General features: G+C 43.0%; 1 protein-coding gene across 3 annotated transcripts; it reads right to left on the minus strand.

Annotated features, from left to right (window-relative positions):
• Window positions 1-14,105: 14,105 nt before the first annotated feature.
• Window positions 14,106-90,702, minus strand: KITLG (KIT ligand). 3 transcript variants are annotated; one of them, XM_054027665.1, is made up of 10 exons: window positions 90,438-90,702; window positions 64,607-64,714; window positions 46,456-46,518; window positions 36,305-36,475; window positions 33,626-33,788; window positions 30,897-30,980; window positions 25,455-25,564; window positions 22,032-22,108; window positions 19,916-19,995; window positions 14,106-18,637 (listed from the first exon to the last, which is right to left on the minus strand). In XM_054027665.1, the coding sequence occupies exons 1-9, from the start codon at window positions 90,450-90,452 to the stop codon at window positions 19,956-19,958; spliced, it is 831 nt and encodes a 276-aa protein (XP_053883640.1). In that variant the 5' UTR covers window positions 90,453-90,702; the 3' UTR covers window positions 14,106-18,637; window positions 19,916-19,955. The 3 variants fall into 3 exon arrangements, with proteins under 3 accessions (XP_053883640.1, XP_053883637.1, XP_053883649.1); XM_054027662.1 differs by lacking the exon at window positions 90,438-90,702 and adding an exon at window positions 74,830-74,969; XM_054027674.1 differs by lacking the exon at window positions 90,438-90,702 and adding an exon at window positions 74,820-74,969.
• Window positions 90,703-144,179: the final 53,477 nt, after the last annotated feature.

Raw genomic sequence — 144,179 nt, forward strand, 5'->3', positions numbered from 1 at the left:
TCTGGGAGACTTGCCCACGCAGTCACCGAGTCCAGGACTACACCTATGAAGTCCAGTCTCTGTGTGGGAGTTAACATGGACTTGGGCACATTGACCAGTAGGCCGAGCCTGCCGAACATCTGTAAGGCCAGTGTCACGTGAGAGCGGACCTCGGCCTCCGACCTGCCCGCGAGGAGCCAGTTGTCCAAGTACGGGAACATGCGCATCCTTCTTTTCCGAAGGAAGGATGCTACCACGGACATGCATTTTGTGAACACTCGCAGTGCCGATGCTAGGCCGAAGGGCAGGACCGTAAATTGAAAATGGCGCTGGTTGATGGTGAAACGCAGGAACCGCCGGTGGGCCGGGTTGATGGCGATGTGAAAATACGGATCTTTCATATCGAGGGCAGCGTACCAATCCCCCGGATCCATGGATGGGATAATAATTCCAAGGGAGACCATACGGAAACGCGTTCTGACCAGAAACTTGTTTAGTCCGCGCAGGTCCAAAATGGGACGAAGGCCCCCTTTTGCCTTGGGAATCAGGAAGTACCTGGAGTAGAATCCTTTTTCCCCTTAGGTCTGGTGGGACCTCTTCCACTGCTCCCACTGTGAGGAGGGTCTGCACCTCCTGCATGAGAAGTTGCTCGTGAGAGGAGTCCCTGAAGAGGGACGGGGAAGGGGGATGGAAGGGAGGGGGCGAGGAAAACTGGAGGGTAAAGCCCGCCTTCACTGTGCGCAGGACCCAGCGGTCCGATGTTATGCGTGACATGCACGGTAGAAATGGGACAGGCGGTCTTTGAAACCTAGAGGTGGATCCGGAATGGGATGTGGTACGCTGTCCTCGAGCGTAACTTCAAAAGCCTGGTTTATTCCCTGGCTGCGGCTTGCCCTGGCCATGACCTTGGCCTTGGTTAGGTGTATTGTTATGTCTTCGCCTGTTATCCCTGCCACGATGGCGGAACGGTTCGTGCCGAGGGCGAGGGTGGTACTGCCTCTGTGGTGGTTGAGGCTTAAAGGGCTTGCGCTGTGTCACTGGGGTATGCATTCCTAACGACTTTAGGGTCGCTCGCGAGTCCTTGAGGCTATGTAGCCTGGCATCCGTTTGGTCTGAAAACAAGCCTGACCCTTCAAACAGAAGGTCCTGCAGGGTGGTCTGCACCTCTGGTGGAAGGCCTGAAGCCTGTAACCATGCCGAGCGCCTCATCACTACCCCTGACGCGATTGTCCTAGCCGCTGAGTCGAGGGAGGCCTGCAACGAAGTTTTGGCCACCGCCATCCCCTCGTCCACTAGGGCCGTGAACTCTGGATGTGCGTCCGGAGGTAGGGATTCTTTGAACTTGGAGACTGATGCCCAAGAACTAAAATTGTGTCTATTTAGAATCGCCTGCTGATTAGCGATCCTCAGCTCATAGACTCATAGACTCATAGACATTAAGGTCAGAAGGGACCATTATGATCATCTGGTCTGACCCCCTGCATGCTGCAGGCCGCAAGACCCTTCCCTGTACTCTACCGTTGAAGTCCCCAGTCCTGTGTTTTAGTGACTTCAATCGGCTGAGACCCTCCTGCTAGTGATCCCTGCCCCATGCTGCGGAGGAAGGCGAAAAACCTCCAGAGGCTCAGCCAATCTACCCTGGAGGAAAATTCCTTCCCGACCCCAAATATGGCGATCAGTAATACCCCGAGCATATAGGCAAGAGTCTCTAGCCTGACCCTTGTTGGCCATTATGTTGTTCATGTACCATTGCTTGGTTTTCCTTGGCTACTATGTTTTATCATTAAACCATTCCCTCCATAAACTTATCCAACTTAATCTTAAAACCAGACAGGTCCGTCGCCCCCACCGTTTCCCTAGGAAGGCCGTTCCAATATTTCACCCCTCTGACGGTCAGAAACCTTCGTCTAATTTCTAGCCTAAACTTCCCCCCGGCCAGTTTGTATCCATTCGTTCTCGTGTCCACATTAGTACTAAACTGGAATAATTCCTCTCCCTCCCTTGTATTAACCCCTCTGATATATTTAAAGATAGCAATCATATCCCCCCTCAGCCTTCGCTTTGTCAGACTAAACAACCCAAGCTCCTCTAATCTCTTTTCATACGACAGGTTTTCCATTCCTCTGATCATCTTAGTCGCCCTTCTCTGCACCCGTTCCAGTTTGAGTTCATCTTTTTTAAACATTGGAGACCAGAACTGCACACAGTACTCCAAATGAGGTCTCACCAGCGCCTTATACAACGGAAGCAGGACCTCCCTATCTCTACTAGATATACCTCGCCTAATACATCCCAAGACCGCATTGGCTTTTTTCACCGCCACGTCACATTGCCGACTCATAGTCATCCTGCGGTCCACAAGGACCCCTAGGTCCTTCTCCTCTTCCGTTACTTCTAACCAATGCGTCCCCATCTTGTAACTAAAATTGTTATTATTCGTCCCCAAGTGCATAACCTTACACTTTTTACTATTAAATTTCATCCTATTTCTAATACTCCAATTCACAAGCTCATTCAAGTCTCCCTGCAGAGTATCCCTATCCTCCTCCGAGTTTGCAACTCCTCCCACCTTCGTATCATCCGCAAACTTTATCAGCCCACTCTTGCAATCTGTCCCGAGGTCAGTTATAAATAGATTAAATAAGATGGGTCCCAAAACCGAACCTTGAGGCACTCCACTAGTAACCTCCCTCCAACCCGACAATTCACCCTTTAATACGACCCGCTGCATTCTCCCCATTAACCAATTCCCTATCCACCTCTGGATTTTCATATCGATCCCCATGTTTTTCATTTTAACCAATAGTTCCTCATGGGGTACTGTATCAAACGCTTTACTGAAATCCAGGTAAATTAGGTCCACCGCATTTCCCTTATCTAATAAGTCCGTTACTTTCTCAAAGAAGGAGATCAGATTCGTTTGGCACGATCTGCCCTTCGTAAAACCATGCTGTAATTTATCGCATTTGCCATTAACTTCAAGGTCCTCAACTAGTTTCTCTTTCAGAATCTTCTCCAGCACCTTGCACACTACTGATGTTAAACTAACAGGCCTATAGTTACCCGGGTCACGTTTTTTCCCTTTCTTGAAAATAGGAACCACATTGGCTATTCTCCAGTCTAACGGGACTACCCCCGAGTTTACAGATTCATTAAATATAGTCGCTAATGGGCCTGCTATTTCCCGCGCCAATTCCTTCAATATTCTCGGATGAAGATCGTCCGGTCCACCCGACTTAGTCCCATTAAGGCGTTCTAGTTTTGTTTCTACCTCGGATGCGGTAATCCCCCATCCCGTATGCCCCTCTGTAACGGTGCTAGTATCCCTAATACCTTCATTGGCCTCATTAAACACCGATGCAAAATATTCATTGAGATATTGCGCCATGCCTAGATTATCTTTAATCTCCTCTCCGGCTATAGTCTTCAGCGGTCCCACTTCTTCTTTCTTTGCTTTCTTCCTATTTATATGGCTGTAAAACCTCTTGCTATTACTTTTAATTCCCCTCGCTAAGTCCAACTCTTCCTGGCCTTTGGCCTTTCTCACTCTATCTCTACATTCTCTAACTTCGCTAAGGTAAGTTTCCTTACTGATCCCTCCCCTCTTCCACTCTTTGTACGCTTTCTGTTTTTTCCTAATCGCCCCTTTCAGCCGGTCGCTCATCCAGCTCGGTCTAAGTCTCTTGCTTAGTAATCTTTTTCCCTTTTTGGGGATACAGGCCTCTGACAGCTCTTGCATCTTTAACTTAAAGTAATCCCAGGCTTCTTCTGCCTTTAGGTCCCTTAATACGTTTGCCCAATCCACTTCCCTTACCAGTCCCCTTAATTTGTTAAAATTGGCCTTTTTAAAATTATAAACCCTAGTCTTTGACTTAATTCTGGTACTCTTTCCATTTAGTTTAAAGCGAATTAGCTCATGATCACTGGAGCCCAAGTTGTCCCCCACTACCACTTCCTCAACAAGGTCCTCACTACTTACCAGAATCAAATCTAAAATGGCCTCCCCCCTCGTCGGCTCAGCTACCACTTGATAAAGGAATTGATCCGCAAGCACATCTAGGAACATCTGAGCCCTATTATTGCTACTAGCGTTTGTTCCCCAATCGATATCCGGGAAGTTAAAGTCCCCCATAATTACACAGTTTCTATTAGTATTTACCTCCCTTAATACATTAAACAATTCCTTATCCATATCCTGGGTCGATCCCGGCGGTCTATAGCACACCCCAAGCACTATCCCCGGAGAGGCTCTAGTAGTACTTTTACCCAGCTTGAGTATCGCCCAGACGGACTCTGTATTATCTATTCCATCCACTATTATTTCTTCACAGCTTAATTCACTATTGACATACAATGCCACCCCCCCCCCCTTTACCTTTATCCCGGTCTTTCCTAAACAGCGCATACCCCTCCATACCTGCGTTCCAGTCGTGACTGCCATTCCACCACGTTTCAGTTATTCCTACGATATCCGGTTTCAATTCTCGGACCAAGAGCTCCAATTCCTCCATTTTATTACCTAGGCTTCTCGCATTGGTGTACAAACAGCCTAATATATGTTGTTTAGCCTGTCTCCCATTACTAGCACTGTATGTTGCGCTCCTCTTTGTGTTCGTCCCCCCTGTCCCTCCTATGTCCAATCTCATTTCCCCGGCTATGTCTCCTCTTATTACACTCAGCTTTTCAATACCGGAAACTGGCGTGGAGATTAACTGTGCATCTCCCAACCATCTCCCCAAACTTCCTAGTTTAAAGCTCTTTTGATAAGATGAGCCAGCCTCCCTCCCAGAAGTCTATTTCCTTCCCTACTCAGGTGAAGCCCATCCCGCGAGAACAGGTGTCTGTCCCCGAAAGCCTCCCAGTGGCCATACATCCCAAAGCCCTCCTTATAGCACCACTCCCTTAGCCAACTATTTATCCTCGCAATCCTATCAGCCCTTTGCTGCCCTTCCCTCGGAACAGGCAGAATCCCACTAAAGATAACCTGAGCCTCTATCTCCTTGAGAGTCTTCCCTAGCCTGGCATAATCTCCCTTGATTCTCTCTAACGAGAACCTAGCCATGTCATTCGTTCCCACATGAAGGATTATCAAGGGGTTCTTACCTGCTCCTTTCAGGATCCTTTTCAACCGCAGGTCCACATCGCGTATCTTTGCGCCCGGTAGACAGCACACCCTTCTGTTCTCCGGGTCCGCCCTGGTCACAGGCCTGTCCAATCTCCTCAGTAAAGAGTCTCCAATTACATACACCTGCCGTCGCCTGGCAACAGTGCGATCTAGTAATCTAGTCTCCGATCCCTCTAGTCCTGACCTGTGTCTGCTCCTATCTTCTCTTATGCTCCCCCTTATGCCTTCCTGTATCCTCTGGTGGCCCATAATTGGTGCTGTCTCCATCAACTCCTCCCCCCTCTCTCTCGGACTAGCCGCTCTTCTCTTCTTCCTCACCCTCCCACCTTCAGTCATCACCTGCTGCCCCTCTACCTCGTTCTCCAAACACTCAAACCTATTCCTGAGTTCTATTCCCCCCTCACTGGCCCTCCTTTTCCTTGGCCTACTTCTCACAGTCACATGCCTCCACTTCCCTGGATCTCCTCCTTCCATTCCCCTCTCGCTGTCATCTACTACTGCCTCCTCCTGCACCCTAGAGCCTTCCCCTTCAGCCCCGCCTTGCCCATCCTCCATCAGCTGCTCAAACCCCCGCCTAAACTCCACCAGGGTCTCTACCTGCATCTCCAGCCCCTTAATCTTTTCCTCCAGTAACGCTATAAGGCGACACTTCATACACACATACCTTTGTTCCGGGTCTCCTGCTAGGACTATATACATACCACAGCTTCCACATGCAGCCATCTGCATTCTGTCTGCTGCTGCTGCTTGGCTCATGGCTGCTGCAGTCTCTGCCCACAGCACCTGGGGCCACGGAGCACACGACACGCCCCGCCCTCCTGCCAACTCCCTCTCAAACTCCCCTGTTAGCCGCCCTGTTGGCTGCCGCTGCTCGCAGCTGTACCGCTGCCTGGCTGGGCGGCCGCTTTTATGGGCCCCTTGATCAGCCAAGCCCCGCCCCCTGCTCAGGCCTCGGCGTCCGTCCCAGCACCCAGCCCCTGCCGGCCCCTACAAACCAAAACAAACAAACACACGAGAACACCCAGGAACACCCAGGACAGATGCAAATACAGGTACCTTCTCCTCCAATGAGAACTCCCTCTCAAACTCCCCTGTTAGCCGCCCTGTTGGCTGCCGCTGCTCGCAGCTGTACCGCTGCCTGGCTGGGCGGCCGCTTTTATGGGCCCCTTGATCAGCCAAGCCCCGCCCCCTGCTCAGGCCTCGGCGTCCGTCCCAGCACCCAGCCCCTGCCGGCCCCTACAAACCAAAACAAACAAACACACGAGAACACCCAGGAACACCCAGGACAGATGCAAATACAGGTACCTTCTCCTCCAATGAGAACTCCCTCTCAAACTCCCCTGTTAGCCGCCCTGTTGGCTGCCGCTGCTCGCAGCTGTACCGCTGCCTGGCTGGGCGGCCGCTTTTATGGGCCCCTTGATCAGCCAAGCCCCGCCCCCTGCTCAGGCCTCGGCGTCCGTCCCAGCACCCAGCCCCTGCCGGCCCCTACAAACCAAAACAAACAAACACACGAGAACACCCAGGAACACCCAGGACAGATGCAAATACAGGTACCTTCTCCTCCAATGAGAACTCCCTCTCAAACTCCCCTGTTAGCCGCCCTGTTGGCTGCCGCTGCTCGCAGCTGTACCGCTGCCTGGCTGGGCGGCCGCTTTTATGGGCCCCTTGATCAGCCAAGCCCCGCCCCCTGCTCAGGCCTCGGCGTCCGTCCCAGCACCCAGCCCCTGCCGGCCCCTACAAACCAAAACAAACAAACACACGAGAACACCCAGGAACACCCAGGACAGATGCAAATACAGGTACCTTCTCCTCCAATGAGAACTCCCTCTCAAACTCCCCTGTTAGCCGCCCTGTTGGCTGCCGCTGCTCGCAGCTGTACCGCTGCCTGGCTGGGCGGCCGCTTTTATGGGCCCCCAGACGAGTAGACCTTCCTCCCGAATAAGTACAAGCGTTTCGCCTCCTTGCCCTTGGGCGCAGGGGCTTGCTGGCCATGACGCTCTCGTTCGTTGACCGCAGAGACTACCAGCGAACAAGGAGACGGGTGCAAAAAGAGGAAGTCGAACCCTCTAGATGGGGCGAAGTATTTTCTCTCCACGCCTCTTGCAGTTGGTGCACTGGAGGCCGGCGTTTGCCATACTGTCCTATAGTTAGACTGGACTGTCCGTATAATCGGGAGAGCGACTCTGGAGGGGCCCTCCAGGCTCAGGATGTCGACCATGGGGTCCTCCTGCTCTACAGACTCCTCTGCTGGCAAGCCCAGATTGAGGGCTACCCGGCAGAGCAGGTCCTGGTGCGCCCGATGATCAATCAGGGGAGGGCCAGACACTGTTGTGCCCGCCACTGCCTCGTCCGGCGAGGAGGAAGAGGTCGGGGCCTTTTGCCCATCCTCGCCTTCCTGCAACCCGTCATCAACTGGTTGTTCCTCTGGGGCCTGTCCCACGGCGTGGGACTGGGACGGTACCGTGCTCGGTGCCGAGTCCACTCCTTCCCGCTCCTGCGGTCTAGAGATCGTTGCCTCCTTGTGAGAGGGCGGGCGGCACCGCGGAGAGTGGGATCGGTACCCTGGTGGCCCAGATCTCGAGGCCCTAGATGGGGGGGCCTTGCTGGTGGTAGGCCCAGGGTGTCCAGAATGGCCATTGGTCTGGCTGGCCCCATTGGGGATGACCAGAGGCTTCATAGTCTCTACTGGCCTGTGTCCTATGGGCATACCCGCCGTACCATCCCGAGTCAGTCTCCGACACCACGGACGGTGATCTTGAAGGCCACGGCAGTGCCGTGGAACGGTGCTGGTCCGGGTTTGGGGAGTAGTGTCTCCGCGACCAGGACCTGGATCGGTACCGGTGACCACGGGACCGGGAACAACTACGGGTGGTCGGTCTCGGGGAACGTGTAGCCGATGCATCCCGGTGCCGACTCGAGTATGGATGCTGAGTCGGTGCTGACCGCTTATTGAGGCCCGACGGCTGTGGCGCTTTCTGCGCGGAGGGCAACCGGGAGTCCACCAAGGCGGAACTCGACTGGGACCAGTGCCGTGAACGGTGCCGAGATGGCGACCGTGATGGGCGCACCATCGCCGGCTTGCCTCTGGATGGCAGTCTCAGCGGAGCATCCTTAGTTTTGTGGAGGGCCCTCAACGGACAATTCAATGAGGTCTTTTGCTGCCTCAGATGTGTCCGGAGTGGAGGGCTGTTCAAAGAGCTCCTCCAGCCCTTCTTCCTCACTCGTCGAGCCCCGGGATAGGCACGTCGGGCCTTTCGGCGCCGAAGCCACTGCCGGGGCCATAATGGCCTTAGGCGCACTCGAGGTCTTCGCTGGCGCTGCCCTCTTATGCGGGGAGCGTCCTTGGGCCTTGGGTTGGCCCTTCGATTTTGCCGGCGAAGACGACCGGTGCCATAAATGCCCCCGTTGGGTCGGTGCCATGGGCTTCGGGTGACCCGCCGGTGCCGGTTCCCGAACCGATGCCGGGGCGCTCCGCACTGAGGCAGACGGTGCCATCAAAGTGGAGGGCTGTAACGCTGTCTCCATGAGCAGCTGCTTGAGGCGAAAGTCTCTTTCTTTCTTAGTTCTGGGCTTAAAGGCCTTACAGATCTTGCAGCGCTCTTTCTGGTGAGTTTTCCCCAGGCAGCGGAGACACGAGTCGTGGGGGTTGCTCAATGGCGTAGGCTTATGGCACGTGGCACAAGCCTTGAAGCCTTGGGCGTGCGGCATGCCCCACCACCCAGGGCCGGTGCCGGGGTTGACCAAACACCCACAACAAGAACTTCAAGTACTTCCTAAAGACCTGTTAACTACTAAGCTTAACACTAACACCTAAAGAACTGTTAACTGTTGCAGATAACACTAATGACTATGCTAAGGGACACTCTCAGACGAGAGACAGAGTTGTTCCAACGCCACCACGGACGGTAAGAAGGAACTGAAGGGGTCGGGTCTGCAGGGATATATATACCCTAGAGCGGGGCGCCGCTCTGGCGGGAGGAGGGCCCCTGCCAATCCGACGGGAGCCGCTAAGGGAAAAAGTTTCCGACGTCCGTGCACGCGGCACGCGCACACCTAATGTGTAATGGACGTGAACAATCACTCAAAGAAGAACGGAAGCTCCTACACCCCTCACACCAAATGGGAGCTGCCTAGGTAAGCACTCCACACCCAAATCTCCTGCCCAACCCTGAGCCCCCTCCCTCATTCTAGCTCCTGGCCAGACCCTACACTCCAACCCCTAGCCTGCTCCTTCACCCCCAGCCTGTGCTCAGTGCACTCCCACCCTCAGCTCAGTGCGAAGAGAGAGGAAGAGAATGGGCTAAAAACAGGGAGAAGGTAGGTACCCATTCTATGTGGGCAGGGCCGGACCGCAGACTGGCAGCAGGCTGAGTGGGGCTGGTAGCCGGGATCCTGGCTTGCAGGAGCTGGCGGACGGAACCCCAGACCTGCAGCGGGCTCAGCCACTCAGACCACTGCCTGTCTGGGGTTCTGGCTGCTGGCCCCTTGCCAGCCGGGGTCCCGGCCGCAGGCCTCACTCAGCCCGCTGCCAGCCTAGGAGAACGGAACCCCAGGTCGGCTGTGGGCTGAGCAGGCCGGCAGCTTAAGATCAGCATTTTAATTTAATTTTAAATGAAGCTTCTTAAACATTTTGAAAACCTTGTTTACTTTACATACAACAGTAGTTTAGTTATATACTATATAAACTTCTAGAGAGAGATCTTATAAAAAATGTTAAAATGTATTACTGGCACGCGAAACCTTAAATTAAAGTGAATAAATGAAGACTCAGCACACCACTTCTGAAAGGTTGCCGACCCCTGCCCTAGAGAAAGGAATCCTCAGGTAATCCGTGCAAGCAGTTTACTATAGCTGAAGGGTGTGGAAATAATTTAATCAAGGAAGTTTCAGTTCCTAACAGCCAGAAATTTTCTGTTGTGAATGGATCCACTGATTTTCCTTTTGAAAGACCAGTGTGGATAGCTTTGAGAAGGTCTCAGATGGAGTGAAAGCTGTTAAGAAAGTCGAACAATCTTGTAACCAAGTGGCTGTGTTTGGCCAGCTTGTTGGGGAGACAAAGTTGTTGAGAGAGGAATGTCTCCATGCTGATTCTGTAAGTGAACAGTCTGTCTCAGGTTAAGAGGGAGGCCTGGGTAGCTGAGTTTGCAGAGCAGAACAGCTGTGTAGTTAATCTTTTGGGAATGCAGGGGATGGCAGGTATACTCTCATCTCTAGACACTTTGAATATGACTTGTAGTCTCACAGTGAATTTAACATCTGATTCCATTTGGAAGCAGAGGTTGTTAAGGGAAGGACAACAGAACTTTAAGTCTAGCTTGTTAGTGAAAATGGATGGTATCTCTTTAAGACAGAGTCCAGCCTTGGAATTGGTAGCAGTTAAGGATCTGAAAACTGTGAACTGGCTCCTGTCTCTCGATGCAAATCACCTGGCTGGCAGGGAGAAGAAAGACTTGCTAATAGTCTTGCGTCTGATGAAGTGGGCATTCCCCCACGAAAGCTTATGCTCCAATACTTCTGTTAGTCTTAAAGGTGCCACAGGACCCTCTGTTGCTTTTTGCTAATAGCTGTTAGCAGGGAGAGCACACTCAATCAGCCAGTGAATTCTCTTAAGCAAGAGAAATCAGGGTTTGATCCTTCAGGACAAGGAGGAAAGAGAGAACTTACTTTTGCAAAGGGAAGCCACGGGTTAACCCTAAAATGCCCAAACTCCAATGGCATTGAGCCAAAGGTGTGGCATGACACACATGATTGTAAATGGACACTTCAATGAATGTTGTTATTGCTAATGGTAATTTTTGTAACTAATGTGTTGCTATTATCAAGAATAGTAATAATTGTAAAAATGTACAATGTGCCTAAGATTTTGGAAAATCCGTTGAACATGTTAAGAGTAATGCATAAAAACATACTTTATGTTAAAAGGCCTTGTTATACTGACGTTTCTCAGTTAATGCCTGTTAACTGTATTGGAACTTTTCACAGGGGAAAAGATGCTCCAGACCTAATGTGCTGTATAAAAAAGGGAAACTGAGGCACACAACCATATTGCTTTCATGGCTACATGAAATTCCTGTATTATGGACAACATTAATATCTACATTTCTCTTGATGTTAATTGTTAATGTTAACATTTGCCAGAGCTTGTATGGATAAAGTGGCTATGTTCCTTAGCGTTTGGCAAAATCACACAAGACATACAGGAACCATGCTGCAAGAGCAGATCCAATCCACTATTGTTCTAACCAAGTTTTACCTTGAGTTTCTAAAGAGATTCAATCATGTTGTTGAAGGTGATTTTGATAAACTATTTTTGTTATACACTAGTATGGCTTCTAACCCCATACTAGCTATAGTAAGACAGAACCAGGGATGGGGAACTCTTGGGATGCAGACAGTGATGTTTGTGTCATCCCTTCCTGCATCAATTTTGCGTTGGGGGTGTAATGTTGACATAATCTGGGACCATATAGATCATTGTTGCAACCAAGGTCCTTTAGTGGCACTAAATCTTGTATAAAGGGAGTCAAATAAGGCATCTAAGACAAGGTTATGGTTTCCTGGTTATGATTATGCTATCTGTATGTGTATCGTTTCTGTAGTTGAAATTATGAATATTGGCTCTATACTGTTTGTATTTCAAACTTATGCTATGCTTAATTGTTCCAATGGTTAATTATTCTCACTGTTAAAAAATGTACACCTTATTTTCACTCTGAATATGTCTAGCTTCAACTTCCAGCCATTGGATTGTGTTATACCTTTCTCTGCTAGGTTGAAGAGTGTATTAATAAATATTCCCCCCCCAGCAGTTACATATAGAATTAAATAGCCACAGGCTCTACTGGAGTGAAGTTGATCAATCACTTGTCTGATACATAAGGTACAGCATTATAAATAAATCTAGAAAACATTTGCAAGTTTTGCAGTGCCCAAAAATTGTGTAACTGTACGAAACAAGTAATAATCTATATCCAGGTGCTACAGAGCAATTTAACTACTTCACTGGGATGCTTTTCATCCAAACTTTGGCAAAGGGGCAATTGCCCAAGAAAATTTGCTGTATTGTTCTCAGGGAGCTATTCAAGCGTTTAGACACTTCCTCTCTGCCTTAGTTGAGGCTGTTAATTGGCTTTGTTGTCTACAAAGGTGAAGGTTGTTACCTGTTTTATTAATGCTGACAGCATTGTCTACATGACAGGTTAAACAGCCAATTCTAATAATCATCAGTCTCCATATAAGTGATGACCAGGAGAAATTTGTAACATGGCATTTTGTTGCTTGTAATAGTTAAATTGATAAAAGCTACAGGTTACCTTCCAGCTTCTTAACTTTAATTCGGCAGATTTTACTATTCTGAAAAGCACAATATGTAACAAATAAACAAAGAAGCTTTTGTGATCTCAGTGGAATATTATTCTGTGAGCTCAAGAAAACAGTCACACTGTGACAAAAAAAGAAAGATAATTGGCCTGTATTTGGCTAGAGGCCAAAGCCTGGAGAAAAATCATATCTGTATTTTTAATTCCTGCTCGCTTGTCATGGGATTGTGCAGAAAAGGCCATAAATCAGGAAAGCAGTAATTGCTTATGGGAAATGCTCCTGTATTGTGTTGAAATAACTTTTTTGGGAGTTTGGTGGGGGTCCTTACTCTCCATACCTCCGGGATTCAGCAGCGCATGTGAATTTCTTTTATACATTTTACAATCTAAAATTTTGATTGTGTTAGCACATGACCAGTGCAGTTAATGGGGAAACTTCAGCTCTTTTAGAATAGTTTTAAACTTTGGAAGAATTTCTACCACCAATAGTTACAGGAAAGGGGTAAGATGCTGGAACTTTAAGCTGCAGTAAAATGTGAAATCCTGAACCAACCCATCTTCATTAAAAATAAAAATTGTCAATTGTTAGAATTCAGGAACTTACTTTATATTTTTGCAGAAAGTAGTTCCTGCAGAAAACAAACAATTATGTGCTAACACAAGCTAAAATGATCTTGGAGCCAGTGGGTCACACTCTCAGCTGGTGTAAATCAGTGTAGCCTTAACCTGTTAAACTACACTTCTGTAATGCAATTCATATTGTTATAGTGCTGAGTGTTACTTTTCTGTTAGCTATAGGCGAGGGAAACTCAGTTGCCTTCGACTTTGGGGAGAAATCCTTCCTCTGAGGAAAGAAACAATTATTTTCTTATTCATCTTTGACTATAATATGACTTGCATCTTTTTGGAGACCTACAATTATGTAAAATAAAGTACAAAATACAGCAAGTAAGGGATTCCCTCAACTGTATAGAACATTTCAGGTCTGACTATAAATTACCTCTTTCCAAAAATAGACATTATAAAATAGGTTGCGTTCACAATTTTTTTTCATGGCAATTGAAACCAAAGTACCAGCATTTGACCCAAATGATTAATATCTATATGGGACTAGGAAGGTTATCCTAAGTGTCTGAGATTTGTATTTGTCCTCCTTTGGTCATGTCTACACAGCAGTTGAACACCCATAGCTGTCCTGGGTCAGCTGACTGGCTCACAGGGTTGGGCTGTAAAATTGTGGTGTAGATGTTCAGGCTGAAGAGGGAGCCCAAGCTCTGAGACCCAGTGAGGAGGGAGGACCCCAGAGACCAGGCTCCAGCCTGAGCCTGAATGTTTACACTGCAATTTTCCAGCCCACAGCTAAAACCCATAAGTCTGAGTCAACTGACGCAGGCCAGCTGCAGGTGTTTAATTGCTATGTAGACATGCTATGTAGCTAAGGAGCTACAATAATTTTTAATTTAAGTTTGAGGTTTGGGTGTAGTGTCCTGAATCACAAATAAAAATGTGTGTTGGCACTAGAAGCTTGATAATGGGTATAACATATCTTAAGACTTCATAGAACTTTATTTCTGAAACATCTGCACAATGCAAAAGGGTCTGGAATACCATTAAATCCATTTAAGAATATGCAGAGATTTATGAGAGATCATGAACATGACTGAGTCAAGACAATGTACTCATATCATGGCAGTGCATAAAATTTTTATTTAGAACAATAAAGTATATGTATATAATGTAATTCCATTTTCAAACCAGTATAAAAAAGGATCAGGGCCTACATCTATTTTTAAGAGGACATATATATACATACACATCATTTTATAAACTTTGTTGCTTAACCTTTCAGTCAGAATGTAACTATACAAGTTTTTGTCATTTACATCAAAATTTACAAACTCTCTCACATGATGCAACCACCAATGTTTGTGTCTTTGTCTCTAAAGTGTCTGAAATCTCCACATCCCTTCCATTTGCTAATATAATAGTAACATGCCACTCTTACTGTACATTTATTTTTAATACATAGTTGAATCAACTTCTATCTGGAGAAAATTTTTGGATAATTCTTAAATGCAAATCTCATTAAAAACAGCTATAGTAGTACACTGTTAACTTTTCAGTAAACAGTTGTATTGTGTGTGCTGAGCAGTTTCACCATATTACAAAGGGATAGCAACAGAAAATACACAGCTTGTGAAGATCAGAGTCGAGAAAATGTGCAAGTTTAAGATTTTATACATGCCCCATGATACAGCACATTGGTTTTTAAAAGCATTCTTATAAGATGACTTCATGACTAAATAAGTACCATTAGTTTATTCAAGTAAAACACACTTCTAAAAGAGCACATTGAATTTTGCAGTATACCATTAGCTGCTTTTTATTCTCACAAAGCTGCTATTAATAGCATGCAAAGTTCAGCTACTCCCAAGGAAACTTCCAAATGTTTCTTCCTTACAAAATCCACTGAGATCTGAGAACAATTTAGATTGACCTTAATATAACAAAACACTCCATTTTAACAAATGGACACTCATTTTTTCTAACCACAACAATGCATGGTCTGATCCTTCCCAAAAATAAAGGATTTGAAAATTGATTTGTATTCGGGAATGCACAACTACTTACAAGATAGGAAAAAGTAATTAAGGGCTTCATTCTGCCACCATTACTCCCATTGAGTAGTAACTTACTCCCCCGTGATATCAACTGCTTTTTGTAAATTGGCAGACACTATGGAGTAAATTCTACACAACAGGTAGAAGAATCAGGCCCTTTATAAAAATTTACATATCTTATTAGATTTCCAAATGCCAAACAATCTACCATATTTAGAAATATTTAAATATATTCATGTTTGTGACACTCCTGTAAGAAGGCCCAAATACTCAGTTTAAACCTGTTAAGTCGGATAAAAATGAAGGAAAAGCCATAAGCCGTCAAATGGATTATCCAGCTCACACACTTTGTGCTAATGGACATTATTTACATTCCAAATGAGAACAATTATGATTGTGTAAATTTTGTGTTGTCAGAAGGATTGTACATGGGAGTTGTTCCAGTGAGATAGATGAATGTCATTCAGCCTTAAATTTAACTTGTTCAAAGATGAATGTCTGTGGCATTGTTATAAACCCCTACGCTTTGAGATTGTTACTGTTTAGTAGCATTGCATTTGGGGGCAAATTTTATATCAATTTATAAATGCATTATTCATTGTTATCAAGGGTAAAATATGCACTAAACAAACAAAAAAACAACAACCCCGTAATTTGAACATGAAAGCCTAATTTGAGACACATCAAGATTAATTACTGCAAATGCTTAGTGTTTTATTACTGTTAATTTTCTCAAATATTCAGTTTGGCAAAATAGCACCTTTATAAACAATTAAGGTAGTTTAATAATATCGGGTTTTGTTCAATTACAGAATCTAAGAAAACGGCTAAAAATTCCAAATGCATTCATTTTTCTTGAGAATATACTGTAGATTGCAGCAAATGGGAAATGTTTTTTGTCTAACATTTTTGCCAAGTGTTCAGTGATAGTTGTTGCCATTTATTATGGGCACATTTCCTCTTTGTCAGAACATATATTCAAGCAATCTCAACACAACCAGTAAGGTGCAAGTAGAGCCCTGCATGGGGTTATTTTTTTTAATCCTGCTTCTGCAATACCCACTCTCACCTGCAAAAACCTTAGATTCTGCAAATCCTGCGTGAGAGAGAGAGATCCCCCCCCATCCTATTAAAAACAAAAACAAAAAAAAACAGTCTGTTAACACACACACACGCCAGATAATTTTTACCACTAAAAGAATAAACAAATCTTGCTTAAACCATGTAAAAATACTTTTAACTCCTGTTATAATAGACCTCAAATCTTTCTATCCCTTATTTAAATTTAAGCATTAAAACCTTGATTTAAAATAAAAAGAAACTTGCTTTACATTGCTGAAATTCTATTTATGACAAACTGATGAGAGATTTAGTGTTTTCCCGCAAATTACCAGTTTTTTTTTTTTTTTTTTTTTGCCCACCCAATCCTGCCAGCAACAAAGTACATTTTACCCACTCCCACTATTATGGCAGCAGGATCCTAGTCCCACTGCAGGGCTCTAGGTGCAAGTTCGCAAACAAACATTAGGTCATGCTGAGATTCTAAAAGTGGAACTTTTAAAGTAGGCTTGAAATACTAGTGTAAGAAATACAGACACATACATTATTGTGTCAGACGGAGCTGCTATAGATGGAGAATTCTACTGCTTGGTTTTCTGTAGTGCTAAAAGTTGCTAAGGGTCTGATTTTTAGAGGTGCTGAGCTTCTCCCATTTATTTCAATTGAAGTGGTGGGTGCTCCAGCACCTTATGAAAGTCAAGACATTAGGGTCCAATTCTGACTTACACAAAAGCCTCTTGACCTGCTGTAGGGACAGATCCTCAATTAGTGTAGATTATCATAGCTCCATTGACTTTAATGGAGCTATGACAGTTTATACCAGCTGAGTATCACTGCTAGAACATTGAAAACTAGACCCTACAGGGCAAATTTTGACCCCATTGAAATCAATAGGAGTTTGCCATTGACTTGCCAAGTTTCCACCCAAGTTGTCTATACATATCTGTAATCTCCATCATTGATCATAATACTTTTTGTACATTGTGGCACTCAGATGTCTTACTAATTAACAGACCCTATGTATAGTAAATTCCTTTGACATATAGTTCATAGCAGATTAAGGAAATAACTAAAGCATCCATGACAGTTCTTCTAAAAGTATCTCTAAAATATAGTCAGCTTTATGAAGTCATTAAAACAAAATATTTTAGACATATTTTAATTGACTGTTACTGGGTGAATGGTCAGCTGTTAGGCAGTTTGTCATTTGGGGTGAGACATTCCTTCTTTTTGCAGCAGACAACATTAAAATAGATAAATAAGTAGTATCCATTTTCTGGAAAGAGACTGTACAAATGGGATGCATAAAACGCACGTTGCAAGTTTCAGCATAGTATTTTTAGTGCCTCCTTAAAAATGCATGTCTGACAAAGTCTTAATTTATTATCAGTCTTGTTTCTGTAGTTCATGTATTTAATAATAGCAGTAGACACTGAGGACAACTGGAAATAAAGCTTTCATACCTTGACTAGAATTCATCTTAAAAAAAAAAAAAAAAAAAAAAAAGAGGAGGATGCCGGATTAAAAAATAAAACCATATTAGTCATTTAAAACACAATGCAAATAGCTTTTACTGTATGTCAGCAGTAATTAATAAATTCATTCTCAGTATCTTCCACATTTCCTACATCTTATATAAGCTAAGGAATCAGTGGCATGCATCATCAATATTTAGAAAAGGTTTCATGAGTGTACTGTTATTCCAGATGTTGAATGCAATTCAAACTTTGTTTTCCCTCCCCATTCTATGGCTGGGATTTTAATTGGAGTCTTCACACATACAACAGTTTCTCCTAATGCTGTCAAAGCTCCATCCTGCTACTGTCCCTTCCGCTTTACTTCTTTTTGATCCATTCTTTGCTTCTTCTAAATGGAGACCACCAGCCAAGCCAAGTTCTGTGGAGGATTTTTGAGGTGGACGTACATCCACCTGGCACAAGATAGAGACCACATCTCATTTTACATATGACCTTTGCTAGATATGAAACCAGTTCCTTAGAAGTGAAAGGCTAGCACACTGGTCCGGTGCACCACCTGTCTTGCAAGTTTTACACAACAATACTGCAGAGTATGTTTCTGTATCCATTTCTGCATTTTTTTTTTTAATTCAGAGAACTCCATTTGTAGGCATCAGGGTAAGCAAGAGGACACAGGATGTAAATTAAGAATACAAACTTCCTTATGACTTTCAAAGATTACATGTTTCTGGAGGCATTTGAAAGTTTTTTTTTTTGTTCAGGCCACGTACTTCCTTTGCCAGAATCAGCTGTAAGGACTGTACAGTTAAATGACTCCCAATTCCACACAAGGTAGGTATTTGAATAAAATACAGTTCTGCTCAGAGCACACTCTTCTTGATGCTGTTCAATTCAGTGCTGGTTTCACAGTAACAAACACACTCTTCGTTCTCATCTCTTTGAATCAGTATGGATCCTGGGGAGCAATCAATGCAGACTCAGTCTGTCACTCCAGAAGGAATATGAATATGCTTAAAGTTGCTTCATTTATGAAGCAAACATGGAACTGTTGGCTGCCTGCGGGGAAAAAAAGGAAATTGTATTTTTGCTGGTTTCTCACACTCATTACTCAGTAGCAGAAGCCTAGCAGAGAAATAATACTTTCTTTATAGAAATAACTAATGAAATAAATAACTTACATGTACATTCTTTCATCCCAAAGCACATTGCCAAACATTTTTAAAGGGGCCCAATTGCAGTTTCACGTACAATTCCTCTAGCTTCCCAATCCTGGGCACAGAATACATTTAGACTCTGTTCCTGCATACATACACACACACACACACACACACACACCCACCCACGCGTAGTCCTGTTGAATTTAATGGGACTGCTCATATGTGTATTTGCAGGATTGTTGAACAATTGCAGTACAGAGAAGCCTTAACAAAAGAGTTTTTAAAACGACAACAAAGTTAAGATGATACCCAGAAAAGCGAGCTGGTCTACTAGAGTAAATTCATTGGTTATGAAAAGCATGTAGTCAAAGCAAAATATTTTGGCATTTTCTTTTGTTTGAAAATAAAATCCATGTGCTTTTTTTCTCCCACACAACTAGGTGGCCAAGTTAATACCAATATGATACTAATGCATCATGAATGAAGGTCCCGGATAAATATAGAGTTTGACAATGATGCAGAACAGTCCAATAGCATAGCAGTATAGAGTTTCATATCTGGAATCACATCAGTATATTCTGTAAATATTCTTCCCCTGTGGAAAGTTTTCCATACTTTGTTATCTCCCCCATTCATCTCTTGCATTCAGGATAATATCTTTATATTATAAACTATTCTGAGACAGCCTGTCTCTCCATGATAAGCACTGCAGCTGAAGAGGGCCTTGGGCAGTGGGAGTTGGGAATTCTCAATGAAGGGCCTCTGACTGTTCAATTGGCTGTCACACCAAAGGAGGAAGCAAGATTTGTCTAGAGTGACCAGACAGCAAGTGTGAAAAATTGGGACAGGGGGTGGGGGTAATAGGTGCCTGTATAAGATAAAGTCCCAAATATTGGGACTGTCTTTATAACATCGGGACATCTGGTCACCCTAGAGCTGTTCCTCATTTTGGGATCTTTGTCTCCCACTGTGATATTGAGAGGTCTGGCTGCAAGACAAATGACTATGTTCAGAACACAGGATAATTATATGTGCAATAAGACGGTCTTACAAGTAGGCTAAGCTGACTAATACAAAGTTAGCTATAGATGTGGCTTCACAGAATAGACACCGTAAATTACAGCTGACAAAAGTTATGAAGTTTGGTAGGAATCTGTCATACTGTTTAAGGACTTACCAGTACATGAAACAGTAACAGTGTTGGAAAAAAGCAACAGCTACACTTGTAAGAGCTCTTTTTCTTTTTGCTGCAACATACTGGAAGACATAAAATAAATTTAGTTCCATTGTGCTAAAATATCCAAGGAATGGTGGCAATTAAAGGCCGCATTTGCTAATTAAAATAAATACATTAACAAGCATCACTGCAATGTTTGCGGTCAAAGTGTTTGAGCATTGTAATAAACATCTGTAATAAACTAATAATTACTGCTTAATCACAGTAGACGCTCAAAACTTTCTTGTGATGGGTGGTAGGAGAAAATATTGTACATGTTTAAAAAGACTTGATGGGGAAAATAATCAATTTTAATTTCTTAGAGGTCATCTCTTGCATTGAACTGTCTTTTTTTTTTTTTTTTTTTCCCCCTGAGCCAAGGTTTCATTCTACCTGTGGTGTCAAGGGGACAGCTTTATTAGTCACTGTACTAAAGTGGGATGAGTTATTTGTAGCGAATGATATCTATATTAATGTAAGCCTTAATATGTCAACTAGTCTTCCAGGAATAGGCTGATGTTTATGAATTTGTTTGTTTGAGTACTCTGAAAATTTCAGCCTAAGGTGACCAATCACAGTTTGTGAACCCAAAGTCATGTGGAATTGTTTCTTCCTTTTCAAAAAATTTTTTGTCCAATCAGTGAGAAGAGGGAAAAGATTTCAAGATGAACACACCTACCTGAATATTCACATGAACAGGAGTGGTGCCAGGGTTTTTGCCGCCCTAGGCGGCAGCGCTCCTCCTCTGAGCATTCAGCAGCGGGGGTCCTTCCGCTCCACGTCTTCGGGGCACTTCGGCGGCGGGTCCCGGAGCGAGTGAAGGACCCACCGCTGAAGACCCAGAGTGGAAGGACCCCCCCCCCGCTGTTGAATTTCTGCCGAGGGTGGCAAAATGCCACCCCCACAAATCCTGCCACCCTAGGCAACCTCCTAGGGTCGCCTAGTGGAAGCGCCAGCCCTGCACATGAATATTACATTTGAAGTTGGTTCATGTGAATTTTTGCAATATTAGTCCAGTGCTTCACAGCACAATGAATGGCAAAATCTGTTTCCAATTGCTGGTCCCCACATAGATCCAATCACATTTTGGGATTGGCTTGATACCACCCGGCTGCTCCCCTTCCTATATGGCAATCTTTCAGCACTGTTTTACCTTGTAGGTCTGATCATTTCCCCCCTCATTAGCAAATTCCACCTCCCTTGTGGAGTAAGCACAGAAGGAAGAAATAAAATCACCTGCTGGTATCTACCAACCTCCCCTTACAGCTGTTGCTGCTACCAAAATTCCCCAGGGGAAGAGAGGCCACCACAATCTGCCTTCCCTTTCCCCATACTAGGAAACACTGGAACATCTGGCTCCTTCACTCCAGCAGCAGGAGGGCAGGAAGTTGTGAGGAGTGCACCAGGGCCTCCTACGGTAACAAAGGATAGGGGAAGACTGACAGTGGCATCTCTCCTCCACCGGGAAAGCTGACATGCAGACAACCAACTTCTACTACACAGAGGGAAAATTACTGATGGAAGAAGGGGAAGTTAGTCTGAAGAGATGAACCTTTTCTGTCTCAGTACTGAAAACTAGAGGTGAAGATGAAGGATAATCATATATGATGAAGGGATGTGATCCCAGGTGGTATCCCTTCAGCCTACAAGGCTTTCATTTTTAATCTGATGCAGAAGGAATATTAAATCCATTTTACTCTGCAAAAGATCTCCTTTGAAGGGAAGTTGCTGTCACAGGAAGCAGATTTTGCCATTTGAGAATTCTGTAGCTGAACGTCCTCCCTTGACGTTACAAGTATGGAACTTCTCTCTGGCTTCTGAGTGATTAACTTTGCAACAATAATGTTCTCCTAATGGAGTTTTTTTTTTGTATACAGAAAAAATAATAATTACATTTAGTGTAGGAGCACACTTTAAGGAACATACTCTGGGCACAAATTCTATCCAATACATTTTTATGACAAGATGTTTCCAAGTGCATCTTTCAGACAGCAAGAGAAAGCATTAAGAAATGGAAAAATGATACTTGATTTTTCGAAGATGAGATGTATGTAAAGACTTCAGTGAAGCAAAATACCTTATCTCATTATCCTCTTGACAGTTATTACACTGTGTTGTTTCATCACTTTCTGGTCTGGGTGTGCGATGTGTTTTCTAAGAGGAAAGTGCATCAGATATAATTACTGTATAGTGACACTTTAAAAAACAAATGATGATTATTCATTTAAGTGTCCCTTTCTATTTTCAGTATCAATATGTTCTTGTACAAGATAAACCAAATCCCGCTTTCAGATGCACACATGCATCCCACTGAAGTCAAGCAGAGTTATGCATGCAAGTGTGATTGCATATAAAATACATTGTTAAATTCTGCTATGAAGTGTTATGTTTTTAACCAAGCACAATACCAGGTTAATATCTTCTAATTGTTAGAGTGTGAGAACCTGTCTAAAAAAACAACTGGGACTGCTTGTGTGAGCAAGATTACTCCTCTAAAGCTGTGCAGGATTGGAACCCATAGAAGCTTAAGTCTGATCTATTGTTAAATGTTTTGCTGGGACAGCTATGTCATTAGGAATGTGATAAAAATCACCCCCTAACTGATGTAGCTATGTTGGCAAAAATCCCCAGTGTTGACACAGTGATGCTGACAAAAGAACATTTTTGCCAGGAAACTTTACATCATTTGGGAACGGTTTATAATCTATACTGGTAAAATAATTTTGTGCCTCTGCTAGGAGGGTTTGCTGGTATAGCTTTTTGACCAACTTGAATAACCTGGCACCAGTTATAGCACCTGCTCTACTTTCAGCTGTAGATGCCTTGCTGGTGTCATCCTCCTTTGGTGCAAATATGACGGGCTCGTGCCAAAGCCCCCCAGGGGACATGCATCCTCTGATGTCGGCAGGCATGTCTGCAGTACACCGTGATAGTGTATTCAATTGTAGCAGGGATCTCCACTAATCCATCAAAATTGCAATCTGGAATGTTGCAACTCTTCACAGGTGTTGTCATCAGGTCATCTCGATTACTTATTGTACATCTTAAAAATCGGCATGGTCACCTCGCTGTCATAGTAGTCTGTGCACCGACAGAGGAATCTGTTGATTCAAAGATCATTTCTACGATCAGTTGGAATCTCTAGTACGCACCGTCTCTCCACATAATAATCTCATGATCCTGGGAAACCTAAATGCAATTATTGGCTCCCTGCGAATTGGGCTTGAATGGGTCATTGGTCATTATAGTTCAGGTACAACCAATGATAACTCTTGCCACTTGCTCACATTCTGTGCCTCTTATGACCCAAGAATGGAAAGGTTCTGGTTCAAGTGATGGTGCATATACCAGATGTCATGGATCTCTCACTATGGCATCTCTCAGAAGTAGTTGGACCACATCATCCCACATGTGACAGGTGTCTCTTCACCTCCTGTAGAGTATATTGTAGTGCGGAATATGCCATGAACACAGACCACCACCTAGTGGTTGCCCGCATGGCATTGACGCTTCGACGAGCAGGTAAGCCCTCTGCGATGATGAAGAAATTTGACATCGACGCACTTCTCCGCGAGCCAGTTTAGCCAACAGGTTTTGTAGCAACGTCAGCAATAGATTCTCTTCTTTAGCCGACCTTCCAGATGACATTGAGGTTGCTCTCTGCTCACCTCCATACTCCACCCATTTGCTGAGCCAACGATTGGCTATAAGTAGAATGACCGTATTGCCCTATGCTGAATATAGGACACCTGGTAAAATTACTCGTGTTCAACGGCAATCAATCAGAACTATGTCTGGTGTGGAGAAGTGGAACCTTGCCAACTGCCTGGAAGGATGGTATTGTGATCTCCCTTTTGTAAGGGCAAGGGACTGCAGAGTGAATGTAAGAGCTACAGACTGATCACCTTGTCCATGCCAAGGAAGATGTTTGCACATGTTCTGCTGGTGCATTTGGAGCCCCTGCTACAGCAGAAGCATTGCCCCCAACAGTCAGGCTTTACAAGGAACAGGTCCACATTAGACACTATTTTGGCCCTTTGCTTGTTGTTGGAGCTACACCATGAGTTCAAGAAGCCCCCACACATTGCGCATATTAATCTTAAGGCTGCGTTTGATTCAGCTGACCAAGTCACACTATGGAAGGCCTTACAGGGCATACATGTTCCTACCACTCTGCTGGACTTGATTAGACAGCTGCATAATGGAACCACTGTCCATGTACATCTGGTGTCAGACAGGGCTGCGTCTTGACCCCTGCACTTTTTTTTTTTGTGTCAGGCAATGGATTTTATAATGCAACATTCAGTCAGGTCAGTTGGCAATAAGCTTGGTGATCTCTCGCTCTCAGACCTTGACTATGCGGATAACGTTGTTCATCTAGGACAGAGCCCCAACAGGTTTCGCGAGGTACTCCAGCAAATGAGTTAGCTAAGGTTGGCCTCCATGTTTCATGGTCAAAGACAAAGCTGCAAAATCTAGGATCAGCTCCACCTGTGACTCCAATCTCTTTGAATAATGAAACTGTCGAAGCAATCTCCAGCTTCTGCTATTTGGGTTCTATACTCACCAATTCCTCCAACTCTCACACAGAGGTTCTCCATTAGATTGGTATTGCAGCGCCTGCCATGGGTCGTTTACTACAAATATGGAATCAAGATAATCTCAGCATGACCACCAAATTCAGGATCTATTCAAGCTGTATCCCCTCTGTACTGTTGTACGGCTGCGAAACATGGACAGTATGCTACTCAGACTGGACAAAGCTGGAGGCTTTCCACACAAAATGCCAATGTTGTATATTGGGCATAAAGTGGAATGACTTCATTTGTAATGCAGATATTTTTGGTTGCTGTGGTCTACAGACTACTGGAACCATTGTTCAGACTCTTATGCTTTTCAGACATATCTCAAGAATGCCATAAGATGTTCCAACGAACGCTGTTCTCAGAGTGGCTTGTAACATCCGGGATAAAATTCCACCAATGAGGGGTGGAGACGGCCCAGAGGCAGCCCCCCATTACATGGGTTCATCAAGTCTGTTCCGATGTTGGACTCTTGGGCCATGAAGCCCTTGCAGCCGCACAAGAACCGACCAAAAAGGGCTAACAATTGCTACTGCTGACTATTCAGCTAAGCGTTGAAGAAGAGTAAATCCTTTCTAGTGCAGACAAGGCCTCAATAAGTGGAAAAGCACTGCCGCATCAAGACATAAATTGGGAGAACTGGGAAGTTGTGGGATTTCTAGTTCCTACATTTCAGGCCTAGAGTTATTTTGTTAGCACACCAACAGGCATGATTTTTTTTTTTTTTTAATTTGGGAGAAAGGGCAGGAGTGAATTAGGAATTAAAAACAGATTCACTGATTATATACATTTGAAAGTTACATAATTCAATGAGGTTCAAATTATATGCCTCTATTTTTTAAAATCAAGATACTTGTTTGCTTAGGGATAAAATGTAACTGGTCTCTGCCTAACCAGGTAAGTTTGATATTTCTCACCTTCCAGCAGATGGCTCCCAAAGTAAAGCCAATAAGAAGAGAAAACAATGACGGCAGTGCTATGCTTATCACTTTCAGGCTGGGGCTGCTAATGAAGTCGAGTGCTTCTTCTGTAATTAAAAGCATGGTTAGTGATGACAGATTTTCTGGAAAAAAATTATTTTCAGGGTACCATTGTTAACAATAGCTAATTTATGCACATATGACAGCTCTCAGCATCCCAGGTAACTGAGATAAATACTGCGAGATATACCTTCAAAGTGGGTTTTTTTTTGAGGGGGGGGGGGGGAGAAGGGGGTTGTTTGTTTTTTTTGTTGGCGGTGATATTCATGCCAAAAGCTTACAGGAATTTTTTTGTTGCTATTGCACAAGTCCTATCCTTCATGCACATAAGCAATTTCCACTAATCTCAGCAGGAGTTATGTGTAGGCGGAGGCCAGAATTTGGACCGTTGGTTAATTAGTTAAGGCAGGATATGACAAGTCCTGTGGGAGTAGCCTACGGTTCCACCTTCTAAACTGCAAATTGAGCTACAGGACAATCTTTCGCCTTTTACTTAGTATCAGGAGCTGCAGCTCAAATGGTGCATTATCAGGGTACATGAAAACCTTACGTTGAGTATTGGAAAAGAAATGCAGTGGTTAGATAACTATAATATGCAGTTTATAAAATATAGGACCTGTGTTTAATCATGATTCTGATCAAGTCTGAACTCTACTAGAATCCTGCAGGTGTGTAAACACTAAAGGGAAATTTTAGTCAAGCAGAACAGATACCGGATTATTACATTACGGAAAGAGTAGATATTGTATGGAGAAAGAAAGACAGCTAGATGCAGCAGACATAGTTGTGTGGAATAGAGGGGAACACTGAACACAGAACCAACTGGTTAATCTGCTGTCACTGGCTGTTTTCCCTCCACAGCATTTGCAGTTTCTGCTAGCTTAAGTCTTCCAGTAAGTCTCTACTCCCTATGCACCTCTTTTATCAAGCCCTCCCACAATTCACAGAGTTAATGTAAGAATCTGGATTTGGGAGGGGTTTGCTGATGTGCATTTCAGAGATTTAGGGCCATGCCTCAACCAATAACTTAACCCCATATCTAGGACTAGACCTAAGGGGTTTTGGAACCAGAACTAGACCTCTTGAATAAACATGAAAATAATTCATATTGCTGAATACACGCTGAATACACACAGATCTTATTTTTAGAATTTTACTCAGGAAGAATGAAGAATTGCTTCTGCCCAGGTAAAGAAATCCTTATTTTGTTCGTTAGCCATATCTCCTTCTTGGACACTTTATGGTTATACATACTCCAGTTGTACAACATAAACTACCCAAAGCTATGGGTGTTCCCATTTTAAAAACTTTACTCTGTATACTCCAGGAAAAAAGAATAATAATAATAAAGGAAGGTATGTATGTTGTTGCAGATCTCAGAGAGCAGAAAAGTTATTTAATAACATGTTACCTAAGGTATCATATATAACCTACCGCAAATTCTCCACCTACTTTATGATGCCAATCTCAGCGTGCAATGGCAAGTGTGTAGACTTATGTAAAACACTTTTAGCAAAAGTTATTCAAAGTATTCAGCTAGATACAAGGATACCTAGTTAACTGCTATATTTTCACATGTGTTAATGTACATATTTCAACAAGTTTTTGGACCATAAACTAGCTTGATTGAAAATTAGACACTACTGACTGGAAAGTCTCATTTCTGATAAGGCAAAACTGAATGCTGAGGCTGCCTTCATTTAGCATTTACACAAACTTGAAAGGAATACTCAGTTAGGTTTGTACCTTGGGAGGCAGGGCATATGGGACACAGTCTTCTAAATACATGTCAGGTCATGAAAAATTGTAACTTTTGTAAATTTGTTTAAGATAATTTTGAGTTTATAGGTGGTGGTGGATTTGAGAGACTTGGAGAAACTGAATCTAGTCATGGCAGGTTTTATCATGTCCTATTTATTTCTGGTAATGTCTGCAGAGGGGTAGGTACTTCCAAAAACAAAACACAAAATCCTACTACATGATTCCTGCCCTTCCTGGAGAGAAGATATGGGGAATTGGTACAATATATGCAATTATGTTCAGATGTTTATATTCTAAATAGATTATATTTACACTGTTCCAATAAGACTTCTCAAGCTTGTCAGTGGGTCAGTTTTCTGTTGGAATCACAGCACAGATTGGCATAGATTCCCTCTTAAAGACCTAAGAAGTTAGTAGCCTTACAGATGTACTCAGGAAGAGCGTTCAATTGATAGGGGATGTCATCAAGGAAAGCAGAGGCATTTATGTGAGAAGCTGACAAAGCTCACAGTGGGAGAAGAGGGCAGCACAGAATGAGAGAGGGGAATTGACATCATAGTGAATCTTGTCTAACTTCACTTTGAAAAAATGTTCTGCCTCATTTTACTTCCTTACAATAGAAATTTCAAACCCAAAATATGGTTAGAGTCACCAAGACAACACTTGAGTTTCAGCAGGTTTTAGGCAACCCGCCCTTTAAAAATTCCTAACAGGCTCAGACTCCAACAGTCTTTAGATATTTTGTAGTGTGGGAACAGGACTGGCTCCAGGGTTTGTGCCACCCCAAGCGGCGGAAAAAAAATAAAAAGCCGCAATTGAGATCGGCGGCACTCTGGTGGCAGCTCCACCGTGCCGCTTTCTTCTTTGGTGGGAATTCGGTGGCAGGTGCTTCCCTCTGAGAGGGACCCACCGCCAAACATCCCGACGTGCCGCCCCTTCCCCTTAGCTGCCCCAAGCACCTGTTTGCTAGGCTGGTGCCTGGAGCCAGCCCTGCGTGGGAATGCTTAATGATCTGCTTTTCTCCCTGTCTTTAGTGTTTCTAGTCCAGTTTTCTGGGCCCAAATATTGAAAGGCTTAAGTAATATCATTCATGAATCTAAATACCTGATTATGCCCACAAAATGATTCTCAATTTTAATCTGTGGGCAAAAAATGGTATGCCAGATGGATAGCTAAATGCCTATTTTACATTTCTTTCTACCCTTGATCTTCATTTCCTGTTTGAAACTTGGGTTTGGAGATGCTGGTTTGAAAACAGTACTAAAGCAGATAGATTTAATCTGCGTCCAAACTACCTCCAGCTCCAGAGTCTGTCACAAATAGTCTATTTTCTGCCCCTTGCACTAATCACTGGTACTTGGGTATGGTGTGAGGAGTCCTGATCTTGGCTGCATTGCCTGGCATCCATCCCATGGTCATTGTGCTGGTCCAGGCTCCTGTTTTGGGTGCAGGCTGCTCCTCCAGCTATGCCCCTGGCCTGCTTCTGGGCTGACCCCATAGCCCTAGATACAGGATGCATTTGGGCCTATTCCCCCCCAGCAGCTGCAGCAAAAAAACTGTAGCTGTTTAGGCCTCAACTATGTGTGTGGTCTCTCTAGCCCTACCCATGTATCAGCTGATTGGCTTTGGGCTAACCTCCTGTCCTGGAGACATTCCTCTCTTCCAAAGAGAGGTGGGCTGGCCGCTGGAAATCAGGGGTAGGATTGTCCCAATCTCCTACTTAACTGCAGATCTAGAGAATGAAGGCTCTACACAATGGGTCAGTCTACAGTTGGGAGCTAAGGGTTTGGGAGCCAGGTTAAGGAGACATGCATACCTGTGCTAGCAAAGATTTCACTAGCGGCTAAAAATAGAGCGTAGACATGAGTGGCAGGAGGGGCTAGCCATCCGATTGTGTGCCTAGTGTCTGTGATGGAACTGTACTCAGGGCAGTGAGTTCCTTCCATCACTTGCGCTGCAGCAGCTACACTTCAATTTTTAGTCCATTAGCTCAATGAGAACTAGTGCAGATATGTCTCCTCGAGCTGGGAATTACACCCCTAGCTTGAAGTGCAGACATACCCTAGATCTCCCCGAACCACACCTCTGAAAGAGACCGCAATAGGGCAGGGAGGGCCTAATATCTGAAAGTGGCAATGGTGGGTGAGAATCTTCTGGAAACTGGGGGCTGGTGTGCAGAGCCACAAGCCAAGCAGGGAGCAGAAATGTAGGCAGCCAAGAGTCAGTTTGCCTAAGGGCCTGTAGGGAGTGGGGGAAGTGCCTTTCTCTTAGTAACTTCTCCTGTCTCATGGCCAAGAGTTGCTCTCTTGCTCATCAGCAAGGCAGGCTGCTACAGGCTTCTCTCTCCCTGTGCCTTCCTCAGCAGGAGCAGCACCATTCATCCCACCAGCTTCCCCACCATACCACATAGTCACCCCAGATACATGGGATGTGTATGGAAAGAGCTGGAAAGAGACCTACAGCATGGCACGGTTGTTGATGCAAAAAAGGAGCTGGGGAAATACTGTTACAACCTGGGATGCTGGCAAGAAAGTAGTTGTTCCTGGAATCAAGCCAGAAGTTACTAATGGAGAGTTACTTTTGTTCCCCAGTGTAAACTCTTTTCCCCATTTTCAGTCTCACTGCAGTTCCTGCAAATACCTGATGACTTCTCCTTCCATTCCAACGCAGCAGCTGGCAGATTCAGTGATGTTCCCAATGCCTTTCACAGATAATTTATTAGGGCAGGAGATGGGAAACATCTTTCTCTCCTATAGGCAGGACACTGAAATCAGGGCTCTGGGTGTTCACGCAGGTACTGCTCTAACTTCTGCTACAAATATTAGAGCAACACCTCAGTCTCCATCAGGCTCTGACAGACCCCTCACTCTCCAGAGGTGGGAAAATCAAACACTTGATTTAAATAACATACTAAGAGTTTGTTGGTTTTATGTTAATCCCCTAAGCTCAGGGTTTACTAGGTCTAAAATTTATTTTGTTTAAGTTGCTGTAAAAACTAAGAACCACCCTCTAAGGCTGCAGCAATTTTAACTAAGTTTAAAAGTAGATGTTCTGTAGTTTAATATGTGTAACTTCATCCTTAAAAATGTACCCATTAACCTGGGAGTTGTACAAAGATTGAGAAGAGAGGAAAATTAGTCCATCTGAACATGGCCTATTAGAATGTGCTGTATCCAAATAATCACTAGTTCAGGATTATCAAAATTGACAGCATAAGGCAACAGAGTTAGTATCATGATGCCAATTCAGGAAAACTTCAGTAGTAGTTTGGAACCGTTTCATTTTCTGTCCATTAGAATTAAATGGTGGGGCAGGCATGGTGGTTGAGGTCATATGATTCGTGAGTCCTAAAGACACTAGAAAATCAGCATACAGAGATTTGCATTCTGTCATTTTTGAAAGTCACCACATAGTTGTAATTGTACGGCATCCCTGCAGTCTGTCTGAATCGGGTCATTTCATTTTGATGTAATTACGGAAAATACGATGTACCATCAAACATTAGAATGATCCAATTGCTCTGCACAATTAAGACTATTTTCCTCTAAGTGCTCATTAAAACCAATGTTAAATGGAAATATACATATATCAGTTCATATACATATCATTTGTACTTACTGTTACTGTCACTGCTGTCATTCTTAAGGGAACTGGCAGCAACAGGAGGTAACAACAATGGATTTGTTACACTGACTCTTGGATCTAAATAGAAAATGAGTGTCAGTATTATGCAACTTAAAATACAGATCCCCCTACATAAGGCACTTGGTTATAGGGCTACTCTGGTCTGTTAACATATGATATTAGATTATGGCTATAGGGGCTGGATCCACAAAGGTACTTAGCATTTAAACCCCACATTTAGGTGTCACTGTGATGCACTAAACCCTTGCCTTGCTGCTGCCTGACCTTGTAGGCACCTAAACTCACTTGGCACCTAAGTTTTTGCAGTAGGAGTTCCCTAAGTACCTCAGTTTCTGCTTCTGGGCTTGCACACTGCTGCCTTGATTAGCCATCCAGGTGCTTATCTCCTGCCTGATGCTCAGAGTGAACCACAAACCAGGGAAAGATAGTTGGAGGAGTGCGTCTCTCTGCTGAGGAGCCTGATCTAGTAGGTGTGCTCAGAGGCCAACTACTGGATTGAGTCCCATTCAAAATCTGGCTGGAGGAGGAGGAGGCGGTAGTGACCTTATAATATTTAGTCCAGTGGTTTAGAGCATTAACCCGGGATGTGGGGAACCCAGGTTCCATTTCACCTCCTCACATACACGGGGAGAGAGAGATTTTGAACAGCAGTGTCCTACCCAGGGCTGGCTTTATGGGGGATGACTGCCCAGAGCACTGTGGTCAAAAGAAAAAGTGGGGCAGCCCTGGAGTGCAAGGCTGCAGAAGGGAGTTTGAGGCAATGGGGGGGTGGGAGCAAGGCAGCGGGTCCAGGGTGCGTAGTGGGCTGGGGGAGGCTGGGTAGTGGGCTGGGGGAGGCAGTAAGGGCCATGGGGTGGGTGGGGAACTTAGGGAGGCAGCAGGAACCAGGGGGATTGGATGGGTAGGGTGCCCGAGGAAGCAGTGGGGACCCTATCCACTTCCATATCTTCCACCTCTCCAGGAAAGTGCTGTAATAACTGAGAATTACAGAACAGAGGGTCCTGTGGCACCTTTAAGACTAACAGAAGTATTGGGAGCATAAGCTTTCGTGGGTAAGAACCTCACTTCTTCAGATGCACAAGAACTTGCATCTGAAGAAGTGAGGTTCTTACCCACGAAAGCTTATGCTCCCAATACTTCTGTTAGTCTTAAAGGTGCCACAGGACCCTCTGTTGTTTTTTACAGATTCAGACTAACACGGCTACCCCTCTGATACTTGAGAATCACAGAAGACCCCTGTTCAAATCCTTTCTACCCTTCTACCTGAGGGTGGAATTGAACCTCCATGTCTCTCACATCCCAGATGAATACTCTAATGACTAAAAGTTATAATGTGGGCACCAACGCCTCGAGCCACTTTGCATAGAGTGAGGCAGGTGCCTAACTCATTCTCACAAGAAACAACTTAGGCGCCAAAGCCACCTACTCCAGGAGAGGAGTTCCCACTTATGGATCACTAGCAGAGATAAGTGCCCAAGTCCATGAAAGGGGCAGGGCTTAGGGCACATCCTGCTTGCCAGCATCTCCCAGTGGCTAGTGTATGCAGCTCCTTCCTACTGACTTTTGAGGATCCTATTCTTAGGTGCCTATCTCTCCCCATTCATTGTATAGGGAGCCTAGTAGCAAACTCAGGCTTTGTAGATTGCATTGATGTTCCTGTGACTTTCTAGGTGTCTAAAAAAGTTAGGTGTTGCAACACTTCAGCCTCTGTGTGGATCCAGGCCTAAAGTACTTTCAGTTCTTATTGGTGTAACTGTGCAACTGGACAGGTTACCCTAATTAAAACAACTATAATAATAAATGGAGATATACCTATCTCATAGAACTGGAAGGGATCTTGAAAGGTCATTGAGTCCAGCCCCCTGCCTTCACTAGCAGGACCAAGTACCGATTTTTGTCCCAGATCCCTAAGTGGCCCCCTCAAGGATTGAACTTACAACCGTAAGTTTAGCAGGCCATTGTTCAAACCACTGAGCTATTCCTCCCTCCAATTAAGAATCATTGTGGCAACAAAATTTAAGAAATTCAAAACATCTATTCATTTTAAGGACTGCAATGGGAACAAGTATATGAAACCACAGGAATCTAACCTGAGCTTGTTAAAGTCTCTATATCATAAATCCATGATGCTATTTAATGGGAATGGGCCAAATTCACAGATGACTTTCAACTGGTGCTATTTACACTTAGTTCCAGACACTCAGCCTATAAACTATGCCACCTTAAGTACCTTTAGACCTGCTTACCAATGCTTAACCTACAGCACCTTACACATCGCCTCTGAATTGGCCCAGTATCCCCAAAGACATTTTCAAAAAGATCAAACTGTCATGGTTAAGCAAAAGTCAAGCGTAAGATAAAATGCAGTACTAAGAACATTGTAAAAGAACAACCCAGGATATTTTTGTTGATGTGAAAACAGTCTGAGCACATACAATGAAATAATTGTAGGCTGTATTAATAAACGATGCTATGTAATGATGCCAGTTTTGCTATCAGGCTTAATTCTATAGTACTAGCAGTGGGACTTCAGCCTTGGCATTAGTAGTCACTGTCACAGATATTAAGAAATATGAAGCTAATAGATCAGATCCTCAGACGCTCTGAACTGACATAACTTTATTGACTTCAAAGGAGTTACACCAATTTACACCAGCTGAGGATCTGGCTCAACAAAAATGGGAACAATTTTATGATCTTACTGTTCTCTGGTGTTTCTGTTGTTGATGGCAGAACACAGTCACTATGATCTGATTTTTTTGCAAAATCCGTGTAGGCGTCAATGGTTCTATTAAAGCGCCTAAAGAATTCTTCAGGAATGAACCTGCCTTCTTCATAAAGATGAACATTTTCTTTTCTAAAATTCTAGGAAAAATACAGAATTCCATTTTTTAAAAGTCCAGACAAATACTCATTTTGGTCAATCTGGCCTGAGAGATAGACAATGGCTCTACCAAGGAATACCAACTGGTGACCCAGAAATGAAGTTAACATTTAAGATGCAGAGTTCTGCTTTACTTCAGGAAATCTCAACCTTAAAAATACCAAAAGCTCTGATCCCAGGGTTTTGAATTAATTTATTTCACTTTGCAAAGTTAGTACTGTTAATCCACTCTTGAAAAATTGTCACAAAAATGTACAGCCTAAGCTTGGAATCTCCTCACTCATCTTATCCTAATAATGAAAAAAACCCATGAGATTTAAATTCTTACTTTAAAACAAAAAAAGTTGTTTGTTCCTGGGTGTGTGGAATTTTATAAGGTTGTGCTTGACCATTTTAATGTGAAACAGGAACACAATATATTCAGTGTTATCATAAGTGTTTTGGATATTGAAACAAGTAACAGTGGTCCAAGTTCCACTATTGGTGTCAGCCTGCCTCTCTGGAGAGGATCTAAAAAGAAGAGAGGGACTCCATAATTGTGAAGCCTGATGGATAATATGTTGTGCCAAACTAACTGAAGACCCTGAGATCCATGTTAATGCTATTTTTTTAACCTATCCTTATCTTTAATGACAGCAGTTATTTATCCCAGCAATTCAAGTTTGGCCAGGGGCTAGTTTTTGGTCCTAATAAGTGTGGCAGGGACAAGAGCATCTTTAAATCATGCACCAAGAAAAGCTACCTAGTGGGCGGTTCTTCAGTTTGTTTTATTTTTCTTGTTACAAGGATAGATCTAGGTTCATTCTTCTTCCAGGAAACAAAATTACCTAGTAGTTACCTCAACGTACAGAGATTACCTTCCTTATTTCCATTTATCTAAAAGTCTTTCTTTTAAGACAAAGATTTTAAGTAAAATCACACTTTTTTTAAATTAAATATCTTGTACCAACAAAACATGGGAAATTCAGATTGAATTTGCTAAGATAGATACTTTTGAGTGTGTGCTAAAGAACAAAATTAGGATTGTAATGGAAAGGTAATTAAAACCCTAACATACAATCACCATCACAGCAACTACATAATGCACCTAACTGCAGATCAGGAGATCAGGTTCTACTCGGAGGTTTGTCATAGACTCTCTGTTTGATAATGGGCAAGTCACTTCACCTCTCTGTGCAACTGTTTCTCTCTGTAAAATGGGAATAATTGCACTTGCCCACATTTGTAAGTTGTTTAAGATCTACTGATCAAAGGTAACTATACACAGAAGGTGAAATTCTTGACTTCAACAGGCCCAGGATCTCACACTTAGTACTTTTAAGTAAGTAATAATTAACAAAACCATTTACTCATACATAGAGTACTCACAGCTGGGCAATGTTACTCAGAATGCAATTAGATATATCAGGGCTTTTACCTAAATGTTATTAACAAACTTAACTCTTATTACTCTCATTCCTAATAAGGCTAGAATCAGACTCCTGGAGTGAGATTCCTTGAGCACTTCCAGCAACTACTGGAATCAGGAAGGCCCACTATCATGTATAATTTTCCTTGGCTAAATATCCATTAATTCAATATGAAGGTTTCTGAAACTGATTGATTAATATAATCTTACTAGTTCATCATAATTTTTTTCAGATATTTTCAGATTCAAATTAATAATTATGCTCAGGATTCCAGTGTAAGTTAGATGCAAAATGATTCATGCTTATTTGACATAGACCAGTTTGATTTACCTTGAGAATGAGAGTTAAATGTTCGCACTACGCACTGACAACATATTGAATATATCTGTCTGTTTGGGCATACATTGTAATCCCTCTGACGTTTTTTAAGTGGTTATACCTAAAGCTAAGATTTTGTCATGGATATTTTTAGTAAGAGTCACTGATAGGTCATGAGCAATAAACAAAAATTCACAGAAGCCTGTGGTGTGTATATAATTTTACTAAAAATATCTATGACAAAATGGGTAGGAGAAGGGTCTAACACATTCCTGCTGGGGCTCTAAAGTCCCCACACTGCCCATGACAGCGGCAGCGGGGCAGCTGCAGGGGCCCCAGCTTGGAGCCTGGAGGGGCCCCCTTGATTAACGGTGGCCTGGAGCTCCTGTTGGAGCATCCCACTGCAGTGGCGGCTGGGAGCTGTGGGTCTTGGCTGACAGCTCCAGCCCCACAGCTGTCATATTGGTCTCTGGAAGTCACAGATTCCATGACTTTGTGATCTCTCTGACAAAATCCTAGCCTTATCTTATACCTTTTTTCCACTTTATGTCACCAATAGCTAACATCTCTACATTGTACTCAATATATTTTTAAAGGGGAAGTAGTAGTTGCATTGAATAGGAATTGAAACAAAGAATATAGAACCTAAAGTAGCCTTGGTCATTGGGCTTTTTTGTTGTTGTTACTATATCAAGCCATGTATTCGGCTACAAAAATTCAGATATAATTATGCAGTATAAAGGGAAAAACTCTCTCTTTGAGAAGATTACCTTATTTTTCTCAGAATCTAGACATAACATAATATCATTGATTATCCTCGTGAGATTATTGATGATTGAATAGTTACTTAAAACATCAGACATATCTGAAAATTTTTGCAGAAGATTATGCAGACTCTTTGAAAACTCAGGCACCATCAAATGCAACCAACAGTGATTAGGCTGTCAGGGAAGATAAAAAAGAAGAGAGGCAGATTAAACACCACACTTAACCAATTTTTGCATAAGTAATGCAGAATGTAAAAGTAGATTAAATTGTTCCTTCCAATTTGCATCATCTTGCACTTGTCTAAATTGTAATTCAACTAATATTATGTTGCCTGCTGTTCTCTTGAGTCCTTATGGTGCACCTTGCAATCCTCCTTGATCTTGGCTGACTTAATTATGTTATCAGAAAAGGTTGTCAGCATAATGTTACCCCTTCTTCTAGTTTGGGAATAAATGTCAAACCTCAGTTTGAGCATCTGATCTGTGGGCTACTAGAGTATTAACCTCTTTCCATGCCAAAATTGGCCATTTATTCCTACTCTTTCATATCATACCTACTTCTGTCTTTTTAATGACTTTGTCTGGAAAGCAATTGTCAAATAATCTTCATTTCACTACTGTTGCTACCCTACACTTATATAGCACCTTAAATCCAGGAGGATCTTTGAGTTAAGGTTCTGTTCTGAAAAATAAGTTTCTAAACTTGGCATTGTGGGATTCCACGATTGTTTTCTTAATTTCTGAGCAACTCTGCATAATTTACAAGAAACTGCTTCCCCCTCCAGTCTTTTTTTACTAAATGCCTGCCCTGCAAGCTCATCCTGGGTATGAAAGTCAACCTGAGGTTTTTCCTTCTCATGTACCCTTACCAATAAAAAGAATTAAGAGGCCAAGTTATGACCTCAGTTACAGCTGTGCAGTATTGTACTTCAAACACTTCAAATCATGCCCCAAGTGATACTTGTGCAACCACAAGTCAGTGGGTTTGCACAGGTTTAGCTGATTGCTTCTGTAATTGGAACCTAGTAAATCATTCTGTTGATGTACAGGAAGTAATAAAATACAGCAGGTGTTGGCTCTGCAGGACTAACATGAGTAAAAAGTAGAGAAACCTAAGTCATTATGCTAAGTAGACATGCCTGAATATATACACAGGCAGTAGATCTGTTAAACGAAAAAGGGACAGATTTATATACTGACCACTTTATATATAGAAATCTCTTCACAACAAACCATGCCTTTGTCACACAATGCGCTATTACACGTTGTAGGAAAGATTTAAAAAAAAGAGAGAATAATAATAGATATCAGTACAGTAAGTAAAACACTGGAATTTGTCTAGAACACTAAGCTATTATCTCAGCTCTTTATAAAGTTGCCATGGCATCTTTAGTGACCACCAGTGGTCAAAATTATGTTTTGTATTTCATATGAAACCTATGCCTTCAGTAGCACAGTGCCTGTCTCTAACTCCTCTTGCAGTACCTTGCATGATATTTGGAGTTCTTCCTTCCAAATACTGACATGCCCAGATTTTCTTCACCTTGTGAGATAGATCACAATACTAAAGTGTTATATTTGGTATTCCTTATATGTTCCAAAATTTCTTGTTGTGTTCAATCAGCATCACTTGGAGCTGAATGCTCTTCTAGCCTAGTTTACCTCCTATTCATTACCATTTACCTTACCATTAGTTCACCTTTCTGCATTTTTATGGGGGGGGGGGGGGAGAGAGGCATGCATACCTTCTAAGACTAAATAAACTATTGAGCAGTCTTCATGAGTAGTGAACAGGTTCACATTTACAGTTTAGCTTTACGTTACAATCTTCACTAACTTTGTCATTTTTGTGTAAAAGAAACCACAAAGTAGTATTACAGTATTTAGCATTACAGTATACCTCCTGGTATGAGTCCCATGTAAGGATGTAGCAAGCCGTATGTAATGTTGTTGTTGTGTTGGCCCCAGGGTATTAGACAAGGTGGGCGAGGAAATATCTTTTATTGGATCAGCTTCTGTTGGTGAGAGAAGTTTTGAGCTTACACAGAGCTCTTCCTTCCGGTCTGGGAATGGGAAACGTGTAACAAACCGTGACATTTTGGGCATTGTGCAATTGACAATGCCTGGCCTTGCCTCTCAGCTCCTTTTGTAGAGGAACACTAACAGAAGGGCAGTAGAAAGAGCAAAGAATAGAAGCCTTGTTGACGTTTATTCTGTAGTAGGGTTACCATAATCCAGCAATCAAAAAAGAGGATGGGAGGAGCCCCGCCCCTGTCCTGCCCTAGCCCCGCCCCATCCTGTCCTAGCCCCGCCCCTCCCACTTCCCCCCCTCAGAACCCCCAACCTTCCCCCCCACTCCTTGTCCCCTGACTGCCCCCTCCTGAGACCCTCCCCCCATCCTAACTGGCCCTCTAGGACTCTACCCCCTACCTGTACCCTGACTTCCCCAACCCTTATCCACACCCCCACCCCCAGACAGACCCCTGGGACTCCCATGCCCCATCCAACCACTCCCCACCCCCAGACAGCCCCCCCCCCAGAACTCCCGACCCATCTAAACCCCTCTGCTCCCTATCCCCTGACAGCTCCGATCCCTCTCCCCACTCCTGCCCCCTGACAGCCCCCCCCAGAACTCCCAACCCTCCCCCTTGTCCCCTGACTGCCGCCTCCTGGGACCCCTGCTCCTAACTGCCCTCCAGAATCCCACCCCCTACCTAAGCCTCCCTGTTCCTTGTCCCCTAACTGCCCCCTCCTAAGACCCCCCCCAAATGCCCCCCAGGACCCTACCCCTACCTGTACCCTGACTGCCCAAAACCTTATCCACACCCCCACCCCCAGAAAGCCCCCCCCGAACTCCCGACCCCCCCCGTCTCTTAACTGCCCCCTCCAGAACCTCCCTGCCCCTTCTCCGACCCCCTGCCCCCCTTGTTGTTGGCCTTTCTTCACCTAATGTCTGGTGAACTTGCTCAGAAACTGGGCAGCAGCGGGGGAGGAGCTCCAAACTGCCGGAGCCGATCTGCGATGCAGGGAGGGAGGGAGGAGAAGGAGCTCTCTCTGGCTGAGTGTCGGAGCCCCAAGTAAGTGACACCGGCCGGCCGGCAGCACTGTTAGCCACGCGTGCTCTGCATGGGGGGGAAGTCCGGACATTTACAAATCCCCCCCGGACGCTATTTTTAGCTTAAAAAGCCGGACATGTCCAGGGGAATCCGGACGAAATGGTAACCCTATTCTGTAGTAGAAACAGGTCTGATACTGTGCCCTTCCATACACTCCCAGTGGCCCAGACAGCTCATCACCTGCACTGACTCTGCTACCACTAGAGCAGCACTACAAGCAATATCTTGTAGTATAGAATACAAAAATTCTGTGTTTCCAGCATGATTCTATTTTGTTGCCCTTTCTGCTCAATAAGTGAGATCTCTAGGAGAGTCATGAAGGGCTCTGACTTAATAGTGCTGTCAGCAGACTGATGATATTCAGCTCTAAATTTTCTTCTCATCAGAGTCAAGCTGTGCACTTTCCTTGCTTTCTCAGTAGGGAAAGATCAAAGATAGGGATAAGAATAAGCTGGCTGAAGTGTGTTCAGAAACACAGATGTAATAATAGTTGACAGAGAGAAATAGCTAATGGAACTGAGGAATTTACCACTGCTCCATCTGCACTAGTTATTTCAGCCCCTGACAAAGAGATTTACATCTCTGGGTACTTTTTACCTGACTGCTCTTATACTCCCAGGAAGTAGCAGTAGAAGCTTTTTATCTTTCTGCATTTAGCTAAGAGATTGCAGCTTCTTTTCATTGGTTTAGACCATGCCTTTTACCTCCAGGTTAGACTTTGAGGCATTGTCTCTTCCTATTTATGTCTTGGTGAGTTAGTATTGCTGCTCTTTGTGAATACATATGGATGTCAGTTTTTAGATGTGATGCAGCCAGATGCCATGGCAATGAAAGCACTGTACTTTAATGAAATACATTGTACATCCAAAGTTTGCATGTTTTATAGGCACCAATTCCTAAAGACAATACTGCTGAAAGGAAACTTGTTGTGCCAAAACAAAACATAATTAATTCTAAACTATATTTAACTAATCAATGTAGGATGCAAACTAGACTAAATCAGATTAATACCTATTATAGGTTGTCATAGTATTATATGATGTTTTGGTGATTACAAAAGTCACATTCTTGTTCACTTTATGAACCAGGGAATCAGGATGGATAAAAAATAAAAATCAATATTTTTTCAATTAAAAACAAATCAGATTAAAAAAATTAAAGACAGTTATTCTTTTTAAATAAATCTATTTAAAATTAAATGTGAAATTTACAAATTACTTAAGAGCTAAATTTTATTTATTAAAATTTTATATTAAATGACAAATAATATTAAGCAGTACATGTTTTCTGCCAAGTTTTAGAGAAACTAAGAGCACTAAATTGGTGGAAGCCATTGGTTAAGAATCTGGAATTAGAGTTTGCTGAAGTGTTAAACCAGTTTGACAGTAGTAGTCTCTTCTGCAGATGCAGAGAGAATATTTTCTTCAGTCCAGTTCATTAAAAGTAAAAACCAATAGTTGAAAAAGCAAGAAACCTTGTTTTCTTCTTCCAATCTATGAATAAAACTGGCTATGAGAGGATGAGATCTACTAGCTCTAAAATCATGAAGGAACTGGTGACCAGAAACATGTTAGTCTGTATCAGCAAAAAGAACAAGGAGTACTTGTGGCACCTTAGAGACTAAAAAAAATTATTTGAGCATAAGCTTTCATGGGCTAAAACCCACTTCACTGGATGCATGCAGTGGAGAATACAGTAGGAAAATATATATATATATATATATATATATATATATATATATATATATATATATATACACACACACACACACACACACACACACACACACACACACACACACACACACACACACACACAGGACATGAAAAAATGGGTATTGCCATACTAACTATAACAAGAGTAATCAAATAAGGTGAGCTATTATCAGCAGGAGAAAAAAAAACTTTTGTAGTGATAATCAGGATGGCCCATTTCCAACAGTTGACAAGAAGGTGTGAGTAACAGTAGGTGGAAAAATTAGCATGGGGAAATAGGTTTTACTTTGTGTAATGATCCATTGACTCCCAGTCTTTATTCAAGCCTAATTTAATGGTGTCCAGTCTGCAAATTAATTCCAATTCTGCAGTTTCTCGTTGGAGTATGTTTTTGAAGTTTTGTTATTGGAGTATTGCAAAATTGAGGTCCATAACTGAGTGACCAGGGAGGCTGAAGTGTTCTCCGACTGGTTTTTGAATGTTATAATTCTTGACGTCTGATTTGTGTCCATTTATTCTTTTGCGTAGAGACTGTCCGGTTTGTCATGTGTGGCTACAGTAGCCTGTTACTATTTCCTTGTTTCTGGATTATTGCTGTTTGGGACACATCAAAAATCATAATCTACAATATATTTTAGACCATATAGGATTCAGAAAGGACTCCTTTCTGATGCAAAGAAAATATTTTGTTCTGCTGAGTTTAATTAGCCTAAGATATCAGGTATAATTTGCACTCCTTCAGGTTCAAGTGGGATTTTTGGTTCGTGCAAACCTCCAAGCTTCAATAGAACTCAACCATCTATTTTGCCACAGTGCAACACTGATGCCACATACACATTAAGGTTGGACAGACTATTGTATTTTGGGGGTCTAAAAAACCCCCCAAAAGAAACAAAAAACCCAAAACAAAACCCCCAAAATCCTCATGGATTTTTGATAAATTCATGGAGGATAGATCCATCAATGGGTATTAGCCAGGATGGGCGGGGATGGTGTCCCTAGCCTCTGTTTGCAGGAGGCTGGGAATGAGTGACAGGGGATAGATCAGTTGATGATTACCTGTTCTGTTCATTCCCTCTGGGGCACCTAGCATTGGCCACTATCGGAGGACAGGCTACTGGGCTAGATGGACCTTTGGTCTCAACCAGTATGGCCGCTCTTACTTTCTACTTATATATAATATAATGTGCACAATTACTTAGAGACTTGACACTTTAAGGCCAGAAGGGACGATCATGATCATCTACTCTGACCTTGTGCATATTGCAGGCCACAGAACCTTACACACCCACTCCTGTAATAGATCCCTAACCTCTGGCTGAGTTACTGAAGTCCTCAAATCTTGATTTAAAGAATTCAAATAGCAGAGAATCAACCATTTACTCTCGTTCAAACCAGCAAGTGACCCATGCCTCACACTGCGGAGGAGGGCAAACCCCCTCCTCCTCCTCAGGGTCTCTCCCAATCTGACCTGGGTGGAAATTCTCTCCTGACCCCAAATATGGGGACCAGTTAGACACTGGGCATGTGGGCAAAACCCACCAGCCAGATACTTGGTAAATAATTCTCTGTAGTAACTCAGAGCCCTTCCCCTTCTTCTGTCCCATCACCTGCTACTAGCAGTCACAGATCGGCTACATTGTAAGCAGTTTCATATCATCCCCATGCCAAATTTAACAAGCTCAATCTTGAAGACAGTTAGGTTTTTTGTCTCCACTGCTGTCCTTGGGAGGCTGTTCCAGAACTTCACTCCTCTGATTATTAGAAATCTTCAATCAATTTCAAGCCTAAACTTATTGATGGCCACTTTATAGACATTTGTTCTTGTGCCAACTTGTTCCTTAACTTGAACACCAGGGAGGAAGAGGAATTATTTCTTACAATTATATCTTCCCTCAGTCTTCATTTTGTTAGTCTAAACAAGCCCAGTACCTTAAGATTCCTCTTGTAAAGTAGGTTTTCCATTCCTTAGATCATCCTACTAGCTCTTCTCTGCACCTGTTCCAGTTTGAATTAATCTTTCTTAATTGCACACAGTATTTCAAATGAGTCTCACCAGTGCCTTGTATAATGGTACTAACACTTCCCTGTCTCTACTGAAAATACCTCATCTGATGCATCCAAGGATCGCATTAGCTTTCTTCACACCCAAATCAAATTGATGGCTCATAGATTTGGGTGTATTGGTCGATCACAGAACGACTTTCTCCTCCTCCGTCACTTCCAACTGATACATCCACAGTTTATAGCAAAAAATCTTGTTAGTTTCAAAGTGCATCACCTTGCACTTTGCACTGTTAAATTTCTATTTCTATTGCTCCTGTTTTCAAGGTCATCCAAATTGTCTTGTATGATATTCCAGTCCTGGTCCGCATTGGCAACTCCCAACCTTTGTGTCATCCACAAATTTTACTAGCACACTCCCACTTCTCATGCCAATGTCATTAACAAAAACATTGAATAAGATTTGACCCAAGACTGATCCTTGAGGAATTCCACTAGTAACCTCCCTCCAGCCTGACAGTTCACCTTTCTGCATGACTCGTTGTAGCCTCCCCAGTTCCTTACCCTCCTTTTGAGTCTCACATTAATCCCCATTTTCTCCAATTTAATTAATAATTTTCCACATGGACCTGTATCAACTACTTTACTGAAATCCAAGAAGTTTAGACCTACTGCATTTTTCTTTGGGTAGAAAATTGGTTATCTTCTCAACGGAAGAGATCAGGTTGGACTGACAATCTACCTTTTGTAAAAATATGTTGCATTTCCCCCGAATTACCATTTACTTATATATAACTAACTACTCTCTCTTTCACAATTTGTTCTAAGACCTTGCATATAATTCAGGTCAAACTAACAGGTCTATAGTTTCATGGATCACTTTGTTCCCTTTCCTAAATAGAGGTACCATATTTGCAATTCTCCACTCAGAGTACGACCCCTGAGTTTACAGATCATTAAAACTCCTTGCTATTGGGCTAAAATTCATTTGCATGTTCCTTTAATAGGCTTGGATAGAGATTATCCAGGCCCTGCAATTTGGTTCAATTAATATGTTTGAGTTCTACCTCGGATATGGTAATTTCTACTTCCATATCCTTGTTCCCATTAGTCACCCTGCCATGGCCTCCAAGCTCCTCATTACCCTTATTAAAAACTGAGGCAAAATATTCATTTAGGTGTTGGTCCATACCTAAATTAATCTTTAATCTCAAACCCATCCTCAGTGCTAAGTGGTCCCCTTTCTTTCCTTGCTTTCTTTTTATTTATATGGCTAAAGTGCCTTTCAATATTGGTTTAATTTCCTTTGCAAGGTCCAGCTCTCCTGATCTTTTGGTAGTTCTCACTTTCCCCCTATGCTTTCTGATCTCCAACAGGTGGCTTCCCATGCTGATCCATCTCTTCTTCCACTCCTTGCAGGTCTTCTGCTTTTTCTTAATAAGCAGTCCACAATGTTTATCCAGTTTGGTTTGCAACCCTTACCTACATTTCCCCCCCTTGCTTGGGATTCAAGCTTCAAATAGCTTCTGTAACTGTCACTTAAAGTAATTCCAAGCCTTCTCCACATTCAGATCCTTGAGTTCTTCAGTCCAGTCCACTTCCCTAAATCTGTAATTTTTTAAAAAAAGTTTGCCCTTTTGAAATCAAGGATCCTAGTTGCAGAGGTATTTTTGTTAATTCATTTTAAACTAAATGAAAGAATAAAATCATGATCACTCAAATCAAAATTGTTCTTTACAACCAGTTCTTCTACGAGGTCCTCGCTTCTTACCAATACTAAATTTAAAATGGCATCACGTCTTGTTGGTTTAATGACTGTTTGGTGAAGAAATCGGTCAGCTATCACATCCAGGAATATCTGACCCTACCTTTTATTAGTAGCCCTTGTTCTCTGATATATATCTGGGAAATGAAAGCCCCATAATCACACAATTCCCAGTAGTATTTATCTCATTAAAAACATTAAAGAGGTCTTTATCCATATCCAAATCAGATCCTGGGGGTCTGTAGCAGACCCCAAGCACTATTCCATTGGAGCCTCAGTTACCTTTGTTCCCCAAAGTGTCCCAACAGATTCTGTTTTATCCATCACTTCTAATTTCTTAATAACCTACCTCGTCATTAATATATTATGCTACTCCTCCCCCTATGCCTTTATTTCTGTCTTTCCTGAACAGCACATACCCTTCAATATCTGTATTCCAGTCATGACTATTATTCCACCATATATATTTCTGTTATCTCTATAAGATCTGGTTTCACTTCCTGAAACAGTAGTTCTGCTTCCTCTTTTTTGTTATCCAAACTCCTTGCATGGTTGCACAGACATCTTAGTTTTTTCTGCATGGCTTCATCCAGATTTCTTGCCTAATTAGATACAATCATTTTACTGCCAGTATCGCCTACGTGACTGTTACTGTCAGTGGTACTGATGCTATCATTTCTCTTGTTGTCCATTCTCCTATCCTCTCTTGTTCCTTTCTCCATTGCTATATCCTCTTTTAATGCAAGTAATGGCTTAGATCATATGGTCATTGGGCTATCATTAGCCAGGCATTAGTTTGGTATATTGCTCAAAGTAATTTATACTTTTGGCACTTCTTTCACTCTAAAGATATCTATACCAGGGCTTTCTCAAATCATATATATTTTTTTAATTTTGAGCTTATGTCAGTGTAGCAATCTTTCAAATGTAATCCTTCATAAAATGAACAGTAGGCCATTTGAGGGAAACTTTAAAACCAGAACTAATATCAGATCACCCTAAGGCAATATTTCCAGGTGTGTATTCTTTAGATCATCACATGATTTGTAAACTTTTTAAAAAGCATATTTTAAGAGTGGTTATAAACTACAGTATGATGCAGGAAAAAAAGAGTGATGCAAAGCATTACGTGAGTGAAATACAATATTGTCCTAATCCCTCAGCAGCTTCATTAAGGAAACAGTTACTGAAACAATCAGTCTCTGGATGTTTCTTTTTCTTTTAGCAGCTTCTTATGTACATATTGTGGAAATGCTAATAAAACACATGTTCTTGCCACAAAACATTGTAGAGTATGTTCTCCAACATAAATAAAAACAAGTTATTTATCCAAACAACAAACAATATGTTCCTCATTCCCACTCAATAAAGTGGATAATGATTGAAATCTGACTATTTCCCAAAGAAAAGGTCTAAAAAAATGAAAGGTTTTGCAAGATTTCTGTAACTAGCAAGATTTTTTGTGACTGAAGCACTGATGTCCAAGACATACAGAGCTGCAGCCATCATTGCCTGGCTATTTTATTGGGATTGATTTCAAGTGATTGTACATACCAGAGTGTCCATCTTCTGAACATACCTAAGGGTTATCATATAATCATTTGGAAGATTTCCAACCTAGAACAAACAGGTAATAAAGAATATATTAGTGTTTGGTAAGAAAATGAAGGCTTTGTTTTAGTCATTGTAGTTAATATACATTTTATAAAGTATAGAACACAATTTCTAGAAATTACTTATCAGTTGCAAATAACTTAAGTCAGTTTTTAGGGATTGTGTACATAAGAACATAAGGATGGCAATACTGGGTCAGACCAAAGGTCAATCTAGCCCAGTATCCTGTCTTCCAACAGTGGCTAATGCCAGGTGCTTCAGAGGGAATCAACATAACAGGTAATCATCATATGATCCGTTCCCTGTTGCCCATTCCCAGCTTCATGCAAACAGAGGCTAGGGAAACCATCTCTACCCAACCCGGTTAAAAACCATTGATGGACCTATCCTCTTTATCTAGTTCTTTTTTGAACCCTGTTAGAGTCTTGGCCTTCAAAACATCCTCTGGAAAAGAGTTCCACCGGATGACTCTGCGTTGGGTAAAAAAAAACTTTTGTTTGTTTTAAACCTGCTGCCTATTAATTTCATTTGGTGACCCCTTGTTTGCTTTTCCATTATCTCCCTACTCTTCACAGATCCATGTTGACCTTATTCACAGAGGTCATCTCAAGGCACAATCTAAGATGGTAATACTGTGAAAGAGCAGACAGTTTAAGACTCAGGCTTCAAGCACAGAAGGGACCATTATGATCATCTAGTCTGACCTCTTGCATATTGCAGGCCACAGAACCTCACTCACTCCTGAAATAGACCCCTAATCTCTCACTGAGTTACTGTAGTCCTCAAATCATGTTTTAAAGACTTCAAGTTATAGAGAATTCACCATTTACACTAGTTTAAACCTGCAAGTGACCCCTGCCCCATGCTGCACAGGAAGGTGAAAACCCCCCAGGATCTCTGCCAATCTGACCCAGGGGAAAATTCCTTACTGACCCCAAATATGGTGATCAGTTAGACCCTAAGCATGTGGGCCAGATCTCCAGGCAGATAACTGGGAAAGAATTATCTGTAGTAACTCAATGCCCTCCCCATCTGGTGTCTTGTCTCCGGCAGTTGGGGATTTTTACTACTGGCAGTTTCCAATGGGCCACATGCCATTATAGGCACTCTCATCATCCTATCCTCTCCATAAACTTATCAACCTCAGTCTTGCAGCCAGTTAGGTTTTTTGCTCCCATTGCTTCCCTTGAAAGGCTGTTGCAGAACTTCACTCCTCTGAGGATTAGAAACCTTCACCTAATTTCAAGCCTAAACTTGTTGATGTCCAGTTTATATCCATTTGTTCTTGTGTCCACATTGGTGCTTACCTTAAATAATGCCTCTCCCTCTCTTGTATTTATCCCTCTGATGTATTTATAGAAAGTAATCATATCTAACCTCAGCCTTCTTTTGGTTAGGCTAAACATGTAAGCTATTTGAGTCTCCTCTCATAAAGTAGGTTTTCCATTCCTCGGATCATTCTAGCAGCCCTTCTCTGCACCTGTTCCAGTTTGAATTAATCCTTCTTAAACATCGGAGACCAGAATTGCACACAGTATTCCTGATAAGGTCTCACCAGTGCCTTGTATAACGGTACTAACACTTGCCTGTCTCTACTGGAAATACCTCACTTGATGCATCCTAGGCTGCATTAGCCTTTTTCATGGCCGCATTACATTAACAGCTCATTGTCATTGTGTGATAGACTTGCATGTATTGGTCATTCTCCTCCTCTGTTGCTTCCAACTGATAAGTCCCCATCTTATAGCAAAAATTCTTGTTGTTAGTCCCCAAATGCACTTTGCACTATTAAATTTTATCCCATTTCTATTACTCCAGTTTACACGGTTATCCAGATCTTCTTGTATGATATTCCGGCCCTCCTCTGTATTGGCTATACATCCCAACTTTGTGTCATCCGCAAACTTTATTAGCACCCTCTCACTTTTTGTGCCAAGGTTATTTAATAAAAATGTTAAAGAAGATTTGTCCGAAGACCGATCCCTGAGGTACTCCACTAGTAACCTCCCTCCAGCCTGACAGTTCATCTTTCAGAATGACCAGTCGTAGTCACCCCTTTAACCAATTCCGTATCCACCTGTCAATTCTCATATCAATCCTCATCTTCTTCAGTTTAACTAATCCCATTTCCCATATGGAACTGTATCAAAGGATTTACTGAAATCCAAGAAGATTAGATCTACTGCATTTCCTTTCTCTAAAAAAATCAGTCATCTTCTCAAAGAAAAAGATCATGTTAGTCTGGCATGATATACCTTTTGTAAAACTATGTTCCATTTTATCCCATTTACTGTCCACATCTATGTCCTTAACTACTTTCTCTTTCAAAATTTGTTCCAAGACCTTGCATACACTTGAGGTCAAACAGGTCTGTAGTTTCCTAGACCACTTTTTTCCCTTTCCTAAATATAGGTATTATATTTGCAATTCTCCAGTGATAGGGTACGACCCTCAAGTTTACAGATTGATTACAAATCCTTGGAAGCTTGCAATTTCATGTGCCAGTTCCTTTAATATTCTTGGATTAAAACTAGCCAGGCTCCCCAATTGAGTCCCATTAAGCTGTTTGAGTTTGATTTTCACCTCGGATGTGGTAATTTATACCTCCATATCTTCGTTGTCATTTGTTGCCCTGCCACTACTCCTAAGCTCTTTATTAGCCTTATTAAAACTGAGGGAAAGTATGTGTTGGGCCATGCTTAGATTATCTTTAATCTCCATCTCATCCTCAGTGCTTAGGGGTCCCATTTCTTCTTTCCTTGTTTTCTATTTATATGGCTATAGAATGTTTACTATTGGTCTTAATTCCCTTTGCAAGGTCCAACTCTGCTTGGCTTTTGGCAGTTCTCTCTTTATACCTACACTTTCTGACCACCAAGAGGTAGCTTTCCTTGCTGATCCCTCCTATCTTCCATTCCTTGTAGGCTTTGTGCTTTTTCTTAATCACCTATTTGAGATGCTTGCTCATCCAGGGTGGTCTGCAACCTTTGCTTACGATTTCCCCCCCTTGCTTGGGATGCAGGATTCAGAGAGCTTCTGCAACTTTCACTTAAAGTAATTCCAAGCCTCCTCCACAGTCATATCCTTGAGTTCTTCAGTCCAGTCCACTGCCTTAACTAATTCTCTTCATTTTTTAAAGTTAGCTCTTTTGAAATCAGGGACCCTTGTTGCAGATCTGTTTTTGTTTATCCTTCCACTTAGTTTAAATTGAATTAACTCATGATCACTCGAACCAAGATTGTCCTTTAGAACCAGTTCTTCTATGAGGTCCTCACTGCTCACCAATACCAAGTCTAAAATGGTATCCCCTCTTGTTCGTTCAGAACTATTTGTTGATGAAATCTGTCAGCGATCACATCCAGGAATATCTGGCCCTACTATTATTAGCACTTGTCCTCCAATCTATATCTGCTCAAGGAGCACACAAGAATTATAAGGCCATTGGGAAGAAACTAAATGAATGCTTTGCATTGGTCTTCACGGCGGAGGATGTGAGGGAGATTCCCAAACATGCGTCATTCTTTTTAGATGATCAATCTGAGGAACTGTCCCAGATTGAAGTGTCATTGGAAGAAGTTTTGGAACAAATTGATGAACTAAACAGTAATAATACCACCTGGTCCTGGTGATTTAACGCAAGAGTTCTGAAGGAATTCAAATGTGAAATTGCAGAACTAATAACTGTGGTTTGTAACCTATCATTTAAATCAGCTTCTGTACCAAATGGCTGGAAGATAGCTAATTTGAAACCAATTTTTAAAAAGGGCTCCAGAGGTGATCCCGGCAATTACAGGCCGCTAAGTCTGACTTCAGTATCAGATAAACTGGTGGAAACTACAGTAAAGAGCAAAATTGTCAGACACATAGATGAACATAAGTTGTTGGGGAAGAGTAAATGTGTTTTTTGTAAAGAGAAATCATGCCTCACCAATCCACTAGAATTCATTGAGGGGGTCAACAAACATGTGCACAAGGGGGATCCTGTGGATATAGTGCACTTAGATTTTCAGAAAGACTGACAAGCTTCCCCACCAAAGGCTCTTAAGCAAAGTAAGCGGTCATGGGATAAGAGGGATGAGTAACTGGTTAAAAGATAGGAAACAAAGGATAGGAATAAATGCTCAGTTTTCAGAATGGAGAGAGGTAAATAGTGGTGTCCCCCCAGGGATCTGTATTGGGACCAGTCCTATTCAACATATTCATAAATAATCTGGAAAAAGGGGTAAACAATGAGGTGACAAAATTTGCAGATGATACAAAACTACTCAAGACAGTGAAGTCCCAGGCAGACTGCGAAGAACTACAAAAGGACCTCACAAAACTGGGTGACTGGGCAACAAAATGGCAGATGGAATTCAGTGTAGATAAATGCAAAGTAATGCACATTGGAAAACAATCTCAACTATACATATAAAATGATGGGGTCTAAATTAGCTGTTACCACTCAAGAAAGGGATCTTGGAGTCCTTGTGGATAGTTCTCTGAAAACATCCACTCAATGTGCAGTGGCAGTCAAAAAAGCTAACAATGTTGAGAATAATTAAGAAAGGGATGATAAGAGACTACTAAGGGGGAATATGATAGAGGTTTATAAAATCATGACTGGTGTAGAGAAAGGAAATAGGAAGTGTTATTTATTGCTTCTCATAACACAAGAACTAGGGGTTACCAAATGTCATTAAAAGGCAGCAGGCTTAAAACAAATAAAAGGAAGCATTTCTTCACACAACACACAGTCAATCTGTGGAACTCCTTGACAGAGGATGTTGTGATGGCCAAGACCATAGCATGGTTCAAAAAAGAACTAGATAAGTTCATGGAGGATAGGTCCATCAATGGCCATCAATAGGGATGGGCAGGAGTGGTGTCCCTAGCCTCTGTTTTCCAGAAGCTGGGAATGGGTGACAGGAAATGGATCACTTTATGATTACCTGTTCTGTTCATTCCCTCTTGGGCACCTGGCATTGGCCACTGTTGGAAGACAGGATACTGGGATAAATGGACCTTTGGTTTGAACCAGGATGGCCATTCTTATGTTGTTCTTGAAATGAAGGCCCCATAATCACACAATTCCCAATAGTATTTATTTGATTGAAAGAGGTTTCTGTCCATATCCAAATTGGATCCTGGTGGTCTATAATGCACCCCAAGTACTATGTCAGAGGAATCTCTAATAGCATTCTTCCCCAAAGTGATTTTGGCCCAAACAGACTCTGCCTAATCCATTCCATTACTTCTAATTTCTTTGAGGTCTACCTCATCATCAATATACAATGCTACTCCACCACCTTTGCCTTTATTTCGGTCTTTCTTGAACAACACATATCCTTCAGGTTTCAGAGTGGTAGCCGTGTTAGTCTGTATCAGCAAAAAGAATGAGGAGTCCTTGTGGCACCTTAGAGAGTAAAATTTATTTAGACATAAGCTTTCGTGGGCTAAAACCCACTTCCATCAGATGCATGGAGTGGAAAATACAGTACAGTAGGAAGATATATACATACAGAAAACATGAAAAGATGGGGGTTGCCATACCAACTCTAACAAGACAAATCAATTAAAGTGGGCTATTATCAGCATGAGGAAAAAAACTTTTGTAGTGGTAATCAGGATGGCCCATTTCAAACAGTTGACAAGAAAGTGTGAGTAACAGTAGGGGGCAATTAGCATGGAGAAATAGTTTTTAGTTTGCGTAATGATCCATCCACTCCCAGTCTTTATTCAGGCCTAATTTGATGGTGTCCAATTTGCAAGTTAATTCCAGTTCTGCAGTTTCTCGTTGGAGTCTGTTTTTGAAGTTTTTTTGCTGAGGAATCGCCACTTTTAGGTCTGTAATTGAGTGTACAGGGAGGCTGAAGTGTTCTCTGACTGGTTTTTGAATGTTATAATATTTGACGTCTGATTTGTATCCATTTATTCTTTTGTGTAGAGACTGTCCGGTTTCGCCAATGTGCATGGCAAAGGGGCATTGCTGGCACACGCTAATTTTCCCCCCTACTATTATTCACACCTTCTTGTCAACTGTTTGAAATGGGCCATCCTGATTACCACTACAAACTTTTTTTCCCTCCTGCTGATAATAGCCCACTTTAATTGATTGGTATCATTAGAGTTAGTATGGCAATCCCCATCTTTTCATGTTCTTTGTGTATCTATCTATCTTCCTACTGTATTTTCCACTCCAGGCATCGGAGGAAGTGGGTTTTAGCCCACAAAAGCTTATGCCCAAATAAATGTGTTAGTCTCCAACGTGCCACAAGGACTCCTCGTTCTTTTTACGTAACCTTAAATACCTGTACTCCAGTCATGACTACTATTCCACCATATTTCTGTTATCCCTATAATATGTGGTTTCACTTCCTGCAGAAGTAGTTCTAGTTCCTCCATTTTGTTACCCAGGCTCCTTGCATTGGTGTACAAACATCTGAACTGTTGCTGCTTGGCTTTGCCCACATTCCTCATCCAATTTGGTACAGTAATTCTACTGTCGGTATCACCTGACTAGTATCAGCACTATCCTTCAGAAGAGTCTGAGTTATTAGTTATCTACATTTCCATCTTTTAACTGAACTTCTGGAAATATCTGATATCTATATGTGGAAAGTGAAACAGTCATTCTTTAAGTAACGTGTAATGCCCAAACAGGTAGACCCTGAATAAGAAATTTTCCTGGGGAGGGGAAAGGGGTGGAAAATCAATTAAAAAAAATAAACAAGAAATTGCCTGCACCCTGCTCACTAACGCTCCAGTTCAACAAAGCATGTTCATTTTTGAGCATGTGTTTCAAAGCCATTAAGTCTATTGGATGTAAACACATGCTTAAATGCTTTAACTGGGCCTAAACCTTGTTCAGAAAAGCATCCCCACTTCTTGTGAACAAGAGTCATTCTGTTATGGGCACTTTTACTTAGAAAAGTTTCCTTTTCTGAGTGCTGCTGTAGCAATTCCATTTAATTTCCCACACTCTCACTCATTGAATCCTTTGCACTAGCAATCGCTCTAACTATATAAAAAAATTCAAAGCAGTCACTGTATACACATGGTTCTGGTCAGCAGCAATACTTATTCCTAAATAAGTTCAAAATGTTACTGCATTCACATCATGGGCTGAGCCATGAGCCTCCCACTTTGATGATCTCCATCATTCCCCTATATATATATATATAGGGGAATGATGGATATTATATATATATATATATATATATATATATATATATATGTGTGTGTGTGTGTGCGCGCATGAATAATCACCTTCATGCCCTTATGTATTTATATAATTTGACCCTTATATAATCTGTATATTTTGACTGATTTTTACTTTCTTTGCACATGCACCTTCCAAAAGTAGAGGTTGAAAAGGTGCTACTAAATTCACCATACATATGTCCATATCTATTTCCCTTTGCTTCTTGATTCTGAGGTGCTGACTCAGTAGAATGTGACTTTAGAAAAATAGTGTTGCAGTATATTTGCCCTTGATTTATTTTTAAAGATAATGGTGGTACTTTTATTTCCTCTTTAAAATTGATTTACTTAATCTGAACCCTCTCCCACTCTTTTTATCTTATGCTTTCCTTTCTAATAGCACACCCACACATCATGCCACATTAAAAGATATTCTAGTTTCCTTTCCAGTTTATTTGCTATGCTCAAGGATACAGCATTAGCAGCATTTTAAACAGCAAAGACACTTCTGTTGGTGCAAAATTTCCCATATTTAATCTATAGGGGGATACTTGGCACTGTCAGCAATAGTATATTATTTTAAGAAAGGTCAGTTCAAGATTAAATTTGTTCCACATCAATGAACACTACAAGAATTGACATGCATTATGTATACAGTCTACTTTACAGGCATCAAAGCCTGTCAAGCACTTTTCATGCACAATTAAAAAAAATAAAGGGCCAAGATTACAGATTTATTGAGAATTCACATCCTAAGAAAAACCCCTAGAGATCCCAGGTTATCATTAGACATTTTTCTCTAGAATTGATTGTAGATCAGAAAAACATTGCAGAATTTGTAACTAAAAAGGGGAATTTGGGGATGGCCAAACCAGAGCATACATTCTCACTCTAACCAGAAAGAGCTTTTACTAAGATTTATTTATTAAACACTGTGGGCCAGATCTTTCACTGGTCTAAAATAGCATAGCACAGTTGAAGACAATGGAACTATGCTCTGCCCCAGGCTGGGATGGTAATTTACAGATATATGGGGAGACAAGCTCCCTGCTAAAATAAAGTAGGATATGTTTATCGAATTATTAATTCCATTTTGTATTATGTGTTGAACATCTGTCTCAACTTGCCCAAGGCAAGCCTATGGAATTGCTTTCCAGACAGCTGCCCTGTCTAGGAAAAGTGTTTGATACCTCACTGAAGGACTGTCAATGAGGAGCCAGCAACTTGATTGCCTCTGAACTGCTAACCCACTCCCAAGAGATGTTTTTTTAAAAAAAAACACATAGGGATCCAAATGCAGGGCAAGCATGATTGGTGGAGGGGCTGGAGCATCCCAGTGGAGCACATCACAAGGAAACATAGCCTGCTCTACACTACAAAATTACTTTGGTACAACTATGTCATTCAGGCATGTGAATAATCCACACCTCAGTATAACTAAGCACCAACGTAGACATAGCTACTGCCTCTCCCGTCGGCTTAGAGCATCTTCACCAAAAGCGCTACAGTGTCGCCGCTGCATTGGTACAGCTACTCTGCTGTAAATTTGTACTGTAGATTTAGCATCTATCTGAGGGTAATTAAGAGCAGGGTGTTGCTCTGGTAGGTGTGGTAGGGGGAAGGGAACTATCATCACATGTAAGGAGGACTTGCAGAAGTGACTCTGGTTAGCTTGAAATGGTGACAAACCTCAGACTCACAGAAGGGATGAGATCTGACAAGGGGAGGGTGCATTTCAGGACTTGGGTAACTCTCATGTGCTTTTTAAAAGTAAAACTCCTTTACTAAGCCTGTATTCCTTGCTTTCCTGCCATGTTGTCCCTGAAGGAGTTAAACTAGAAGCCCAGAACGGTGGAACTCTAGGAGTGCATGTGAAAGTTATTGGGGGATGCAGGAGACTCAGATTTTGGAATATAAGATGACTGGGCAGCAGCACCGCACATCTGAAAGAAAGACAGCAGGGACCCAGAGCTAGGCCAAACCCAGTTGGCTTCGAAGCACAGTAATGGGGGTCAACTTACTATAGATTGGTGGCTACACAGTGGATACAGGGCCAGGTTGCAATACCTGCCCAAAGTTTCCTATTTATATAAATTAAGCAAGTAAAGACACCATCTGTTGGTGGTTGTTATGGACACTATCAGGTCACATAGGGAGTCTCAATATTCAATTGAATGCTGTCAAGAAAGACAAGCGAAAAGTTGACTTTAAAAATATAGTTTAAAAAAATAATAGGAAAAGGGATAGAAATGCTGTACAGGTGATACAAATTACAGTACCCTGCCACACAGAGCACAAAAACAGAGTACAAGAAGGATGGAATGTTATGTGCAACTCTGCAATGAAATGATCCAATATTAGAGCTTTGGTTTTGAAAAGTCCTTTTATCATGAGCTATTTTGAGAATTTTGAAGTCAAAGAAAAAGAAAACCCTGAATTGAACTAAATGGCAACTTTTTACACATCTGATAATTGCATAGTAGCTATTTACATTTCTCTATAAATTCACACTTCTATAGTTTACACATATCTACACCCCTCCACGGGGATTTCAACTGACAGTGCTGATACTGCAGAACCATCTTCCAAGAATTTTCATCACCTCATACTACAATTATACCTGAAAACCCAGCTGTTGTTTTCTGGTGGCCACATAGATTATCAAGAGCAGCAGTCTTACTGCTCATACTTAAGGCTGGTGGTTTTCATGGCAAAAAATTAAAAATGTGACATTTCCTTTTTAAATAAAACAGAAGTCATAACACCCCATATTTTAAGCTGATTTTACGTTAGAAAAGTATTAAATAGCCATTAGCCATAGTTTAAAAGCAGAAAGAGGTCACAAATCACCAAATGTAAACATGAACATTTTCATAAAATTCTAGCTAATGTTTGTTTGATAAAGTATATTATCCATTCCAAAAATAATTAAAACCATTTTAAAACTCGTCACTCCCTCACAATCCACTACTTTGGACTGGATTTAAAGCACAATGTGTAAATGTTTATGGTAGTCTTGCAGAGCAGCAGGTTGGCTGGACTGACAACTATGACTCCTTACAAAAGCCTGAAAAAAATCATTTTTTTCACACAAGTTATGGCTATGATAAGCAAACAGCTAAGTTCAATATGCAAGCATTCTGAGCTTTGTTTTCTGCATTTTAACCCTACTCTAGTTTAGACACTCCTGCACCACCCCTTTAAGTTGGCAGAAACCACGCTGTCCACTCATGCTGGAAGCCTCCTTTCCAGGTCAGCCTTCTCATACCAATTTATTTCCATTATTAGATTTATCAAAATCTACCGGAAAATAAAGTGAGATCTAGCTCAGTTACTAAATTATCAGACTAATGAATTTGTGCTCCCCAGTGGTATTGCTTTAGGTAAGAAAATGGAATAATAAACATTGTGATTCAAGTTCATTTTGGGAAAGAACTTGAAAGTTTTTCATCTTGGGACTCATTAAAAGGCTAAAGTGATTTTATAACAAATTCTAAATGAGAAACATGTATTAGCTGCTTAGCTCCCATTTTAAAACTACTTTAATTTATAAAAATTAGCTCATACATTTCCCTGATTCTTTGTGCGAAAAACTCAAAGGAAACACACACACTTTGTTGAAATAATGTTAACACGGGAAATTCAGAGTTTGGGGTGAAACTCCTTTGATGGATAATCCTGATGCACGTGGAGTATCTTTTGCAACATAAGACATTTATAGATCACCCACCGTTTGTACATGCTGAAAACATCTTGGAATAAGAATGATGCAAAAAAGAATTCAGCTCAAGCTCTGTAATTGGGGTAATTGTTTGTCAGAGGTCAGTGACGTCACCAATTCCAGAATTTCCTGTTTTTATAGCACCCTGTCTTGCTGTCTGGGTCCCTTGCAAATATCGGAAATGCTGCCTGAGCTCTCTGCAGAGAGCTCAAGAGCTGCCTCTGCTTCCCAACTATCTGGGACACAGAAGTCCAAGGCAGTGAGGGGGGTTGGGGTGAAGTATGTATCATTTTATAAAGATCATAGCGGAGTCAAGAATCCTTAGTGAAATTCTGACCCCACTGGAGTCCATGGGAGTTTTGCCATGGACTTCAGTGGGCCCAGGATTTAACCCCCTGATTTTATCAGGGTTTGTTATGACTCATCTGACTATTTTTGGAGGGGCAAAATTCTGTGACAAGTGACGAGCCTTAACTATAAGATGTTAATCTCTGTAAAAAGCCAAGAACTTTAGTTTCTTTGTGAATTTCCAAGACATCTCCTTGACCTTTGAGAAATCCTTAGATAATATGCAAACGGTCTCATGGTGCAATATAAGTGATTTCATCTGCAGCCCTGTTAATCAAAAAGGCAAAAATGAAATAGTTTCAATAACCTTAATATAACTTCTAATCACAGAACAACATACTGTACCACACTAGGGATTTATAATATGGCAGTCTTAACAAAATTAGTTTAATAAATCAGAATGGTTAAAATCAAGGGTATCAAATTCATTTTTCTCAGATTGCCAAATTCCATTTTTTTCCATCCATGGGATAAGGTATACATTTAGGATTTTAATATTCTGAATTCACAGAAGAACAACCCACAGACATCAAATGGAGGTTTTCAGAAAGATCAAAAGTAAAATAGGTCATTGAAGTAGTAACATAGTCATTATTTGATCAGTACTTTATTGTCTCATTCAATGGGAAAATATACTCCCCGTAAGGACACCATTTCTGTCCTTTGTTTCTATTCCTACCCCATCCTCCTTGCTTTCCTGCCTTTGCATCTCTCCTCCTTGCTTTCTTCTGCATTTCCTTCCTTACAGCAGCTTTTACTTTCCACCCCCTGGGGCTTTATTCCAGCCACCTTCTGCATTCTATATGCAAAAATGATCAGTAATGAAATAGTTAATACAGACATTTTTAAAACCTCATCATTAGACTTAAAATAACATCCCAATTAAATTAATATTAGCTGGGAAGTTCACACTTTTCAGAGTTTATGGCTGTCTGAAGATTCAGGAAGACAATACTAGATTAATTATACTATTCTCACTCATGAAAACTTAGGACATGTCTACACTATAAACTTAATTACTGCAGTGGTTCATATCCACACTGTCCTTCTCCTGTCGGTGATTCGTGTCCTCAGCACCACCAGCTTAAGAGGGACAGTGTGGGGGGCAGAAAGCCAGGGCGCAGCTCTGCACACAGCTCCCTGCCAGGAGTCTGGCTCCCTGCCGGAAATGGGGCAACTGCACCAGGCTTCTCGGCTCCCCACCGGGAATGAGGCAGCTGCATTTGACTCCGGGTGCAGAGCTCCCGGCCGGGTGCAGCCATGCTCCCAGTGGGGAGCCAACAGCCGGGGGGAGGAGAGGAGAGGAGGAAGGGAATTGATGAAAATGACAGCCAATAGATGTAAGTAACGCAGTATCTATAGGGATACTGCATTGCCCGAACTACACCAACATAAGCCCTGAGCCTCTTGTGAAGGTGGAGTTATTATGTTGGTGTAGTAGGGCACTTACATTGGCGAGAGCAAGGCTGTAGGGTGTACACTGACATAATTAGATTGACGTAAGCTGCCTTACATCGATCAGGCCTCCTAAACATTTTTTTAAATATGAAAACTTAGATGCTGCAGAGTCTGAAAACTCCATGCAGGGCTCATAAGTATATTAAATAGAAAAAACAGAGTCCATAGGTGAGGTGTTTGAAGCCACTTGTTTAAATGGGTGGAGTCTTGCAAATACCGGATATTACTTGTGCCTCCAACTGAAAAACTTTTTAAATAAGTAGAAGACAAGAAAATGTAAGATTTATATTCCTAACAGAAGGAGCCTCTTATTTGCATAGATAAATTCTATTTGTGCTGTATAGTGACCTTGATGAAAATTCTATTGGGGAAAAAAAAATTACCATAGTAACAGTGACACTGACAACCACTATTGACGGGTGCTGCAATTATATTTTGTAACATGAAATATTTGCTCCACAAACAGAGTGCATTTCCCTTACGATGTCTTAATACAAAAAAATAAAAGCCCAGATGATTGGCAGTGTAGAAAGAATTCTCTCTAAAAAAATTATTTCTATAGCCATGAAATTATGGCTTCCAAATGCCCTTAAAAAAGGGCTGACTGAACTGGTTCTAATACCCACTTCTCCTCCCACGGATTAAATTTTGAATATTAAATTAAAATTGTCACTCAAATCTCAGAGAAAACTGTATTTAAATAAAAAGCTTAAAAATTCTGTTGATAAGGTTTCTCTAAAAAGAAAGCACTTTTGCTCATTTAAATTCTGTGCTTTTTAGGAGCATTTTATAGAGTATTTCTTCATGTTGCAAAACTAGATTATAGCGACTTCAAAAATATATCTATTTAGACAAATATATAATTTCTTAATCTCTTTTGACTTGCGCCTGCTGTCACTGAAGTCAATGGTGATATATGCCCACTGACCTAAATTCTGGTAAATGTTCCCCATGCAATTATTTATAGACTGAAAAAAAAAAAAAGAGTGAGGGGGAGGCTTAATTCTGCTCTGATATGCTAGTGTAAATCCAGACTAACACCACTGAAGCCAATGGTTGCATCACTTTATTACAGCAAAATGTGATCCTCAGTCTATTACTCAATATAAACTTGATTAGTCCAACATTCCACATAGTCAGAGATTACAGGAAGTTCCTCATTCCTTACTTTGATAGTAGAGTGCTGGCGTATAGCATATGTACTAAAATGCTGATTTCCAAACTGCATGCTATATTTTTATGTTAATAGAATAAAATATGGTTTAGTAGACTAGAAAAATGTTTTATAGACCAACAGCCAGGATCAAGGCACTTTATACATGCATTCTGACTCTTTATACCTGAGCAACTCCATTGTCTTCCAAATTACTACTAAGTCTTTATGTAACGGTAATGCCCAAAGACCGCATTTGGGACTGCGTCCCCATTATGCTGGTCTCTTTACAAACACAGGAAAGAGTGAATCTCTGCCCAGAAGGGTTTAGAATCTAACAGAAGTTTATGAACAGTAGGGGATGGGGAAGCAACATACAAGCAAATTCATCCAGTGAAGAATTGGCACATCTTAATTAGTTACATTTGTATTTCATCTAATTGAGGTAGAGGTATAGAGTAGGAAAAAGAAGAAAGGAGAAGAGGAATAGTCGTAGTTCATCACCTGCCTAGCCATGATGATCGTTTGTGGTCATCATGGCAGAGATAAGTCTTGGGCGAGAGTAGAAGGAACATAAGAGAGCTTGTTTAGATTTTAACCGGGCATTTTTACCATGCATAAGGGGCAGCATGAAAGAAACCATGGAGATGATTAAGGGAGAAACTGACTGGTGGGTGGTAAAGTCTGAGAACGCTGGCAGAGCAAAGGCAGGGGTTGACAGCACAGTAGGTTATTAGAACAACTAGGCTGGGTAGGGTTAAGTTCTGAAGGGCTCTAAAAGGCAAAGCCAAGAAGTGTATATTTGATTTGGAGATGAAGGTGAGTCAGGTGAGAGACTCGAGGGGGTTGATGTGGTCAGGACATCAAGCCAAGATTATTTTAACAGCAAAATTCTGAATAGACTTGAGCAGAGAGATTGCAGTAGTTAAGGCCAGGAAAGAAGAGGTTGCAGTAGTCAAGGTGTGACATGAGGGCATGGATGAGAGTTTGGGCTGTGTGAACAGAGGAAAAAAAAATACAGATTTTAGAGGTGCTATGTTAGGAAAAAATGGCAAGATTTATGGCCTGAAAATAAGGATTCAGTGAGAGGACAGAGTCAAAGATGACACCCAGGCAATGGGCCAGAATGACTGGCATTGTTCTACACAGTGAGTGAGAATAAGGGGGAGATGAGAGGGTTTGGCAGGTGGGAGAAATCAAGAACTCAGTTTTCGCCATATTGAGTTTAATTTGATGTCTGGACATTCATGATGAGAGGTTAGAATGACAGGTCAAGATACTAGATTGGATGATGTAAGATGATTTACAAATCTACCTCTGTACTGATGAGCTATCAGCATAAAGACAAACTGAGTTAAAGCCATAATTGTGGATAAGAGCACCTAGAGGTAAAACATAGGGGGAAATGATTAGGGGGGCTAGGACAGAGCCCTGAAGGGCATACACTTACTGATAGTTACATTTAATGTAACTAAAAGCAGAATTTGGCCCTTGTACACAAACAGCAAAGTAACTAAAGGCAAAACAGATATAATTGTGCATTTAGCATTAGCTCCTGTGGCATCCGAGCAACTACGATCTGTTTTAGTGAGAAAGGAACAGTTAAGGTATATAATGTGGAACTCTGAAACAAGTTCATTTGGGTTAATGAAGAAATAAGGCAAATCTATGCCATCAGAACTGAAACTCACTATGTAGACTTCTAGCACAACGGGGCCCTGGTCCATATCTGGGGCTTCTAGGTGATTCAGCAATAAAAATAATAAAAAAAACAACAGACTTTATTATGCTCCCCGCTTACATATGATTGATCTTTGTAACTCAATCTCCTGCAACCAGTGATAACCAGAGGCATTTTTCATTTCAATTCATATACTTTGCTTTGAAGTGCATAAATTTTACCAAAATGCTTACAGTTAAAAGATTTATATACTTTAATGATGCCGGAACTGAATGTTTGATCACTTAACTCTTTGGAGTATCTACATTTGTATGCATTAATAATACACTATCTCTAGATCATAAAATGTTAATGAATATAAAATAAATGCAACAAATCAACAGTTTTGAAGTATTCTGTGTAATACTGTACTTTGCTATTGCTGTAGTCTGAACAAACAGTGCTCAATATGAATTACTCTCCACGCTTGTATACAGGGTGTGTGTGTGTATTAAAAAACACACACACACACACACACACACACACACACTACTAATATAAGGCCCATGATACTTAGGGCTTGTCTTCACTACCGGGGAGATAGATGCTGCTGCAATTGATGCAACAGGGGGTCAATTTAGCAGGTCCAGTGAAGTTCCGCTAAATCGAGACCAGAGCTCTCTCTGGTTGACTCCATACTCCAACTCCCCGAGAAGAGTAAGATAAGTCAACGGGAGAGCCTCTCCCATTGACACAGCACAGTGAAGACACCACAGTAAGTCAACCTAAGCTACGTTGACTCCGGTTACGTTATTCATATAGCTGGAATAGTGTAACTTAGGTCAACTTACCCCGGTAGTTTAGACAAAACCTTAGGCTCTAAAACCACTGTAGTTTAAGCCCCATCCATGCCATTCCCAGTGCTGAGCTGTCAATAGTGCAGCATACCTAAAAGGGCACCATCAACACGTAATAGTCTAATTTTTTAAAAAAAGAGTTAAAGTAGTTTAAGGTATGACACCTATCTCCAAGTCCTGCTCCCCATTTTTGTGGTTTTATAGAGATGACTTGTGTGTGAAACACCCACACAAACTGACCATAAAGGGGAGAGAAAACACAAGTAAGCAAACTGGAAAAAATAGAAAAAAATTCCCTTCTAAGTCTTTGTATTATTCCCAGGCCTAAATTCCACTCACCACACGGGCACAGTCATCTGCCGCATGACTCCACCTGCAGGGTCTAGTCCTTAGGTGCTAGCTCTTGTAACAGAGGTAGATAACAAAATTCATATAGGAGTGAAGTTTTTTAAACTAAGCATCCTTTTAAGATGAGCTCTCATGGGAAAACAGTGTGAATGCTCATATTGCATGCAAATTTATTGCTCTCTGTTTATGCTTTATTTAGTTTTAAGCTATATATTGTTAAATTGGAAGAGCGAACAGATTTATTCCATCTGAAAATATGACAATTCATAAAATTGGTGGTGATCTTCTTTCAAAATAGTTTGTTCTTTATTTAGCTAACCCTCATAATCGGTTCTGTTATTTAAAGATACTTTTACAACATTTGAGGAAACAAAGCAGAATGTTCTTCAAATAGAAACTATTATCTTGAATAAACATTTAAATATTTTGGAATTAAGCTGAAGGGGACTGTGGTGAAGCATTAAGTTTTTGAGAAGGACCACAGAAAACAAACTGAGGAGTTAGGAGAATACACTATGTGCCTGATGGATATGAACTGCCCAAACAGGATAAGGACATCTGAGATGTGCCGGCACTAAATGCGAGCAACATCACACTGAAGTCTAGAAACTGAAGTATTTAATGCAACCTTAACAATGATCTTGCAACCATTTCATCATATCAGAGCAACAATTTGGACTGAAGGGAAGTTCTAGATGATAGGGCTTGTTAAGGGATATTTACTGCCTTTTACTGCTGAACACTTAAGAGCTATGGACCAGATCCTCAGTTGCTGGAAATCAGCATAGTTCCAGTCAATGAATTACACCAATGGAGCTGCACCAGATGAAACCAGTCAAGGATAAGGCCTTATATCTATACTTAGCTGAAAATTGCACTCATGTGATTAACAGTTAAATCATTTTTATGTTTAATTGAATTTAATTCTAGTAAGTAGGTGCCAGCCTGACAACCCTGAAGAATGAAGTCCTATTGAACACAAACTGGTACAAAAGGATCCTACATGATCACTCTTCCCTATTCTGCTTCAGTTGTGACTTGGACCAAATCTAAGGGTGAAGAGGGAATCCTTATTGAACTATCTGCTAAGCCTGCTAACAAAAGCATCTAATGTAAAGGTGTTTTTTTTAATTATGTGAACAGGGATATTGTAGAAACTGGGCCAATACCAACAATTTATTTCAGATAGGCCAAACATCCTTCAGTTCTAAACCCTTTTGGTCACCAATCTGGTTCACCATTCTGGTCTCAGTTATTCAAAAGGTATCAAAATATTTACTTTAATCTCTCCTTAAAATTTAGGTGTCCTTACTGCCTTCCATTGTTTAATATTTTAAGAAGAGTTTTTTTAAAAAGTCACTTACCAGTTTTGTAATGTCATTCACATCATCTGTCACTGGATTCCCACAGAGACCTTTGACAAGAGGATTAAGTAGGAGCAGTTGAAGATAAAAGCAAGTGATAATCCAAGTCTATATAAAAAAAGAATATTTATCTGATAAACATCTTCAAAATCATACCGAATATAGACAGTAACGTGAAAAACAAGATGATTTCGAAACATTGTTTTGGCTATAAAGATGGGAAGAAAAGACTACTTGCCTCATTGTTTATACTTAAAAAAAACCAAGGATGACAGTAGCTCCTTATGGTAGTACAGTGGCTTCTGTGCTTCAAGAACACACACGAACAAAAACTTTGATTGTGATACTCAGTTTAACACAATTAGCAGCATAATCAGGTTATTGCTGACTAATCAGATCTTTTCATTAAATTTCATCCCGGATCATTAAAATGTACAGTATATTCCATTCCAACAGATACATTCTAGTAATAACTAGCCATAGAACTGAAATCTCTGGAAAACAACACTCCTTATGGAAGTCAAAATGCAGCAAAACATAATACACCTTCAAATATATTCAATAATTACATATATGTTCTTCTAAAGTGCAGAAAATATGGATAATACTAACCAGTTTCAAAAAGGAAAAAACTATGAACACGTTAACTGAGAAGTTAGCATTTAGCATGGGAAAATAGACAAAAATTACTACTTTATGTGCCATAAATGGATTTTTGTGCAACAGGATCTTGAACAGATTCTTGTGTGATAGAATCAAGTGTTTTGGCAATAGTGGCTTTCATATGTGAAGATTAGTTGCAACATCTTCAACAGGCCAGTAAACAACCTAGATACTAAACCTACTATAGAGTCAGCCAGAGTTTACTTTATTCGCCGTCCACATGGCAGGGGTCATATGAAATACACTTAAATGATTAGACTTTTTCCAGGAAGGATACACTTAGAAAGTACTAATGGGAAAATTGTTTCTTAGCCCATCAGATCTTTCTTTTTGCACAGCTGGATTCTCCAGGCAAACTTATTCAACATTTATATACAGCTGCTAGGAAGAATGGTTGGACTTCATGGACTGATAACGCCAGTACCATTCAAATAACTGTCTGCAATCTGCAGATGGATGAGGAGGAGCAGATTGATGTTAAACCCTAGCAAGACAAAAGGTGATACAGACTGGCAGAAGGAAACCCTCTTAAAAGCTTACATCCATGGTATAGACTCCACTAGTTGGAGACACACATACCACATCAAGTCAACATGCAGCACAGGAGTACTTCTGGACCCCTCACCAACACTGAGCTCTTATGCAGCAGTGTCCATACAATACTCTGTCCTCTCCAGTTGGCTAGAAGTCTGTCACAGCAAGGCAGAGGAGGACCTGGCTTCAGTAGTACATGTCTTTGTTCCCTCCCATCTGTAATACATCAATGCAGTATACCTAGGTTTGAGAGACTCAGCCCTGAGAAAAGTCCCAACTGGTGCAGAATGCAGCAACTTGCATCTTCAGCAACACCTGTGACAAGCAAATCATCCCAGTACTTTGCTCACTACTGGCTTCCTGTAGAACCCCATGACAAGTTTAAGCTGTAGATCTTTATTTTCAGTGGGCTAGATGATCTGAGCTCAGGACTCAAAAGACTGCCTCAAACTCTGGAACTTCACTCCTGGCACAATGGAACTGTCTATCTGTCACAGACAAAGGCAAGGGCAAAACCTGTTTGTGCAGGAGACTGAGCCTCCATTGGGACTATGGAACTTGTTCCTCCAGGAACTAAGATTTCCCTCAAACCTTTCCACTTTCTAGGCTAAATGAAAAGCTCACTTCTTCTTTCAGCCTTGTCTTCAAACAGTATAGAGCACATTAGCTTTAAAAAAGAAAAAAAAATCCAATACATGAAAATTTTCTCTAGGGAGCTGTATAGAGAGGAGTGATACATGAGAGATATTATGCACCAATTTACTTCATTATTGGAAGGCACTCAGATACCATGGTGAGGATACATGCAGTATAAGAATCTAAACAGAACAGATCATAATAGCAACTATTTTATAAACAGTGGTTAAAATCATTCATCCTAGCTTTCAAGTGAACATTAACTGACCATTCATTCATGGGCGGCGGGGGAACCTCCTCTTTGGGAAGGCTCTCTCCCTCAGAGTTGTATTAGGCACCTAACTACCTCTGAAGTGCTGGACTTGGCCGCACCCCTCTCCAACATTTCCTACTGGCTAGCGCAGGCTGCTCCCTGCTCTGCTTACTGGCTTCTGTAAATCCCTTTTTTAGGCACCTATCTCTCCCTGTCCATTGTACAGGGAGCCTAGTGTCCACTGTGTGCTTAAAAGTTGGATATTGCAACACTCATTGTTGCCACACCCAAGTATCTTTGAGGATGCAGCCCTTTCCCTCTCTATGCTTCAGTTTCCCCCATCTGTAATATGGCGATAAGGCTATTAATCTTCTTTGTAAAGAACATTGAAACCTACTGATAAAACAACACTATATAAGAGCTAGGCATTATTTTTCCTGTGAATGAGAATTACCTTGCCCTCAAAACTGAAGAACTTGGAGGAAATTGAGGAGAACCTCAGATTCTCTCTCTCTCAACAGGGCTCTTTCTGTGGATTTTTCCATGGGACAGCAGGATCTGGGCCTGGCACCAGATTGTTATTAAAAAAATGCAGTAAATGTGACAATACCATAAACAGGCAACAGGTGGTATTTGGCTTCAAAATGCACCACTTCTACTATCAAAGTAAAAGGGCCAATTCTACTCTCAGAGACAATAGCGCAACTCCCATTGCAGTTACCAAGAGCTTTACACATGAAAATTAATCCTGATTAAGGTAGGGTGTGACTTTAGAATTAATTATTCCTGACTAACGATACGCCTTTTCCTGGAATAAGAGTGCTGTAAGCTGAATTAACTTAAAACATTTAAGACAAAGAATAGCTAATAAGAAATAATCTCTATGTAGACAAGCTGTAAGATTCAGGGGTGTTTTCAAACACATTCTTTGGAAATGCAGACTGCTGAAACATTGTCTTATTTACTCACTTGCTCATTGCACCAAATTCTGTTCTTCTTTACTTACTGTATAACAATGAGTCATACCAGTGTACTAAGGCCAGAATTTCACCTCACATATCTAATGAGCAGGGAAGTAATTCAATCTTTATATAGAAGGGTGATTTGCTATCCCAAGTGCCAAGCAGACCTGAACCAATTAGAAGCTCCAATAAAAGTAGTACCACATATTAGACAACAAACTGGACTTCGAGACCTTTTGTTAGTTACTGTACTTCATATGGTAATACCTTAAAGGTGTAGGCCATACATAAATTTTGAGAACAAAAATAACTTTACTCCTATGCAACAATATATATATATACTCCAAAAGTTGTGGTTCATTTATAACTTTTATAAAATACATATGCTTTGTGCATTTTGAGATATCAAATGAAAGTTTTTTTGTTCATTTCTTTCCTATTGTAGGTGATCTGGGAAGTTTAAACTTAATGCCATCCCACAGCTGCTGAGAAGCTGCAAAACTATTGCTGCTCTGAACAAGTTATCAAAATACTTTGATTATTTATATGTACATATTGATATCACATGTGCATGTACACACACACACACACACACACACGACTGCACAGACTAGAGAGCTAAAGGATATTTGTGTTATTTGTTCTTCATCTGGAGCCAACATTCTGATTTCATCAATAGGAGTTTTGTTAAATCAAGGATGGCATAACATGAGCCACTGTGAACGGTCACGCTGTCTGGAGTGCCTCACAACTGTGAGTGCTTACCTCAGGGCAAACTGTCAGAAAACAGGTCAGACACCCCAAACTGGTGATGTGTTCTAGAATTAGATTTCACCAGGCCAGTAAGAAATGTGAACTCCTGGATCACTGTAACAGTCTTACTATAGAGTCATAGACAGTCCCCTTGACCCTGTCTATATTGCCACTCAGACAAAATGGATTTAGTGATAAATGGTCACTTACACCAAAATCATATAATGGTCAGGTTGCTCCCAGTCCTAAGAGACCTGTCACTTGCCCCCAGATCAACTGGTACCCTAGCTCTTACACCAAAGACAACATCTGTAGCCAATCCTGTAATAAACTATCTAAAGGTTTATTAACCAGGAAAAAAGGAATAAGTGTTATTTACAGATTAAAGCAAGCAAACATACACACACAAATGAGTTACCATCTAAATCCTAAGAGTGACAGAGTTGTATTTATCAATTCAAAGTGTCATTCAGGGCAGACTTAGGGGTAACCCTGGGGACCTCTGCCTCAGCTGAGTGTCCGGCCCTGTTAGAGTTCAAACAGCCAAAAAAAAAAAAAATGGAAAATTTTCCTATGAGTTTGTTTTATTTTCTTCACTCAGCTTCCAAATCCATAGGAGGAGCTTCCTTGCACATAGAATTTCTCTACAGAGATAGGGCCATTAACCAGCCTTTATATTGAGATTTTGTTGATGGCCCATCTGATTTTAACAGTGCTTCTGGATGGGTGGGAGTGGAGGGAGGACGATTCCCATGCCTGGGTTTTCAAAATGATAAAGCAAAAAATTTACATATTTTCTTATAGCATGGAATACAGACATTGCAAGTGAGATTAATGCATGCAGAAACTTACAAGCATTTCATATAGTCTAAACACTAAATACATTCTTATATGACAAATACCTATTGTGAGCAAAATTAACATACAGGTGAACTGGTCTGGTGTCCAGCTATGAGTTTATTAGTTCTTAGCAAACGTTTTCAGTCTTGACAAGAGTTGGCATCTGGCCTGCCAGCATCAATCAAGGATAGCATAACATGAGCCATTGTGAACTTCACAAATTTATAAACAGTGCTTCCAGCTTTACATTTAAACAGGTATAAAGAAAGTTACTAGTACAGTATATTTTAAGTTATACTGGAAAAGCGTACAGATTTCCACATACAGTCTGAGGGTGATATTTTCAAAGCAGGGCATGGGATTTAGCCACACATTCTATTAAAGTTAACTGAAGATGTGTGACAAATCACATGCACTACTTGCAAAATCTCCACTTGCCTGCTTTGTAAGCTCCATGGCACTTGTTGACAATTTCATAGTGGAAGGGATGCCACAGGAATAAATGACAGGTGTGCCCGTCAGGAGAAGCATGAATAAATACCACTAACTTTCTGGAAAAAAGATTTTCCTAACTATTTTTTACCAGAAAAATATTCTGAAAGGACAAACATATAATCAAAGAAAACTGCTTTCAACATTGCCTCCTCCCTTGCTTTCTGTTATGCACCGTTAGTTAGCCTCACCCTATTTTTATTTTAGGAATAGGATGTACTCATTTATTTCCTTATTCTGAAGCTCACTGAACTGTGAAAAATGTATATAATCCCAGGAAAAAGGGAGAGGCTGAAACTGGACTAGGAGAGATTAGTTCAGAGCAAATTTCATGAATGGGTAATCTGAGTGCTCTCATGCTATAAAGCATCTGCATTTTTAGATAATGTACAGTTTTTTAGAGACTTGGCTAAAGGTCCAAAGTGCAGCAGCCTTCTGTTTCACAATACAACATGTGAGTTACGCTGGTTCATATGTAGCAATTTCATAAGGGGAAAAAAAAATAGGGGAATACCAACTTTTTTTTTTTTTTTAAAAAAAACATACACTGGAAAGCTTGGACATTTTCCAAAAGTCTAGCTTGTAGTGATAGCGTGGTTCCAAATGTAACTATGGAGAAGCTGTTGCTGCTCAGTAATAAATTACTTACAAGGAAAGAGGTAGTAACCACCTGGCAAGGCAAAAGAATCCAGATAGAAATAGCAACAAAACAGAAATAAAGAGAGTTGCTGTTCTACGTTACAAAATTTTATAGTGTTCAAACAAAGGCCACTAGCACTTATGTTGGGAAAAATTGTGTTATTCAAGGGTGTGGGAAAAACAACAACAAACAAACAAACAAAAAAAACACAAACCTGAGCGACATGTTTTATTGTCATTAGCGCTCATGTGCACAGCTTCTCCTGCTGACATAGCTACCACTGCTGGTTGAGGTGGTTTTATTATGTCATGCAAATGGGATGGGTGTAGTGGATAGGTAATCTGTTTATCCCAAAGCAGAAAAGGGTAAGAAACCCAGTCTCAGTCCAAAAAACAAAGCGAGGGACTTTGGAACACTGCAGTGGGAACCACTGGTTTAACCAGTTTAGAATCTGCACCTGAGACTGTATTCTGTAGAGAAGGAGCCATATTTGACACCCTAACTCCTGCCCTTCAAGCACTGCTCCACACCACTGGTTGAACTGTGTTGGCAGTATTATGTAGACCAGGGGTCCTGAACCATTAGGGTTACCATATTTCAACAATCAAAAAAGAGGACACGGGGGCGCCCCACCCTAGCCCCGCCCCCACCCACTCCCTCCCACTTCCTGCCCCCCGACTGCCCCCCTCAGAATCCCCAACCCACCCCACTCCTTGTCCCCTGACAGCCCGCTCCTGAGACCCCCCCCACCTTAAGACCTTACCCCCTACCTGTCCTCTGACTGCCCCGACCCTTATCCCCACCCCCAGACAGACCCCCGGGACTCCCATGCCCATCCAACCACTCCCTGAGCCCTGACTGCCCCCCCCCCAGAACCCCCAATTCATCTACCCCCCATTCCCTGTCCCCTGACTGCTCTGACCACTCTCCACACGCCTGCCCCGACAGGCCCCCCCAGAACCTCCAACCCATCCAACCCCCCTATTCCCTGTCCCTTGACTGCCCCCTCCAGAACCCCCCTGCCCCTTCTCCAACCCCCTGGCTCCCTTACCGTGCCACTCCGCAGCACACTCCAGGGGGCATTTGGACACAGCCACAACTGGCTCAGAGGGCCTGGGGGTGGGGAGACTTCAGAAGTCATTAATGGGGGGGACCCCCAAGGCCTCTAACCATCATCTGTCTGGGGCTTTGTTTTTTTAAATCTTCCCCAAAATCTATCCACGGCTACTGCTGCCAGGTTTCCTTTCCATTGGTCAAGTACCCCCCAGTCACCCTCCCCCTGCCCCCGCTCCCTTCCAGAAAGGGCATGACCAGCACCCCACGAGGAAACAGACACCTGGGCTCCAGACAGGAGCTAAACTCTGTTTTCCCTGCTGCGGGGCGGTTCTCTCCCCCCTGCAAAAGCAGGTTAGAACAGCCATGCCCTGGCTCTCCCCAGCCAGCGACATACTGGGCAGCAAGGGAGGGGGAGGGGGAGGGGGAGGAGGAGGGAGGAGCTCTAGAGCTGCCAGAGGCCAGCCACCTGGCCAGTGATTTGAAGCTGCAGGGGAGAGGAGGGGTGGGGGAAGGGGAGGAAAGGCTCTGGCTGCTAGAGCCCCACATGCTAGTGGCTCAATCCAGCTGGCCGCCCTATCACCTGCGCCGTGCTCGGGGGGGGGGGGGGGGGGAGAAGAAGGATGCCGGACATTTTAAGATATTTACAAATTCCCCCCCGACGCTATTTTTAACCTAAAAAGTCGGACATGTCCAGGAGAATCCGGACGAATGGTAACCCTATCAACCATTTCTCCTTCCCAGGATCCCCAAACCACCAGAGTTCCTTGCAGCAAAGCATACACTTCTCCAGAGTCTATACAGGCCACAAACGATTGAAAGACTCATTGAAGGATCATAGCAATAAGTTGCAAGTTGTTTGGCACACTGGGTGTGTGGCAAGTGCTTGACTGGAGCTTCTCCCATCTTCTCACCCACCCAGATTCACCAGCAAACACAGGACTACTTCAAGCGTCCACAGTCTCCTGAAGCACCGGTTCCTTACACCAGAGCAGAACCACGCCTTTGTGTAGTGAGATGTAGGAAAGAAGAGGCAGAAGCTGCAGTAAGTCTGGGTAAGGGTAGGGAGGAGGCAAGACAGGAGCAGGACAGCTAGAGAATCAGCAGGAAGGAGCAAGCTCCTTCTTGCCTCCACTCCTGATGAGCCTTAACAACTGTGGGATTTTACAAGTTTTTTATTTTCTCAAGAAAGGGATGCAACCTAGTGAGTGTACCCCTTGTGACCCACTTCCAAGGCATCCCCAGTCATCTGAGAAATCCTGCTGTAGACTGCAGAAAATGTGAATTACTTATACTGAAGTAATTTCTTTAACTCAGGAAATTAATCAGCCTTGAAGAGTTTAAAAAAATGGAAGATCAAGATGCTTATTTGATAGAACCCTTTCACAATTCCACTGTATTCAGTAAGCACATGTAACATTAAATCCACTGTTAGTGCTGATTTCAAAAGCAAATACACACTTCCATAGCAACTGAGACTGCTTTGGTATATTTTAACATGGGTGGGGAATGCAGATAAGGATAACAAAACAAATTTAAATAATTCAAGATGAAATAAGATTTATTTAGAACTCTGACAAATAGCAGGACTACAGAAGTATTCATTAAACTGCAATTTTGTTATGGTACTCACATGCATTCTGTAAACAAACAAATGTAAATATTTCACGTTATTTTTATATCCATAGTATCTTTGTGTGATATCTAAAATAGTTAACACAAAACACAAATATATTTAAATGTTTGTGTGTGTGGTGGTGGGAATTAGTCAGCTAATGTTACAAATTTAGTTGTACCCCTCCCACTCTTAATCTGTATCTACTTTTAGTTCACAAGACTGTCGTCTATAGTAGTTGTTTTAGCCTTATGTAGCATTCTTCCTCTGACTTCCCATAAACTTCACATCCACATAAACTGTTCCCTCCATCCTTGTTGAATCTCACTCATTTTCCTTTGGAAGATTTCTGAGGTGCTTAGGAGGGTTAACGGGAGAGGACAAAAGCAGTGTGTTTTGAATGGTTTGTCTGTTAGGTGATGTGACGTTGAAATGGAGCCTGCCAGAATCCACTAGCTGCATGTAGCGAGGAAAACACCGTTGCCCCAATGAACTTGGCGATTATGGGGCTTAGTTTCCTCTCAGTTACACTTGAAGTAAATCAGGAGTAACGAAATTCAAGTCAATGCATTACTATAGTCTACAAATAGTTAAGTGGAAATAGAAAATGACATACTCCATTGTGGAATACCTTTCCCTCTTTACTGCTACAATTATCTTCTCTACATCTATGCAGATACAGACATCCCACCCCCCCCCAGCCCTTTTCCCATAATGGGCATCATAGCGACACATCGCTCTGTCAATGCAATAACATTGTATTGCACCATTCGTCTTCTACACATCGTTCAGGATCTCAGGATAATCACTCTGCTCTTCTGCACTTCCAGGTTCACGTCATGCTGCCTCAGTAGAACTGCTGCGGCATGCTACGCTTTCTGCTCCCCTGACAGATGCAGCAGCAGCAGGCAGCACCAGCCAATTTGTTACTGCTGCACTTCGTGATATACAGAATTGTACCTGTGCCCCAAAGTACAGTGTCTCTAGTGGCATGTAAGATTTACTATTATAATACATCATGCACAAGATCGAGTTTAGCTTGAAATAGAGAGAATTTTCAATAGTCTAGTAATTTTTCATTAAATTTATTACAATAGAATGTTTTTGCTCAGTTTAATTTTCTGTAGGGATACTAATACAAAATATTACACTGTCCTCCACAAAAACACTATTGCCAAAAACACTTTGTCCGCTCTATAATCTTGCATGCCAATCTGTGATGCAGGCAGTTTCCTTGTGTCTCTTAATGTGCTTTGGATGACAGCCAGTAAGCTTAGCTTTCAAACACTGGGAAACTTAGTTACCAAGAAACAGGTACTTAGGCCTGGATGCTGGTCTCTTGAGGTCATGTTAACTATATTTCATTTAAATATTTACTGATTTTAATCCATCAAATAGCATTCTGATTCTGTCAGGATCTAAGAGTTCTTTGAATCTTCTCTGCACATCCCTACTCTTGGGATGCACCAACCAGCAGAGACCGTGGAATCTTCTGGTAGCAGGGCCTGTTAGAGTGCTCCTGCACCCTTCCTATCCCTATGCCCAGCATACGAGCACATTCTGAGGGCAAGGCATTAGAAGGAGGCTTGGTGCCTGTTGTCCCCTCAGTTCCTTCCAAATGCAGCAGTGAAAGGATGTGAACCTCTGGGGATCTCCCAGCTCCATAGCTAGAGTGCCTTTTTACCTTTTAGGCTAGTTATCATTAGGAAGTCTTATAGTTCATTTTTAGGATAGTTCAGATTAGCATTTTAGCTTTAAGTAGGAATATTTACCGGTACTGACATGGCACAGCCTAGCACGAAGCAGCATGGGTTTCAGAGATGCGTGTTATGCCCAGGTGTGTTCCCGGCATCTGAGGTGCATGTTCAGTGCCTGAAAGGCCTACAGGCGAGTCTCATCTTATGCTGGGGTTACGTTCCGCTGTCTGTGCATAAAGTGAAAGTCACGTATAGTCAAAATTACATTGCGTGTAATGGCGGGCGGAATCGCCTGCACTACAGGTACAGTATTTAAATTGTTATTTTTCTCTTTTTTTGTTTTTGCCGACCACGCAAAGCTGAATTCGCACATGTTAAATGCGTGTAAGATGAGACTCGCCTGTATAGGAGACTCATTCTCTGGCATGCTGTGCTATCTGCAGCACATGTACTCCTCGAGCCTGGAAGGAGAGACAGAACAGACTTCAGGCCCTTCTGTTACAAGAGGCCTTGTCAGTCAAGCCTCTGTGATGCAATAATTTTAAGGGATGCAAAAGGAAGTATGGGAGACCTGAATTGGCTCCTGGCACTTGCAGATCCAAGAAAGTATCAGTTATAAATAATAACCAAGCTCCAGTTCCAAGACAACTGGGCTTCCAGTAGCCAAATCCTCTGATCTGGAACCAAAAATATTACGGTCTCCATTGGAACCAGTACCAGATAGAGACCCTAGGGATCTGGACAACGTACTGGGACTAACGATGTCGGTTCTGAAGAAAGAAAAGAAATATATTTTAATTTAGCCTATCAGTTAGTTCTCTGGACCATTTGCAGCAGGCAGATCCAACACAAAGACTCCTCGAATGAACACTCCTATAGATCCTATGAATCAATCAAGTGATATGATCCTGGATTGGGGGTAACTGGCAGGACTGGCCCATGCCACTGTGGATACCCTGTCCATAGTGGCCAACCCCTACTTAGCAATACCATTTGAGAAAATTGGACTGTCCAGTGCCAGAACAACTTCTGCCTGAACCTATGGATCTGAGACATCTGGATCCAACAGCCAGGGAACATTTCCCAACTTTAGGGCAAGACACTCTCTGATTAAGAGTACCAGGAAAGATCTCTGTATGATTTCTCCTTTTGTGAAGGAGTAGCACTGAGGTTATACATTTTTCTATGACCTTGAAATGGGATAAAGATCATTGTTTCTATGCAAGTCTAGGGCCAAGAATGATTGAGAAATAATGTAGCCACAAGAGCTAAAAAGGAATAGATGGAAGATTAGAGTTTAGTTCACTCAACATAACCTTGCATAACCTCAAAGGGAAGAGGATCACTTTTTCAGTAGCTTAAGGAACAAAAATTCAGAGACAGTTCAGTTCTCTAGCAAGTAGGCAGTGATATTCCTGTTAAGTGACTTAAAGAAGTAGAATTAATGAACACACAGGATTAACTTGGTGGCAAGGATAAGGTTCTCATTATGTGGGGTGGACTGATAAAACAGCCACATGCTGGACAGTTTATTTAATTTAAAATGTTTTAAAAAGTTATATTTCAGCTGTCTTGCTTGGTCAGTCAAATGAACACAAATCCACTGTCCTGCACATCTGGATCTTATTTTTGACCAGGAAAATTACACTAGGATTTTTTTCTTCCATTGGGATTTTTTTGTTATATATATATATGTGTGTGTGTGTGTGTGTGTGTGTGTGTGTTTTCTCCTCTTTGTTTGCTTGTATAAAGTGTTGTTGTAACCAAGTTGGTCTCAGGATATTAGAGACAAGGTGCGTGAGGTGATAACTTTTATTGGACCAACTTCTGTTGGTAACAGAAACAAGCTTTGATTAGAGAAGTGTTAAATGGCCACTTCACCTTGACTGATCCCTTGAAATGTGTGCGTAACATTCTGCAGGATACAATGTGGACTGTTGAACAGCTGTGTCCCCTCAATTCTATAATTCTTTTTACACTGCTTTGCTGAAAGAGTAGCCATTCCTGGCCTATTCATCCACAGCCTCCATAATGTAAATTACTCCCAGCTATGTTATAAAAAAAGTGCTCTTAGCCCACCACTCCTGAATTATATTGCAGAGCAACACCAACAGATTCCCAGTCCCAGACTTGTCCCCAGAAATGTATGTCTTGTACTGCCCAGTACCCTTCTGGACAATACAAGCTCATATAAAGTTCATCATTTCATTAATAGAAAATTATATGCCCAAACCTGATTATCTCAAATGGGGTTCCCCAAACACTTCAATCCACACACACTGTCTTAGATAAAAACAATAAAACAAGTTTATTAACTACAGAAAGATAGATTTTAAGTGATTACAAGTAATGAGGCATAAAAGTTTGTAACCAATTCTAAGAAATAAAAGATAAAATACAAACTAATACCTAACTTAACAAGCTAAATGAACTTAAAGCAAAAAGGTTTTTCCTCACCATGGGCTTACAGCAGTCTGGCTGGATCCCTTCAGCCAGGACCCCTCCCCCAGTTCAATTACGCTTTGTCTTTCAAATGTCATTGATGCCATAAGTAGAGATGAGTGGAGAAAGGTGATTTGGGGTCTCTGTTCCTCATTTTTATATCTTTTCCTCCTCTTTGAGAATCATTTCCAGTTGGGATTCAGGTGACAGCTAATGCCAGGAAGAAGAATGTTCCAGCAACAGAATGAGCGATGATGTGACAAAGGCTTACGCCATGGGGATAGAGGAGAATGAAGGAATTTTAGTGATATAGAAGAAAAAAAGCAAAAGGAACTAGTAATAGACAAGATAGGATGGGAAAAGAAGAGAATTGCTAGCAGTTGCTAAGTACAAGATAGCAGGATTGGGCCCTCCAATCACAGCCACTCATTGAAGACAATTGCAAGAGTTTCATGGACTACTTGAATCAAGATTAGAGCTTCGGTGTCTGGCATTACACCAATTTGGAAACAGTCAGTCACCAATGTTTGGGACTAATCATGGTATAGCCAGGTTAAAAATCTCTGTGCTTTAATGGCTAGAAGTCAAACCTGGGCATGTTATTTTACTGTGACCAAACCAAATATAAATATGTTCCGTTTAAAAGTATAAACAGGCTTTGACCCACATTCCTTGAACATAAAAGAGACAAGCATGCCTGTACAAGAAAACACTATTTTTATGACTCAATTAGATTTGGGTCTAATTTGTGCTGGCAGTTTTTGTTCTGGAGAAAGGACTGCTATATATCACTCAAATGTAATAATTTGAAATGGGTAGCAATTCTGAATGTTAGGGATACTATTGGTCTCTCTAAAATAGTCCAAACCTAGGAATTCTGTCCAGTACTACCTATTGGAAGCTTAGATATTATCCAGAGGAGAGTGCCAAGTAGCATTATACAAGTTTTCTAAATTAAATTGGTTGCCTATTGTTCATAATCCCACATATGACTCAAAGTTGAATTTTAAAAAATCTGTTCGCTTGCACTTCATTTCAAACAGGAGCTGACATCCAGATCTGTAACTGTTTAAAAAGGTTTGGTGAATAAACTTGCATTAAATAATGGCATAACTGAATGCATGACACAAACCATCCTGGCTTTACTTTACAATTAGTGACTGGGGGGGGTGGGGTGGAATTTAAGTCATAGAAACAATAAACCATTCACATGTTTCAATTTTAGCTCCTGTGAGTTTCCAAGCACCTCTCTTCACCTGTTGAATTACTCTGAAGTTATGCAGCACATTTAAATAGACCAAATCTGACTCATCATTAATGGACTGCGGTAACAAAGTTAGGCCATAAAAGTCAGTGTTAGTTATCATGACATCTTAGTCATGTTTTATACATAACCATACATACACACCCACACCCACAAGGAAATCTCCATACTCATGGTACCTTTTAATACTACAGTTTGAAACATTGGGCCTGATGCACCAGTGCATTATTCCTGTTTTACACTAGTGTAATTCCCTCCTATTTGTACTGGAGCTACTGTCACAAAATAGTTTGTGATACAGTTTGTAATGGGTTTGAAATGGTAGTAAACTGTTAAGACAACTACCATTTCAATTAATGGCTTAACAGGTATAATTACACATATAATTGAAGAGCTAAAAAATATAAAGAAAATACATTAAACTATTAAAAGGAAACAAAGGAACTATATAATTAAAGATCACGTGTTAGTAAACCCAAGCATTCATCCAGAGAAATTGCTGTGTGTCAAATTGCTCACATAAGCAGAGAACATGTATTGCTTTGTTAGTAAGGAAGAAATATTGTTACCTGTAACTTAATTAAAAAAAACAACAAACAAACAAAACCCCTTTATTTCCATGTTGTTCCTCAATGCAAACAATTTTGTGATCTAACATATTTACAGTCAATCATCATCCTAAACCCCTCTTTCTAAAATACCGGACGATCATTCAAACTGGAATTCTCTTTCTCAAAACAGTTTAATTGGCCTAATTTGAGACCATATTCCTGGTTTCACAGTGAGAATAGTGACACTCAAAGATAAATGCTCAGAACCAATGAAAACAGTGGTTTAGATTATATCATATAGGACTCAAAATAAGGTAAATAATTTCTACTCTGACAGGTTTCTACTGTGTTAAGAATAAAAAATTGCCCTCTGCCTTACTTATTTCAGGGTGCAGCATGGAGTAAAATTCACACTTCGAGCTGATTGGGCCCTGAAATTAATCAATTGAAGGAAAGAAGAGCAGAATGAAGGAGAGAGAGGGAGCACACACTGAAGGCTTGTCTCCACCTCAACAGTTAGCTTGAATAGAGTGTAGTAACTCAAGCTAACTTAGCTTCAGTGAGAAACAGTCACATCACTCAAGCAACAAAGAGTGACTAGATAAGCAGTTGATACATTGTGCTAACTCAAGTTTGTAATCAGTAGCTGCATTGCCACTGCATTACAAGCTGGAGCTTCAGCTGCATTCCAGCTTCAACTCATACCCTGTATGGGCTAACTAGCTTACATTTAAAGCACCAGTTAACATGAACTAGAGATTTTTGTGTGTGGATGGCAGTTAGGTTAAAGGCAACACTCAAGTTGTACCTGGAACAAATACTGTAGTGAAGACAAGCCCTGAAGAGTGAGTGAGGAAGATACTTATTTGAACAGAGCTTCAAATAGCACTGTCCCTCCACAATACAACATCCATGTCACTTTACTGTTGAGATGTCAACTGTGCTATATCAAATTTATTCCCATTGGGTCAAGCCCACATGATCAAATATTTTCAGTATAACAGCAAGGGAAAAAAAAAAAAAAAAAAAAAAAAAAACACGTTTGCTTTAGTTCGCCTTAGACTTATTCACTCAGTGCTTAATTTGTGCCAGGGCTGAGCCCCAGCACCTTTAGGCTTCATAATTTATTGCTGCATCAGTTATGAATGTAAAAAACTGCTTGAGCAGGCCTGGCCCCTATTTGCTTGAGCACCAGTACCTCTTTCATTATAAATTAAGCACTGCATTCACTCCTTCCATTTTGCATGTCCCTGCACTATAAAGAAGTTCGACAGCACTTTCACAGAATTGCCTATGCAGTAAGCAAGCAAAATTTTGTATTCCAAGACACGTACTTACAGGGATTCAGATCTTGGAGAAGAAAAAAAAAAAAGGAAAGAATAGAAGACCGATCTTTGAAGTTTAAACACTTTCCCTTCACTCTAGCCTACACATATGATCAGTTCTTATACAACTGAACAATTCCATCTTACATGAGTTTAAAGCACCATTGCCCATTATCTGGTATTGTCAACAGAATAGAAATGCTACAGGAGTAAATGTGCAGTGGTCACCACTGTGGGGGGGGGGGGGGAGGGGAAATCACCCTTTGGCAACAGTTAATTCACAGTTAAAGTTATTTCTTATTCTTGGTGTATGAAAAAAAAACTGGTATCTCAGATACCACAATGTGGTCACTGTTAGCAAATGTTGACTTTATAATGGCAACCACTATCACACGTGGGAAATGAGAATGAGCACCTGGGGGGTTTTCACCTTCCTCTACAGCATGAGGCAAAGGTCACTTGCAGATTTAAACTAGAATAAACAGTGGATTCTCTGTAACTTGGAGTATTTAAACCATGGTTTGAGGACTTGAGTAACTCAACCAGAGGTTAGGGGTCTATTTCAGGAATGGGTGAGGTTCTGTGGCCTGCAATATGCAGGTCAGACTAGATCAGGGGTTGGCAACATTCGGCACATGGCCCATTTTATGTTCTGTGTTGTAATTTAAATCAATATATTTGAAAATGTAGAAAAACATCCAAATATTTAATAAATTTCAATTGGTAGTTTATTGTTTAACAGTGCAATTAAAACTGCAATTAAAGCACATTTAATTTTTTTGAGTCAATCATATGAGTTAACGGCAATTAATTGACAGCCCTAATAAAAATTTCAAAGGGATTTAGATCCATACTCTTGAATTTTACAGTCCTATAGCTCATGGAAGAGCTTTTAAAGATTATGAGATAAGCAGGTCTGACAGAGCTTTTCCTGCAATGGGTTATCCCTGAAGAGACTCTCACATGGAGAAACACAAGAAGTCGTCTGCTTCAGAGATAAAATGTGCTATTTATTATGTATTTTGATGTGCTGAATTCAAATATGACAATTAAAACAACTGATTGGCTACTGTTTCTAAGATATTTAAGTTTGTACAGGTTATGTCTATGTATATTGTGTAGATAGAGTTTTAATCAAATTGTAAACCTAGGTCTTTTCATGTGTTTATGCTTGCTTTCCATGATAATATTTCACCTGTCCTGTTTATGTAACACTTTAAAAATCAGCAAAAGGGTTATATAAATAAAATTTATTATGAAACAAAAGGCAAAAAACTATTATGTACATAGTTTAGTCCTATTCAGTGTCTACTCTGAGCTTCTTGGCTTGTCTCCTGTATTCATTAAATGGAGCATCTCTTGTCACTGTCCAGCATTTGTCCTGATAGCGTTTCTCCATTGTTGCAATGTCCTGGTGAAATCGCTCTGTGCTCGTCGCTCACTGCTCCGTAGTTCAGTGGAAAAAAAAAAAAAAAATCTAGACGAGAGTGCAAAAAAAAAAAATGTATCTTTAGTGACATGTTGCAACCAAGGCTTTTGTATGCCTTGAGGAGGTTTTCCACCAACAACCTGTAGTTGTCTGCCTTGTTGTTTCCCAGAAAATTTATTGCCACTAACTGGAAGGCTCTCCATGCCATCTTTTCCTTGCCACACAGTGCATGGTCAAATGCATCATCTCGAAGAAGTTCACGAATCTGAGGACCAACAAAGACACCTTCCTTTATCTTAGCTTCACTTAACCTTGGAAATTTTCCAGAGGTACTTGAAAGCTGCTTGTGTTTTGTCAATGGCCTTGACAAAGTTCTTCAAGAGACCCAGCTTAATGTGTAAGGGTGGTAACAAAATCTTCTTTGATTCAACAAGTGGTGGATGCTGAACACTTTTCCTCCCAGGCTCCAATGACTGTCGGAGTGGCCAATCTTTCTTGATGTAGTGGGAATCTCTTGCACGACTATCCCATTCGCAGAGAAAACAGCAGTACTTTGTGTATCCAGTCTGCAGACCAAGCAAGAGAGCAACAACCTTCATATGGCCACAAAGCTGCCACTGATGTTGGTCATAGTTTATGCACCTCAAAAGTTGTTTCATGTTGTCATAGGTTTCCTTCATATGGACTGCATGACCAACTGGAATTGATGGCAAAACATTGCCATTATGCAGTAAAACAGCTTTAAGACTCGTCTTCGATGAATCAATGAACAGTCTCCACTCATCTGGATCGTGAACGATGTTGAGGGCTGCCATCACACCATTGATGTTGTTGCAGGCTACAAGATCACCTTCCATGAAGAAGAATGGGACAAGATCCTTTTGACGATCACAGAACGTGGAAACCCTAACATCACCTGCCAGGAGATTCCACTGCTGTAGTCTGGAGCCCAACAGCTCTGTCTTACTCTTGGGTAGTTCCAAATCCCTGACAGGTCAATCAGTTCACCTTGTGTTATGACGTGTGGTTCAGAGGAGGAGGATGGGAGAAAATGTGGGTCCTGTGACATTGATGGTTCAGGACCAGAAGTTTCATCCTCTTCCTCGTCTGACTCAAGTGAGAATGATTCTGGTGCATCAGGAACCGGCAGTCCTTCTCCGTGTAGTACTGGGCGTATAGCTGATGGAATGTTTGGATAATGCACAGTCGACTTTTTCTTTTTTGACACACCTTTCCCAACTGGAGGCACCATGCAGAAGTAACAATTGCTGGTATGATCTGTTGGCTCTCTCCAAATCATTGGCACTGCAAAAGGCATAGATTTCCTTTTCCTGTTCAACCACTGGCGAAGATTTGTTGCACAAGTGTTGCAGCATATGTATGGGGCCTACCTCTTGTCCTGATCTCCAATTTTGCAGCCAAAATAAAGGTGATAGGCTTTCTTAACCATAGTGGTTATACTGCACTTTTGTGATGCAAAAATCACTTCACCACAAACATAGCAGAAGTTATCTGCATTGTTCACACAAGTACGAGCCATCTCTGCTCACTTTGGCTAAACAGAAATGTGTCCCTTTGCAAAATCAAAGACTGACAAATAAGAGCACGACACTGTATGATTTCTAGAGCTGATATAGGGCAATTTGTTCAGCAGAGTGATGTAAGCTTAGTTATGATTGCACCATCCATGACTTCTAGGAATAACATGATGCAATTCATATCATGTATGACGCAATACCAGCTTCAGATTGCATCATTCATTGTTTTGCCTAAAAAGCAAGTACTGGCCAAACCCAGTCATGAATTTATTCATAGATCCAGTCAAAGATGTATTTTAGTCATTTCTGGTTTAAATTGAGATCCCTTCCCTTTATAACTCACTTATCCTCCACCATTCCCAAGTCAAGGGTCTTATATACTGACCCAATAGCATATCTTGAAAACTAGAGACAATCAACAATTTTAAGCATCATTTTCGTTCTCAGTGACCCAGAATTAATAAAGTTTGACTACCTTTATTTCAGAAGCATTTTGGCTGTAGAGCAGTGTTATTTATTGCCTGCCTTGGCATTACTGTTCGGTAGCAATATCTTTCACTTCTGAAGAGGTCATTGTCAAAGAACTGATACCGATTTTATTTTTGGAATATATTTCAGGTAATCTTTCTTGCTTTTTCCAGAGACAAATTACTACTTGGAATATCACAGCTGTGCTCATAGACTTTAAGGTCAGAAGGGACCATTGTGATCATCTAGTTCAGGGGTCAGTAACCTTTGGCATGCAGCCCATCAGGGTAATCCGCTGGCGAGCCAGGAGACATTTTGTTTACATTGACTGTCTGCAGGCATGGCCCACTGCAGCTCCCAGCAGCCACAGTTTGTCATTCCCGGCCAACAGGAGCTACGGGAAGCCACAGGGACATGCTGGCCGCCACTTCCCACAGCTCCCATTGGCCGGAAGAGCGAACCGCGGCCACTGGGAGCTGCGGGGGCGCCGTGCCTGCGGACAGTCAATGTAAATAAACTGTCTCGGGGTCCGCCAGCGGATTACCCTGACAGGCCATGTGCGACCTGCGGGATGCAGGTTGCCCACCACTAGTCTAAAGTTTTATATTTTTTAATTTTTGATTGTAGTTATTTTTTGTACATAATTATAAATTTATAAGTTCAACTTTCATGATAAAGTGATTGCACTACAGTACTTGTATTAGGTGAATTGAAAAATACTATTTCTTTTGGTTTTTTTACAATGCAAATATTTGTAATAAAAATAAATATAAAATGAGCATTGTACACTTTGTATGCTGTGTTATAATTGAAATCAATATATTTGAAAATGTAGAAAACATCCAAAAATATTTTAAATAAATGGTATTCTATTATTGTTTAACAGTGCGTTTAATTGTGATTAATCATGCCATTAATTTTTTTAATTTCGCAATTCATTTTTTGAATTGTGCAATTAATTGTAATTCATTTTTTAATCAATTGTGAGACATAATTTTTATAAGGATATTAGTTGCAGAGAAAAATCAAACTTTCCACAAACAGCGAGATCTATAAGCCCACAATTGGAAGAATAATTTCTGGAGAGGACACTGGGTATTGATCTGGGTCCATTCTCCTAATAGGAGAGAAATATAACAAGTAAGGAGACACGTAAGGAATGCTGGAGACAAGAGGTGATATTGTAAAGTAAAGGGAGCTAGAAAAATTCACAAACTAATCAGATAATTAGATAAGCATCTATAACAAGTTTCCAAACCTTTAGAGCTACCCATCATTAACACCAGTTATATACATTTCAATTAAATATATATCTGGGGAAGTTACTATGTTAGGTCACATTATTTAAAAACAATTACAATTATATTTGGAAAAAAACTGAGTATGTTCTTTAGGCAACATTTTTTAATTACTCTTCTATTAAATTGTAATAGAAAACTCTCAAATAAAAAAAAAGTCATAGGTCTAACATATCTAAATTATTAGAGACAGATTCTGCAATGCTTACTCACGATGTGCAATATCTTACTAAAAATCAATGGGACTACTAGATGTGAGTAAGGGTGGCGAAATCAGGCCCTTAATTTGAATCAAGTTAAAAAATACAACAATGTTTTAACCATTCCTGTGTATGCAACATCAACGTAACAAGTAAGAGGTCTTTTTCATACTAAAGAAACTACAGAAGTTTCCTCAATAGGGAGGAAAGATGGTTTCAGTGTTTGGGGCACTAGCCTGTAATTCAGGAGATCAGGGTTTAATTCCCTGCTCCACTGCATACCCTTTGTGATTCACTTAGGCTACCATTTTAGAGATAAGTGACTTTCAATGAGACTTAAGAGCCTAAATGCCTAAGTCATTACTGAAAATGGGATTACACTCTAAGTCACTTAGGCCTTGCAATGCCGTTAAAATTCTGGGCCTTAGTCTCTCTGTGACTCAGTTTCGCATGTGTAATATAATAATAGTATTTCCATCTCTCAAAGGACCTGGTGAGGATCCATACAGTAAAAGATAAGGTGCTCAGATACTACAGTGATGATTGCTCATTAACTGGGTTAAAATATGGTCAGTCTCTAGCACTGTAAATAGAACAAAAACCGTCTTCCTGATCTATGCTACAGAGTCTTGACTTCAGCATGTGGAATGATTTGGCAACACAGTTCAGTCCTATATGCATTTCCAAGAATGAACTTTGCTTTAATTAGGTCAGGAGACTCAACTTGATATGTGTCATACAGTAGTTTCTGAAAAGCAGATGAGGTCAGAGCGAAGGGGCCAAATCTTATAGTATCCTAGCTCCTAGACATTCTGTTCTGTCTCCCAAGCAGCACTTGTGGAGATCCATACTTTACTTCTGTGGACTTCAAGAGGAGAAAGAGAGCTATACACTGCAGGCCATTTGAACAATTGTGCAGGGCAGGAGAGACTGAGCAGAAGTTCAACTTTTGTTTGTTGGGAATGCCTCTGAATGCATTGTTTTGCACTGGATCCACATTTTCCTTTTTTGTTTTAGCATGCTATTATGCAGGACAGAAATATATAATTTGCTTCTCTGCTTTCTGCCAGCTTCCTTCTTATATTGTTTGATTGTACTTCATACTAATACACAGGCTTCCTCTCCAGTGGCAAAGAATGTAGTAAAGCTAGGACTGTCCCTTGAATGAAGCCCAGAAGGTCATGTAACCACTGGAAATGAATGCACCCATTCAACAGTGAAAAGCTTCATTTTGCCTTAAGCTCTTTTCCACTACTAAGGTCTCCAGGAGGTTGTGTCTAGCCTGATGCTGCAGGTCAAAATTCTGAAACATTTAGCCATTTCAATAGTGGGTGCCACTATCACTTGCTCCAGTTTTTCTAGTTAGCTCTGTGTGATGACCCCTTCCTGTACTGTTTCTTAATGATTTGAACCAATTTAGATTGTCCTTTAATTAGGCAAAGAATAAGAAAGATAGAGATTTACTAAATATTCTGGTTTCAGAGTAGCAGCCATATTAGTCTGTTCTGCAAAAAGAACAGGAGTACTTGTGGCACCTTCGAGACTAACAAATTTATTTGAGCATAAGCTTTCATGGGCTACAGCCCACTTCTTTGGATGCATAGAATGGAACATATGTTGAGGAGATATATATACACACATTCAGAGAGCATGAAAAGGTGGGAGTTGTTTTACCAACTCTGAGAGGCCAATTAAGTACGAGAAAAATTTTTTGAAGTGATAATCCAGATAGCCTAGTACAGACAGTTTGATAAGAAGCGTGAGAAAGATTCAATATTCTGGTAAACTGTATTATAGCATCATTACTCACCATATTTCCTCACATTTAAAAAGGTTGTTTTGCTATAAGTGATAGTGTTTGTTTTAATATTAGTATGTAAAAGAATATAGACTCACTTCCAGTATTAATGTTTAATTACTAAGAGCATAATCCTGCAAATCCTCTTATGAGAGTAATCCTTCAATTAGATTACTTCAATGGGACTATTCACATAGTAAAAGCTTGCAGGATTGGACCCTAAATGTTAAATCATATTTTAAAAAGAGAATTACCATCATTTTTTGACACAGCCAGGAGCTGTTGGTGTGTTTAAAATAGAGATGATTTTTTTTTTTAAACCAAAATACATACTTTTTGAAGAAACAGTTTCAGCATTTAAATTATTGATGAACCAATTCTTTGCAGTATCCCTAATTTTGTCAGGTCACAGACTGTATGACTGCTGCAAATAAAATGATAAACTTGATCATGTTCTGTTGTACCAAGTTTAGTTTTTAACAGCACATTTTTCCCCCACTGTCCATCAGCACTTTATTTGTAGATATGTATCCCTCAACTAGTCCCTTAGCTGAAATAAAAAGAACGAGGAATACTTGTGGCTCCTTAGAGACTAACAAATTTATTTGAGCATAAGCTTTCGTGGGCTAAAAGCGTTATTTTTGCTGATACAGACAGACTAACACGGCTACCACTCTGTTAGCTGAAATAGTTAAACACCTTATCTTGTGTAACATTATCTTAAACGTAAGAAACCGGGATCCTTTTTTTTCCCCCCTTCTATTTAAGTAGTTTTTCAAGGCAGTTTGATCCTGTTCAGCTTGACCTTTCTTAACACAGATCTAGTGAACAACTTCCTTCCCAGCCTTCCAATCCCCCTCCTTTTCTCTGCAGCAATCATAATGGATGTTTATGTAAAAAAGGAGTAACAAGACAATACTAACTCACGTCAATGCAATTCCACTATTTGGTTAAACACCCCATTTTGTATCTGTGTTATTAGTTTTCTTTCTCTGCATGTAGAAATGGATAGTTTTAGTGAAAAAAAAATCTTTCAGTTTACAGTTCCCTCTGCTTTGATCTCTTCAGGAGGATGATTGGTTTGGTTTTCTCCTCCTGTCAGTTTGCTAACCCATCACTTTAGATCACAGGTTGAATTCAGAAAAGAACAAGCAAAAGCTCTGCAGGATGCAAATTATTGTGTTTGGTGGCTTGTTTTGGGGGAATGGGTTAAGTTTAGATGGGGGAGGCGGGAAAGTTTAGACGGGGAGGGGAAGCTCAACTGCTTGAAGGCTGACAAGTTGCTTCACAGCAGTGACAGAAGCAGTTCCGCAAAGCTAAGCCATGATTTGAAAACCCCTGAGCTAAGCCATATGCTATGGAATGCCAGGACTTCCTGCTTTTCCCAGCTGAATGGGTGGGATCCATTATGCCTGCTTTGCTCTGTACTTGTGAATTTGGGAAAATGTTTTGATTTTTAAAAAAGTTGAACATTTCCTTTCACTAGGACTGTAAGTTACTTTGCCATAATTCTTAACTACTTGCTGAACAATTCCATTCTCTTTCCCATAAACAAGTTTAAAAGTAAGCTGATATGGGTTAGAACAACATGCTGGCTCTTCTGGTATCCAACCCATTTTAAATGAAAGTATAAACAAATATTATAGCAAAGCAACACTAATGAATAATATGTTCACTGCTGCTTTGCTGAGTTTGCTCACAAGGTTTGAAACAATAGTTTGGAGGTGTCAGCGACCCCCATTCAACTCAAGTGAATGTTAAGACATGGCAATTTACATACTTGATCATTTTAGTATAAACATGTGGTTAGATGTCACAGAAATTAAAGATGGAAAAGATTAATTAGTGCTGACACCTAGAGCTATTGCCGGAAAGTTCTTGTCCCTACACAGTATATTTTCTACTGCCATCTCCGGGCCAATTTTAAACATTCCAAATGATGGGGGCTTCCTGTTCCACTACTTCTCTTGGGAGACTATTATCCGCTTAGTAGATCACAGGTAGGAAATTTTTCCTGATTTTTTTTTCAGCATGAATTTTTTTTTTTTTTAAAAACCGTAGCACGTTAGTCCTAGATGTACACCGAGGCTCTAAATGACCTATCAGGGAAAGGGACCACATGTGTGCAGCAGTAACCAAGAGGGAGAAGAGAGCAGCAAAGTGGGGAGACTCCAGATAAGGAGAAAGGGGAACCAGCAGTCACCAGAAGGGTAGCAGCTGCTCACCAAAGGGAGCAGTGAGAGTAGAGCATGAGTTCCACTATTCCTTACCCCTCTCCAACAGCGTAATCTTCTGAGGTACCCTTGGCTCTCTCTGATGTCAGTGGGAGTTGAGGGTACTCAGCAGCTTGCAGAGTCAGGCCCTAAACTCTTGCCTTTAACAAACAGTTTCTGGTGATTTTTTAAATAAGATTATTTTCCTGCTGCCTTCTGACCAACTGTGCCTTCCCTCACCCCCTTTTAAAAATGTAAACAGTACAGTAATTGTAATCTCACATAGAACTTGGAGAAATAATGGCACATACTCCACCAAATGTACAGAGCAATTCTTTATTACTGGGGTGGGAAAGGGCAAGGGGAAGAATGCCAAATAGCCATCTAAAAATGTATCTGACATGCTATATAGTACAAGCTACTTGAATGAAGCTAGTGACCATGAACTATATTTCGCCTCGAGTTATTTCATGTTGTGGGTCCACTGTGTTTAGCACATACCTTTCTAATGTGTCTATCACACACAACATATGTAACTTATTTATTGAGGTCATGTTCCCAGCTGACTTCTGAGATCTTCTATGATTGGATTTTTACTTCAGACCTTTCTTGGAACTTTTACACAAATTGCTTGGTACACGAGACATTGCTGATCGGAAGGAATCCTTCAAGCCCCCCCACCTCCGTAAAATAGCAATGTTATTATTAATCATTGGAACCGATCTGCCCTTGCAAGGCGTCCAGAACCTCCCGTTTCCTATGCTAGCACTGTCTCGCGTTAGTGACAGCTGAAACTGAAGCAGCCAACCTGCTGAGGCTTAGGTGGTGGGAAAGGAGTTTACATTTCTACTCCACCCAAATCCATGTGTTAGCAGCTATGAGTCTCTCTAATAACCCAGACTTTAATAAACTAAGCCCTTTAATACTCCAGAGCCTGAAGCAGGTCTTATCGCACAGCAGCTGGTCTCACCTAAAGCCATTTACACAGCCAGGTAAAGCAAGCTGGCTCCCAAATTACCTCTAGCGCCTGCATCTTGATTCGTCCCCAGCACACATTTTTTTTTTTAGAAAAGTTCCCATTGAGCTGCGCGCCTCCTTTAGCTCTCCATCCCCCCAGCACCTCGGATGCTCCCTGCCTCCTGAAGTGCGCTGGGTCTATGTACTCACTTGTGTCTTCTTCATAAGGAAAGACAGCGCTGCAATCCAGCCCAGCCGGCCGCGTGCAATCTCCGTTCAGCGGCACTGTGGCTCCAGCATAGTGCAGCGGCAGATAGTCCACGCATTGGGGTTGCCCGGAGCGAGCGCCCACTCTCTCCCCGGCCCCTTGGCTCGCAAGCCGCGCTGCTCGCTGTCTCCACGGCGTGAGCAGAGACGCTGACTGAGACCGGAGCCGGCGCCGCGCCAGTTCTTTTATAGCGCCGCTCTGCCTCCAGCAGCAGGCGCAGTAGAAGCAGCGGCAGCCTGAGCCGGGGCGAGACATGCCTTTCCCCTCCCTCTCCTCCCACAGTCTCCAGGAATGGGGAGCAGACGCCGCGCCAACAGAGAGGGAAGTTCAACGCGTTACCAAGCCGGGTTTGTCCGCCCCCACCACGGGCGGGAAACCCAACCTGACCCTCCCCTTGGGGCAGGCCTTAGCCAGGGGCTCGCTGCCCTGCGCTGGTTGGGTTTAATTCCCGGGCCAGGGTATTGGCTTGTCGAGCTTTCCATCATGTATGGGGTTCACAGTTTGGTTCAGTGGCTCTCATCACCCCCACTATACAAATTGTTCCAGTAGTGGGTGTATACTGTTGTGCTGTACTTGGTGCAGGCCAAAGTCAGCACAGGGTGCTGACAGATCGGAGTGGGAGTCTTTTACACCCACTTTGCACACAGGGTATGGGGGCAACAATAAGTGGGTCCTTTACTGTTTAGACATCTGTTTGGAGAGAGGTGGCAAGACTAGAGTAGCAGTCACCATTTGGCTTATTGGTCCCTAGAAGCTGTTGCAAGTTAGAATAAATTAGAGCAGCCCTAAGGCTCCTTTAAATCATGCTGGGAGCTGAACCAGCCCCAGGCAGCCCTGAGGAGTGAGGGAGTGCAAAGATCGCTTATAGCCATAGTTGCCCTCTTTCCTCCCTTGCCTCAGTGCCAAGAAGAGTTCCAGTTCAACTGAGGGTTCAGGCAAAAGAAGGGGAAAATAATATACCTGCATCTTGAGAAATAGTTGCCAGTGCTTTTTTCTTAAGGTTGTAGCATAGCATGTAACCTTAAAATCCATGAACTGCACACTTGTAAAAAATAAAAGAATTAAAAAAACCCAGGATTTGGTACAGAGAAATCTAGCACTAAGACCTTGTAGAGAACTGCAAAGAAAAAATAATTAGAAAGGACAAAATTTTGGATTGAGGTGTGTTACTGTATTTCTACATAGGAAAGAACAATTCTTGTATGTGGAGTTCCAGAAGCCAGAGAAGGAGAGAGACAAAGGCTCTAAGATCCCTTAGCTGTCACTTCTGGAAATGGCGAGTTTGTGAGCTACAGCTACTGCACAGTATCAGATGCATAACAGACAGGTGAATGAGCGAAGACTCACCAGAGTGACATGGTGAGAGGAACAAACAACCTAGATGTTGAACCTAGAAATTTCACAGATTTAGGAGAGAAGAAAAGGAGTAATTAAGATGACTTGAATGACCTTTGAGTGTTAGACTAGCTCTTACTATGGTAGTTTTGTTCTTTTTGAAACACTTCGGGTGAAATTCTGGCCCCACTGAAGTTGGTAGAAGTTTTGCCATTAACTTCCATGTGGGCAGGATTTCAGTTTTTAAGGATATGTCTACACTTTGAGTTGGAGATGTAAGTCCCAGCTTGAGGAGACATACTTATGCTAGCTCTGATCAACCTAGCACACTAAAAATAGTGTGTAGCTGTGGCTAACCCATCTGAGACCCTAGATATGTACTCAGGATAGCTAGCTCATCTTGCCACTCATGCTCTATGTGTGCGTAGGAAATGTTTCAGGGAAGATTTACTCAGATGTTGCTCCCATTGAAACCAATGAAAGCTCCATCAGTATATCAGAGGGCATAATTTAGCTTTTAGAACAAGAGATTGGGATTAAAAAACAAAAGTGTGGTGAAGACACTCTTCAGAGTTTCAGTGTAAACAACACAGATCTCACACATAAAACATATAACACCTCCCCCATTCTAAATTAATCAAGATATTTCTCTTACCTGGCAGGGTTGTTTCAAAGTACCTGGGAGGCACTGGGATACCTGCCTTACAGTGACAAACTCAAGGAGCTCAATCTATTAAACAAAACGAAGAGAAGGGTAAGGGGTGACTTGATTACAATGTATAAGTACCTACATGGAAAAATATTTAATAACGGGTTCATTAATCTAGCAGAGAAGGTATAATATGATCCAATGGCTGAAAGTTGAAGCTAGACAAGTTTAAAGAGGAAATAAGCATACATTTTTTAACAGAGAAAGTATTTCAACTGTTAGAACAGTTTGCCACACATCATGGTGGATTCTCCTTCACTGACCATTTTTAGATCAAGGTTAGAGGTTTTTCAAAAAGAGATGCTCTAGGAATTATTTTGGAGAAGTTCTATGGCCTGTGTTATCACAATGGTCTTTTCTGGCCTTGGAATATATGAGTCTATGATGATGGGGACCTTGTCAGTATCTAGATAGAGCTACTAAAGGAGGAGAAACCATGAACTACCATGTTGCAGTAGAGTCATCCACATGCTCCCATGTGATTCTGAGCTGACAAGGTTAGGAAAACCATGTTGTGCTGTACTGTATTTATTTTGTCTGTCTTCTGCATCTTGTGGTTCAGGCACTGGTCTGGAACTCAGGAGAACTCTATGTATTCCACAAACTGCAGGTATAACTTTTGTTTCCCATCTGAAAAGTATTGCAAGGATACATTAATTAATGGTTGTGCAGCTTCCCTGAGCACCATGGTGATAGGAGCTATATGAGTACCTAGACAGAGCTATGAAAATTGAGGCTATTCAGGTCTGTCAGGAAGTCATTTCAAAAGCAGCCCAAGAAAAGCAGTTGACAATATGTATAAAGACCAATCCCGCCCATAGGGAGAAGGGCAGATCTTTCCCACTTAGAATTTCTATGGACCAAATTCTCTCTGGGTGTAAATTCAAACCTTGCCCTTTGGAGACAACTGGCTGAACTTTGCTCCCATACCAGCTTTACAGCTCTATAACAGCATTGCTTTTGTTGGGGGGGACGGGATTCTAGATTTAGACAGGTTTCAGAGTGGTAGCCGTGTTAGTCTGTATCAGCAAAAACAATGAGGAGTCCTTTTGGCACCTTAGTCTCTGAGGTGCCACAAGGACTCCTAGATTTAGACGGGATAGTGAGGACCTGGTGGTCCTAGGGCCTCTCCCCCCTTGCACTATTGCCCTCTTGTCCTTGCCTTGTCACTTCGCACCACTCCATCCCTTCTGCCTTTTAGAAAGATATATTTAGTCAAACACAAGTTACTGAGTTCACTACAGTTGTAACTGGGTGAAATTTGAAGGACTGTGATATACTGCAGGGCAGACTAGATGATCTCATGGTCCCTTCTGTCCTTAAACTCTATGAACCTATGAATGCATTTACATTATGAACTATAAGAAAAAAATAAAATCAGCTGTGTTTTCTTTGACCCAGACCTCCACTGTGTAGGAAAAATGAAATGTGATACTATCTTCTATCTGTGAATGAACAGCCTGATACTCCTCATTAAAGCTGGACAGGTTAACCATAATGATTATCTTATAACATGTTATCAGATTTCAATCTTGTTCTTTTGTCCCCTGCAGAACTAGTTTTTCAGAGCAGACTCTAGAGAGCTACATGTACTTAATGGACATAGCATGCATGAACACCATCATGGTTAAGGTAAGCAACCCCTAAACAATTTTTCAGCCTCACAATTTCTGGATCCCCAATTCAAACATCTGAAATGCATTATGCTCATGAGAATGCAGGTGTGGGACCCAGGAATGTAGAATTTTTTTCATCTTGAAATCCTGGGATTGTCAGTGCAATAGTTTTAAGGTTGTGACATACTGTGGGTATTTAGGATTGTAATCCTTAAGTGTTTGTAAAATAACTTATATGTTAATATTTGTTTGGCTAGGTAGCTAGGCACCTTGGCCGCTGAAATGCAGCAGTGTACACTTTCCCATTTTGATATTTAATTTTCACTTAACCATTATAATAATTGTGAGAGTCACTATAATTGTCTATTCACAATTTATGCAGATCTGCGTGGGGGGAAATCAGTACTAAAGACAATGTAAGGTAATGTCATTTTTCTTCTGGTTTTGCGAAGGCAAAAGTGGATAGATAAAGCAAAATTTTGCAGTGAACACATTGTTAATGGTTCATGTCATGCTATCTGATAACAAAACAAATTCCTGAAGTGGCCAAAGGGCTATACTAAGAAACTGGAAATCAGTGAAGAAGTTGAATGTTCCAGAATGATACAATGGTGTGAAAAGTCTTGGGGAAAAAAGCACTCTTCAAAATCTGGAGTCTTTCTTTTCTCTTGAGTAGATCTAATCTCTATATCTAGGAACAAAGAGTGTAGGCCATACTGAGCCTTGGTCTACACTATAATCTTATGTTGGTATAACTATGTCACTGAGGGGTTTTGAAATCCATACCCCTGAGCAACATAATTATATCAACTTATTCCCCGGTGTAGACAGAGTTATTTTGACAGGAAGGTTTCTCCCATCAATATAACTACCACTTCTTGGGGAGGTGGAGTGTCTAGGCCAGTGGGAGAAGCTTTCACATTGGCGTAGGTAATGTCTTCACTAAGCACTACAGTGGAGCAGCCGCACTGATGCAGCTGCAGCACTATAAGAGTAGACAAGCCCTTGCACTACAGGGGATGTTGCCCTAGGAAGCAGTGACTCTGAAAAGGATCATGGTGGATCATCAGCTGAACATGACCTTGCAGTGTGATGGTGTGCCCAAAAGGACTAATGCAATCCTCAGTTACATAAACAGGAGAATCTTGAATTTGAGTAGAGAGGTTATTTTGCCTCTGTATTTGGCACTGGTGCAACCACTCCTGGAATACTGTGTCCAGTTCTGGTGCCCACAATTCAAGAAGGATGTTGAAAAATAGGAGAAGATTCAGAGATGATTCATCAGAATGCTTAAAGAATTAGAAAACATGCCTTATAGTGATAGACTCAAGAAACCGGTCTATTTAGCTTAAGATAGAGAAGGTTAAGAGGTGACCTTACAATCTCTAAGTACCTATATAGAAACAAGTATTTAATAATGGTCTTCAGTCAAGCAGAAAAAGGTATAACATGATCCAATGCCTGGAAGTTGAAGCTAGATAAATTCAGAATGGAAATAAGGTGAAAACTTTTAGCAGTGAGAGTAATTAACCATTGAGACAACTTACCATTCTCCATCACTGACAATTATTAAATCAAGATTGGATAGTTTTCTAAAAAGATATACTCCAGGAATTATTTTGAGGAAGTTCTGTGGACTGTGTTATAAAGGAGGTCAGACCAGATTATAACAATGATCTCTTCTGGCCTGTGAATCTATGAATACTTTTGAATATCTATGATTGATAGTCCCAAAACAATCATATTTCTCTGGACTTACCAGTTTATTTTGACACATTTCAATCAGTCTTTAGACAGTCTCATGATACTGAAACAGCCTTAATGTAGTGATTGATCCCATATACTAATGGATAATAAAAAACTACCGTCACTGATTATGATGAGTCTTTCAATTGCCTTTGATATAACTGGCCATCAGGCATTATTGATAAAACAGCAGTCCCTGGTGGTCCAAGGTCTCAAGTGCGGGGAGTGTGATGGGGTACATAAACTCCATACTGGGCCTGAAGGGGTTAAAGGCAAAATACTAGGCCCAGGTACCCCCCTGCTCCCAGCCCGAGTCCTGTTGTGCATGCTGCAGCTGGAGGAGCCAGTTAAAAGGAGCTCAGACACCCAGGAAAGGGGTGGTGGACAAGCTTCACAAGAGAAGAATCTTCTCTGGGAAGCCAGACAGATGGTAGAGCCTGACAGGGGACCTCAGAGTATGTAAGGCCCCAGGCAGTGCCTTTGCTAACTATCACCCACTTTGAGAACCATCAGGTCTTTCACGGCCTTGCTTATTTGGACCTTTTTGTGTGAAGCTATTGACTGTTTGGACTGTAGGGGCCATGCCCCAAACTGAAGGAGCATGTAGGTAGGAAGTAGCCTGAGTCAGCAGATTTAGACTCTGTATGAGGAGGAACCTGCTGCTGGTACCTCTCAGTGGGCTCTGGACTGGGACCTTGTGGAAAGGGAGGGCCTGGGTTCCCCTACTATACCCCACTTAAGGGGAAAGTCCTAGATGCAGGGGAGGGAGGCCCCAAGCACTCTATACCTGAGGTCAGGAACCAGGCACTGCTAATATCCCTTTCCCCCTCTGACTGACAGAGAGACATCGGATTGGAGGTGAAGTGAACTAACCCCTAGGCCACCTGGCCCTCTCAGCACCCTATCACAGGGAGACTTGGAGCATGATTATAATATTATCTTTCCTAGTCCTCACTTAGGATACCCTAGTATCCTATGCTGTAATATCCTGTTCTTTTATTTTGCTATATGTGCTCATGCAGCTACTGGGAAAGACCATATAAAATATGACTTTTGGTTTCATCATTATGCTGGAAACATCTAACTTTATACCTGTTTTTTGATTAATTGTTTCTCAACTAATAAACTGTCTAGATAATATTTTTAATTGGATGAGAGACAACTGGGTAAATGTAAACCTAGACAAGATTGACATGTTCATGGGTGGAAATACTGAGAATCATTTGAAGGGGAAGAACTGAGAAGTTTGTTTGTAGATTGCACATATTTTTATTTTGCAAGTAGGGCCATTAGTGAGACAGGTTCACTAATGGGAGGGTGTTACTCATGGCTCTCATAGAATAGGTGCATATCTGAGGTCATTGGGCTGAGAGAGGTTGTTATAGCATCACTGACTTATCTGGAAAAATCTTATGTATAGGTCTCAAGTGCAATCTGTCTTTAAAATAAGTTCTCTTTAATATATAACTATCTCTAGTGCATCAAAATTGTGCTTTCTTTTGTTTATTGAAAAAATGACTGTACTTCTATAATATTATGAGATCAACTTCAACAATAATGCAATGTAGAAACAAAACAATTTTACTTGCACCTATTGTCACAATCTGGTCCTGTCCCACTTCTGAACAAACATTAGTCTGCTCTGATAAGACCCAATGGTTAAATCTAGGGCAACCAGATAGCAAGTGTGAAAAAACAGGATGGAGGTGGAGGTAATAGGCGCCTATATAAGACAAAGCCGTGAATATTGGGACTGTCCCTATAAAATGGAACAGGTTGTTTAGGGAGGTTATGGAAGGTGGTGAGGTCAAACTGAAGGGGATTGCATTCAGGAGTTTGTTGTTTTAGATAAATCTGTTACTTTTCAGTGTCCAGTTATTATTGGTGCAGGACTGAATACTGCCTGTCCAGTGTGTGTGGAAGTGTTATTTTGTGGGGGAGGGGAGAAAGGTAAGGGGGAAGGAAATGTTTGACAGGTTGTTTACAGAAAAAAGTGTCTGTCTGAAGGTGATCAAATCTTTTGCATGTTAAAAGAAGACTAAGGGTATGTCTACACTACGAAATTAGGTCGAATTTATAGAAGCCAGTTTTATAGAAATCGGTTGTATACAGCCGATTGTGTGTATCCCCACATAAAATGCTCTAAGTGCATTAAGTCGTCGGACCGCGTCCACAGTACCGAGGCTAGCGTCAACTTCCAGAGCATTGCACTGTGGGTAGCTATCCCACAGTTCCCGCAGTCTCCGCCGCCCATTGGAATTCTGGGTTGAGATCCCAATGCCTGAATGATGCAAAACAGTGTCGCGGGGGGTTCTGGGTACATGTCGTCAGGCACCTCCCCCTCTGTCAGACCAACGGCAGACAATCGATTCGCGCCTTTTTACCTGGATTACCTGTGCAGACAACATACCACGCCAAGCATGGAGCCCACTCAGATCAGCTCACCGTCACCATATGTCCTCTGGGTGCCGGCAGACGTGGTACTGCATTGCTACACAGCAGCAGCTAATTGCTTTTTGGCAGTAGACGGTGCAGTATGACTGGTAGCCTTCATCGGCGATCTGGGTGCTGGCAGATGTGGGGCTGGCAGACGTGGGGCTGCATTGCACACAACAGCAGTCCCTTGTCTTTTGGTAGAAGATGGTATATTACGACTGATATCCGTCGTCATCGTACTGCAGTGGCTGTCAATCATGGGCACCTGGGCAGACATGCTCAGTCCTATCGAACAGTCTCGATGATGATGGCTATCAGTCGTAGTATGCTATTTTCTGCCAAGCGCCCAGTATTTTCTGCCAAGCACCCAGAAGATGCCAAGGGCTATCAGTCATGCTGCACCGTTGTCTGCCAGCTTAAGATGTAAAAAATAGATTTGTTCTGTATTCATTTGCTTCCCCCTCCCTCCGTGAAATCAACGGCCTGCTAAACCCAGGGTTTTGAGTTCAATCTTTGGGGGGGGCCATTCTGTGTGACAGTTGTTTGTGTTTCTCGCTGATGCACAGCCACCTTTGATTTACAGGTTTCCCCTGTACCTGTATGCCATGTCGTCACTCGCCCCTCCCTCCTTCCCTACGTCCATCAGATACTAGTTTCGCGCCTTTTTTCAGACCAGACGCCATAGCACTGGGATCATGGAGCCCGCTCAGATCACCACAGCAAATATGAGCACTATGAACACCACGCGCATTGTCCTGGAGTATATGCAGAGCCAGGACATGCCAAAGCAAAACCAGGACCAGCCAAGGAGGCGATTGCAGCGCGGCGACGAGAGTGATGAGGAAATTGACATGGACATAGACCTCTCACAAGGCACAGGCCCCAGCAATGTGCAAATCATGGTGTTACTGGGGCAGGTTCATGCCGTGGAACGCCGATTCTGGGCCCGGAAAACAAGCACATACTGGTGGGACCGCATCGTGCTGCAGGTGTGGGACGATTCCCAGTGGCTGCGAAACTTTCGCATGCGTAAGGGCACTTTTATGGAACTTTGTGACTTGCTTTCCCCTGCCCTGAAGCGCCAGAATACCAGGATGAGAGCAGCCCTCACAGTTGAGAAGCGAGTGGCGATAGCCCTGTGGAAGCTTGCAACGCCAGACAGCTACCGGTCAGTCGGGAATCAATTTGGAGTGGGCAAATCTACGGTGGGGGCTGCTGTGATCCAATTTGCCAGGGCAATGAAAGACCTGGTGATATCAAGGGTAGTGACTCTGGGCAACGTGCAGTCAATAGTGGATGGTTTTGCTGAAATGGGATTCCCAAACTGTGGTGGGGCGATAGACGGAACCCATATCCCTGTCTTGGCACCGGAGCGCCAAGCCACCGAGTACATAAACCGCAAGGGGTACTTTTCAATGCTGCTGCAAGCCCTGGTGGATCACAAGGGACGTTTCACCAACATCAACGTGGGATGGCCGGGAAAGGTACATCATGCTCGCGTCTTCAGGAACTCTGGTCTGTTTCAAAAGCTGGAGGAAGGGACTTTCTTCCCGGACGAGAAAATAACCGTTGGGGATGTTGAAATGCCTATAGTTATCCTTGGCGACCCAGCCTACCCCTTAATGTCATGGCTCATGAAGCCGTACACAGGCAGCCTGGACAGTAGTCAGGACCTGTTCAACTACAGGCTGAGCAAGTGCCGAATGGTGGTGGAATGTGCATTTGGACGTTTAAAAGCGCGCTGGTGCAGCTTACTGACTCGCTCAGACCTCAGCGAAAAGAATATCCCCATCGTTATTGCTGCTTGCTGTGCGCTCCACAACATCTGTGAGAGTAAGGGGAAGACATTTATGGGGGGGTGGGAGGTTGAGGCATATTGCCTGGCCGCTGATTACGCGCAACCAGACACCAGGGCAGTTAGAAGAGCACAGCAGGGCGCGGTGCGCATCAGAGAAGCTTTGAAAATGAGTTTTGTGACTGGCCAGGCTACGGTGTGAAACTTCTGTTTGTTTCTCCTTGATGAACCCTCCGCCCCACTCCCCCACCCGGTTCACTCTACTTCCTTGTAAACCAACCGCCCCACCTTCCCCTCCCCCTTCGAGCACCGCTTGCAGAGGTAATAAATTCATTGTTACTTCACATTCATGCATTCTTTATTAATTCATCACACAACTAGGGGGATAATTGCCAAGGTAGCCCGGGATGGGTGGGGGAGGAGGGAAGGAAAAGGACACACTGCAGTTTAAAACTTTAACTCTTATTGAAGGCCAGCCTTCTGATGCTCGGGCAGTCATCTGGGGTGGAGTGACTGGGTGGCCGGAGGACCCCCCACCGTGTTCTTGGGCGTTTGGGTGAGGAGGCTATGGAACTTGGGGAGGAGGGCTGTTGGTTACACAGGGGTGGTCTCTGCTCCTGCTGCCTTTCCTGCAGCTCAACCATACGCTGGAGCATATCAGTTTGATGCTCCAGCAGCCGGAGCATCGACTCTTGCCTTCTGTCTGCAAGCTGACGCCACCTATCCTCTTCAGCCCGCCACTTGCTCTGTTCATCCCGTGATTCAGCCTGCCACCTCTCCTTTCGTTCATACTGTGCTTTTCTGTAGTCTGACATTGACTGCCTCCACGCATTCCGCTGTGCTCTTTCAGCGTGGGAGGACATCTGGAGCTCCGTGAACATGTCATCCTGAGTCCGCCGTTTTCTCCTTCTAATCTTCACTAGCCTCTGTGAAGGAGAAACATTTGCAGCTGGTGGAGGAGAAGGGAGAGGTGGTTAAAAAAGACACATTTTAGAGAACAATGGGTACACTCTTTCACGTTAAATTTTGTTGTTCACATTACACAGCACATGTGCTTTCGTTACAAGGTCGCATTTTTCCTCTTATATTGAGGGCCTGCCGGTTTGGCACTCACGCAGTGCCAGGCAACAGATTTCGGCTTGCAGGCAGCCATGGTAAGCCACAGTCTTTTGGCTTTTTTAACCTTCTTAACATGTGGGAATGGTTTCAAACAGTAGCACCCTCATTTCCCATACCAAGCACCCATTGGGTTGGCCATTTAAAATGGGTTTGCAATGTAAAAGGAGGGGCTGTGGTTCCCAGGTTAACATGCAGCACAAACCCAATTAACCCTCCTCCCCCCCCACACACCCAATTCTCTGGGATGATCACTTCACCCCTCCCCCCCACCGCGTGGCTAACAGCGGGGAACATTTCTGTTCAGCCAAGCAGGAATGGGCACCTCTGAATGTCCCCTTAATAAAATCACCCCATTTCAACCAGGTGACTGTGAATGATATCACTCTCCTGAGGATAACAAAGAGCGATAAGGAATGGATGTTGTCTGCATGCCAGTAAACACCGGGACCATACGCTGCCATGCTTTGTTATGCAATGATTCCAGACTACGTGCTACTGGCCTGGCGTGGTAAAGTGTCCTACCATGGCGGACGGAATAAGGTAGCCCTCCCCAGAAACCTTTTGCAAAGGCTTTGGGAGTACATGAAGGAGAGCTTTCTGGAGATGTCCCTGGAGGATTTCCGCTCCATCCACATACACGTTAACAGACTTTTCCAGTAGCTGTACTGGCCGCGATTGCCAGGGCAAATTAATCATTAATCCTTAAACACGCTTGCTTTTAAACCATATGTAATATTTACAAAGGCACACTCACCAGAGGTCCCCTGTGTGCCCTCAGGGTCTGGGAGCACGCCTTGGGTGAGTTCGGGGGTTACTGGCTCCAGGTCCAGGGTGATAAACATATCCTGGCTGTTGGGGAAACCGGTTTCTCCGCTTCCTTGCTGCTGTGAGCTATCTACATTATCTTCATCCTCTTCTTCCTCATACCCCGAACCCTCTTCCCTGTGTGTTTCTCCAGTGACGGAGTCATGGCACACGGTTGGGGTAGTGGTGGCTGCACCCCCTAGCATGGCATGCAGCCCTGCGTAGAAGCGGCATGTTTGCGGCTCTGCCCCGGACCTTCCGTTTGCGGCTCTGGCTTTGTGGTAGGCTTGCCTTAGCTCCTTAATTTTCACGCGGCACTGCTGTGCGTCCCTGTTATGGCCTCTGTCCTTCCGGGCCTTGGAGACCTTTTCTAATATTTTGCCATTTCGTTTACTGCTACGGAGTTCAGCTAGCACTGATTCATCTCCCCATATGGCGAGCAGATCCCGTACCTCACGTTCGGTCCATGCTGGAGCTCTTTTGCGATCCTGGGACTCCATCCCGGTTACCTGTGCTGATGAGCTCTGCATGGTCACCTGTGCTCTCCATGCTGGGCAAACAGGAAATGAAATTCAAACGTTCGCGGGGCTCTTCCTGTCTACCTGGTCAGTGCATCTGAGTTGAGAGCGCTGTCCAGAGCGGTCACAATGAAGCACTGTGGGATAGCTCCCGGAGGCCAATAACGTCTAATTCCGTCCACACTACCCCAATTCTGACCCGCTAAGGCCGATTTTATCGCTAATCCCCTCGGAGGTGGAGTAAAGAAGCCAGTTTAAAGGGCCCCTTAAGTCGAAAGAAAGGGCTTCTTCGTGTTAACGTGTCCAGGCTTAATTTGATTTAACGGTGCTAAAGTCGACCTAAACTTGTAGTGTAGACCAGGCCTCAGTGGAAATGGATTAGCTGTCAGAGTCCACAAGGCACATGATAAATGCAATTGTACATGTGGATATTACTGCCACATGTGTTGCATTATATATTAAAGAATATATAACTTGAATAAACCATTCAAACTAAAGGTCCAGCCTGAAAATCCTATGTGAGCACATGAGTTGGTTTGGGCAAAGGCAGCTTAGTGAATCCTGGTGTCTCGACCCAGGTGCTGATTCGAGTATTTCCCATTAAGAAGAAATTGGTGGTAACGGTATTTTGTGAAAAGGCTCAGTTTCAGTTTGAACTTGCTATATCTATGGAAATGGTGTATTGCCTTGAGGAGACTAATGCTACAGCATCTCAAATTGAATAATCAGTCAGTGAGACTTTTTTAGTTCCTGAAGGTGTTAGGAGAACTTAGGTCCACCTCAGAAGTTGTAGAACAATGTCCTCCCTGGTAAGGGAATGCCCACGGGGAAGTGTTGGACCCAGCGTTAATAGAAATTGATAGTGCCTCCTGTAAGGAGGGTTGGCTGCTGCCGTCTTGGAAAGAAGCATTGGAATGAGCTCTGCTCATAATAACTCTCATTTGACACTGACTATCTTGTCCATTATCACCCTATATCAAGTCTTGCCTTTGTGGCTAAGATAATTGAAAAAGTTGTGGTGAGACAAGTCTTGCAGTATCCGGATACCTCAGATTTCCTCGTGTGTCTGAGTACTGATGTGGGTATGGTACAGAGATTGTTTTTGTTGCCTTAGTTGATGTTCTCCTCCTAACGATGGATGAAGATCAAGTATCTATACTGATATTATTAGCCCTCTCGGCTCCCTTTCATCATAAGGTAATACTAACTTGCCTGAGGACATTAACAGGAGTTGATGGGACTGCTCTTAAATAGCTTCATATCTTCTGGTATCTCTCAAAAAGATAGATATCTCTTTCCTGACGGTGCTCTCATCAGGAGTGCCACAGGGTTCCATTCTATTCCTTCTCCTATTCAGCATGCATATGACATCATTAGGAGGTTAGTGAAGGACCATGGGCTGCAGTGTCTTCAGGATATAGCTGTGGGCCATCACTGTGTTCCTATCTCTGCCAGTATAGGTAGTGCAGTTAGTACCTTTTCTAGGGCCTGGTTGAGACTAGTATTAGTATTGCAGTAGGATGTAAGACCCCAGTCATAGACCAGGACAACATTGTGCTGTGTAGACACAGAACAAAAATGATTCCTGCCCCAAAGAGCTTGCACTCTAAGGCCTGGTCCACACTAGTCGGTTATTTCAGAATTAGCCAAGTTAATTCGAAAAAAAAAATGATTCCGCCCTCACGACCAAAACGTTTTTTTCGATTTAAAGGGCTCTTTAATCCAATTTCTGTACTCCATCTCAACAAGTGGAGTAGCACCTAAATCAAGATCACAATCCCGGGTTAAAGGTATTGTGGACACAATTCGATGTTATTGGCCTCCAGGAGCTATCCCAGAATGCTCCCTTGTGACCGCTCTGGACAACACTCTCAACTCCGATGTACTAGCCAGGTGGGCAGGAAAAGCCCCGGGAACTTTTTAATTTCATTTCCTGTTTGGTCACTATCAGCATAGGTGACCATCAGCACAGTCCACCATCACAGGCAACTATGCAGAGTCCACCATCGCAAGAGATCACGCAGTCCCGGATTTGCAGACGAGCTGTAGCATGGTCAGAATGGGATACTGGATCTCATCGCATGTTGGGGAGACGAATCTGTTATGGCAGAACTACATTCCAAAAAAAGGAACACAGATATGTATGCTAAAGTCTCCAGGGCCATGACAGAAAGAGGTTACTCCAGGGACACAGAGCAGTGTCGTACAAAAATCAAGGAGCTCAGACAACCGTAGCAAAAAGCCAGGGAGGTGAACAGGCACTCTGGGTCACAGCCCCATACATTCCGCTTCTACCGTGAGCTGCATGCAATTATGAGAGGTGATGCCACCACTACCCACCATTGTCCGTGGACACCTGCAAAGGACGACATGTTCACCGAGCTCATGCAGTCCTCCCTCACTGATAGGGCCCAGCTGAATGCGTGGAGGCAAACAATTGCGGAGTCCCATAAAGCATTACAGGAACACGAAGAGAGGAGGGATGCACATGATGAGAGCAGGTAGGATGCTATGGTCAAGCTCATAGGGGAGCAAACTGACATGCTCCGCTGTATGGTGGATCTAATGCGGGAAAGGCAGCAAGACCATAGACTGCCGCTGCAGCCCCTGTATAACCGCCCTCCCTCTTCCCCAAGTTCCATAGCCTCCTCACCCTGATGCCTAAGAACACAAGTGGGGAGGCTACGGGGACCCACACACTCAACCCCAGAGGATCGCCTAAGCAGCAGAAAGTTGGCATATGCAAACTTTTGATTTGGTTTCTGGACTTGTCCTTCCCTCCTCCTCCACCCCCCTAACCCAATACCCTCCCTCCTCCCCCGCTTTCCCCCTCCTCCCGGTCTACCTTCTGATTTCTCTCAGTGTGTTGTGCAACAAATAATAAAGAAGGGTTTTTAAACAATCGTGACTTTATTTCCTTTCATATATATAGGGGGCAGGTAACTTTGAGAGAAACAAACACAACTGTCACACCTTACCCTGGCCAGTCATGAAACAGGCTTTCAAAGCTTCTCTGATGCTCAGCACACCCTGCTGCGCTCTTCTAATCGCCCTGTTGTCTGGCTGTGCAAAATTGGCCACAGGCGAGTTGCCTCAACCTCCCACCCCGCCATAAATGTCTCCCCCTTACTCTCACAGATATTGTGGAGCACGCAACAAGCAGCAATTACAATTGGAATATTGGTTGTGCTGAGATCTAACCGAGTCAGTAATCAGCACAAGCACGCTTTCAAACGTCCAAAAGCACATTATACCACCATTCTGCACTTGCTCAGCCTATAGTTGAACTGCTCCTTACTACTGTCCAGGGTGCCTGTGTACGGCTTCATGAGCCATAGCATTAAGGGGTAGGTTGGGTCCCCGAGGATAACTATAGGCATTTCAACATCCCCAACAGTAATTTTCTGGTCTGGGAAGTAAGTCCCTTCCTGCAGCTGTTCAAACAGACCAGAGTTCCTGAAGATGCGAGTTCCATGTTGATGTCGGTGAAACGTCCCTTTTGATCCCCCAGTTCTTGCAGCACCATGGAAAAGTACCCCTTGCGGTTTACGTACTGGCCGCCCCGGTGTGCCGGGGCCAAGATAGGGATATGCGTTCCGTCTGTCGCCCCGCTGCAGTTAGGGAACCCCAGCGTATTAAAGCCATCCACAATGGTCTGCACATTTCCCAAAGTCACTACCCTTGATAGCAGCTGGTCAATGATTGCGTTGGCTACTTGGATCACAGCAGCCCCCACAGTAGATTTGCCCACTCCAAACTGATTCTCGACTGACTGGTAGCTGTCGCGCGTTGCAAGCTTCCACAGTGCTATGGCCACTTGCTTCTCAACTCTGAGGGCTGCTCTCATTTTGGTGTCTTTGCACTTCAGGGCAGGGGACAGCAAGTCACAAAGTTCCATGAAAGTGGCCCTACGCATACGAAAGTTTCACAGCCACTGGGAATCATCCCAGACCTGCAACACTATGCGGTCCCACCAGTCTGTGCTTGTTTCCTGGGTCCAGAATTGGCATTCCATGGAACGAACCTGGGCCAACGCCACCATGATCTCCCAATCGCCACATGCTGTGCTTCTAGGAACGCCTGTGTCCATGTCAGTATAGTAATCGCGCTGCCACCGCTTCCTCGCCCGGTTTTGCAAGTAATGCTGCTGGATAATGCACGAGGTATTTACAATGGTCAAAACTGCAGCGGAGATCTGAGCAGGCTCCATGCTTGCCGTGCTATGGCGCCTGCCTGGGTAATCCTGGAAAAAGGGCGTGAAACGTAGGAGAGCTGTTCGGTTCAACTCGCTAGAGCTGCAAGAGCAGGAGAGCTGCAAGAGCGGAAGCTGTGTGGCTCAGTTCACGATGGCTGAAAAACAGCAGGGAATTGTTGCCTTCTGTAGCTTCCACAGGATCCCAGGACAGACAACATGGAGAAATTAGCTAGCGCTGCAAGAGTGGGAGAGCAGAGTTTGTGGCAGAAGCTGTGCTGCTCGGTTCCTGGTGGCCGAAAAAAGGCGGGAAATGGTCAGATAAAAGAGTAGATAGAAAGACGAGAGGCATGCGAGGTGGATTCATAGTACCAGGAGACAGGCAGTGCACCGTATTGCACCGTCTGCTGATAGTATGGCATCTGCCGTAGCTTTCACGGAGGAAGGAGCAAGTGATGACACACACCCAGAAACACCTGTGAGAATGTTTTTGCCCCATCATGCACTGGGAGCTTAACCCAGAATTCCAGTGGGCGGCGGGGACTGCGACAACTGTAGGATAGCTACCCACAGTGCACCGCTCCAACATTCAATGCTAGCCTCGGTATTGTGGACCCACTCCGCCGAATTCATGTGCTTTAGTAGGGACACACAACACCGAATGTATAAAATTGCTTCCGAAAATTCGAATAAAATAATTTCAAATTAATTTCGTACTGTAGACATACCGTAAGTAAAGTAAGAAATATTAGGGCATAGATGAGATCAAGCTGTCTAAACAAAGGTGATGTTGATGATTCCAGTAAATGAATTGGAAGACGTATATTTTGGCATATCTGTCCCTCTGAAGGTGTGTTTTTATAAAGCATCATTGGTGATACCCACTTATTGTTGGAAGATCACATTTAATAGCCAAGATAGCTTTACTTTGCATCTGGCTAGAAGGCTGCAACCTTTACTTTCTCATGCAGACTTCACCATCCTGATTCATGCCCTTATGATTTCAGCTATGGAGTATAACAATGCACTGTACTTGGGGGTGCACCTTAAATCCATTTGGAAACTGGAACGAGTGTAGAATGTGGCCGTGAACACATTAAGCCAATGCTCTAGGACATAGGTGCTGGAACTAAGAGTGCTGGGGGTGCTGCCACACCCCCTGGCTTGAAGTGCTTTCCATCAATACAGGGTTTATAGTTTGGTTCAATGGCTCTCAGCACCCCCACTATACAAATTGTTCCAGCACCCCTGCTCTGGGATCTATGCTACCTGCCTATGAATTTCCAGGTGGAGTTTACAGTGCTGGTATTGACCTATAAAATCTGTAGATGGTTTATCTATTTACTTGAAAGACTGCCTCTCTCCTGGTGTCATATTGCTGCAGCTGAGAGCTGAGGGGCTCAAAGTGAAAACAGAAGGGGGCTGCTGGCAATGTTCTCTGCTAGGATGCCTTTCCTTTGGAATGTGCTGTTTCCCCATTTGGCATCCCCTGTCTGAAATATCCTAAATGTGTTGACTTTGAGGGTGTACTGCAAGGCTCATCTTTTAAGGGACCTTTCAGGGAGGGAAAGGCTGTTTGTAGGGCAATGTTTAACAAAAGGTGGGGTATTTTTCTACAATTTATGGCTTGTTTAATTTTTGTTGTATTTTATGGGATTGCTGCTGCTGCTTTTCTGGTTTATATTAGTGGTGTTTTTAATTAATTATCAAGGCTGCAAGGAATGGAAGGTGGGACATCTCTTGTAGTCTTACACATGTAAATAAATAGCTAAGTTATGGGGGTGGGAGAGAAGATATCCCCCTATATTCTCTTCAGCCCAATCCACCCTCCTTTTACATTACAAAATGGAACTTTGTCCTAAATTATTGTAACACATAGTGGTCTCACTTGAAGTAGTGTCTTTTAAATGTGTAATTAGGCTCTGTGATTTGAATAGTTTCTGTCCCTCAGAATGATTTCTAATTCACGTTATATTCAAATGAACATATGTAATAGAGTTTATATTAAGTTTTCTGCAATACACTCTGTATTTCATACATAGGGACAAATCCTGAAAAATGTTATTAATGGGAATAGTGCTGAGCATAATGCTTAATTCCACAGACACTGCAACTTACTTGTGGTGTGACTTTGAACACAGCTTTTTTGTGACTGTGACTTGTAAAATAAAGTTAATAGTACTTGTCCATTTTTATACATTGGTTTGAGATCCTAAGATGCTATATAAGTGCTCAGTATTATTTTTGTTATACATAATTATGCAGAACCAACCATACATATGGATTCTGTAATGTATGTCACATGCACATTATCACATCCTAAATTTTGATTTCACTGAAAATAACTGATTCTGTTTTTACTTTCTACTAAATACAGTAGTCAGATTAAATATGTACAGATTTAATAATCCCAGCTAAAAAGACTAAGTCAAACCAGCAAAATAAAGGTCAGACCACAAAACCTCCAGGCCAGACTCATAAATTATAATAAAGGCTAATCAGTAAAACTCCAGACAGAAACATCTATTGTTGAGGATTGGTTATAATATATGAGTTTGAACTGGAGGATTTGTGTTGCCTGACAGTGTTGCAAGTGATATGATCTAACATTTACTGATTATAATTCAAATTCTGCTGTGTGGTGGTGGTGGTGGAGAGATGGGGGTGGGGGGAGCATGTTGAACAATTTATGTGCATTATTCCTCTCTCTCTTTTTCTGTCTCATCTTCTATTCCTTTCTAACATGCTTTTACTGAACAGATGGGAAGGAAGTATAAGCACTGGAAAAGGTTTATTTATTTTCTATATGTGGTTTCTATAGTTTTGTGCTGTACAGTGCCACTCCTGATAGGGTTAAAACACATTAGTGTGAGAGACTTTTTCTTTGGTAGCACTGTTTGGCTGTGTTTAAAGTTTCACTGCAGTCGGGAAAAGCCATTTCTGCTCCTTCTCAGAGTGCTTTACAGAGCGGATTGGTTTAAATCAGCTATTTAAATCACTGTTTTTAATCCTGGTTTAAATCAGTAACCAAGAAATCTTGATTCAAATTTTCAGTTTTCATGTCTTGTATTTGTACTTTTTAGTTATTTTCCTAACGAAAGACTGATACACATTAGTGAGTAACCCATAAAATGTTTGTAACTAAATACAGCCTTTACATTGATTGTGCTTCTTTTAGCTAATATAGAGGATACAATATATTTATACACATTAATAAGCAGTTGTGTAGCTGTGCTTACATTTATTCAGATTCTTAATTTTTACTTTTTTAATTATGTTAGCAAATGGTGAATGATGTATAACCCTTCTGCCCGATGAAGCCGGCAGCAACCAGGGCCGGGTTCAATATCTGGGGTTCCTTTTCAACAATATAACATAGAACCAGCTTGAGCCCCCACCCAGTAACCTGGGAAAATTGCACACCATCCCTGGGCGCCTCTGAGAGGCAATACTTCCCCACTCGCAAACAGAGATTCTGAGTGTAAAAAAGAAACTTTTAATGAAAGGAGGGAAGTCACCTGACATGAATTGGGGGAAATGCCACAAGCAGGATTCTCATTTTCTTGAGTTTTACAACCAACAGTTCCTTTTCTGTGCTCCTCTTTGATCCCTCACCAAACCCCAATCACAGTGGTTGTCCTTGGTCTGTGAGGACCTGGAGTTCAGAGGTGCATCTGTGTGAGTTCACCTCCCACCCAGGGAAGAAGGCACCTTGCTTGAGCACTTGCTCTGTCTGGCCGCCCTGCCAGCCACGGTTCCTCTCCACTGGCCACCCCAGCAGCCGCGGTTCCTCTCTGCTGGCCACCTTGCCAGCTGCTCGTTCTGCTCACCACCTCACCAGCCGCTCGTTCGCCAGCCGACTGTCAGTCATCTTCTGCTGCCACCTGCCTCTCTGTTGAGACCCGCTGCACATCAGTCTCTTAGTGATTTTCAGCTTTGTAGATTGGGCAGAAATACTGCCCCCCAGAAGTCATTTCAGTTCTCATTTGAGCACTTTAATATAATAAAAGGCTCCTAATGAAGTCTGTTTCACTCTCTGAACAGTGGAGAGGATCAGGTTAAACCAGACTGTGGACCCTTGGGGAAGAGTCCACACCTACTGGCTGGGACACCTGCCCCTCACCCCCTACTTTCACAGGGGTCTTGCATTCGAGCCCTGGCTTAGCAAGTTCCTGTCAGCTGAAGGTGACCCCTCAATTGGGACAAGCTCATCACAGTTCTGCTCCCCTTTGGTCATACAATGAAGATAACAACATTTCACTACCCCTGCATTCAATACTAAAATGATTTGTAACCCAACACCAGCCAAAGCTGATCACTTGGAGCTACGCAACTCCTGTCTCTAGATACCTACACAGAGTAGGTGTGTTCACATAAATACAGTTTGCTCCTGAAGTCTCTCTCCCCTCCTGAACTAACTGTCAGGGGATAGATCATTCAGATACTGCTTACAGATGTATTTCTTACTAAATGATCAATTTTTTACTTGTTCATTGTATCAAGTGCTGTTTGGATTAAAATTCAATTAAATAAACAAAAACAGCATTTTAATTTTATTACTAAACTGGCCCTAAAAGTGCTAGATATTTTTAAAAAAGTTTATCAAAACATGTTACATTTAAAACTAACCCATTTATTAAACAAATAAAGTATTTTTTTAATTTTTATTTTTGGTTAATGAATTGAACTAATTGTTTCTGGTCACCATGCCCATCAAAACTCTAGAATTAGTAGATCTGATCCTCACACCTAATTTTTGTTCACTGGTTAGAAGTAGGAAACAAACTTTCTTGCCTTTTCAACTATCGATTGGTATTGAACTACAGTAGAACCTCAAAGTTACAAACACCTCGGGAATGGAGGTTGTTTGTAACTTTGAAATGTTCATAACTCTGAACAAAATGTTATGGTTGTTCTTTCAAAAGTTTACAACTGACCATTGACTTAATACAGCTTTGAAACTTTACTAAGAAAAATGCTGCTTTCCCTTTATTTGTTTAATAGTTTGCATTTAGCACAGTACCATACTGTATTTGCTTTTTTCCCCTCCTCTGCTGCTGCTGCCTGATTGTGTACTTCCGCTTTTGGTTCCAAATGACATATGTGGTTGACTGGTCAGTTTGTAACTCTAATGTTCATAACTCTGAGGTTCTACTGTAGCTGAATAAACTGAAATGAAGAAAATATTCTTTCTGTATCTGCAGAAGAGGCTATTGCTGTCAAAAGCTATCTAAGCACTTCAAACTCTGGTTGCAGGTGCTTAGCCAGTGATTTCCAGCAGTTCAGTTGTTTGACTTTCTTTAAAACTTGCAGCAATCATATACTGATTAATATATTTTTGTATTTAAATGACTTTAATAGATTATAATAAGTTTAAGTCATACAATAGGTTGTCACTTTCAAATTGAATTTTAAATGGATTTAGTTTGAAAAAGTGAACCTGTATTAAATTAAAACAAATTTAATTTTAAACAAAAAAAAATCATTAAAAAAATCGTTTATTTTTATCCGGCCCCAGTGCTTTAATATTATCAGGAGTTGCACAGTGCAGTAAAAGCACATCCAGAGAGTACATGATCTACTAGTCAGAGAACCAGAGGGGTAGATAAGCTAGGCCATGAAGGGTTAAAATCCATGTGCATTTTATATAATAACTTGGTATATGGATTGTGCCAGCTCTTTTCCAGACCCAAAGTCCAGAGTTTGGTCAAGAGACCAGAGGCGTAGCAAATAGTGATCAGCTCAGAGAAAGCTGGGGTAAAAAGATAACTTTGCTTTGCTAAAATAAGCCTAGTCAGCAAATTGCCAGGTGTTGAAGCTGAGTACTGAATAATTGTGTCTTATTCAGAGTTGCAAATTGAACAAAGAAGCCCTGTTTCCATTGTGTTAGTTTCTTTTGTAGGGAGATGTTCTTCCCACATATCCAACCTTGAGTTTGTGAAAGGTTGGAACATGTCAGTATAAGATATGGCCACTTCCCACCTCCCTTTCCTAGGGACCAATGCCTGCCTTAAGACACAAAGGAGACAATCTTTATTGCCATATACTTTCACTGTTTCTTTGCTTTAACCCCTAGGAATGTATCTGTTCGACAATCAGAGGAGTTGCTTCATTCCTATGGACCATCAGAATTCAACATATATGTATGAGGGGGAGACTGCCACCTGTGAGTGGGGTGGCAGAGGGAATGCAGGCCCACCAGCTCCACTGAGTCCCAGTCCGGAGCCCTATCAGCAGCAGAAGACTCGCTGCTGCGTCAGGGGGGATCCTGACCGCAACACAGACATTGGTTCTGGCCCTGCTGTGGCCAGGCCAGGGTCGGCTGCCTCCGGGCTACTTCCGGACTCCCCCTCGTAAGGTAACTGGGTTTGGCTGGCGTCCTCGGCGGTTTCCAGCACCATCGGTTCCTCCGGGTAACTAGCGAAGAGTAGGCTCGGCTGCTCTTTGGGGTAGCTGGCGAGGGGTAGGCACGGCTCCTCCTTGGGGTAGCGGGCGAGGGTAGGCTCGGCTGGCGTTTCCCAACCCGGAGCTAGGCCACAGGCATCTGGCCTTTCTGGCGGGTGGCTTTCAACTGAGCTTTGCAGCGGGGCTTTTCTACTTCCTGTCCTGCGCCGTGACCTCTGGGGGGCAGGCTCAGGGTTTGCTGGCTCTGCCCACTTTGGTGCTAGGGAAGGCTTGTCCCTCAGCAGGGCTGTGGGGTATCCCACCGCCTCGCTACCGCCTAACAAAACTATTAAATGATATTGAAAGCATAAAAGAGAGATTAAATGGACCAGGATGGATTTGATTTAAATCACTAGTCAGGAAGACTTGATTTAATCATAGATTTCTACATAAAAGTGCATTCTTGTTGGTTGTTATAACCTTAATACATATTCTTCACAACTCAGAAATAGATGTAGGTTTCATTTTTAGAAGGTACACACTAGATATTTTTAAAGTGATTTATTTTGAAAACTTTTCAGATTAGTTTTACAGCTATATCAGAAAATGAATGATTGTTTGGTTATTTCATTTACCAAAGGTAACTGAAGCAGATATTTATGAAGTCGTTGGGAGGTGAACTATCTTCAATTCAACAGGTTAATAATTAATATTTGGAGGATTTTCTTGCCATGCTGTATTAAGAGGAGAACATCACCAAACAGACATTTAAATTGTTTTATTTAACTAAAACAACGTTATGTATTCTAGATTTTTTTCTTCAACAGCAAACATATAATATTTTAACAAAACAAGCATGTATATATAATATTTTAACAAAACTAGCATACAAATTTTTGAATTTAGTTAAACATTCAAGTTTTTTAAAACCAGGTTTGTTTTTGTTAAAATTGTTTTTAACTAAAATAGTTAAATTAAATATTTAAAAAAAATTAAATGGACCATGTCAGTCAGGTCAACATGAGAAATTTAAAATATTGGCTTCTGCAGCTATCTCTGTCGTCTTCACCTTCATTTTCCTGCTTGTTCATAATCTGGAAAAGAAAAACAAGCTTTCCTGCTTTTTCAGGTCCCAAACGATTTCTCAGTTGGGAACGAATTAGTCCAAAGGAAGAGAATATTCTTTCTACGCCGGCAAAAGAAGCTACTGCTCTGAATCCAAGTGCTTAAATGATTTCCATCAGTTCACTGGTGTGACTTTCTTTAAAACATCATCAGCAAACATATATGTCTTGAATGGTTCATCCTTAGCTCTGAAGTTTATTATAGTTGGAATTATGGAGTGATGATTGCTGGATGTCCATGTCATAGCCAACTCCTCTTCTTCAGCAGTTCAGGTTTGACTCTGGTACGAGTATTGAGAATATTTGCAAGAAAATGAGCAGGAGATAGTGCTTGTCCCATTCGTTTTTTTAATGATTGTAATTTAACTCTGTCATTGCATATTTCTCTTTTTAAGATCTCACTCAGTTCCTTCCAAATTTCAACAATGTCAGCAATAAAACAGCTATTTCCCTGCATTTTGTTCAAGGCTACAGAAATAGGCTTCAGGGTACTCAGCATGTCTTCAACATTTCTCTTAAGCCCAATGTTGAGAACTTTGGCTGTGACAGTGCCATCTATTTTTTAACTATTTTGTTCACAAACTGTCATCAGATTAGGCCAGTTCTTGATATAGTGCTCAAAACAGTCCACTACTGAGTTCCATCATACATCTTCTGGGAGAGTTAACTTGGTTCCTCCCACTTTTTTTAGAGTAGCTGCTGCAAAGTGGTTGTTACAGAAGTATTTTTCAATTTCAACAACATTAGCCTTTATTTCTGTAATAATGAAGTCTTTGGCTAGGAGATGCATCAAATGAGCACTGCAATCGTATGTTATTAGCTTGGGACTCTTTTCACTCTCTTCTAAATAATTTCTTCTCAACTTGGATACATTTGCAGCATTGTCTGTGACCTGCTGCATACTAGACATTTGAATTTTTTTTCACAGTTTGTTATAGCTTTTACTGCTACTTCTTGTAAGTATTCTGCTGTGTGTGCATTTCCTGATGTATCAATTGTTTCTGTAAGGAAGACATTCCCTTCTTCTGTTGCCATACAAGCACATACAACAGGATCATTGTGGACATTGCTCCACCCATCAAGACTCAAGTTAACAATTTTACTCTCTAGACCTTTTGCACACTGCTTAATTTCTCTTTCATACACTTTATCTAGCAATTTGCCTGCGACATCTGCTCTGTTGGATGGACTGTATCCATCTTAATGACTGAACCATGTTAATGAAGTGTAGGTTCTCAATCATACAGAAAGGAGAGTTTGTGCATAAACAAACCAGGCAATTTTTTCATCAATTACCTTTTTTTGTAATCTGCTGGTTCTTATCACAAACTTATCTATGGTTGTTTCTGGATGATGGAAAAAAATTTTCTTTTTGCACAGATGATATACTGTGGCTATGTAACATACATGATGTGACTGAAACACTATCATTGGCAGATAACTGTGAAACTATAGAAAATGATGGTGATCTTGAAGGTAGATAGTCTTCTGAAACCTGTATGTTGAGGATGGATTCTCCTAAACAAAATAAGTCAATGCAGTTATTTAATTATTATTACCATACTGCTCATTTAGTATTATTCATTGCATTCACTGATACTCAGTTCTACTTTAAAGGTGAAATTGTAAAAGGAAGATCTGCCTGTTTCAGCGATTTATTTTTTAACACAACTGCTTCTAAAATGACAGTACCATAGACAGTACCAAAAACTGTATTTTTGGCTCAAACATGATAATTCAAGAATAGTCCAGAAGGAAGAAAGGCAGCCCTTAAGAAAGAAGTATGAAATTAAAAAGTTTACCAACCTGAAGATCCTGCATGTTCAGACATGTTCCTTTCATCATCTTCAACGCAGTTTCCTCTTGAGAAGGAACACTTCTCATTATGTTGTTTTATTTGGGTAACCAGGCCTTGCATTTCTTTGTTGCACTGTTTGCATTTTGTACGCATGCCTGTCTTACCCACAGGTAGAGGAACTTCATTAAAATATTTCCAAACTGGGTCTATTTTATGGCCTGCTGCCATTATAGGTTTTCCCTTCTAGTGAGAGAATGGTATGGTAGTTCTCGAATCAATGAAGGCTACACTCAGAAAGACCTCAGGACTTCTGCAATATGCTGCTCAAACAGTTTCACTTTTGTTTTTACTGCCTGTCCCTCCCTTCTCACATTTATCTCCAGACTTCTTCTCCATGTTCAGATCTATTCCACCCCCAACAATCTTCTATTCATTGAACTTTTTGAAACTTTGTACTTTTAGAGAGAGGTAAGGAATTGATTCTGTGTACAGAAATTTGCAGAGGGACAATAGGGTTAAGGTCTGTTATTTCTCACCTCTCTATATATATTTATTTATTTAAAAACATTTTTGCTGTTAACAAGCATGTTATCTCTGGAGACGCAAATCCACAGTTTGAGAACTGCAAAACTAAACATCTCTGATGGTATCTTCTAGACTGAGCCCCATTGAGTAGATAGAAAGATTAACCTAAATAATCTATAAGAAGGCCATGGAACCCCATAAGATTGGGTCCCTAATCCATGAACTATTGGAACTCATTTACAAAACTTTTCTTAAACATTACATGAATATATTATCTCATACTATAGAATTAGAATTTATAATCCCTATTCCACGATGAGATATCTTTGAACTATAATGTATCTTTATTAAAACTACTGTATCTTTAGATAGGTTTTTCCCTCAAAAAGCATTTTATCAAAAAAATCTGATTTAAATAAAAAAAATCTGATTTTTTTTAAATCATTGATTTTTATTCACCCTGAAATGGACTAATGCCTGACCTTGCAAAAGTTGAAACTTTCTGCAGATGCCTGAGTCAGTGGATTCCTTTCCAAGGGTGTTCCCAGGCTAGGCCATTGCACTCACCTAGACATCTGCTCTGTGATGTCCAAGTGTTCCACCATGCCGGTGCAGTCAGAAGTGGCAGAACAGTCTGCTCCTTTGGGAGTTGTCAGCAAACAGAGAAAGAAATTAACACAAGTGAATTGTCTCAAGGGTGAAGGTAAGGCTCTTTTTTCAGAGTGCTTGTGTTTAGCTGTGGCCCCAACTAGGCTCACGGGCTAATATGTCAACTTGATGAGGAGCTTCAAATGCTTTTTAAGTTAAAAAAGACAATGGTCACTCAGGGTATACACTTCTGGTTTTCCCATTTAATCCAGTCTAGATGTTGCATATTTGATCTTTCAAAACTACACAAGATACATAGAGCCTGATCCTGCAAGGTCTTTAGCATCATCAACTCTCAGTAAAGTCAATGGGAGTTGAAGATACTCAGCACCTCAATATTTGGCCCATTAACATCAGTGGAATTTGAGGGAGTTCAGTGCTTTTTGGGAATCTCCTTATAGAGTATCAGGAATGACAGTGAGGGAACACGACTCATTACTTTCAGAGGCTTGCCAGGTTCTAATTCAAAGAACAAATCCACTCTAAACATGGTTTCTCTAGAATTTCAGTTTAAAAGTAGTAGATGTCAGAAGACCAAAAGAGCATGACCTCAGGGAACAAGCAGGTAGATTGTTAGGCCTAATTCTGCAAGAGTGCGAACTTTGAAAAAAGATTGTCATAATAATCTGAGAATTTGGGATTTCTGGGGGGAGCTGAGAGGGGGAAACCCCTGGAATTCATACCCTGATTTCTTGCAGGGATTCTGGACTTGCCAGAGGATTATGCCTTTGTAGAAAGGACATAAAGGTCCCTTGCCTGTTGGTGTGCCCCTGGGGATAAACCAAGAGCTAGTATTGTCAATTTCCTGAAATTTATTGTTAATGAACTTGTTATGCAAAAAGCTAGGGAGAGGAGAGAACTCTGGTGGGGTGCTTTGAATGCTAAGATCATGATTTTTCAGAATCTCATTAGAGATGTTGAGTGCAGGACTGCCTTTAATCATTCAAGAAACATGGCAAAAAGGCCTTAAATACTATATGGAGGTTTCAGCCATGTCTCACATAAAGCACCGAGAGAAGACTATAATTAGTAAAAGTCTCAAAAGGTAGAAAACTTGCTTGATGGGCTCCAACAAGATTATCTGCCTCCTCTCACTACTTGCTTGGGTTTAAAAACAAACAAACGACATTTGTGATCTCTAATGAACTCCTAACAGACTTAACTATCCAGAACTAATGGCCTGTGGATTAAATTTCTCTCCCTATTTCCTTTTTTCTGTTGGGCTCCTAGAATTCTAAATGTCTAATGTGCTCTAATTTGTAAACCCATGGGGGGAAAGTACTGCAATTTACCTTAGCAAAGAGAGAGCACAGCAGATTGTCATCTGGCAAAGATTGCATCCTGTTCTTTTCTTGCTCTCTTCAGGGATAATCCATTAGGTGCCATAATCCAATTCAAGACTTCTTGCCCTTTGAGTACTCCTCAGTGGCTAAAACGCCCTGTTTAAATTATATCGGCTAGCTACTTAAGGAGGAGGACTTGAGATTCTTGATCTTTAGCTGCTTCATCATTGTCAGGAAGCCCAGCTCCCTCAATGTAAAATCCAACACAGATTATGCAGGAACTTCCCAGTAGCTAGACTGAGTACTACCAGGATCCTGGAGTAAGGTTTTTTAAATGAATATAATGGCTTATTAGTGTCTGATCTTTCTTCATTGGTGCTATATCCACAGACCTGGCCAATACAGAGAGTTGCAGTGAAACTCTGGTGTGGTCATATTGGCTGAAAGAACAGATTCTTTGGGTGTACTTATTTCCTGACAGTGCTATTTGCCATGGTTTGATCAACTAGTCATAATGTAGAGTGCATTCAGTGACTTTCTGTGCGTACAGCTGAATGTCTGTCTGCTATGCTCTGCATAGTATTTAAACTTGACCACTTTTCCGTCTACCACCCATCTCTCCTTCCTCCCTTCCCCCATTGAGTTGCTCATAAACCAGTGTTGATAAGATGTCAGATGTTAACAAAATATGTATGAGGTATACAGTGGTCTCAAAGAACTGCAAGTATATCCATTGAATCTTCTTTAATAAGTGTTATAGTTTGGTTTTGGGGGGCTGCGTATGTGGCCTGGTCCATGTATCTACGGAACCTCTCTGTTAAAGGATACCCCGCAGATCCTGTTGTCTCAATCCTTGCCTACCTGGCGAGGACTTGTTGTGCTTGATACTATGGTGTATATCAGTGGGCTGACCGAAGCAAAATATTAGATTGTCCACCTTCAAGTAGCAAAAAAACAACCCCCCACCCATTCCTCCTCCCTCCGTAAGTGCTGGAGGGAGGCCCGGGAGACGCAGGGGAGCGCGGGGCCGGGGTGAGTGTGAGTCAGGCCTGGCCCCGAGCAGGCAGGACTTGGGCGCGGTACCTGGAGGGAGAGTAGGGGGGCGGCCCGCGGGGCCAGGCGGTGGCTGTTCTCCCCACCTGGGCAGCGGAACTCGGGAGCAGCCGCTGCTGCAGCTCCCATTGCCACGGGGGGAGGAAGCGACCGCTGGCCAAGCACGTGGCACTCAGTGGCTGCGGCTCTGGCGGCCATGAACCCCCCTAGCCTGGGCCTGCTGCGGGGACCCAGCAGCGCACACGCTGCGCCCAGCCCCTGGCCAGTCGCGTCTGGGCTGGCTGCCCAGCTGGTGCAATCCCATGGGCGGCCCCAGAGGGGGGCAGCAGGCCCAACCCCCCCATTCCGCTCAGGTCTCGCTGGGGAACAAGGGGGGCTCCCGATGCCTCCGCCCCGGGGCTGCCCGTGGGATTACGCCCCTGCGCTTGTAGTCGGAGACTTTTGGTAGCCGTGCCCGGTTGGGTCACACATGCATGGTCCCTGCCTCGCGCTGCTGCAGGCAGTTAACCGACCCTGTGCGACCAACCCGCACTCAGTTCCTTCTCTTCCGCCCTTGGCTCCGAGTAGGAGCAATCAGGAATGCCTTACTGCTTTGTAGTTAATTAGTTACAGTCAGTTACTTAGTTTCCTCGTTAGCAGCTACTTAGCTTGTTTCCCTTTTCTTTTCTCCTTGGTTTATTAAAAAAAAAGCAGCCCTCACGGCCAGGAACTTCAGAAAAACAGCTATTTTAAGGGCGAAAGCCCCCCCACCCCTCCCAAAGGGAATGCCCAGTTTCCCGGGTTTTCAGCACCTTGCCTCCAGGCTCGCAGTGCCTGTCCCTGATAGCCATGGTCGGTGTGTTTCCTGCCTGGGCGAAGCAGGCATGCCACAAAGTGTTGCATTGCCTCAGGCTCACGGCCAGAATGGCACAGAGTGGAGAAGTCTCTCATACGTGCATCGGGGCATGAGGCTCAGGGACTTCCTTCCCTCACTTTGCCAACTGCGGCTTCAGACAGGGGTCCTTTCTCCAACCCCACATCAGAGTGCCCTCCGGGCGTCACTCAAGGAAGCACCTGTGACCTGGGTCCACACCGCAGGAATCGGCAAAAATCAAAACAAAAAAGCACACAGCTGCCGGCGGATAATAACAGTACCAGCTGTGCTGTCAGCGCCAGGAACTGGGGTGGCTGAGAGCTCCAGCACCGCTGCAGACAGAGACTCTGCGGGGGACGGCTCCGGTGCAGGCACTGAGGCAGGTCAGAGCTCCATGCCACAATCTACAGCTGCTCCGTGGGTAGGCATCCAGTACCTGCACCGCCTGGGCTGTCAGTGCTGGGAGCCAAGGTGGTGGAAAACCCCAGCACCGCTAGAGCCAAAGACTCTACAAGAGCAGGCTCCGAAACAGGCAGTAAGGGGAAATCAAAACCCCGTGCCTCCACACTGCGATGTATATTCATTCCGCGGGCAGGCATCTAATACCAGCACTGGGTGTGCTGTCAGCACCGGGAGCTGAAGTAGTGGAAAATCCTGGCACTGCCGGCACCGCTAGAGCCAGAGACTCTACAAAAGCGGGCTCCGACACAGGCACTAGGGGGCCTCCGCACCACGATCTACAAACAGCGGCATGGCGCTGCTACAAAAGGTGACTTCTTCAAAGGAGCACCTGACACTCACAAAGGTGCAGCCAGCAGCGCCGCCTTCTCCTCCTCCGCTGCCCTGGCACCGGCAAGGAGGCAGCCACAGGGGCCAATCAAACCAGCACAGCAGCAGTTCCTCAGGCAGAGGGTTCTGGTATTCGGCTCTGCCCCGATCCCCCTATCTGCGGTACCAATACGAGAATGACACCCTCGGCACCAAGTCTCCCCAACGCCACTTACTGTCTCACTCCTTATTTGAAGGAGGAAGATGAGGAAGAACAGGGAACTATTCCCTCACTGGCTCCTATCCATCAGGAGTCAGTCAACCCTGGAGACTCTCCTGGGGCATATTATGCTGTCCCCGGGTACTTACAGTGGCCCCTTTGCTGTTCCCATCCCAATGAGCATACTGGAATCCATGAGTCGTATGCCCCACACAAGGAGGACTGTCCACCATGACCAGACCCAGCACACAGTAATTCCCCACAGCTTCTGTAACCCTCAGTGATACTAAGGGAAGAGGAGGAAGAACCCCTGCTCCTGCAGGGACATCACCTACCCACTTGCCATCACTGTCCACAGAGGACACCTTTATGCCCCCTCCCCCTAATATAGGGGATGATTTCAAACTATGCCATGGCTTATTTGAGAGGGTGGCCCTCTCTGGACATCTCCCTTGAGGAGATCCCCATGATACAGCATGGGCTAATGGACTTTTCGCATACATCCACTTCGTTTAAAAAAAAAATTGCCCTTCACATGAATGAAGCACTGATGGACCCTGTAAGGGTCATTCTGTGGACCCCTGTGGCTGCCCCTCCAGCTGGCGGGAGGTCCAACAGGAGGTGTGTACCAACAAAGGGCACAGAGTTCGCATCCAGCGCCTAATTTCTTAATGATAGACGTTGTCCAGCGATGTAGCATGCAACAACAGCCCAGAAACACAGCTCATGATAAGGACTGGAAAAGACTGGATCAGTTTTGGCAATAAGGCTTACTCCTTGGCTACACCTCACCTCCACATAGCCATCTGTGTGACATTACTAACGAAATACAACTATAGAAACTACACAAAAATGTCCAAATTGATTAATTTTATTGCCAAGGACAAGGGAGAACAATTTGCAGCACTTGATTCTGAGGACAGGGCTGCAACATCTGTGTTGATGGTGGTGTAATGAGAAGGGCCTCTTGGCTCTATCTTTCTGGCTTCCCTGAAGAGGTGCAATCCACGGTGGAAGACTTGCAGCCCAAATTATTCGCCAGAAGGACAGACGACTCACTCCACTCACGGACTCACAAGCGACTCTCCGATCCTATAACCCCAAACTCAAGAGGAAACGGAGGAATTACTTTACATCCCAACGATACCACTGGCCAATGTATTCACAACAACAGCGGTGATTTGACTCTCAGAGTCGCAGACACAGGCCCTGATGGGTCAACAATCTACTTCTCAAGTTGCTGCATCCCAACCATCAACCTCCCTGAACAAGAACTCCGCTGATGGAGACCAATACTCAACCTCTGATAATTCAACAGGTTCATCAGAAACACAACGATTCAAGATGGTCACACTATACATTATAAGCGACTGTCTGCTAAAAGCGTCAACCTAGCAGGCAGCATTGCAAGCCACCGAACAGGTGGTAACCCTCTTCACGAATCTGGGCTTCCTAATAAATACCAACCAGCCCACTGTAACAACAGTGCCAGAGTTGGACTTCATTGGAGCCCATCTCAACTCTATCGAGGCCATAGCCTTACTATCGAGACAACGTTCTCTCACTCTCACCAGCCTCATACCCACTGTGCAAAATAGCCCACAGGTATCTGCCAGGACTTGCCCCCAACTCCTTGACCACATGGCAGCTACAACATTTGCTGTCAGACACAACAGATTAAACATCCATTGCCTACAAGGAAGGCTATGTATCATCTTTATTCCACACAGGCACATCATAAACAAGCACCGATACCGGGCAAAATAAAGGACTCCCTTCTCTGGTGGGTAAAACCGACCAACATATGCATTCATTCAGACCACAAATGCCTCACCCTTGGGATGCAGAACACACCTGCACCCACATTCTATACAGGGCCGCTGGTCCCCTGCAGAATCCCTTTGACATATAAACCCATTGGAACATCAAGCTGTCCGCAACACTTGCTCCCAATTCCTGCCACTCATCTGGCTATTTGAAGCCTTAGCTGGTATGTATTATATATACAGGCAAGGGAGAGCACACTCGCAGTCCCTCTGTGTGCAAGCCATAAAACCCTGACGATGGTGCATCAGACACAATATCCACACCACCACAGCAGATACCTCGGCAGACAAATTTCTCAGGACCGCGAAGGGAGCTCAATAGCACAGGACTCCTGCATGTATTTCAACACTGGGGGTTCCCCACAGTAGACCTTTTTACAAACTGCACAAAATACCAAACACCCTCGATTTCGTTCCAGTGCAGGTTTCGGTGTGCAGTCATTAGGCGATGCATTCCTCCTCGGGTGGAACGCTCCCCTTCTCTATGCCTTCCCTCCTATTCCTCTCTTGAACTGAGTGATCCACAAGATCAGGCTGAATGGGCCACAGTAATTCTACTAGCATGATCCTGCCAAACTATGGTATCCTTACCCCTTCAACATGACCGTGTGTCCATGAATCGCACTCCCACTTCTGTCTCACCCGCTGTCCCAGGACTCGGGCCGTGTCCTGCATCCACAGAAACTCCATCTCAGAGCATGGCTCCTCCATGGCTCACGGAACCTGAGCTGATCTGTTCAGAGGAGGTACAAAATATACTGTTACACAGTTGAACAGAAATGAACTGTCACCCATACACCCTGAAGTGGAGACGAGTTAAGGCCTGGTGCCAACTAAAACCGATGACTTCCATCCCAGGGACATTACCCCTATACTGCGTTACCTATTAGAACTCAAACAGTCAGACCTATCCATGAGCTCAATAAAAGTCCATCTACCTACCATCAAAACATTCCACCCCAAGGTGGATTGTCATCCCGTCATTACCCATTTACTGACCAAATGTTTCCTCAGAGGACTCAATAATGCCTACCCTGAACTACGTGAGCCTACTACACCATGAACCCAGTCCTTCGGATCCTCACCTCTTCCCTGTTTGAACCCATGACGACATAACCACTGCTACACCGTTCTATGAAAGTAGTATTTCTTGTGGCAATGATATCCGTCAGACATATGGGAGAACTGTGGGCTTTCATGGTGGAACCCCCATACATGGTCTTCTTTGAGGATAAAGCCTCCCTCAGACCACACCCTTAAACCCTACACAGATAGAACACATTACACACTTCATAATCTTGATGTTTGGATGGCATTGGCTTCTTACATATACAGGACTAAACCATCCCATAAATCACCCAGACTGTTTCTATCTATCACTGAAAGCTCCAAAAGGAGCACCATCTCTAAACAAAGACTTTCCAAGTAGATCCATAATCACACAAAACTCTGCTATCGTCAGTGCGACTGCCAATCCCTCATGGGGATTTGCTCACATCCCACTAGAGCCTTAGAAGCCTCCTTAGCTTCCCTGCACAATGTACCTATCATGAACATTTGTAGAGTTGTTACCTTTAGACAGCACTATGCTTTAGAGCAACAGGCAACATCTGATACTTCCTTCAGATGCTCTGTACTATTGGAGGTCACGACTTCAACTCTGAAGCCCCTCCTTCCATCGGAGGGCACTGCTCTGAAGTCACCTAAAGTGGAGCACCCACAGGGAAAGCACGTGAAGAAGAAGAGGAGGTTACTCACCTTGTGCAGTAACTGAGGTTCTTTGAGAATATGTGTCCCTGTGGGTGCTCCGCTACCTTCCCTCCTCCCCTTTACTTTGGAGTTTCCTTATTAGTCTCTGAAGTAGAGAGGGAACTGAGTGGGGGTTGATCACACAGCATTGGTTAACTGCCTGCAGCAGCATGAGGCAGGGACCACACATGTGTGACCCAACTGGGCATTGCTACCAAAAGTCTCCAACTAAGAGCACAGGGGTGCACGGAAACCTAAAGTGGAGCACCCACAGGGACACACATCTCAAAGAACCTCAGTTACTGCACCAGGTGAGTAACCTTCTCTTCCTCTTCTTCTCCAGATGAGGCCATAATGCCTCCACCACCCACAATTGTAAATGATTTCAAACACTTCCAGGAGTTGTTCAAAAGAATTGCTGATTCCCTAGAGATCCCCCTAGAGGAGGTTCCAGAGTCCCAACATAAATTACCAGACAGTCTGCAAATCTGCAAACATCATCTTCATCAAAGATCGCACTTCCGGTAAATAAACTACTTATGGAACTGGCTAAAAACATATGGCAGACCCTGACAACAATCCTTCCCACTTGCAAGAGAACAGATACAAAATGTTATGTCTCCTCAAAGGGGATGGACTTTTTATTTTCTTACCCCACACCAAATTTATTAGCGGTTGACGCCATCAGTGAGCGAGGCAGACACACCACTCCAGATCCACCCCCTATGACAAAGAGTGGAAATGGTTACCCCTCTTTGGCTGCAAAGCCTATTATTCGGACACTCTTCTTTTTCTGATTCCCATTTATGCTGTACTGATGGTGAATTATAACTATATAAATTATTCTAAACTGTCAAATTTTATTGAACACATACCAGAGGACAAAAGAGAACAATTCAAAGAGATCATTGTGGAGGGCCATCTCCTAGCTAAAACTGCCCTACAGGCATCTCTAGATGCAGCAGACATGGCGACATGTTCATCAGCTACAGTTATAGTTATGTGTCGGGCTTCATGGCTTCACCTGTCCAGCTGCCCAAGAGAGGTACAATTGACTGTGGAGGATCTCCCCTTTGATGGTCAGAAGTTGTTCGCTGTCAAGACCAACAAGTCCCTTCACACCTTGAAGACCTCGAGGGTGACCCTTCGCTCCCTTGTGATATACACACCTGCACAGAGAAAAAAACAGGAAATACTCTTCGACCCAGCATGCAAGATCTGTTCCATATGCCCAACAACAGAGACAAAATGATACACAAAGCACAGACAGAGACCTCCAAGGCATCAACCACTTCTGGCTCAATCATTGGCATCCCAGCAACCCTCTGCAAAACAACAATTTTGAGGGTTTCATTGAGGACCTGAGAGACCTCCCCCATTCCTCAGTGCTGACACCATTACTGATCATCCCCCGTTTTGGACACCGTCTGACCCTTTTCTGCTCAGTGTGGAAGACCATGACCATGAACAAATGGGTTCTTTGATACTGTTCACCTCCATCCTCCCTCCCCATCTCTCTTCAGGGACCCCTCTCACGAGCATCTTCTACAAAAAGAAGTAAACCACTTCCTACATTTGGGCACTGTGAAACTGGTACCATCACAACACAGAGGGAAGGGTTTTTATTCTCACTGCTTCTGAACCCAGAAAAAGTATGGAGGATGGAGACCTAGTCTCAACCTCAGAAAACTCAACAAATTCATAAGGGTCCAATGGTTCAGGATGGTCACATTAGCAACAATACCAGCACTGGAACAGGGGGACTGGTTCTAGGCCGTCGACCTTCAAGATGCCTATTTCCATGTAACTATACATCCCGCTCACAGGAGCTTCCTCAGATTTACTCTGGGGACAGAACATTTCGGGTTTTTGACAGCACTGCGGATGTTCTCCAAAGTTCTTGCAGTAGGGGCGGCATACCTCCACAAGGGGGTAATAATATTTCCCTATTGGGATGATTATTTACTAAAGTCCCCCACCCAGGAAGATGCCCTGGATATTACTCATGGGCCAATCTCTGTATTTTCATGGCTGGGACTACAAATAAACATACAAAAATAAACGCTGACTCCTGTATGAAACTGGATTTTATTGGAGCCCAGCTTGACGCCCTGGAGGCCAAAGCATCACTACCACCAAACAGATTAATCACTGTAGTCAATCTGATTTCAACAGTACTGAACAGCCCACAGATATCGGCAAGAACCTGCCTGCAACTATTAGATCATATAGCAGCAACCACATTTGTGGTATGACACGCAAGGCTTCACATGTGCTGCGTTCAGGGATGGCTAAGAAGCATTTACATTCCACACAGACACAGCCTGAACAAGTGCCTCACCATGTCACTCAAAGTCAAACACTCTTTGCACTGGTGAACTCAACCCCACAATGTGTGTGTTGGAGTCCCTTTCACACAGACTCCATCTTCGATGATACTCACAACAGATGCCTCCTTGATAGACTGGAAAGGCTCACTTACAGCACCATATAAATCAGGACAGATGGCCCCTTCTAAGGCATTGTTGTATATTTACCCTCTAGAATTATGTGCAGTTTGTAATGCGTGCTTGCACTTTCTGCCCTTGATCAGGAACGAGACCATAAGGGTACTGCATGTTTCATAGAAACTGACAGGAGGAGTAATATCACTCCCTATGCACCGAAGCCATGAAACTATGAAACTATGGAACTGGTGTATCCAGCATAATGTCAACATATCAGCCTTGTATCTCCCAGGATGTCAAAACACTGCAGCAGATGCACTGAGCAGAGAGTCCTCTCAGGACCATGAATGGGAGCTAAACAACACAGTCCTGAAGAATATATTCAAACACTGGGGTCATCCATCCATAGACCTCTTTGTGACATGCCAGAATTACAAATGTCCATAATTCTGCTTGACGGCAGATGCCTTTCTCCTCAAATGGAATGTGCCTTTGCTATACAAGTTTCCCCCATCTCCCTGCTATTGAGGGTAATACATAAAAAAAGAACCAACAAGGCCAAAGTTGTGAAGGCCAAGACTATAACAGAGTTATAACAAGGTTAAAAAAATAACTAAATTCATGGAGGATAAGTCCATCAATGGCTATTTGCCAGGATGGGCAAGCATGGTGCCCCTAGCCTCTGTTTGCCAGAAGCTGGGAATGAGCGACAGGGGATGGATCACTTGAGGATTATCTATTCTGTTAATTCCCTCTGAAGCACCTGGCTTTGGCCACTGTCAGAAGACAGGATACTGGGCTAGAGGTACCATTAGTCTGACCCAGAATGGCTGTTCTTGTGTTCTAAGTCATTTTGGTAGCCCCCACATGGCCCAGACTAACTTGGTACTCATGCCTGTTGAGGATGGTGGTATGTACACTGTGCATTCTTCCCCTTCTGCTGAACCTTCTGTCATAGGATGCCAGACAGGTTTACCACCCAAACCTGGAGAGGCTTCCCCTGAGAGCATGGCTCTTCCATGGTTCCATCATGATAAAATGACCTGCTCGAAAGATGTGAAAGACATATTATTAAACAGCAGAAGGACAACCACACATAATGCTTACTTGCATAAATGGAAGAGATTCACCATATGGTGTTAGAACAAACAAGCCAGGGCCATTACCGCCCGCTTACCAATAATATTAGAATACATATTGGAGTTGAAGAAATCTAGCCTGACAGCTATTACCACTTTTCATCACAAGGTGGATGGAATATCTATATTTGCCCATCCTATCATGAAACACTTTCCTAAGGATATCAGAAACATCTATCCCAAAATACAAGTCCCTACCTCACCTTGGGACTTGAACCTGGTACTACACTGTTTACTGGGCCTCCATTTGAACTATTAGCAACATGCTCTCTGATATATCTCTCAATGAAGGTGATCTTCCTAGTCACTATCATGTCTGCCTGCTGAGTGGGAGAGCTAGAGGCCTGTATGACACATCCACTATATACCATCTTTTTCAAGAACAAGGTCACCCTAAGACTTCATCCTAAATTTTTATCCAAAATACCTTCTTCTTTCCACTTGAACCAACCAATCCCCCTTCCCTTGTTCTTCCCTAAACCTCATGGGAGAAAACAGGACTCAATACTACATGCTCTAGACATCAGACTTACACCAGTGTTCTACCTTGAAAGAACTAAACCCTTCAGGAAGTCACCGGGGCTCTTTATTTCAACCTCGGAATGATCTAATGGCTCCGCTATATCCAAACAGAGACTATCTAAATGGATTTCTGGGTGCCTCCACCTTTGTTACCATCAGAAGGATCTACAACCCCCAGCAGGGATCTGAACCCACTCCACCAGACCCTTGTAAACTTCAACAGCCTTTCTAAACAATGTACCGATCATGGACATATGTAAAGCTGCCACCTGTGCGTTGGCACACATGTTCACAGAACACAAGCAATTGTCTGGGGCTCAAGATCGGACACATTGTTAGGACATACAGTATTATCATCAGTTATTCATACAACCTCCGAAGCCTCCTTCATCCACCGAGGGACACTGCTCTAGTCACCTGAAGCGGAGTGCCACAGGAACACTCCTCAAAGAAGAGAAGGTTACTCACCCTGTGTAGTAACTGAAATTCTTCAATATGGGTGTCCCTGTGGGTGCTCCACTAGCCAGCCTCCTCCCTTCTACTTTGGAGTTCAGTCTACAGATTCTGTGGTAGAGAAGGAACTGAGGTGCTATACCCGAGGAGAGTGCATGCGCAACCCAGACAAGCACTGCTGCTGAAATTCTCCGATCAAAGGCGCAGGGATGCACATTCACCTGAAGTGGACCACCCATAAGGACACCCATCATAAAGAACCTCAGTTACTGTATGGGGTGAGTAACTTTCACTTCTGTGGCATACCACCATTCATGGATGTACTATTGCATATCTTCATTTTTTTTAAAGATTCCCTAGCAGCAGAAATCAAAGCTCTTGAGGAGTATCCTCCCCAGAGGAACTGCAGACCCTTAGCCCTTAAAATACAAGGTCAACAAGCATCACATGGGGAGTGCAAAATTTCCCCTATTTTGCTTAAAGAAGGGCTATTGGGAATCATGTGAAAAGCCAGCAAACTGTTGTCTTATAGATTGAAACAAAAAGTTAATCAAAATAAAATTGCTGCTATTTTGGCAGCAATAACAAAGTACACACAACACAATTGTTACGCTTCCAAGGGTTTCACTATGCTAGGGTGTTCTCAGGAATTCCCTGAGAGCAGGGCATCTTTTCCATCTGATAAGTGATTGACACAAGCAGTTCAAACACACAACACCTTTTATTAACTCAAAAATCCTTATTTCAGTAAGCTAAAAGCAAATTGCAGTTATATACAATCAAAGGTGATGCTGAATGGGCAGCATGACCATCCCGCTTCCAATGTTCCAATCATCCATGGGTCATCTTGGGAGAATGATTTGTAACAGTGGCTCTTGCTAGCAGTTCTTAAGCAGCGTTCTCTCTCTCTCTCTCTCTCGTTTCCTTGCTCCTGTTTATCTTTATAGATAAGACTTTGGATGTGTGCCAACACTGCGGTTAAGCACTTGCTGTTGCACTCAATTTCATGACCTGCTGCCTTATCACAATCATTTTTCACAGAAATTGTTGTTTTTCTGCTCCAACTTGATGCCTGCTTGATCTGCCCACTCTTAGTTAATGGTGGTAAGGGTTTCAAAATGGACTAACTCTTGTTTTCCACTATCAATCCCCTTCTTGATGATTGATTATATTTACATTTGCTCAAGCATCACCTACTAATGAGTTCAGTGGGTGTTTGCCTTTGTCCAGCATTGGCTCAAGAGTCTCATAGAGACCGAGCAGATATTTCTTCTTGTTGGCACAATACCTCACTGCCCCCAACCTTGCCCTATCAGGGCTGCATACCCTTCTTTGTGAGTTACTCCAGTGCATTTAAAATGCATATGCTGCAACTGCTTAAATTTGCTTTTGATCCAGCAGATTAAAAGAAAAATCATGATTACCACCAGTACCTAGAATACCAAGATCACCATGATAGGATGCAGAATTCTATTAAAGAATCCTGTTACTGTAGGAGACCATCCCCAAAACACCTTCCACCATTTATGTTCTGTAGCCCTTTTCACTCACTCCACAACTTGTTCAGTTTCATTAGCTGAGTGATGTACAGTGATCATGACTCTGTGTGCACTTTCCTGAGCCTTTTGCAATTACTTTTGAAATTCAACATGCTGTAACAATTGTTTAACTAAGCTTACATTCATTCCCAGTGGCACAGGGTTAATACTGTTATACATTCGATATCGAATGTTAAGTTCTTCTTATGTTATGCTAGGTAACACAAAATTAAAATCACACCTGTTTACTGCAATTACTTGACACAAACATTGGTTCTCATTAGGATTATGAGTTACACCAACTTCTAATATACACACACACTTGTTACTATATACATGACCACAGACCCATTCAATTGAAAAGATTCAATTGATAGTGGCATTTTCCTTTTTCTGAATTCAAGCAAATACCATATAGCTGTACAGCATCATTATTACAAATGCACCCAGCCCCACATCCTTCCATACAAGCTTCAAGTTCTACTGTTTTCCACATAGAGGTTTTGTTCATGGCCCATAGCCTATGCTCCATTGGCTGCATTATGCTATTATAAATTTTTAGCCCTAATGCTCGTTGTGGCCTCAGTGACCCAGTTTCTTTACATTTTGTCTATTAAGTTTTGTGAATGAAAAGAGGCAGCTGATGTTGTTGTAGACAAGAGCAGTCAAAATAGATTCCTTCCTTGCTATCACAGCAGCTTCCGAACTCAGACCACCATACCAGAATCCAGCTGTACTGATGCCCAAAAGAGCCAGAATGAATAGGACCTTATCTTCAATCACCTGGGTCATGTTTTCTTTATCTCTATAAACAAACAACAGAAAACCTTTCCCCCTTTATAGCGGGAGTATTAAACAACTATATACATGATTATTTTTGCAACCCTTTTTCTGGATCCTCCTTCCATTGTTTCAGTTGTAAAGAGTGGAACCATTTTGAGACTCTCCTTTTTCCTTGTTGGATATTTAACTGATACACAGTGGAGCTGGCTTTATTGACAATCCAGACAGGTCCCACCCACATTGGACTAAAGACATGAGCTTTTTCTCTGGTATTTTGCCCATTTGCCATTCTTATGGGTATAGGATTTGTCCACTCTCAGACAGTCTCTTAATATTGGCTTTCAGCACAAGAGCTATCTATCTTTTTGTACTAGAAACTGATTTTAGAAGCTGCTGCATCCATTGATGTCTTATTACCCCGGGTTGCAGGCCATCTGGGGGTACTCCCGACCACCATTGCTGAGATAAGCACATGTCCCCTCCGGTCAGGGCCTTAAAAGGGGTTATTCCATGTGATGCCACTTTCCCCTTAATAGCCATTAAAATCAACCAGAATTTTTGATTCCAGTCCTTACCCTATTGGTTTACTATTCCTTAAGGCTGTTTTTATAGTGCTTATGAGCCTTTACTTTTCCTATCTGTATTTTCTGTACCCTTTTTGTTTCTACCTGAAATTGAAGCAGAGGGCTAAATGGAACTTCACTCTCTGCCTCATTAAATCCTGATTATTAGTATTGATCAATGCATAGGTGGCACCTGTGTCTATTAGAATATTTTGACCAAATGTCCCTCCTTCAAAAACCACATACACTGTGGATCTCCCCCAAGTATCTTGTGTTCAGTGTGCCACCAAGCCAGCGAGGTTTTGTGCTGGCACAGGGGAGACTGGGAGCACTCACACACACCCCTCTTGAGAGCAAGAAATAGCTTTCCTGCATGGTTTGCCAATTTCTCTATAGCTCGGGAATCCTCCTCTGTACTTTATTCCTACCACCCCTCCCAATCTTGCCTATCTCAGTGGCCTCCTTTTCTCTGAGGACCATTATCAGAGAAGATTACCACCAATACCTTCTCGGGCTTTTTTATCTTGAGGGTGGAAATGCATCTTTTTGTATCTCTTAGGCCTTGTCTACACTACGAGAGTAGTTCGATTTTACTTAAATTGAATTTTTGGAATCGATATTGCAAAGTCGAACGTGTGTGTCCACACTAAGGACAGTAATTCGACTTTGTGAGTCCACACTAACGGGGAAAGCGTCGACATTGGAAGCTGTGCACTGTGGGCAGCTATCCCACAGTTCCCGGAGTCCCCGCTGCCCATTGGAATTCTGGGTGGAGTCGCAAATGCCTTCTGGGTAAAAAAAATGTGTCCAGGGTGCTTTTGGGTAACTGTCGTCATCCGTCCATCACTCCCACCCTCCCTCCCTGAAAGCGCCGGCGGGAAATCAGTTCGCGCACTTTTCTAGTCAGTGACAGCGCGGACGCCACAGCACTGCGAGCATGGAGCACACTGCGACCATCGCTGCAGTTGTGGCTGCTCTCAACGCCTCGCAGCTTATCATACACCTTTCCCTGAGGCAGATGCAGATAAGTCAGGCGAGGAGGCTACGTCACCGCGGTGATGGCCTGAAGTCTGAGAGTAGCACAGACCTCTCAGAAAGCAGGGGACCCAGCGCCGAGGACATCACGGTCGCAATGGGTCATGTTGATGCCGTGGAACGGCGATTCTGGGCACGGGAAACAAGCACTGAGTGGTGGGACCGCATAGTGCTGCAGGTCTGGGATGAATCCCAGTGGCTGCGAAACTTTCGCATGCGGAAGGGAACTTTCCTGGAACTTTGTGAGTTGCTGTCCCCTGCCCTGAAGCGCAATGACACCCGGATGCGAGTAGCCCTGACTGTCCAGAAGCGAGTGGCCATAGCCCTCTGGAAGCTTGCAACGCCAGACAGCTACCGGTCAGTCGCGAACCAGTTTGGGGTGGGCAAATCTACTGTGGGGGTTGTTGTGATGCAAGTAGCCAAGGCAATCGTTGATGTACTGCTGCCAAAGGTAGTGACCCTGGGAAACGTGGAGGCGATCATAGATGGCTTCGCAGCGATGGGATTCCCAAACTGCGGTGGGGCCATAGATGGAACTCACATCCCTATCCTGGCACCGGACCACCAGGCCAGCCAGTACATTAACAGAAAGGGCTACTTTTCCATGGTGCTGCAAGCACTGGTGGACCACAGGGGACGTTTTACAAACATCTACATCGGATGGCCGGGCAAGGTTCATGACGCTCGTGTTTTCAGGAACTCTGGTCTGTTTAGACGGCTGCAGCAAGGTATTTACTTCCCGGACCACAAAATAACTGTTGGGGATGTGGAGATGCCTATAGTCATCCTCGGGGACCCAGCCTACCCGCTAATGCCCTGGCTCATGAAGCCCTATACTGGCGCCCTGGACAGTGAAAAAGAACTCTTCAACTACCGGCTGAGCAAGTGCAGAATGGTGGTGGAGTGTGCTTTTGGCCGTCTCAAGGGGAGATGGAGAAGCTTGCTGACTCGCTGTGATCTCCCCATTGTTATAGCAGCTTGCTGTGTGCTCCACAATCTCTGTGAGAGCAAGGGGGAGACCTTTATGGCGGGGTGGGAGGTTGAGGAAAATAGCCTGGCTTCTGATTACGCACAGCCAGACAGCCGGGCGATTAGAAGAGACCAGCGGGACGCGCTGTGCATCCGGGAGGCTTTGAAAGCTAGGTTCCTGAGTGAGCAGGGTAACCTGTGACTGTAAAGTTTGTGTACAGAGAAGCCGAACCTGCCCCCGTTTCTTTACCCAGTTAATGTTGACTATCCTCTCCAGTTACATACCCCCTTCTCCCCCCCTTCCAACACACGTTTCGAAATAAAATCAGTTCTACTTTGTTAATGAACACCGTTTTCTTTACTACTGTTTTCGCGGGAATTTTTTAAAACTGGGACGTGGATTGTGGTGCGGAGCGGGTGTAGTGTAGTGACGCAAAGAAAGCTTCTAAACTCAAGGATTGACAGGCTCCGCTGTGGTGGCCTGGTTCTTTCAACGGAGCCTGTCACCCTTCCTGATCGGGACTGTGTGTATGGGGGGGCTATGTGACTTTGTGGCAGGGGGAGGACGGTTACAGATCTCCTGCTGTGTGGCTCTGTGATCCTGCATAAGGACCGCCGCTTAAGATCTGTAACTGCCCTCCCCCGCCACAAAGTCACAGAGCAACCCACCCCCCACTACAGAACATGAAAACCACCTCCCAGACTGACCAGGGCAACTAGTCACTGCACTGTGTATGTGCCCTGCTGCTGTACCTGCCCCCGCCTATGTACCCTGCCAAAGGTGACTGTCCTGTCCAATTACCATCCCCCTTTCCCCCCCTCCTCCAAAAGAACATGATGGAAACATTAGTTAACAGAAACATATTTTTTATTATCAACTACACATGGAACTGGGAGGTGAAACTTGGACGGGGGCTTGTGTCAGGCGGGAAGGAAAGAACTTGTCAAATTTTGGGGAATGAGAGCCTTCTGCTACTAGAGCTCTCTGCAGGGGTGGAGTGAGAGTTTGCGTGGACTCTGCCGCCTCTCCTTCTGTGCACTTTGGGTGAGGGGGGTATGGGACTTGGTGGCGGGGGAGGGCGGTTAGAGATGGACTGCAGTGGGGCTCTGTCCTCCTGCCTCCGTTCCTGCAGAACATCCACAAGGCGCCGGAGCGTGTCCGTTTGCTCCCTCAGTAGTCCAAGCAGGGTTTGAGTCGCCTGCTGGTCTTCCTGCCGCCACCTCTCCTCCCGATCCATGTTTGCTTGCTGCATTTGGGACAAGTTCTCCCGCCACTGGGTCTGCTGTGCTGCCTGGGCTCGGGAGCAGGCCATAAGCTCTGAGAACATGTCCTCCCGTGTCCTCTTCTTCCTATGCCTAATCCTCGCTAGCCTCTGGGAGTGTGATGCCAGGCTAGGTTGTGAGACAGTCGCAGATGGGGCTGTGGGAATGGGAAAAAGGGAGTGAATTCCTCAGAAAGATAAATGTAGTTGTGAACAAAGAACATAGTCTTTCTCTGTGAACAAGACCATGCACAGCACCTATCACATGCGCACTCAGCACAAGGTCGAATTCTCGGCCTTCGCATTCAGTGCCTGGGGTCTTGCACAGCACATTTGAGAACCGTGTCAGGACAACGGAATTTCTGTTGCAGGCAGATATGGTAAGCCGTAGACTCGTGGCAGCTTAAAACTTTAATATTAGCAATGGCCTCATTTCACATTGAAATCAATGTCGGTCCCTGCTGCCAGCAATCCGGCAAGCAGGAACTCTGCTCCTGTCCCACACCCTCGCGGCTGTCCCCGGGAACGATCCCTTTCGGCTGCCCCTCTCCCGCCTCCACCGCGTGGCTGCAAACCAGCGGTTACAGTTCTGTAAAGGAACGGTAAAGCAGTCCCAACACTAACATTCCCCTACCTCATTCAAAGCAGGTCACCATGAGCGACATCACCCTCATGAGGATCTCTGACAGCGAGAAAGAGAGAATGCTCCGGGAAAGCCTCCAAAGACCAGGGCCGTATGCCGCCCTGCTGTGCAGAGCAATGATTCCCGAGTACTTGCTTGTCTCGTGGCGCGGCAACGTGTCGTACTACGGAGGACCCAATAAGGCCGCTCTCCCCAGGAACCTAATGCAACGGATTTCCAATTACCTCCAGGAGAGCTTCCTCGAGATGTCACAGGAGGATTTCTGCTCCATCCCCGGACATATAGACCGCATTTTACTCTAGCTGCTGTAGCAGTGACTAAACAGTAGAGCGGCTTGGGCAGGACAATCATGCAAAACTGGACATTGCTAGATTTTTTTTTCAATAGTTGCACTGCCCATGACTGAACCGTTAAGCGCCTAGGGCAAACTAATCATGAGAAACCCATTTTTTAATTGTTAATATTCCTGTTCTGTTAAAAATAAATGTTTAGATGTTTACAACACTTACTGGCTGATCCTTCCCCAGATTCTGTGTCCGGGGTAACGGCTGGGGACGGTTGGTAGGGGATCTCTGTAAGGGTGATGAAGAGATCCTGGCTGTCGGGGAAACCAGCGTTGTGAGTGCTGTCGACTGCCTCGTCCACTTCTTCTCCTTCCTCATCTTCCCCGTCCGCTAACATGTCCGAGGATCCGGCCGTGGACAATATCCCATCCTCAGAGTCCACGGTCACTGGTGGGGTAGTGGTGGCGGCCGCACCTAGGATGGAATGCAGTGCCTCGTAGAAACGGGATGTCTGGGGATGGGATCCGGAGCGTCCGTTTGCCTCTTTGGTCTTCTGGTAGCCTTGTCTCAGCTCCTTGATTTTCACGCGGCACTGCGTTGCATCCCGGCTGTATCCTCTCTCTGACATGTCTTTAGAGATCTTCTCGTAGATCTTTGCATTCCATTTCTTGGAGCGCAGCTCGGAAAGCACGGACTCATCACCCCACACAGCGATGAGATCCAAGACTTCCCGATCAGTCCATGCTGGGGCCCTCTTTCTATTCTGAGATTGCACGGCCATCACTGCTGGAGAGCTCTGCATCATTGCCAGTGCTGCTGAGCTCGCCACAATGTCCAGACAGGAAATGAGATTCAAACTGGCCAGACAGGAAAAGGAATTCAAATTCAAATTTTCCCGGGGCTTTTCCTGTGTGGCTGTTCAGAGCATCCGAGCTCGTACTGCTGTCCAGAGCGTCAACAGAGTGGTGCACTGTGGGATAGCTCCCGGAGCTATTAGCGTCGATTTCCATCCACACCTAGCCTAATTCGACATGGCCATGTCGAATTTAGCGCTACTCCCCTCGTCGGGGAGGAGTACAGAAGTCGAATTAAAGAGACCTCTATATCGAACTAAATACCTTCGCGGTGTGGACGGGTGCAGGGTTAATTCGATGTAACGGCGCTAACTTCGACATAAACGCCTAGTGTAGACCAGGCCTTATACGGACTCTGGTCTTTCCCCTCAATGCTGTTTTTCTCTGTGAAACCAAATTACAGGATCTTCATTTGGAAAGAAAAACTTCAACGCTTCCCTTTCTGCACTATTAATGTTGTCCCAATAGGGGAGTCCAAAAAAAATTTCTGAACCCATGCACACTCTCTGTCCCTGTTATCCCAAGCATACTAGATGTCTTAGTCACTGTACCCTTATTTAAGGGACCCATAGATTTACCCAATTTGTTTTGGAGTATAGAGTCTTTCCTTCTGTCCACTGTGATTACCCTGTACAACTATCTAAGGGTATGTCTACACTATAAGAGTAGTTCGATTGTACTTAAATTGAATATGTGGAATCGATATTACAAAGTCAAATGTGTGTATCCACACTAAGGACAGTAATTCGACTTTGTGAGTCCACACTAACGGGGCAAGCGTCGACATTGGAAGCGGTGCACTGTGGGCAGCTATCCCACAGTTCCCGCAGTCCCCGCTGCCCATTGGAATTCTGTGTCGAGCCCCCAATGTCTGCTGGGGAAAAAAATGTGTTGAGGGTGGTTTTGGGTAACTGTCGTCATCCAACTGTCATTCCTGCCCTCCCTCCCTGAAAGCGCCGGCGGACAATCAGTTCGCGCACTTTTCTGGTGAGTGACAGTGTGGACACCACAGCACTGCAAGCATGGAGCCCGCTGCGACCATCTCTGCAGTTATGGCCATTGTCAACACCTCACACCTTATCCTTCCAGAGGCAGATCCTGAGAAATCGGGCAAGGAGGCTACGGTAGCGCGGTGAGGACATGAAGTCTGAGAGTGGCACAGACCTCTCACAAAGCACAGGACCCCACGCCGTGAACATCATGGTGGCAATGGGTCATGTTGATGCTGTGGAACGGCGATTCTGGGCCCGGGAAACAAGCACGGACTGGTGGGACCGCATAGTGCTGCAGGTCTGGGATGAATCACAGTGGCTGCGAAACTTTCGTATGCAGAAGGGAACTTTCCTGGAACTTTGTGAGTTGCTGTCCCCTGCCCTGAAGCGCAAGGACACCCGGATGCGAGCAGCCCTGTCTGTCCAGAAGCGAGTGGCCATAGCCCTCTGGAAGCTTGCAACGCCAGACAGCTACCAGTCAGTCGTGAATCAATTTGGCGTCGGCAAATCTACCATGGGGGTTGCTGTGATGCAAGTAGCCAACGCAATCGTTGAGCTACTGCTGTCAAAGGTAGTGACCCTTGGAAATGTCCAGGTCATCATAGATGGCTTCGCCGCGATGCGATTCCCAAACTGCGGTGGGGCTATCGATGGAACTCACATTCCTATCCTGGGACCGGACCACCAGGCCAGCCAGTACATTAACCGAAAGGGCTACTTTTCAATGGTGCTGGAAGCACTGGTGGACCATAGGGGACGTTTTACAAACATCAATGTAGGATGGCCGGGCAAGTTTCATGACGCTCGTGTTTTCAGGAACTCTGGTCTGTTTAGACGGCTGCAGGAAGGTATTTACTTCCCGGACCAGAAAATAACCGTTGGGGATGTGGAGATGCCTATAGTGATCCTCGGGGACCCAGCCTACCCGCTAATGCCCTGGCTCATGAAGCCCTATACAGGCGCCCTGGACACTGAAAAAGAACTCTTCAACTACCGTCTGATCAAGTGCAGAATGGTGGTGGAGTGTACTTTTGGACGTCTCAAGGGGAGATGGAGAAGCTTACTGACTCGCTCTGATCTCAGCGAAACCAGTATCCCCATTGTTATTGCAGCTTGCTGTGTGCTCCACAGTCTCTGTGAGAGCAAGGGGGAGACCTTTATGGTGGGGTGGGAGGTTGAGGCGAATAGCCTGGCTGTTGATTATGCCCCACCAGACAGCCGTGCAATTAGAAGAGCCCAGCTGTGCATCCGGGAGGCTTTGAAAGCTAGGTTCCTCAGTAAGCACGGTAACCTGTGACTATTAAGTTTGTTTAAAGAGAAGCTGAACCTGCCCCCGTTTCTTTACCCACTTACTGTTGACTATCCTCTCCAGCTACATACCCCATTCACCCCGTCCCCCCCCATCCAACACACGTTTAAAAATAAAATAAATGCAACTTTGTTAATGAACACCATTTTCTTTATTACGGATTTCGCAGTAAAGTGTTGAAACTGGGACGCAGACTGTGGTGGGGAGCGGGCGTAGTAATGGAAAGAAAGCTTCTAAACTCGAGGAATGACAGGCTCCTGCTCCTAGAGAGGTCTGCAATGGTGGACTGGTTGTTTCAACGGAGCCTGCCACCCCTCCTTTTCGGGACTCTGTGTGTGGGGGCTATGTGACTTTGTGGCGGGGGAGGACGGTTACAGATCCCCTGCTGCGTGGCTCTGTGATCCAGGATAAGGACCGCAGCATAAGATCTCTATCCGCCCTCCCCCGCCACAAAGTCACATGCCCCCCCCACACAGAACATGAAAACCACCTCCCAGACTGACCAGGGTGCCTAGTGACTGCAATGTGCGTGTGACCTTCTGCTGAACCTGCCCCCGTGTCTGTACCCTGGTAAAGGTGACTGTCCTCTCCAATTACCAGCCCCCTTCCCCCCCCTTCAAACACACTCTCCCCTAAAAGAACATGATGGAACAGTAATTAACAGAAACATATCTTTTATTAGCAACTACACAGTTAGGGGATGAAACTGGGACAGGGGCTTGAGTGAGGCGGGAAGGAAAGGACTTATCAAATTTTTGGGAATGAGAGCCTTCTATAAAAAATAAGCTTTATATTAGTTCTGAAGGACAGGGATTGGGTTATGCACAGAAAAGGATAGAATACTTCAGCTGTAAACTGTTATTGTCTTGTTCCCTTTTTCTAAAATATTTATTGTCATAACACTAACTTTCTTTGAGTATAAAATTAAAATCCATTTCTAAAAGGGAAAAAAATCCCACACATTTAGAAAATGTATTTCTAGTTGTTCAAAATACTACTAATAGTGGCTGTGTGCAGAGAGAGGTGTAGGTCATGGTGCAGGCAGGTGTATCCGAGGAGGTGCTGCGGCTGTGGGGCCCGGTTGTGTGCTCAGAACCTAGTTGCCACACAGAGGGCAGCTCCGCTCCTTGTGGCCATCGGTGTGCCGGGACGGGCCAGGCTGTGCCTTCCTACACAGTCACCATGGCCACCAGCACTCAGTGATACACAGGCACCAAGGACTACATAACTGACCCTTGAGGGCTCGGCGGCTGTTATCAACCCATGTGGGGAAACTGACCTGGACACACACAGCACCCAGCGTCATTGCTGTCTCCCCAAATGTTCCTCTGGGCTCTGGCTGGCTCCACTTGGCAGAGCTTAGGCTGGCCTTGTGCCCCCTAGGGGGTGCGGAGAAACATTTGGGGGGGGGAGATAGCAACACCGGGCACTCTGTGCGTTGAGGTCAGTTTTCCCACTTGGGTGTGCTGTGAGGCATCTGGAGCTGCTCTTTCGCCTCCCGTTACCCAGACCACGTGGGGAAACTGACCTGGATGCACAGAGCGCCTGACATCACTACTTGCTCCTCTGTGATCCCCTGAGGGCTCTGGCCAGCCTGAGCGCTCGTTGATTCGCGGGAGGGGGGAGAAAGAGGGGCGTGTGCTGGCCCTGCATGGTGGGGTTTAGGGATGGAGGAGGGCCAAATGGAAGACAGAAACCTGCCTGGCCATGCGTCCCCGCTGCAACATATCCAGTAGGGAGGCAATGCCCCCCATACCCCTCCTCTGCCCATACAGAGGGGACAGATGCCCTGCTCCCCCCAAATGGCACCCCTGCCCCTCACCCCCAATAGTTCTGTCCTCACTCTCTACCAGTCCAGTTCCCACCTCACCCCAATTCTGCCCCACCTCACACCAATTCTGCCCCACAGTTCAGCCCCCCTCTCTCCCTCGGCCTCACATCTGCTTCTCCTGAGGCTTTTCCACACCTCCCAACTGTGGGGGGCTGGAGCAGGGTCCCTGCTCCCCTTTCAGGCTCCTCCCTCAGCCAGTGGCAGAGGGTGGGGGAGAGGCAGAGAAGCCAACCCATTGCTCACAGGAGCAGAGTGGGGAGGAGAGGGAGATTGAGCTCTGATTGGCACAGGAGGCAGGGCAGTGAGGCAGAGGGCCAATCAGAAGACGGCTTCCCCCTCTTCCTCACTTCCACTCCCACTCTGGATGTAGTCTTTCAAAAAATTCCATGGCACACCTGTTCGGGCCTGATGGCACACCAATGTGCCGTGGCACATCGCTTGGGAAACACTGACTTATTGCCTATTACAGGTGTTCTTTAGTGCAGGAGTGTGTGTGCACGTGTGTGCGCTTCCAAGGTGAAATATATTTTACACAAAAACTGGTCCTTTAGTGGTGCTGTGAACTAAGCCAGATCCTTACCAGCTTTAAACCCATTTCCTCTGTGCTTGTTTGGGTTCAGTGAACAATGACAAGTCTCAGATATGGGATGTCTTGGTTCAGCAATTCCCTGGGAGTTTTGCCTTATTTCAAGCCATTGAGTGGGTGGAAGAATACTGGAAATAGGAATCTTAGTATGCTCTTGGGACTACATCCTATCTTTGAATCAAAAACATTATGACATGGGAAAATATTATGGGCCAGATTTTTAAATGGTCCTCATCTCAGCCTGATTTTTGCTCGCTATCTTGGACCTACAGTTGATTGCAGGTGCAAATGATAGGATTTAAAAGTCAGAGATCTAAACCTGATCATGTGAGGGTGGGCACAGAATTTGAAGCCTGCTTTAAAAATGTGGCCCTATATGTATTTCTGCAGAAATTAAACAATGAGGGCCTGATCCAAAGCCCACTGAAGTCAATGGGAATACGTAGTCTTAAAACTCATAAAACACCAAAGTAGTAGTAGATGCAGTTACAAAACAAATAAGACACAGATTATCACTTTGTACACTTGTTAAACAAATAAAATGAAAACAGCATTTTAATAAACTTCCCTACTAAGAAGAACAGGAGTACTTGTGGCACCTTAGAGACTAACAAATTTATTAGAGCATAAGCTTTCGTGGACTACAGCCCACTTCTTCGGATGCATATAGAATGGAACATATAATGAGGAGATATATATACACACATACAGAGAGCATAAACAGGTGGGAGTTGTCTTACTAACTCTGAGAGGCCAATTAATTAAGAGAAAAAAAAAAAAAAAAAAAAAAAAAAAACTTTTGAAGTGATAATCAAGCTAGCCGAGTACAGACAGTGTGATAAGAAGTGTGAGAGTACTTACAAGGGGAGATAGTCAACGTTTGTAATGGCTCATTCCCTACTAAGCTAATTCCTATTTCACATTCTTTACAGTCATTAGAATAGTTATGGTGCCAGTTTGGCCAGACAGCAAATCTGCCATAGAAATATTTTCAAAACAAAATTATATTTCCTTTGTCAATACATTCTCTTCAGACTGCAGCTGCAGGTCACGTTTCTAAGTGCGCTGTTAAATTTAATATTATTCCGAGGGCAATAAAGTCTAATATACAGTGAGAATGATTTAATTCTGAAAGTCTTTAGTAAACTTTCAACAATGTGTTGTGCCATCTTGTTTTTGAACATGCAGATGGTGTTTTGGGGTTTTGTTTTTATTAACTGTAGAGAAAAGAAAACCCCACAAAAAATTAAGCATGAACAGAACATTCAAATAGTTTAGGCTGCATATTGGATTCTGCTGTATGGTACAATAATGATTTGATGGGAGTATGCCTGTGTATTCTGTTCCCCTTTCCTTCCTTTTTAAAAAGTCTGTTTTATTAATAGGAATTTTTTTTAAGTTAGTCACTGCATCTGCGGGTGCCACGATAAGCAAGGGGCCAGATTTCGATTTTGGTCATCCAGGGGCAAATCCTGATTAATTTAATTTTAGTCAATGGAGATATTCTTGAGTTACACAAATGGTAACAGTCAGAATCCAGCCCAATGTTTAGCTTTCTGTCTGCTGATTCTATAAACAATGTAACATGTATGCTGTTTCAAGAGCCCTGCTGATGTTAGCAGATGGTTCTGAAACACAGGTAAAGATCGCTGAATATGATAAAATTAGCTGTTATATCTGTTGCTAGTAACAGTGCTTTGTAGTCGATTTTTAAACAAAAAAGCTTTTAATCTTCCCTCCATTCAAAGCACAAAGGAAAAATGCATGGTAATTAGGAAGAGACAAAAAGATAACATTCACCAAGGTGTGATGGGCCTCATAAACCCCTGCTATCCACTTGGGGGGAAAAAGAATAAGCAGGGGTGGGCTGTACTAGGAGGCACCACTGTCTTTCCAAATAGGCTTAAGATAGCGGGGTGAGTGGGAACAGGTTTATGCATAATTATAGGTACAGATGCTAGCCTAACACTTTG

This window comes from Malaclemys terrapin, chromosome 1 (assembly GCF_027887155.1).
Source record: "Malaclemys terrapin pileata isolate rMalTer1 chromosome 1, rMalTer1.hap1, whole genome shotgun sequence".
Lineage (NCBI taxonomy): Eukaryota > Metazoa > Chordata > Testudines > Emydidae > Malaclemys > Malaclemys terrapin.

What these genes read in the sequence shown, in the direction of transcription:
- KITLG (XM_054027662.1), bottom strand. Translation starts at nt 74,856, where the DNA reads ATGCTGCTTCGTGCTAGGCTGTGCCAT. An exon ending in TTCAGAAGATGGACACTCTG is followed by an intron (nt 36,476 to 46,455) that starts GTATGTACAATC and finishes CTTCCCTGACAG; the next exon opens with CCTAATCACTGTTGGTTGCA. An exon ending in CAAGAGGATAATGAGATAAG is followed by an intron (nt 19,996 to 22,031) that starts GTATTTTGCTTC and finishes TATGTCTTCCAG; the next exon opens with TATGTTGCAGCAAAAAGAAA.